Source organism: Eptesicus fuscus, chromosome 9, assembly GCF_027574615.1.
Source record: "Eptesicus fuscus isolate TK198812 chromosome 9, DD_ASM_mEF_20220401, whole genome shotgun sequence".
Classification (NCBI taxonomy): Eukaryota; Metazoa; Chordata; class Mammalia; order Chiroptera; family Vespertilionidae; genus Eptesicus; species Eptesicus fuscus.
The window spans coordinates 100,289,436-100,412,966 of record NC_072481.1 but is presented as its reverse complement, the minus strand read 5'-3'; the positions used below and the strand labels follow the sequence as shown (position 1 = coordinate 100,412,966).

Here is a 123,531-nt window from a genome sequence, read left to right as displayed (position 1 = left end):
TGGGTTGTCATTGTAACTGTCCTAACTCCCTCTCGTGGTTTCTGAGTATAAATTTGCTGTAACACCTGAGGTCTGCACTGCAGTTCGGCCTTTGCCACGGTGAAGTGCTGCAGCTGCAGTCACTGGCCAGTTTACTAAAGGCTCATGAATTTTGATCTCTGTCTGGTGGTCGTCTCTTGTGGGTCGCCCTATAACACCTGGAACCTCAGGCATGTGCCCTGACCGGGAACCGAACTGGTGACCTCTTGGTTCCTGGGTCAATGCTCAACCACTGGGCCACACCGGCCAAGCTAAACTAGTTTCTTTACTGCAGGACTTCTCAGAGCCTTTTAAAAAGATGATGTGTATTGTGAATCTCAGAAAGATAGTCCGTTTTCCAAACATATTTAGCTTTGGAACGCTGTTGAATTCTATAGCATACAGTTTAGTAAAATTTTATATGTGTAAATTTTTATTTTTTTCCTTAGTGTATTCTGATGTTATGAAAGACTCGGTATTTCTAACATCTGCCTAATGGCCAATCAAATGGACATCCTATGATATGCTGGCCATTTAGATAGTGTACTTTTGGTGAACAAGGAACAGAAATAATAGAGTTACTGAGTGTATTTGGTAATTCTGGTGAGAGGTTGGGATTTAAAGAGATGAACACCACTGAATCTAACCTTAGTGCTGAGTTCCTGGGGTACACATTGACACTATTTTGGCAGCTCTGGGAAGCCATGTGTCACCTGAGATGCCTCTCTGTACAATGTGTTCAATTCAGCAGTCACTTTCCAAGGGAGCCTAGCTCACCTTCATCACAGAGTGGACTTGTCATAAAGACTTATTGGTTGGTCTACGAAGGCTACCTACGCCTATTTCTTTTTTATTTATTTATTTATTTTTTTTATTTTTTTTTTATGTATGTATGTTAATCCTCACCTGAGGATATTTTTCCATTGATTTTTAGGGAGAGTGGAAGAGAGAGGGAAAGACAGAGAGAAACATTGATGTGAGAGAAACATTGATTGGTTGCCTCCTGCCCGAGCCCAGACCAGGGCCTGGGCCAAGAGGGGACTGCAACCAAGGTAAGTACCCTTAACTGGAATCAAACCTGGGACCCTTTGGTACCCAGGCTGACGCTCTATCCATTGAGCCAAAACAGTTAGGGCCCCTATCTCTAATATGTAGCTTCATGACTTTTAAGACAATTTTAGGTAATCTTTCCTTTCCTTTCTATTCTAGCTGCACTCCAGCCCACCTCCACAATGTGACCTATAAGAAAAAATTCCAATTAAATCTGAATGGTAGGAACTAACACACTTCATTCATCTTTCATGGAGTAAATAGGGAAGAAAGCATTCAAACATAAAAATACCAGAGTATTATTGATACCATCTAAATTGAATCTCTTCTCACATCCTTCAAGAGCAGTTCAGAAAAAGGACAAATAAAATTACCTATTGCTCACCTGGCCATGTGGCTCAGTGGTTGAGCGTCAACACAGGAACCAAGAGGTCACTGGTTCAATTCCTGGTCAGGGCACCTGCCCGGGTTGCAGGCTCAATCCCTAGTAGGGAGCGTGAGGGAGGCAGCTGACTGATGATGTTTCCCATCAATGTTTCTATCTACCCCCCCTCTCTAAAAATCAATAAAAACATTTTTGTTAGAAATGCTCTCAATGATGTCGCAAGAATGAGACAAACACTCGAAACTGGATCAGCAAGGCAAATTTACTTCTGTGCAGAAGGGTGCTCCTGCCAGCTGGAAATCATGGGCAAAAGCACACAGAGCGGGAAATCCGTTCGGGGTTTTATTTCCTGACTCGGGGTCTGCCCTGCCCCTCACTCTGAACTTTGACCTGATTGGCCAGGGTTCAGAGCTCGGAGTCCCATTATTTCTCAATTGGCTAATTGAGAGGAAGAGGAAGGTAAGGCAGAACCTAAGATGGTAGCCCCCCTGAGAGCCTTAAGGTCATACCAAGATTGCAGAACCTAAGATGGCGGCCCCTGAAGAATCTGAAGGTCATATCAAAATGGTGGGACCTAAGATGACTGCGAGCTCCTTCCTTTGACAGAAAAGATCACTGGTTCACTCTCACAATTTTTTTAAAATTACCTATTGCTCAGAACTAGAGTGTAACCAGGATAAAGCAAAATCCCACAAATTTTAGTGAAAGATCAATGGGAAAATAAACATCTTAGGCTGGCAGAGTTGAAATCCGATCTCATACTAGAACACAGATCTGGGGGTGGGGGGACTGCTGCATGGAAAAGAGGAGATGGCATGGTCCTAATGGTGGTAGAACAAAGATAACATCAACTAGATTTCATATCTGTAAAGACAGAGACCAACCCAGAGTGGACATGTGAGGAGAGAAGTAAGACCTAGTGAATCAGAAGGGGAAGACTTGGAAAGTTCATGGGACCAGAAGTGGCTGAAGGCACTGCTTCCGAGAAGAGGGAGGCGCCTGGGAAAGCGAGGTTTCCCTGGAAGGCTTGGGGCGGGGGGGGGGGGGGGGGGGGGGGGGGGGGGCGGGGGGGGCCGAGTAGAGGGCATGCAAGAGGCAGCCAATCAATGATTCTCTCTCATCATTGATGTTTCTATCTTCCCTCTCTGAAATCAGTAAAAATATTAAAACAAAACAAGATGCTATCACAGAATCAGAAGACAGACATAAAAGAAATAAAGTGTCTTTTATTAAAGGAACTGCAGTTCACTGTGTTAATCTAAGAATTTTTGTGAGTTTATTTGAGCTAAACTGTCAACAATTGCCGGGAAGCAGAATCTCAACAAATTAAGATAATGCTCTGGAGAATGGTGGTTTTCACCTATTTTTATAAATTACCATCAAAGGAGGAGACATAGGTGGGTTACATTAAATCCACTGGTGATAGATTAGGGAGGTGGGAGAAAGCAAAGTGGGGAAACCTCTGGATTGGATAAAAAGTAAAATGATACATACATACCTCTTTTACATAGGTGGGTACAGAATAGTTAACAGTCAGCAATTAACAGATAATAATAACAATAAAGGAGTTTGTGGTTGGTGCCCTGGCAGCATTTGTTGTGCCCTAAAGAGTCCAGAAAAAGGGAAGTTACAAGTTACCCTGACATTCCACAGATATGTTATCTTAGATGCAAAAACACAATAGGCTCAGTAAAGATCGAAGTTGATGTTTGTCAGAGAAGATACTGGCCTAGAACATGACTACTCACTATTAACTGCTTTTTAATTAAAGGTTTTAATTTCAGAACATCCTTTGTTGCTATTTTAGGTCTCTTGAATTTGCAAGGCTGCCACACAGGCCTTCCTTGAGTTAGGTTAGCATGTGGCCCTTTTTTGTCCACAACTATATAAGCAAAATGGAACATTTTTGGACTAAAAAATCAAGTAAACCATGTAAGACCTGGACCTTCCCCATATATCACTACTGCCAGGGGCTAAAAGCCAACAGCAGTTAGCATATTAATGCAAAAAGAATCATTGGAAGGCCAATGGACTTTGATATTCAGCAGGGCTGAAAATCAGCATAATATTGCCCTGCTGTGGGCTCAATGGCTCAAGGCAATTCCCTAATATTATAATCCTTTTACTGTTTACCAGACTTTACCTTTGATATGCCTGTATGCATTGCTAGAGGGCAAGATGTGTATCTAAAACTGAATAAAAAGCAGATGGGACCCCGTCTTGGGGGTGCCTCTTCAAGAAAGAGGTCTCCACCTGGCCCCCCATGCCTTCTAAATTCATATTTCTTGTATAGCCTTTTCATTTGTGCTTCGGCCCCTCCTTCAGATCCTGAACCCCACCACGAAGGTTGCAGCACACTGCTATTATTGGCCTTGGAAAATCCAAAGCAAATAAACACAAAGTCTTCATACAAAAATACTTTAAGGAGGAAAATGAGAAAACTTTTTAGCAAATAAGAACACACATAAATGCACATAGGATAAAAATCCAAAGCAGGGGGAAACTGTAACACAATATATCATTAATTACACATAATTAAACAACCAATCCTACCTTATAATAGAGAAACATGCAAATTGACTGCACCTCTGCTACGCCCACGATTGGGCCAGCGGGAGGCTGGGGGCGGGACTCCGGGTGGCCTATTCGGCCGTTGAGAAGATCAAGATGGTGGCACCTAGTCCTCTTAGTTCCGGGGGTCGCTGGGAAGATCAAGCCCCGGGGAGGCGAGACCTGGCTGCCCAGCCGCTCCAGGGGGTCCCTGGGGAGATTGCCAACCTGGGGGGGGCGTGGCCGCCCTGCCCAGCCGCTCCCGGGTCCCTGGGGAGATCGGCAAAATGGGGGGCATGGCAGGGTTGCCCAGCTGCTCCCCGGGGTCCCTGGGGAGATTGGCAACCTGGAGGGGCATGGCCGGGCCCGCCCAGCCTCTCCCGGGGGTCCCTGGGGAGATCAGCAACCCGGGGGTGTGTGGCTGCCCTGCCCAGCGGCTCCCGGGGGTCCCTGAGGAGATCGGCAACCCAGGGAGGTGAGGCGGGACTCGCCCAGCCGCTCCCAGGGTCCCTGGGAACATTGCAGGCATGTGGTTGCTGAGACCCAGACCAAGCCTCTGGCCACAGATTCATAGCTTTGCGGAGACCTAGGGCAGGGATCTGCCTCATCTGCAGAGAGACAGAGGTTCTGCAGTGGCCCCAAGACGTGGGTGGGCCCAGCCAGGGATCAAGGGGCATGAAAGGACTCCTGGCAGAGGGGCAAGGACCCTCACCCCTGAGGCGGGGGTTGAGGGGTGGTGCCACCTCAGTGGAGGGGTGCTGCACTGCAGGGTACTGGACTGACTGATGTGATTCAGAGAAGCTCCCAGTGCTAATGGGCCTCGCTCAGGCAGCCTTCACACTTCAGAGGCAGTGACTCCTGCTCCTGCCTTGACCCAAAAGCAAGCTCGTGACACCCTGCCCCATGGCAGAGCATGCCTAGGCAGTGAGTGGGAAGCCTTCCACCTGCTTCGGAGAAGAGGGGGCAGTAAAGAATGGAGGGAGAGGAAAGAATGTGGAGCATCCGCAATGAAGAGGTGCTTGAGAAAGAGGCTCGGAAGCCTGACTGGAAGGTTTGTTCTGTTTGCCGGGCGGCTGCCCCTTAGGAAGCACAAAGAGCATGGCTCTGAGGGCTTCCTGTGTGCTGAGTCAAGTTCCACAGCCAACTGGAATTGGCCTCAGTTTCCTGGTCTGTAAAATGGATGAAGCGTGTCCCAGTGCCTTCACTGAGCTTTGATGGCCAATTGAGATACTATATAAAGAAAATGAGGGAAGAAGTGAGAAAGAAAAGGAAGGACAAAAAAAACAAAAGAAAGATTGAAAGGAACCTGTAAACCCATTGTCACTTAAATAGGGAATATAGTCAATAGTGTTGTAATGATGGTATGATGCCAGGTGGGTACTAGAAATATCGGGGAACACTTTGTAAAGTATATGATTGTCTAACCACTATTCTGTAACTAATATAAAACCTGAAACCAATACAAAATAATGTTGAATGTAAAGAAATGAAAATTGGAGTGAAATTTTTATAAATTTCAAAGTTTAAATAAAAGCTGTAAAGGAAGGAAGGGGAGAATAAAAAGTGTTTTTCATTTTGCCACTTCATTAAAAAAACAGTTGTCTTTATGTGGTGCTTTTATACTTTTCTAAGTCATTATCTCATTTTAATTTCCGGGCAACTTAAAGACAAGATAAGTATTCCCTCCACTATTCAAAGAAAGGAAATCTTGGTGTCTGGTCCTAATGATTCAATCGTCAAGCCCTTATTGTAAGGCAGGGTTAGTAAAATTTTCTGTGCAGGGTCATATCTATACTAATAAAAGCCTTGGGGGTGATCAGGCCAGCAGGGGAGGGTATTTGGGGGCAATCAGGCCCACAGAGGAGCAGTTAGGGGGCAATCAGGCCAGCAAGGGAGCAGTTAGGGGGCAATCAGGCAGGTAGGTGAGCGGTTAGGAGCCAGCAGTCCCGGATTGTGAGAGGGATGTCCAACTGCAGGTTTATGCCCGATTCCACAGGGATCGGGTCTAAACCTGCAGTTGGACATCTCCCGAGGGGTCCCATATTAGAGAGGGTGCAAGCTGGGCTGAGGGACACCCTCCTCAGTGCACGAATTTCGTGCACCGGGCCTCTAGTAAGATATGAAAGAACACCACAGTCTACCTTGGTTCTTGAATTTAATTCATTACAAATGCTGTTTGAGAAGTGATTTGTTCAAAAACTGAATCATTTTTCCCCATTAGAAATAATGTAAATTTAATTTGTTCCAGACCCACAAATGATTCCACTTTAACCTTTCTATGTATAGTACATGCCCAATGTACTGTTTAATCTATAAATAAACACTTTTTTTTCTTAAATTTATCGTACCGTCCCTACCAGCCTTAAAGGAATCACTCTCAGCACTGGGTCCCGGGGTGTCTTTCAGGTCAGTATGCAGTGTCTTTGCTGGTTCATGTCACTGCCTCCGAAATGCTGTCACCCAGCTAACTGCTTTTGTTTATCCAAATCAGTTTTTTTTTTTACTTCTTTAATTCCCTGTAGTCATTGTTTCTTTCACATCCTTAGCAACATTAGCACTTTTGGTTGCGTCTTTATATTTTAAAATTGTGCTAATCATTCTCTCCTTTGTATATACATTCTCTCCTTTCCTTTGTAAGTGGCCTGAGAGAAGCTTTTTGTCGTGCTGAGGTATCATCATAAAAGGGTTGTCAGGTCACAAAACTGAAGTTTTGTTCCACAACCCAGACTCTTTTTTCCTGTGAACAAGTTGGTTGAGAACTAAATTGTTCGAAGTGGGAGACATTTGAGAACTGAGGTTTGACTGTAAAATTGGACAAATAAGTCCTGGCTGGTGTGCTGAGTCGTTAGAGTATCACCCTGTGGACTGAAGTGTCTTGGGTTCAATTCCCAGTCAAGGGTATGTACCTGTGTTGTGGGTTCCCTCCCTGCCCTTGGTCGAGGTGCATGCAGAAGGCAACCAGTTGATGTGGCTCTCTCACATCCATGTTTCTCTCTCTCTCTCTCTCTCTCTCCCTGATCCTCCCTTCCACTCTCTCTGAAGAAGCAATCCTCATGTGAGGATTAACAACAAAAAATGTGGACAAATAAGATGTGCAATGGAAGCTCACTAAACTCAAGAAAAAAAAATGAAGAAAAAGACAAAATTATCTCAGCTGCCTAAAGGAGAAAATATATAACTGAAAGTACAGAAATGGACATTGAGGATGGAAATAAAAGGCTCCAAGAAAATAAAATGTAAGGAGGTATTAGAGGACAGAGAGAAAGTAGAGATGTAGCAGATGAAAACAGAACATATAGCCCTAGCTGGTTTGACTCAATAGATAGAGCATCGACCATTGGACTGAAAGGTTCCAGGTTCGATTCCAGTCAAGGGCACATGCCCAGGTTGTGGGCTTGATTCCCAGTAGGGGGCGTGCAGGAGGAAGCCAATCAATGATTCTCTATCATCATTGATGTTTCTACCTCTCTCTCCCTCTCCCTTCCTCTCTGAAATCAATAAAAATATATTTTTAAAAAAGAACATATAAGTACATGTAATAATACTACAATGTAGGACTATAATTAAAGAAAATTGTCTATAATAAAGAAGAGCTGATGTGGCTCAGTGGTTGAGCATCGACCTATGAACCAGGAGGTCACAGTTGGATTCCTGGTCAGGGCACATGCCTGGGTTGTGGGCTTAATCCCCAGTCAGGGGTGTGCAGAAGGCAGCCTATCAATGATTCTCATCATTGATGTTTCTATCTCTCCCTCTCTTTCTCTGAAATCAATAAAAAAAATATTTTTTTTAAAAAAGAGTTGAATCTGCATCCTGAAAGTTCTAAGTTCTTGGGAGAAAAATAACTAGCCCATAATTATCAACACTGAGAGACATATCCAAGTACAATTAATTAACTTAGAAGATAAATTCTCTGGACCTCTGGTTTACAAACATATAGGAAAGTAGCTTTGCACAGGTTTTAAACATACAAGAATTTGGTGCATACACTTCTTATGAGTCCTTTCTGAGGAATCTATCACAGGACAAACCATTCAACCAAGAGACTTGAGAAATTTTGGCAAAAGGACTGATGAGCACTGGGTACGTGGGGATAAGGATGGAAGAATACTATGCAATGTTATATGTTCAGACAAAATAGAAATAACACAAACATTTTTGTTAATCCTCACTCAAGGGTATTTTTCTTTCCTTTTTTAAAATATATTTTTTATTGCTTTCAGAGAAGAAGGGAGAGGGAGAGATAGAAACATCAATAAGAGAGAATCATTAAATGGCTGCCTCCTGCACACCCCCTACACAGGTATGCGCCTCGACTGGACATCGATCCACGCTCAACCACTGAACCATGCCAACTGGGCTCAAATATATTTTTCCATTGATGTTTAGAGTGGAAGGGAAGGTGGAGTGGGAGGGTGGGGAGGGAGACAGAGAGAGAGACAGAGACAGAGAGATCTGGAATCGATTGGTGCCCCAACCCGGGCTGGGGATTGAATCTGCAACCCAGGGACGGGTCCTTGACCGGAACAGAACCCACCACCTTCCGGTGCATGGGAGGAAGCTCTACCAATGGACACCACCAGCCGGGCAACCATTTGTACTTTAAAACAAAGTCCTTCAGGCGCCCCATCGTTGGGAACTGAGACCACTAAGACGGTGGCACCGGCCTGCTTCCCCGGCCACGCATGCGCACTGGCCAGCGGAAGGCGCAGAACAACACATCATAAATAGCGCATGCGCACCATCTGGTGGAAGGCGCAAGGAAGTGATGTCATTGGGTACCGCGCATGCGCTATGGCTTGCTGCGGAGCGGCGCGATGTTGTGACGTCATCGGGGCGCCGGGGCGGGAGTCCAGGACAAACCCGCGAGGGCGTGCACTCTGGACAGCATGATGGTCTTCGGGCTCCGCGCGCGCACCTGCTGGGCTCTCCGGTCCTTCGCTGTTAGCAGGCGACCGCTGCGCTCCAGTCCGCGCTCCCACGCTTTCGCCAAGGAGCTCTTCCTGGGCAGGATCGAGAAGGTAACGCAGAGCCCGGCCGCCGAAGCGTTCGTCTCTGCCTCCCGCTTTTGGCCCTTATCAGGAAGGACTGGGATAAAGCTTTGTCCTAGTCCTTGCACCAGCTTGACAAGTACACCAAAGGGACGGGGCGTGCTAAAATCCCAGATTCCCGAGGCCCTCTAGGTCATACAATTTTCCCTGGAAAAAGGAAGGGTCTTTCCATGGCTGGGGGCTTGAGAATCTGCATCTGACAAGTGTTCCAGCTAATTAAAAAAAAATGTTTTAATTGATTTCAGAGAGAGGAAGGTAGAGAGAGAGAGGAACATCAGTGATGAGAGAGAAACATGGATCAGCTGTCTCCTGCATGCCCCACACTGGGACCAAGCCTGCAAACTGGGCATGTGCCCTGACCTGTAATGGAACCAGTGACCTCAAGGTGCATGGGTCATATTCAGCCTTGACCACACTGGCTGAGCTGGCTCTGAATCTTTTTATCTCTTCTTTGACCCAGTTATTGTTTAGTAGTTATTGTTTAATATCCGCATGTTTGCTTTTTTCAGTTGATTTCCATTTTCAAAGCATGTGGTTGGAGAATTATGCTTAGTATGACTTCAGTCTTCTTAAATTGTTGAGGCTAGTTTGGAGTCCCAACATATGATCTATGCTTGAGAATGATCCATGTGCACTAGAAGAAGAATATATAATGCGTTCTGGGATAAAAGTCTCTGTAAATATTGCTTATGTCCATTTGGTCAAATGTATCACTTAAGGCTGATATTTCCCTATTGATTTTCTGTTTGGATGATCTGTTCATAGTGATTAGTGGAGTATTTAAGTCCCTTACTCTCATTATGTTTTCACCAGTTTCTCCCTGTAGTTCTGTTAGTAGTTGCTCTATATATTTTGGTGCTCCCAGAATGGGTGTGTATATATTAATGTGTTATGTCTTCTTGATTTATTGTCCCCTTTATCTCTATAAAATGTCCATTTTTGTCTCTTACCCTTTTTATCTCGAAACCATTTTGTCAGGGCTATAACCTGCTTTTTTCTGGATACCGTTTGCTTGGGGTATCAGATTTCACCCCTATGTTTGTCTTTGCAGCTGAAATAGGTCTTTTGAAGACTGTGTATTGGGTTTCCTTTTTGATCCAACCTACTACTCTGTGTCTTTTTATTGGAGTTCAGGCTATTTACATTCAGTGTGACTATCTATATATATATATAAAAGCGTAAGCGACCATTAAGACGAATGACCAGTCGACCAGTCACTATGACGTGCACTGACTACCGGGGGCAGAAGCTCAACGCAGGAGCCAACCTCCCACAACCGGCCAACCTCCCATGGTCCCTCCATCCTGCCAGCAGGCCCCAATCGGCCTGCTGCCCACCTGCCACGGTGGCGGCGTGGGAGTGAGGGAAGGAGGCGGGGAGGAGGTGGGGAACTGTGTAGTGGCGAGGCGCCTATGTCGACGTCAGGCATCTGTTCCTTCTGTGCAGGGCCCGGCGACGGTCAGTTAGGTCTAGGGACCCCACCCATGCACGAATTTGTGCACCAGGCCTCTAGTTGATATAATAATTTTATTTTTTGTTTTCTTGTAGCTCTGTGTCTCCATTGTTAATTTTCCCTTATGTTCTGTTTTTTATTTAGTTGATATAATAATTTTATTTTTTGTTTTCTTGTAGCTCTGTGTCTCCATTGTTAATTTTCCCTTATGTTCTGTTTTTTATTTCATTTTGGTGGTATTCTATGATTTTTTTTCCTTGTTTCCTCTTTTTTTATGTTATATTGTTACATGTCTCAGTTCTAGATTTCTTTTGTAGCTACCATTAGGTTTATGTAAAAGAAAGTTTAATATATACAGTAGTTCTTTTTATTTCTGATTGCATCTTATCTCCATTTCCATGTGCAAATTCAGACCTTTACCCCTCTTTTATGTTTTGTTGTCACAAATTATCCCTTTTTATGCTGTTAATTTCCAAATTGCAGTAGCACTTTTCTTTTTAAAAAAAATCTTTTTACTCCTTTAACCTTTATGTTACGTTTAAGTGTATAGTACCCCATTCTGAACAATGGTTGCAATTTTCTGCTTCTGTCTGTTAGTCATCTTACTCATAGTTGTGTATCTTTTAGTCTTGTTTCAGGTAGAAGAACACTGTTGAGTATTTTGCGTAATGCAAGTCTTGTGGTGGTACATTCCCTCAGATTCTGTATATCTTGTAAAGTCTTTATTTTTTCCTTCATATATAAAGGATAATTTAGCTGGATATATTAATCTTGGCTGATGATGTCACCCTCGATAATTTGAATATTTGGTTCCACTCTCTCTTAGCTGGAAGGATTTAGGCTGAAAACTTGATGATAATCTAATAGCATTTCCTGAATAGGTTACTGGATTCTTTTTTCTGGCTGCCTTGAGAATTTTTTTTTGTCATGAATTTTTGACAGTTTTAATATCATGTGCCTTGCAGAAGGTCTTTTTTTTTTTTTTAATAAGTCTTTATTGTTCAGATTATTACAATAGTTCCTCTCTTTTCCCCCCATAGCTCCCCTCCACCCAGTTCCCACCCCACCCTCTGCCCTTACCCCCCCACACACACTGTCCTCATCCATAGGTGTACGATTTTTGTCCAGTCTCTTCCTGCACCCTCCACACCCCTTTCCCCCCGAGAATTGTCAGTCCACTCCCTTTCTATGCCCCTGATTCTATTATATATTCACCAGTTTATTCTGTTCATCAGATTTTTTTATTTTCTTATTTTTATTTTTTAAATTTAATAAATCTTTATTGTTCAGATTATTACAATTGTTCCTCTTTTTTTCCCTCCATAGCTCCCCTCCACCTGGTTCCCATCCCACCCTCTTCCCTTACTTCCCCCCCCACTGTCCTCATCCATAGGTGTATGATTTTTGTCCAGTCTCTTACCGCACCCCTCACACCCCCTTCCCCCTGAGAGTTGTCAGTCCACTCCCTTTCTATGCCCCTGATTCTATTATATTCACCAGTTTATTCTGTACATCAGATTTTTAATTCACTTGATTTTTAGATTCACTTATTGATAGACATGTATTTGTTGTTCATAATTTTTATCTTTACCTTCTTCTTCTTCTTCCTCTTCTTAAAGAATACTCTTCAGCATTTCATATAATACTGGTTTGGTGTTGATGAACGCCTTTAGCTTTTTCTTATCTGTGAAGCTATTTATCTGACCTTCAATTCTGAATGATAGCTTTGCTGGGTAGAGTAATCTTGATTGTAGGTTCTTGCTATTCATCACTTTGAATATTTCTTGCCACTTCCTTCTGGCCTGCATAGTTTCTGTTGAGAAATCAGCTGACAATTGTATGGATGCTCCCTTGTAGGTAAATAACTGTTTTTCTCTTGCTGCTTTTAATATTCTCTCTTTGTCTTTTGCTCTTGGCATTTTAATTATGATGTGTCTTGGTGTGGTCTTCTTTGGATTCTTTTGTTTGGGGTTCTCTGCGCTTCCTGGACTTGTAAGTCTATTTCTTTCACCAGGTGGGGGAAGTTTTTGTCATTATTTCTTCAAATAGGTTTTCAGTATCTTGCTCTCTCTCTTCTTCTGGCACCCCATAATTCGGATATTGGTACACTTAAAGTTATCCCAGAGGCTCCTTACACTATCTGCATATTTTTGGATTCTTTTTTCTCTTTGCATTTCTGGTTGGGTGTTTTTTGCTTCTTTGTATTTCAAATCTTTGACTTGATTCTTGCGATCCTCTAGTCTGCTATTGGATCTCTGTATATTATTTTTTATTTCAGTCAGTGTATGCTTAACCTTTTGCACTTGGATGTCGAGTGTGACTCAACACGGTTAGCATTAGAATAAAGGAATCGAGAAAAAAGCAAGCGAGTGCAAAGGGTTAATTTCTTGTTGGTCCTTTTTCATATCCTTGAGGGTCTCGCTAAATTTATCATCCTTTTCTAGAAAATTCTTGAAAAACCTTATAACCGTGGTTTTGAACTCTATATCCAATCATTTGCTTTCATCCATTTCTTTCATTTGTGACCTGTTTCTTTGTCTCCGCATTTTGGCTGCTTCCCTGAGTTGATAGTGTGGCTTTGTGTGCTAGGTGTCCTATAGGGCCCAGTGGCTCAGCCTCCCCAGTTACCTGCGGTGGACACTCTTGGTGCACCCCTTTGTGGGCTGTGTGCACAGTCTTGTTGTAGTTAAGCCTTGATTGTTGTTGGTATCACTGGGAGGAATTGACCTCCAGGCCAATTAGCTGTGAGGATCAGCAGTGTCTACGCTGGGAGAACTTCTGTGCTGGAGACACCCTTATGAGACAAGACTTGCCAAAGCCTCTGTGCTCAGTTTGGATGGGGCGGAGTCTCAGGGTGGAGCAGACAGCAATGATTTCCCGTCAGCCCTGCCCTAAGAGGCCCCTGGGTCTGAAGTGTCCCGCGGTAATCGTTGCAAGCACCTCTGAGAGAAAGCTGCCCTCGAGTTTCGCCCGCTGCCAGACAGTTCAGTTTCTCCCCGTATGAGTCTGGGTCCCTAGAATCTCGCCCGAAACTGGAGTGCAGAGCAGTCGGGAGCTTTTGTCTCCCTCCTGATTGAGAACGCCAGACATACTCAGTTGCCACCCCTCTCCGCGTGCGCGCCTCCATACCTCTCTGCCTTCTGCAGCTCCTCTGAGTCTCAGTGTGCTTTTCTCTTCCTTCTGGTTGTAGAATTTCCACTCAGCCAGGTTTCCTGTGGTTCTGGATGATGTCCGTTTTGTGTTTTAGTTGTAGTTTTGAAATTGTTGTGCAAGGCAGCAGTTTAGGTGTTTACCTATGCCGCCATCTTGGTTTCTTCCCAGAAGGTCTTTTTGGATTGAGATAATAGATGTTCTGTTTGCTTGTTGGATTTGAGGATCCAGTTCTTTGCACAGGTTTGGGAAGTTCTCATTGATTATTTGTGTGAATGAGGTCTCTCTGTTCCCTTCTTTTTTTTTTTATTGTTAACATTATTACAGATGTGCCCATATTCTCCCCTTTTGTCCCCCTCCACCCTACCTCTACCCCCCACTTCTGTCCATCACCACACTGTTGTCTTTGTCTGTGGGTTATGCATAGATGTTCTTTGGCTAATCCCTTCACCTTCTTTTATACACTCCCCGCACCCCTCCATTCTTGATGCCTTTTTGTCTTTTTTTAAAAATATATTTTAAAAAATCTTTATTATTGAGAGTATTACAGATGTCCCTCTCCCCTCCACCCTCCCATAGCCTCCCTCCACTTGGTTCCCACCCTGCCCAGGCCTTCACCACCCTATTTTCTGCGTTCATAGGTAATGCATATATGCATTATAAGATCTTTGTTTAATCTCCTCCCCCTCCCCCCCAGCTCCCTTCACTCTACGAATCATTAGTCTGTTCCATTTCCATGCCTTGGATTCTATTTTATTCACCAGTTTATTCTATTCATTAGATTCCTTATTTGTTTATTTTTAGATTCAATTGGTGATAGGTATGTATTTATTGCCATTTTATTATTCATATTTTTTATCTTTTTCTCCTTCTTCTTCCTCTTCTTAAAGAATACCCGTCAACATTTCATGTAATACTGGTTTGGTGGTGATTAATTCCTTTAGCTTTTTCTTCTCTGTGAAGCTCTTTATCCGACCTTCAATTCTAAATGATAGCTTTACTGGGTAGAGCAATCTTGGTTGTAGGTCCTTGCTATTCATCACTTTGAATATTTTTTTTTTCTTTGAATATTTCTTGTCACTCCCATCTGACCTGCATAGTTTCTGTTGAGAAATCAGCTATCAGTCTTATGGGCACTCCCTTGTATGTAACTAACTGCTTTTCTCTTGCTGCTTTTAAGATTCTCTCTTTCTTTAGCCCTTGGCATTTTAATTATGATGTATCTTGGTGTGGGCCTCTTCGGGTTCCTCTCGATTGGGACTCTCTGTGCTTCCTGGACTTGTAAGTTTGTTTATTTCACCAGGTAGGGGAAGTTTTCTGTAATTATTTCTTCAAATAGGTTTTCAATGATGTCTGGTGTGGGGCTGGGACCCCTTGTTCCTCATGGTGGCCTCTGCAGGGAAGGATATCCCTCTGATTAAAAAAACGGCTCACGTGTGTTTCGGACCAGTCTGTTCTGCACTTCCACCTCTCCTACCAGTCTCAACGTGTTTTCCTCTTTACTTCTCTATTTTAGGGCTTCTGTTTAGCCAGCTTTCACACTGTTCTGAATAATGGTTGTTCTGTATTTTAGTTGTAATTTTGATTTGGCTGTGGGAGGTGGCTAGTACCAGCATTTACCTATGCCACCATGTTGGTTCTCTCTCCTTGATGCCTTTTCCTATGCCAATACCAAGCTGTTTTTTTTTTTTTTAATTTCTTTATTGATTAAGGTGTCACATATTTGTCCTCATCCCCCCATTCCCATCCCACCCCTCTCCCCACGCATGCCCCAATCCCCTGTTGAACTTAACCGTTGGATAGGCTTATATGCATGCATACAGGTCCTTTGGTTGAACTCTCCCCCTCCCCCCCACCCTCTCCCTACCCTCCCCTATCCTCCCTCTGAGGCCCGATAGTCCGATCGATGCCTCCTTGCTTCTGGTTCTGTTCTTGTTCCTCAGTCTATGTTGTTCATCATTTCCCCTAGATGAGCGAGATCATATGTCACTAGATATATACTAATAAGAACTGAATGTGAGACGAGCAATAATAGTTATGCTGACAGGCAAATGAATCAATCTGTAGCGAGCTTCCCCCTGGACCAACAGTTCTTTTGAGACCCAATTTCAATGACCAGTAGTTCCTTATGTGTACATGTCAGCACTGACCCCTCAGCTCTGGATGGTGGACAAATGGTGGTAATGGAGGTCCGACTCCCTCTGGTTTGGTCTTGGCTGAACCCAGGGGCACGGCGTCACCCGGACTAAGGGGCACGTGGCCTCACCCATACCCAAGGGGCGCGTGGTCTCACCCGGGCCTGGGACCCAGCCTCACCCGGATGGATCCAGGGGCGCACAGCCTCACCCGGACCCAGGATCTGGCTTCACCCGTACCCAGGGACGCTTGGCCTCTTCCAGACCCAGGGGCACGTGGCCTCACCCGGGCTTAGTTGCACAAGGCCTCACCTGGTTCCAGGGACACATGGTCTCACCCGGACCCAGGGACGCTTGGCCTCTCCCAGACCCAGGGCCACTTGGGCTCACCCAGGTCTAGGTGCACGCGGCCTCACCCGGATCCAGGGACACATGGTCTCACTCGGACCCAGGGACGCTTGGCCTCTCAGACCCCGGGGCACGTGACCTCACCCATGCCTAGGTGCACGAGGTCTCACCCGGATCCAGGGACACACGGTCTCACCCGGACCCAGGGACGCCTGGCCTCCCCCAGACCCAGGGGCACGTGGCCTCACCCGGGCCTAGGCGCACGAGGCCTCACCCGGATCCAGGGACACACGGTCTCACCCAGACCCAGGGACGCCTGGCCTCCCCCAGACCCAGGGGCACGTGGCCTCACCCGGGCCTAGGCGCACGAGGCCTCACCCGGATCCAGGGACACACGGTCTCACCCGGACCCAGGGACGCCTGGCCTCCCCCAGACCCAGGGGCACGCGGCCCCACCCGGGCCTAGGTGCACGAGGCCCCACCCGGATCCAGGGACACATGGTCTCGCCCGGACCTAGGGGTGCGTGGCCTCTCTCAGACCCAGGGGCACGTGTCCTCACCTGGACCTAGGTGCACGAAGCCACCCGGACCCAGGGGCGCGTTACCTCTCTCAGACCCCTGGTCGCGTGGTCTCACCCGGATCCAGGGGCTCACGGCCTCACCCGTACTCGGGACCCAGCCTTACCCGGATCCAGGGGCCCACGGCCTCACCCGGACCCAGGGTTCAGATTCGCCCGGACCCAGGGGCACATGGCCTCACCCGAACCCAGAATCCAGCTTCACCTGGACCCAGGGGCACGTGGCCTCACCCAAACCCAGGGGCGTGAGGCCTCACCTAGACCCAGAGGCGTGTGACCACATCTGAGCCCAGAGGCTCGCAGGCTCGCCTGGACTCGGGTCTCAGCGGGGTTTCGTCTTCTTGATCCCAATTCCTGTTGGTCAATTCCCTCTCAGCAATTCCTTCGGTCATTTTCTCAGAGCTCCAGGGCGGCTGCCGCAGAACTCGTTGGGCGGCGGGCTCGGCAAGGCTCCGGTGTGCCCGGTGCCCGGCGGTGGGCTGGTCCGGTGTCGCTGCGTCGGCCCTTGGGTCTGCAACGGTGGCCAGTCGCTGAGCGTGCGCACCTGGCCACTTCGGGGCATTGAGATTCTTGAAGGACTCGGAGGTCAGCAAGCACGGAGTCTCCCACCTCATGTCTCCCAGGGGCTCGTCTGTCCGTGCTCGGCAGCGAGTGGAGCCGTCCCCTCAGCCGGAGACCGCCGGGGGAACTGCGCCGAGCACGTTCCTGGCCACCATTGTGTCGCCTGAGCCATAGTTCTTAAAGTGTGGACTTTGGGTCACCGGCATCAGCATCATCCTGCGTACCCCTCTCTTTTATTCTAGTTGTAGAGCATCTGCTCAGCCAGCCCCCCGGTCTTTCTGGCTGGTGTCTGCTCTGCTCTCCCGTCGTAGTCTCAATATTGTTGTGGTAGGCAACGATCAGGCTGCCGCCCTATATCTCCATCTTGGTCCTCCTTTGTACAGTTAAGTCTTGATTGTTGTTGGTGTCACTGGGAGGAATTGTCCTCCAGGCCAATTGGCCGTGAGGACCCTCTTTGTCTATATAGGAAGAGTTGCTGTGCAGGAGACATGTTTGTGGGCCAGGTCTTGATGCAGCAATGCCTTGGCGCTCACTGAGTCTGCCTCTAGAATGCCTCCCTTATGCAAGTGATTGAAATCTGGTGTCATCTCCCACCAACCACTAGATGCCCTCGTTTCTGGGTCTCCAATGTAGTGTGGGTCAGCCACTACCTGAGGCACTCAGCAGGAAAAAGCTTCTGCTCAGCTTGGCTGGGGCGGAGCTACAGGGTTGAGCCTACAACCTTGGCTTCCTGTCAGCCCCGCCCTATGAGGCTCCTGTGTCTGTGTCCCTCTGTATTCCTTGCAAACACCTCTGAGAGAAACGCGCCCTGGAGTTTCGCCCACTGCCAAACAGTCTAGTCTCTCCCCTAATGAATCTGGACTCCCAGATTCTCGCCTGGAACTGGGTTTCAGTGTAGTTGGAACTGGGTCTCAGCGCAGTCTGGCGTCCCTGTCTCCTTCCCAGCAGGGCCACCCAGTGGCGCAGGCAAAAGTCCGTCCTCTGCGCACCTTCCAGTGCGCGCGTCTGGAGCCGCCGCTTCTCTGTGCCTCCGCCCCACAGCCCAAATTCATTCCCCCAGCGTGCGCCTGGCTTCCCAGGGTTTCGCCCGGAACTGGGGTTCAGTGCAGTCGGAACTGGGGTTCAGCACGGTCCTGAGCTTATGTCTCCTTCCCGCTAGGGCAGTTCAGTGGCGCAGGCAACAGTCCGTCCTTTGCGCCCCTTCCCGTGCGCGCCTCTGGAGCTCTGCCTTCCCCCGCTCCTCTGTGCCTGCGCCCCACAGCCCAGATTCATTCCCCCAGCCTGCGCCTGGCTTCCCAGGGTTTCGCCCGGAACTGGCGCTCAGTGCAGTTGGAGCCGGCGCTTAGCGCACTCCGGAGCCTTTATCTCCTTCCTGCCAGTGAACGCCGGCCAGGCCGTCAGCCGCCCCTTCCTCTCCGGCTCCATCCTCCCCGCAGGCGCGCGTGCTCGTGTCTCCGCCAGTTTCTCCATACCTCAGGCTTTTACGGCTCCCCCGATTGTCCCCGTGGCCTTCTCCTTCCCCCCAGCTGTGGGCATTTCAGTCCGCCAGCTCTCCTGTGGTTCTGGACGATGTCCGTTCTGACCTCTAGTTGTGCCTTTGAAATTGTTGTGCCCGGCTGCAGGTTAGGTGTTTCACCTATGCCGCCATCTTCTTTCACCTATGCCGCCATCTACCAAGCTGTTTTGATTACAGTTTCTTGTAGTATAGTTTGATATCAGTTATTGTAATACTGCCAACTTGGTTCTTCTTTCACAAGATTGCTGAGGCTATAAAGGGGTTTTTGTGGTTTTTTTGAGGGGTTCCATATAAATTTTTGGAATGTCTGTTTTATTTTTATTTTTTAAAAATATATTCTTATTGATTTCAGAGAGGAAGGGAGAGGGAGAGAGAGAAACATCAATGATGAGAGTGAATCATTGATTGGCTGCCTCCTGCGTGTCCCTTAATGGGGATCAAGCCTGCAACCCAGTCATGTGTCCTTGACTGGAATCGAGCCCGGGACTCTTCAGTCCGAAGGCCGATGATATATCCACTGAATCAAACCAGCAAGGGCTGGAATGTCTGTTTTAGATCTGTGAAGTATGCCATTGGTATTTTAATAGGAATTGTGTTTAATCTATAGATTGCTTTGGGTAGTATGGATATTTTAATGATACTAATTCTTCCAGTCCATGAATACAATATATGCTTCCATATTTGTATCTTCCTCAATTTTATTTCTTTAGTATTTTATTATTTTCCGAGTAAGGTCTTTTACCTCCTTTGTTAAATTTATTTCTAGGTACTTTATTTATTCTTGTTGCAATAGTAAATGGGATTTTTTTTTTCAGTTTGTCAATTCATTATTGGTGTATAGAAATGCCACTGATTTCTGAATATTAATTTTGTATCCTGCTACTTTGCTGAATTTATTAAATGTAGTAGTTTTTTTTGGTGGAGTCTTTAGGGTTTTCTATGTACAATATCATGTCATCTGCAAATAATAGTTTTACTTCCTTCTTTACTATTTGGATTCCTTTTATTTTTTCTTCTTGTCTGATTGCTGTGGCTAGGACTTCCAGTACTGTGTTGAATAAGAGTGGTGAAAGCGAACATCCCTGTCTTGTTCCTGATCTTAAGGGAAACACTTAATTTTTGCCCATTGAGTATTATATTGGCTGTGGGTTTGTCATATATGGATTTTATTACATTGGGTTATGTTTCCTCTATTCCCACTTCCCACTTTGCTGAGAGTTTTTATCATAAACGGTAGTTGGGTTTTATCAAATGCTTTTTCTGCATCTGGTCATGTGGCTTTTATCCTTCATTTTGTTTATGTGGCATATCATGTTTATTGATTTGTGGATGTTGAACATCTTTGCATTCTAGTAATAAGTCCCATTTGATCATGGTGTATGATCTTTTTAATGTATTGCTGGACCTGGTTAGCTAATATTTTGTTGAGGATTTTAGCATCTATATTCATCAGGGATATTGACCTATAATTTTCTTTCTTTGTAATGTCTTTATCAGGTTTTAGAATTAGAATAATTCTGGCCTTGTATAATGGGCTTGAGAGCTTTCCCTCCTCTTGAATCGTTTGGAATAGTTTAAGAAGCATAGGTGTTAGTTTTTCTTTGAATATAGTTAAAATTCACCTGTGAAGCCATCCAGTCTAGGACTTTTATTTGTTGGGAGGTTTTTTTTGTTTGTTTGTTTCAATTACTCCTTTGATTTCATTAATTATAATATGTCTATTCAGATTCTCTGATTCTTCCTGATTCAGTTTTGGAAGATTGTACTATGTTTCTAGGAATTTATTCATTTCTTCCAGAATGTTCAATTTGTTGGCATGTAGTTTTTCCCAATATTTTCTTACAATCCTTTGTATTTCTTTGGTGTCAGTTGTTACTTCTCCTCTTTTATTTATTTTTGTCCTCTCTCTCTTTTTTTTTCCTTGATGAGTCTGGTAAAAGGTTTGTCAATCATGTTTACCAGTATCTTTTCAAAGAATCATTTCTTTGTTTCATTGATCTTTTTTATTGTATTTTTAAACTTTATTTCTGCTCTGATCTTATTTATTTCCTTCTACTCACTCTGGGCTTTGTTTGTTGTTCTTTCTCAAGTTTCTTTAATTTTAAAGTTAGATTGTTTATTTAAGCTTTTTCTTGTTTCTTGAGATAGCCTGTAATGCTATTAATTTCCCTCTTAGGACTGCTTTTGTTGTGTGCCATAGATTTTGGATTGTTGTGTTATCATTTTCATTTGCTTCAAGGTATCTTTTGATTTCTTCCTTGATCTCATTGTTTACTAACATCTTACTTCATCTCTGTGTCTTTATCTGTTTTTCAGTTTTTTTCTTGTGGTTGATTTCAAGTTTCATAGCATTATGGTCAGAGAAGATGTTTGATATGATTTCACTTTTCTTTTTTTTTTTTTTTTTTTGATTTTTTACAGAGGAAGAGAGAGGGATAGAGAGCTAGAAACATCGATGAGAGAGAAACATCGATCAGCTGCCTCTTGCACACCCCCCACTGGGGACGTGCCCACAACCAAGGTACATGCCCTTGACCGGAATCGAACCTGGGACCCTTGAGTCCGCAGGCCGACGCTCTATCCACTGAGCCAAACCGGTTTCGGCTGATTTCACTTTTCTTATTGAGATCTGTTTTGTGTCCTAACATGTGATCTATCCTAGGAAACGTTCCATGTGTGCTTGAAAAGAATGTATATTCTGCTGCTTTGGGGTGAAATGCTCTGAATATATCAATTAACTCCATCTAATTTACTGTGATAGTATAGGCTACTGTTTTCTTGTTGATTTTCTGGGTGTAGATCTATTCATTATGTCAATGTGGTGTTAAAATCCCCTGCTATGGCCCTGGCCAGGTGTCTTGGTTGATTGGAGTGTGGTCCCGTACACCAAAAGATTGCGGGTTCTATTCTCAGGGTGCATAACTTGGTTATGGGTTTGATCTCCAGTTGAGACGGGGACAGTGGACGGGGGCTGATCTCTTTCACATCTATGTTTCTCCCGCTCCTGCTCCCTCTCCCTCTCCCTCTCTTTTTAAAGTGAATGAAAACATAACCCCAGGTAAGGATTTAAAAAACACACCCTACTATGACTATATTACTGTGGATCTCTCCCTTTCTGTCCATCAAGATTTGCTTTACATATTTAGGTGCTCCTATATTGGGTGCATAAATGTTTATAAGGGTTATATTCTCTTTTTGGATTGCTTCCTTTATCACTGTGTAGTGTCCTTCTTTGTCTCTTACTATAGCATTTGTTTTAAACTCTATTTTGTTAAATATAAGTATTGCTACACCAAGTGTTTTTTTTTCCATTTGCATGAAATATTTTTTTCATCCCTTTACTTTTTGTCTGTGTTTATCTTGTAGATATGGGTCTTGCTTTCTTATCAAGTTCAGCTACCCTATATCTTTTGATTGGAGTATTTAAGCCATTTACATTTAAACTAATTATTGATAAGTAAGTATTTATTGCCATTTTATTCTTTTTTTCTTTTGTGTCTCTGATTTTTACCCCCCTTCTACTTTTTAAAGCCGGCCCTTTAACATTTCTTGTAATACTGGTTTGGTGGTAACAAACTCCTTTAGCATTTTCTTGTATGGAAGCTATTTCTCCTTCATTTTTATATTTTTTATTTTTTATTTTTTATTTTTTTTATTTATTTTTTTTTTTAAATTTCTTTATTTTTTATATTTGTTTATTTTTTAAAAAATATAGGTTTTTATTGATTTTTTAGGCAGAGAGGAAGGGAGAGGGATAGAGGTAGAAATATCAATGAGAGAACATTGATCAGCTGCCTCCTGCACAGCCCCCACTGTGGATCAAGCCCACAGCCTAGGAATTGAAATGGTTACCTCTTGGTTCATGGGTCAGTGCTCAACCGCTGAGCCACACCAGCTGGGCTCTCCTTCATTTTTATTTACTTACTTATTTATTTTTATTTTATTATTTTTTAAAAATATATTCTTACTGATTTCAGAGGAAGGGAGAGGGGGAGAGAGATAGAAACATCATTGATAAGAGAGAATCATTGTCCAGCTGCCTCCTGCATACCCCACGCTGGGGTTCGAGCCCACAATCCTAGCATGTGCCCTGACCGGTAATTGAATCATGACCTCCTGGTTCATAGGTTGATGCTCAACCACTGAGCCACGGCAGCCAGGCTCTCCATTTTTAAATGATAGCCTTGCTGGTTAAAGTGGTCTCAGTTTTAGGTTCTTTTCATTACTTTGAATATTTCATTCCAATACCTATTGGCCTGAATGTTTCTTTTGAGAGACTTGCTAACAGTTTTATGGAATTAACTGTTTTCTCTTGCTGCTTTTAAGATTCGCTCTTTTCTCTTTAACCTTTGGCATTTTAATTAGGATGTATTTTGGTGTGAGCCTCTGGGTTTATCTTATTTGGGACTCTGTGATTTATGGACTTGTGTGTCTTTTTTCTTCACCAGGTTAGAAATTTTCTCTGTTGTTGTTTCTTCAAATAAGTTCTTGATCCTTGCTCGCTCACTTCTTCTGATACCCCTGTAATGCAAATGTTGTTAGCTTCATGTTGTCCAAAGTTCCCTTAAACAATTCTCATTTTTTAAATTCTTTTTTTCTTTTTGCTGCTCTGGTTATTTTTTTTCTTCTACCTTTTCTTCCAAATTGTTGATTTGATCCTCTGCTTCATTCAACCTACTCTTTATTCCTTTCAGTTTATTCTTGATGTCAGATATGGATTTTTTTCCTGAGAATTTTTTTTTATGGTCTGTATGTCCTTTCTCATGCTGGTGTAGTTATCTCTAAATTCCTTGAGCATCTTTATAACTCTATATCTGATAGGTTGCTTGCCTCCATTTCATTTAGCTCTTTTTTCTGGAGATTTCTCCTTTCATTTGGGGCCTGTTTCCTTGTCTCCCCATTTGGGTTGCCTCTTTGTGTTTGTCTGTATGTATAAAATAGATCTGCTATGACTCCCAGTCTTCCTGGGATGGCCTTACGTAGTAGGTGTCCTGTGGAACCCAGTGGTGCAGTCGCCTTGATCTGAGCTGCGTGCTCTAGCAGTGTCCTTTGTATGGCTTTTGTGGGCCTTCTGTTGTAATTGAGTCGTGATTCGTGGTGGCCAGTTTGTACATGGGATTGATTCTCAGACTGGCTGACTGTGAAGCTCAACCCCGACATGGCATATGAGCTGCTGCGCAGGTGCTGCTGGGATCTTCCTTTGGGTATGCTGTTGATCAAGTTTGATGGAGCCTGCTCCGATGTTGTCTGAAGCTGGTCATTTGGTGTATTGGTTCTGGGCCTCTTGGGAGGGACTCTGGTGTAGGCCAGTGTCAGACAGCGTCCCTTGGCAACTTGTTCCAAGCTACAAGCGATGCACAGTTTGTGGCTGCCACTGCTGGGCTTGTGCATGGGAAGGACAGGACATAGACATTTCATCACACACCTGGAATCACAGTGAGGTCATTGTTCCCTTCTTTTTTTCATTATACCAATTATTTTTATACTAGAGGCCCGGTGCACGAAATTCGTGCACGGGGGTGTGTGTCCCTCAGTCCAGCCTGCACCCTCTCCATCTGGGACCCCTCGAGGGATGTCCGACTGCCCGTTTAGGCCAGATCCCGGTAGGATCTGGCTCAAACGGGCAGTCGGACATCCCTCTCACAATCCAGGACTGCTAGCTCCCAACTGCTCGCCTGCCTGCCTTCCTGATTGCCCCTAACCGCTTCTGCCTGCCAGCCTGATCACCCCCTAACCACTCCCCTGCCAGCCTGATTGATGCCTAACTGCTCCCTGCCAGCCTGATTGCCCCCAACTGCCCTCCATTGCAGGCCTGGTTCCTCCCAACTGCCCTCCCCTGCTCCTGATCGCCCACAACTGCCCTCCCTTGCAGACCTGGTCCCTCCCAACCGCCCTCCCCTGCAGGCCATCCTGTGGTGGCCATCTTATGTCCACATGGGGGCAGCCATCTTTGACCACATGGGGGCAGCCATCTTGTGTGTTGGAGTGATGGTCAATCTGCATATTACTCTTTTATTAGATAGGATTGTTCTTTCTGATGGAGTCAGGTAGTTCTGGTAGGGTTCTTCTTTTATTTTTTGCTCTCAAATCTCTTCTTGCATCTGAATCACTTATGTATTTCTGTCTTTTATTTTTTAATATTTTATTAATTTTTTACAGAGAGGAAGAAAGAGGGATAGAGAGTTAGAAACATTGATGAGAGAGAAACATCGATCAGCTGCCTCCTGCACACCCCCTACTGGGGATGTGCCCGCAACCAAGGTACATGCCCTTGACCGGAATTGAACCTGGGACCCTTGAGTCCGCAGGCCGACGCTCTTTCCACTGAGCCAAACCGGTTTCGGCTGTATTTCTGTCTTTGATATTTAATTTTTTCTCCACCTGGTCTGTTTTATTTCCTAGCTTGCTAGTTTATGTATTCTTCATCTGTCTTTTTTCACTTCTTTTTCTTTTTTTCTTAAATATATATATAAATATATATATATGTGTTTTTTACTGATTTCAGAGGAAGGGAGAGGGAGAGAGATAGAAACATCTTCTGTATAATAAAAGCCTAAGCGACAGTTACCGCAGAACGAACAGTCGCTATGATGTGCAACCAGGGGGCAGACGCTCAACATAGGAGCTGTCCCTTGGTGGTCAGTGCGCTTCCACAGGGGGAGCGCCGGTCAGCCAGAAGCCGGGCTCACGGCTGGCGAGCACAGCGGCAGTGGCGGAGCCTCTCCCGCTTCTGCGGCGGCGTTAAGGAGCAACGAGCAGGCGAGCAGTAAGGAGCGAGGGGACCCGGACTGCAAGAGGGCGCAGGCTGGACTGAGGAACTGCCCTGCACCCACCCCCCCAGTGCATGAATTTCATGCACCAGGCCTCTAATGAATGATAAGAGAGAATCATTGATCCACTGCCTTCTGCACACTCCACACTGGGGATGGAGCCTGCAACCTGGGCATATGCCCCGACCAGGAATTGAACTGTGACCTTCTGGTTCATAGGTTGGTGTTCAACCACTGAGCCACACTGGCTGGGCTGTTCTTTTTTATTCTTCATTCTCTTTTTTATTTATTTATTTATTTATTTATTTATTTATTTTTTTAAAATATATTTTATTGATTTTTTACAGAGAGGAAGGGAGAGGGAGAGAGTTAGAAACATCGATGAGAGGAAACATCGATCAGCTGCCTCCTGCACGCCCCCCACTGGGGTGTGCCCGCAACCAAGGTAATGCCCTTGACGGAATCGAACCCGGGACCTTTCAGTCCGCAGGCCGAGCTCTATCCACTGAGCCAAAACTTTTTTAAAAATCCTCACGAGGATATTTTTTCATTGATTTTTAGAGAGAGTGGAAGAGAGAGACAAAGACAGAGAAAAATATCGATGTGAGAGAAACACATTGATTGGTTGTCTCCTGCACGGGCCCTGACTAGGGCCCGGGCCCTGCAACCAAGGAACATGCCCTTGACCAGAATTGAACCCAGGACCTTGCAGTCAGTGGCCCGATGCTCTATCCACTGAGCCAAACTGGTCAGGGCAGGTGTCCTTTTTTTCATAGATTTTATTTCTGAGTTCATAAAAATGCCCTTCTGAATTTTCATGTAACTTGTTGAGGTGGTTTTTTGTTGTTTGTTTTGTTTCCAGAACTGCAATCTTGACTTCTCTGCCATTTAAATCACATATTTCCATGTCTTTACATTTATTTTCTGGAAACTTTTCATCTTTTTGAGCTACTATGTTACCTTGGTTATTCATGGTATTTGATGGGTTATTTCTCTGTCTAGACACCTGAAGTGCAAGTTTTTATTTTCTCTTATTTATATGTCTATTGCCTCAGAGATCTCTGTTGGGGTGGTTTTGGCTGGGCCATGGAAAATGCCCTATATTCCTTGGTGATGTGGGGGTCCCCTGTGTAATCAGGTTGCCTCAGTCTCAGGGCACCATTCCTTTGTGGGAGTATGGTGGACAATGGGGGTTCTGTGCCTCGAGAACCTAGCACTTTCTCCTGCAACTAGATGCTGACAGCAATGTTGTCCTATCTGAGTTGTCCCAGGTGTCTCCATTGGACCCCTCTCTGATGTGTGGTGGTGGGGTGGACTGGAAAGGCTTGTTTGTGCATTTATGGTTTTGTTCTCCTAGGAATGGTGGCTGCCAGAACTGGTTTTCTCTAAGACTCGGTCTGTAGATCTTTTCATCTACAATCCTACCTTGGATGATCTAGTTTGGTATTGTTGCTTTAAATACTGTCAATATCCTGATGTCGCATGTTTATTTCTCCAGCTCAGATTTCTCCTCTGAACTTCAGACTCCTTTTATGTCTACCTTTCTACTAAAAGCTCCACTAGATGTCTAATAGGCATCTCAAATTTGTACATGCAAAACTGAGTTCCTGGTCTCCCCATCCAATCCTCTCCTGCCACCAGTCTTCATCATAGATGGTGGCAACTATTTGTTCAACTTGTTCAGGCCAGTTTCCTGGAATCACCTTTGATGCCTCTTATTCTCATAATCTCAAGTAATCTGACAGCAAATCTTATTTTCTCTACCTTCAGGTTAATATTTAGAATCTGTCCGATTTTAAGCACCTCACTACCATTGCCCTGATTCAGGCCATTATTATCTCTCACAGCATCTATAGGGGTTTGAGCAGAACATGGCATCTGAGATGCTTAGAATTTGAGAATAGAAAGAGATCTTCAAGGCCATCTAGACCAGTAGTTGTCACACTGCTCTCAGTTGATCCCTCACTTTTCATGGAAGTTCCCCTGGGACCAGTGGGAAGTTGAATGAGAGATATTTGGGTGACCTTTCTCCCCTTTTACATCACAACCAAAGAAGCTTGAGTTTTATCTCTTTTACATGTTTGGTTTCTGTACTGAATTTAGTTGAAAAATGTTTTACTGCTTTGAAACATTTGAAAACTGCTGATGGAAATTGAACCTAGTGCCCATGAGGCACTTCATTTAGTTTTTAAACATTGATATCAGAGATTTCCTTTTACATACACTTGAGATCTCTCTTCTTGTAGCAGTTATTATTTGGTTGTGCTTGAGGGCCAACTAGTTCCCAGCCTGTTCTCTTCTCATCTGGAGTGCTCATTAGTACCAGAATCCTATATAATAAAAGGCTAATATGTAAATCGACTGAATGGCAGAACGTCTGGTCGCTATGGCACACACTGATCACCAGGGGGCAGACGCTCAATGCAGGAGCTGCCCCCTGGTGGTCAGTGCGCTCCCATAGGGGGAGCATCACTCAGCCAGAAGCTGGGCTCATGGTTGGCGAGCGCAGCGGCAGTGGCGAGAGCCTCTCCCACCTCCGCAGCAGCGCTAAGGATGTCCGACAGCCAGTAGTTGGACATCCCCCGAGGGCTCCCAGAGTGTGAAAGGGCGCAGGCTGTGCTGAGGGATGCCCCCCTGCCCCGAGTGCATGAATTTCGTGCACCAGGCCTCTAGCCCTCCTATCTAATAAAAGAGTAATATGCAGATTGACCATCACTCCAACACACAAGATGGCTGCCACAAGATGACTAGCAGGGGAGGGCAGTTGGGAGGGACCACGCCTGCAAGGGAGGGCAGTTGGGGGTGATCAAGCCTGCAGGGGAGGGAAGTTAGGGGGGACCCAGGCCTGCAGGGAAGGGCAGTTGGGAGGGACCTAGGCCTGCAGGGGAGAGCAGTTGTGGGGGGGACCAGGCCTGCAGGGGAGGGCAGTTAGGGGTGACCAGGCCTGCAGGGGAGGGCAGTTAGGGGGAACCCAGGCCTGCAGGGAAGGGCAGTTGGGAGGGACCTAGGCCTGCAGGGGAGGGCAATGAGGGGTGACCAGACCGGCAGGGGAGGGCAGTTAGGGGTGACCAGGCTGACATGGGAAGGCAGTTAGGGACAACCAGGCTGGCAGGGGAAGGCAGTTAGGCGTCAATCAGGCTGGCAGGCGAGTGGTTAGGGGGTAATCAGGCTGGCAGGCAGAAGCGGTTAGGGGCAATCAGGAAAGCAGGCAGGTGAGCAGTTGGGAGCCAGCAGTCCTGGATTGTGAGAGGGATCCCAGATTGGAGAGGGTGCAGGCTGGGCTGAAGGCCCCCCCATGCACGAATTTCGTGCACCGGGCCTCTAGTAATTTTACAATCTTCCTCTAACACAGCTCACTGTGCAAGGCCCAGGTGAAACCATGAGGCTGTGAATGCAGGTGCAGTGAGTTGAGCCTCTGTAAATCAGCTAAGGGGCTGGATTTGTTCTGAGAGGCTGCAAAGTGAGTAGAGTCAGCATTTTTTTCTTTCTTTCTTTCTAGACAGTCTTGAGGGCAGGGAGAGTGGGCTTGAAGGCAGGAATTCCTTTAAATCAGCTTTCGCTTTTGGGTAGGGCCCCACATATAAGCCTGTAGTCATGGGGCCTCAGAGGAGAAAACAGAGTTGGGAGCATGTTACTAGAGTGGGCAATGTTTTGTGGCTGATTAGATATTCAAGGCCTGGAGGGGAAAGATGGAAGATTCCTTTGCTTTGAAGATCTGTCTGGAGACACTTGGTGAGAGGTGCCATGAAGAGAGGCAGGGCTTTTGGAGGCTGGCAGCTTGTGATCTGGGTCATCAGTTCTCAGCAGCTGCAGTTCCAAATCCAAATACTCATGTCATGCTGGCAGGAATATCTGGAGCCCAAAAAGTCAAATGAACCAAGCACACAGCAGGATGACTTTAGGTAATATATTGTGATGGCCCAGTGGGGAATCCTGGGCTAGTCAGAAATATTGTCCACTCATTTGTTTGAGACCGAGATTTGAAGCTAATTTGTTTTTCAGGTATGAGGTCAAGGCAAGAGCAGTATCTGATATAATTAATTACAATTACTTTTATTTCCAGGACACATTATCTGGTTGGTTTGATATCAACTAACACTAACACAGGTTGTGTGACTTATCCAAGTCTCACATCTAATAAGTGGCAGAGCCAGGGCTGAATTAAGGTTGATCTGGCTCAACATCTGTGCCTCCTTCAGTGACCCTGTTACCTTGCACATTCAAAGTAACAGCTGTTATCCAGCAGGAGGAATGGAGGCTGGAGTGTGCAACTGGATGGGAACCTGACAAGATGTCAGACTTTGTAACCACACATTATGCTTTTGTCAGCTGCAGCATCTTTGAACTCACAAAATAACTAATATAAAATTTTACGTTTTAGTAAAGAGCTTTCACACTAGTTATCTTCCATGATTCTCACAATGACATTGAGTAAATATTACCTGCATATTACAGGTGAGAAAAAGGAAGTATGGGGAGGTAGAGATTTGGTGAAGGCCACACAGTTAGTAAGCTGCAGATAGCACCCAGGGCTCTGAAATGTTAGTTCAGGGCTCTGTTTCATGGGGGAATCATCATAACTTGTTATTGATAAGGAAAGCAATAAAAATTAGTAGTAAAGTTTTTGAGTTGGGGAGGGGGATGTATCTAGGTGGTGGTGGAGACTAACATACAATTCCTGTATCTTAAGCACCTTCTGTGCTTTTTTTCCGAATTACTTTAATTGGTAATGTCCTGCCTACCAGATATGGGACCTAGCCAATCCGTTTCCTTCCTTTTTTTTTTTTTTTAAATATTTTTATTGACTTTTTACAGAGAGGAAGGGAGAGGGATAGAGAGTTAGAAACATCGATGATAGAGAAACACCGATCAGCTGCCTCCTGCACACCCCCTACTGGAGATCGAGCCTGCAACCAAGGTACATGCCCTTGACCGAAATCGAACCCAGGACCTTTCATTCCACGGCCCGACGCTCTGTCCACTGAGCCAAACCACTCAGGGCTGTTTCCTTCCTTTTTGACTGATATTACCACTATGGAAAGTTGCTAAAATTAATTTTTACTAATTTTTATTTTTAGAAAGAGGTTTTCCCATTTCCAGAAGTTAGTCAAGATGAACTTAATGAAATCAATCACTTTGTGGGACCCGTAGAAAAATTCTTCACTGAAGAGGGTATGTATGATTTTCTTTACCATTACCAATTTCCATTTTAGGGTGATACTTTGACATTTATATTAGAAGTTATTTACAGAGGGGAAGTTCTCTGGAGTATCATTAATCATAGGGAAATAGTGTCTATTGACAGTATTTTGCTTTAAGGATTATCCCAATGGCTGTTTAATTATATTTCAATGTTTCTCAATATATCTGTGAAGGACCACTTTTAAATATTTCCAAAGTGTTGCAGACTGACACTTTTGTAAAATACCATAAAAATGAACAACTAGAAAATGAAATAAAAAAAACAACCAAGGACTTATAAAATATAAGCCCCTATGTGGTTGGTTGAGTAGCAATGTAAAATTGTTGCAAATGTTTCTAAAAGTTTGCTCTTGATTTCGGTACTTAGCTTATTATGAGTCAGGAATAGTTTGTGGACCAGCAGTAGGCTGCAGACTGCGGGTTGAGGGTACCAGTGTAGATGGAAGATCCCTTCCTTAGGGTGTGGTCAGCCAGCCTTGAGGCGCTCCCTGAGGATCAGTGATGCTAGATTGACAGCAGTGCTCCTCAAACTGAGGACCCTCAGCAGTTCTTGTTTATGTGGCTTTTATTTAGCAATATATGCCCTATCAGAAATTAAAACTGAGAAATTTAACGTAATTATTACTTTAAAAAAATGACCAACCCATTACATATTACATAACAACATATATATATTTTTTATATATTTTATTGATTTTTTACAGAGAGGAAGAGAGAGGGATAGAGAGTTGGAAACATCGATGAGAGAGAAACATCCATCAGCTGCCTCCTGCACACCCCCCACCGGGGATGTGCCCGCAACCAAGGTACATGCCCTTGACCAGAATCGAACCTGGGACCCTTGAGTCCGCAGGCCGACGCTCTGTCCACTGAGCCAAACCGGTTCGGCACATCAACAATATTTTTAATGAAAAATAGTATTTCCAAGCAAAAAATAGTGAAGAGTGGTATATTTTGGTTTTTTGAATCTTTTGAATATTTTACCGTCTTGTTCCTGTTCTTAGGAAAAATGGTTTTAGTATTTGACCATTGAGTATGGTGTTGGCTATAGATTTGTCATATAAGGGTTTTATTATTTTGAGGTATGATCTCTCTATCCCCACGTTGCTGAGAGTTTTTATCAAAAAAGGGTGTTTGAGGGAGAACCAAGATGGCAGCATAGGTAAACGCCTGTACTCGCTGCCTCCCACACCACATCAAAAGTACAACTAAAATACAGAACAACTATCATCCAGAACCCCCAGAAAGCTGGCTGAATGGAAGAACTACAGCTAGAGAGGTAAAGAAGACAGCACACTGAGACTGGTAGGAGGGGCGGAGGTGCAGAACGGGCTGGTCCGGCAGCCAGGTGTGCCACTTCTTTAATTGGGAGGGAGATCGCCTCTTTGGAGGCCGCCTGGAGGAGCGAGGGGTCCCATCCCCACACCAGCCCCCCAGCCCAGGGTTCCAGAGCTGGGAAAAGAAGTCCCTAGGGCAGTGATGGCGAAACTCTGACACGCGTGTCAGTGCCATTTCTGATGACACGCGGCCGCTGAGGTGGCCGCATGCCAAGGATGAAACATTTATGTTATTTAAACTATAAATATCGGGAAATAATGTTTTTTCCTCAAAGGGACACACTACCCGAGTTATGCTCCGTTTTTTGGCGAAGTTTGAAACACCAAGCTCAAAAGGTTGCCCATCACTACCCTAGGGGCAGTAAAAACTACAGATTGTAAAAACCAGTGCTGATTGGAGCTGAGTGACACACAGGCTGCTGGAGACCCAGCTGCTCCTCTTAAAAGGCCGGCACCAAGAACTGAACTTACAAGCTCCTGCTTTCTCTGACCTCCAGTGCCAGGCAAGACTCTGGGGGACCCAGACACATAAGGGGAGAAACTGGACTGTCTGGCATCTGGGCAGGAACTCGGGAGTGGCTTTCTTCCAGATAAAGGAGCTCACAGAGGTCATTGTTTCCTGTGCTGGGACCTCCCCAGTGGAGGGCTAACTGGCAGCCATTTCTGTTTGTTCCACTCTGGTGATTCCCTGAGACCCCACCCTACCCAATTTACAACCCCATCAAAGCTGTGTGCAGCGGCTTTTGCATATGAATGGCCTGTCCTTTCTCAGGCTAAAAATCTGTCAAATAAGCTGCAGCTGGGACAGGGAGTCCCAAAGCTATCAATAAAAGGTCCAAGACCCGGCACCAGCACCAGCCTGCCTTGCTTCACAGCTGGGCCTCATCTGGGCACTTCCAAACTCAATACAAAGATGAGGAATCTGCAGATCTCTCTGTAGCTCCTGCTGGGTGGCCTCAGGCAGTGGCTGACTCTGCACCTCCTTGGAGACCCAAGAGCCAGTGTACCCAGTGGTCAGTGTGAGACCACACCAGATTACAACTCTTCACATCCATAAATGACATCTCAAGGGGAGGACTCAGTGCTCAGTGAGCACCAAAGCCCCACTGAAGCAAGTCCTGATCCATAAGGGTGTCTCCTGCACAGCAGCTCTCCCCCTATAGTTGCAGCTGGTCCCCACAGCCAAATGGCCTGGAGGTCAATTCCTCCCAGTGACACCAACAGCAATCAAGGCTCAACTACGACAAAACTGTGCACACAGCCCACAAAGGGCTGCACCAAGAGTGTCCACCTCAGGTGATTGGGGAGGCTGAGCCACTGGGCCCTATAGGACACCTGCTACACAAGGCCACTCTATCAACTAAAGGAGACTTAGCAGCTACCCAGTACATAGAAACAAACACAGGGAAGCAGCCAAAATGCAGAGATAAAGAAACATGTCACAAATGAAAGAAATGGAAGAAAGCAAACTACTGGATATACATTATACATTTCAAAACCACAGTTAAAAGGTTACTCAAGAATCTTCTCGAAACCTCCAAGGAACTTAGTGAGACCTTCAAGGATCTTAGTGAGAATGCCAAAAAAATGGAAAAGGACCAGTCAGAAATTAAGCATATAACTGACTGAAATAAAGAATAACATACAGGGATTCAACGATAGACTAGAGGATCCTGAGAATCAAATCAATGATTTGAAATATGTTGAAGCAAAAAACACCCAACCAGAAGAGCAAAAAGAAAAAAGAATCCAAAAATATGAAGATAGTGTAAGGAGCCTCTGGGACAACTTTAAGCGTACCAACATCCAAATTATGGGGGTGCCAGAAGAACAGAGAGAGAGCAAGATACTGAAAACCTATTTGAAGAAATGACATAAAACTTCCCCTACCTGATGAAATAAACAAACTTACAAGTCCAGGAAACACAGAGAACCCCAAACAAGGAATCCAAAGAGGACCACACCAAGACACATAATTAAAATGCCAAGGGCAAAAGACAAAGAATCTTAAAAGCAGCAAGAGAAAAACAGTTAGTTTCCTACAAGGGAGCACCCATACGACTGACAGCTGATTTCTCAACAGAAACTATGCAGGCCAGAGGGGAGTGGCAAGAAATATTCAAAGTGATGAATAGCAAGAACCTACAACCAAGATTACTCTACCCAGCAAAGCTATCATTCAGAATTGAAGGTCAGATAAAGAGCTTCACAGATAAGAAAAAGCTAAAGGAGTTCATCACCACCAAACCAGTATTATATGAAATGCTGAAAGGTATTCTTTAAGAAGAGGAAGAAGCCGAAACTGGTTTGGCTCAGTGGATAGAGCGTCGGCCTGCGGACTCAAGGGTCCCAGGTTCGATTCCGGTCAAGGGCATGTACCTTGGTTGCGGGCACATCTCCAGTGGGGGGTGTGCAGGAGGCAGCTGATCGATGTTTCTAACTCTCTATCCCTCTCTCTTCCTCTCTGTAAAAATTCAATAAAATATATTTTAAAATAAAAATAAAAAAGAAGAGGAAGAAGAAGAAAAAGGTAAAGATAAAAATTACGAAGAACAAATACTTATCTATCAACAAGTGAATCTAAAGATCTGATGAATAAACTGGTGAATGGAATAGAATCACAGGCATGGAAATGGAACAGACTGATGATTCTCAGAGGGAAGGGAGTGTGGGGGCGTTGGGAAGAGATTAGACAAAGATCTTATATGCATGTATGCATTACCTGTGGACACGGACAATAGGGTGGCGAGGACCTGAGGTGGGGTGGGAACCAGGTGGAGGGGACCTATGGGGGAAAATCCCCTGTGAACCAGTCCGGACCAGGGCTTTTGTTTGTTGGAAGTTTTTTGATTACTTCTTCAATTTCATCGGTAGTTATCAGTCTGTTCCAGTGGTCGGCAAACTCCTTAGTCAACAGAGCCAAATATCAACAGTACAACGAATGAAATTTCTTTTAAGAGCCAAATTTTTTAAACTTAAACTTCTTCTAACGCCACTTCTTCAAAATAGACTCGCCCAGGCCGTGGTATTTTGTGGAAGAGCCACACTTAAGGGGCCAAATAGCTGCATGTGGCTCGCGAGCCACGGTTTGCCGACTACTGGTCTATTCAGTTTTACTGATTCTTCCTCATTGAGTTTTTGAAGATTGTATTTTTCTAAAAATATGTCTATTTCGTCTAGGTTGTCCAGTTTGTTGGAATAGAGTTGTTTGTAGTATTTTTTTTTTAACAATCCTTTGTATTTCTGTGGGGTTGGTTGTTATTTCACCGCTTTCATTTCTCATTTTGTTTATTTGCGTCCTTTTGCTTTGTTTCTTGGTGAGCCTGGCTAGACATTCATCAATCTTGTTTATCCTTTCCAAGAACCAGCTCTTGGTTTTATTGATCTTTTGGGGGTTTTTTGGTCATTTATTTCCACTCTGATCTTGATTATTTCCTTACTTCTACTTACTCTGGGCTTTTCTTATTGCTCTCTTTCTAGTTTTTTAAGTTGTAAGGTAGATAATTTATTACCAGTTTTTCTTGTTTTTTTTGAGGTAGGCCTGTAGTACTATGAAATTCCCTCTCCGGACTGCTTTTACTGTGTCCCATAGATTTTTGAATTGTTGTGTTTTCATTTTCTTTTGTTTCCAGAATGTTTTTTATTTCTTCTTTGATCTCTTTGGTAACCCATTCATGGTTTAACCTTTTGCACTCGGATGTCGAGTGTGACTGGACACGGTTAGCATTAGAATAAAAGAATCGAGAAAAAAGCAAGCGAGTGCAAAGGGTTAATAGTATGCTCTTTATCCGCCAAGTGTTTGGATTTTTAATTGTTTTTATTGTGGTTTATTTCTAATATTATGCCATTATGATCTGAGAAGATGCTTGATATAATTTCAATCTTCTTGAATTTGTAGAGACTTAAACTGTGTCTTAATATGTGATCTATTTATGAAAATGTCCCATGTGCACTTGAGAAGAATGTTTATTCCATAGTTTTGGGTTGAAATGTTCTGAAGATGTATGTCAGTTTATTCCATCTGATCTAGTGAGTTGTTTCAAATTGTTATTCCTTTGCTCGATTCTCACACATGTTGGTGAATTTTCCATCCAGCTGTTTGAGCATCCTTATCACTATTACTCTGATTTTTTCTTTGACAAATTGCTTGCCTCAATTTCATTTATTTTTCTGTTGATTCCTCCTTTACTTTCATATGCGTGTTGTTTCTATGTCTCCTCATTTTTGCTGTTCCTTTGTAATTGTGTGTATGTATTAGATCAGACAGGTATGCCACCCAGATTTTTTGAATTGGTCTTATGTAGTAGGTGTTTTGTGGGGCCCAGTGGTGCAGTTTCTCAGGTCTCCTGGGCTGGGTGTTTAGGGAGGCCCCCTACTTGAGATATTTGGTTTCTTCCACTGTAGTTGGGTCTTGATTGTTATTGTCCCTTCTGTGGATGGAGTCTCCTCTCAGGGTATCTGATTATGTGGCTTGCTTTCTACTACTTTGTGCCAGCCATTGTGGAGGTGGTGACTGGACAGCACAAAACACAACACGACAAAAAACAACACAGATGTAACTGAATCCAAATGTACACAAGACACCTATAATCCCAATAAAAGTGACCTCCAGAGAAAGAGAATTAGGAAAGAGAAAAGAGAGCAAAAATTATATTCAGAAGTGGAAAAAAAAAAAACAACAAAAAACACACAACAAAAACAAACAGAACAAAACCAAAAAAAAGAAAAAGAATATGGGGAGAAAACATAACACAACAAACAAACCAAAAAGCACAGACAAAAGACACTCAGAAGGGGACAGAATCTGTAAGAGGCAGAGCTTAAATTGAGAAAATAAAGTTAAGGAATTGGATGAATAGGGGAAGGCCACAGTTTAGAAAAGAGGAGAGAGGAAGAGAATGAGTGGACAAGAAAAAAAATTAATTTTTTAAATTATTGTGGGGTTTTTAAAAAGGAGAATAGAGGAGAGAACAGATAGGCTTGAATTTAGGAAGTGAAATGAATTTATAAATTAGGAGGAGAAAAGAGCAAGAGAGGAGAGGAAAAAAGAATTGAGTAGCAAAGAAAAAGAAAGAAAAGAGAAGGAGAAATGGAGTAAAAGCTGGGAAGAGGAAGTTGGATATATGAATAAGTCAACAGAGACTATAATAATAACACATCCATAAAATAGATAAAGAAGATAAATTTTACTAGTAAGAAATGGATGAAAAGAAAGGAAAGCAAATAACTAAAATGGGGAAAGGAGAAGAAAAACAGGATGAAAAAGGAGAGGCGAGGAAGAAAAAGGTGAAAAAAAGTGAAAAAACCCGAATAAATAAATATATAACTAAATGAAACTAAAAAAGTGACGTGTCATTCCCTTCAGGCGAGTTTTAACGTCCCATGGAAGGACCCCACTCTTCGTTCTGTCCGCCGCCTCTGGGCTTCCTGTGAGGTGGTTGGGTGCTGACCAGCCAGACACGCCCTTTGGCTTTCGCTCCCTGGTGGAAGCTCCAGGTGACCCACCGCCCCTCTGCTTGTCTGTCATTACGGGCTCTGGCCACAAGCAGGCGAGACCAGCCTGCCGCGTTGCTGTCTGCCATCTGCCAGTGTTAACCACTAACAGGGCTTTGGGAGGATGTGGTGCTGTTTGGCTTTCTGGGAATCAGATGGATGTTTTTTCCCTGGCCCAGAGGTACTCCTCTGTGAGAGTCCCAGAATATTTCTCTGGTCTTGTTTATTCAGAGAGCCTCGTGTGGAGGAGACCAGTGGGGTTGGCTGGCAACCTGGAGTTTTTGTCAGTCTTGTTCCCAGAATAGCAGGGTGGACCTCTTCCAATCCAGTCACTCAGGGCTCTTCGGGCCTATCAGACCCATAAACTTTGCCTCTGCCTTTGTTTCCTTGTAGGGCTCTAAATGCAGGCAGCGTGTGGCAGGCTGTATTACCTGCCTTGAGACTATTGAGAGGGTCTAGCTTTTCAGGGGAAAAATGGCCACTGAGGTTTGGAAGCTTTAAGAATGTCCCAAATCCTGAGTGCTGGCCAAGCCTCCTTGCCCTGCTTTCCTCCCCAGCCTTTCCTCAGGTACCACAAGTCTGTGCCTCTCATCCTGTGCCAAAGCCTTGAGTGATTGTTTACAATTGAAAAGTTCTCTGTTCTGGTTTTAGTGAATAAAAGCAAAGACAAAAGAAAAGAAAAGAACCACAAAAATGCAGGTTTCTCTCCTCCTGACACCGCGCTGCTCAGGCTGCCTCAGCCTTTCGTGGCTGTGGTCTTAGGTCCAGATTCCCTGGCCGTGCACAGCCCTGTGGCTTTTCCTTTCCACAGTTGAATGATACACCTTTCGCCAAGGGCCTCTGCTTTGGTGCAAAGCAGCTTCCTCTTCCACTGGACTGCTGGCCTTCTCCGGCATTGATCCCCGTTCACCATTCTCCAGGCTTCCTCTGTCCTTCCTTATTGTAAATTGTTTCCTCAGCTATGTCTAATTTGTTAATTCAAGGTGGATATTCTCTGATTTAGTTGCTTTACCACTTTGGCTCTGGGAAGAGGTGAAGGACACATCTGCCTATTCGGCCACCATTTTTTAATTACATCTTAGTTTTTCATCCTGATGATTTTTTGTCTGTATTTTCTTTTAGAAGGTCTAAATGTTTTATTTTTAACTTTCAGATTTATGATCCATTCCCAGTTAATTTTGTGTATCCTGTGAGGTAGTTTGAGGATGATTTTTCTGCATATGACTAGCCAGTTGTTTCAGGAACATTTATTCAAAAGATTGTCCTTTTCCTATTTAACTGACTTGGTACTCTTATAAAAAAATCAACTGACCAGAGAGATTAAAAATGATGGCGCATGCCCTAGCTGGTTTGGCTCAGTGGATAGAGCATTGCCCTGCAGACTGAAGGGTCCCAGGTTTGATTCCAGCCAAGGGCACATGCCTGGGTTGTGGGCTCGATCCCCAGTAGGGGGCGTGCAGGAGGCAGCCAATCAATGATTCTCTCATTGATGTTTCTATCTCCCTCTCCCTTCCTCTCTGAAATCAATAAAAATACATTTTAAAAAATGATGGCAGAGTAAGTGGATGCTGCATAGACATTCTCCCAGGAACAAACAGGAATGACAACTAAAATACAGAAAAACTTTCTGAATAATCAACAGAAACCTTGCTGGAGAGAAGCCTAATACCCGAGGACCAAAAGTGGAGACTGCATAGAGACTGATAGGAAGGGCAGAAGCACGAAAGGGCTGGCCGGGTGCCCACAGTCAGCAGCTGAAGTTCCAGAAAGATATCTCCGCTGTCAGGGGTTGCCACTGAGAGCACCAGAACTGAGAAGGGTACCCACATAACATCTGGGTGTGAAAAGCAGCGGGGTGCTGTCTACCAGGAAGTGACAGCTAAAAATTCAGGCACCCTCTTAAAGGGCCAATGCACAAAATTTCCTATGCAGCCACCCACCTTATGTTCCAGCAGAGGGAGGGCAGAATGGACTGGAGCTGTGTGAGCAGAAGCCAGGACTGGGGACTCGGGTTAGAGCTCAGATGGCAGACACCCCCAGTTTCCTGTGCTGAGTCATTCCCTCACCCAGTGGAGGACATTTTTCCCACACAAACATTTTCTCTACAGGAGGACTTGCCTGGGGGAAGACAGTGGGCCCACCCTATTGGAAAACACCTTGCCCCATGGTGTGGAGTTCCTGAGGCCATTTAAGAGACTAAAACTTAAAATTAGCCTCTGGGCAGAAGCAACTGCCCCACCCTGTTAAAGAAAACTTGCCACACCTGTGGATGATTGCCTGAGGGAAATTCAAGTGGTAATCTTATTGGTCTCTAGGCAAAGGTGGACTCTAGAGGCTTTAAGTTTTTGCCAGAACTAATAACTCAGAAACAGTGTTTGATATTGTCCTGAACTAGAGGTTGAGAGGCATAGCAGATCTACCTAATACATAGTCGCTAACCCAAATAGGCAGCCAAAATGAGGACAAACAACCCCCAAATGAAAAAACAAGAGAGTTCTCCAAAAGAAGACATAAATGAAGTGGAGATAAGAAAGTACCTGAAACAGAATTCAGAGTAATGATGGTAAAGATGCTCAGCAGCATGAGAAAAGATATAGTAACTGAAAACAGAAGTAAAGAATGACATAGCACAAATAAAGAACATATTTGAAGGAATACATAGCAGATTGGGGAAAGCTGAGGATCAGATCAGAGAATTAGAAGACAGGGTTGGAAAAAGTCACTCAATCAGAGATCCAAAAAGAAAAAACAATTAAAAAACAGGGGGACAGATTAAGGGAGCTGTGGGACAACGTGAAACAATATTCAAATCAGGTGTGCTAGAAAAGGCAGCAAGGGAGAAAATGATACAGAATGTGTTTGAAGAAATAATGGCAGAAAGCTTTCCTAATCTGGTGAAGGAAAAAGTCACACAAGTTCAGGAGGCACAGAGAGTCCCAAGCAAGAAGAACCCAAACTGGCCCACACCCAGACACATCATAATTAAATTGCCTAAAGTTAAAGACAAAGAATCTTAAAGGCAGCAAGAGAAAAGCAAACTGTTACCTACAAAGGAGCTCCCATAAGGCTGTCACCTGATTTCTCATCAGAAACTCTACAGCCCAGAAGGGAATGGCATGGAGTACTCAAGGTAATGGAAAGCAAGGATCTGAAAGCAAGATTCCTATAGCCAGCAAGGCTGCCATTCAAAATAGTCAAATAAAGAGCTTCCTGGGCAAAAACAAAAACAAACAAACAAAAAACTAAAGAGTACATCAGGAACAAGCCTGCCTTATAAGAAATGCTAAAGGGACTGCAACCAGAGAGAGAAACCTAGACATACAGAATTAAAATGGCAATAAATAAGTACCTATCAATAACAACGCTGAATGTAAATGGATTAAATGCTCCCATCTAAAGGCATAGGGTAAAAAGAAAATGCATAGGGTAGCTGAATGGATAGAAAAATATGACCCAACTATATGCTGTGTACAAGAGACCCACCTCAGAATTAAAGACACACATAGGATGAGAGTGATGGGATGGGGAAAAAAAAGTTTACAAATGGAATAGAAGAAAAAGTTGGAGTATTAATACTCATATTGACAAAAATAGACCTTAAAATGCAGATCATGCCCTAACCGTTTTGGCTCAGTGGACAGAGCATCGGCCTGCGGATTCAAGGGTCCCAGGTTCGATTCCAGTCAAGGGCATGTACCTTGGTTGTGGGCACATACCCAGTAGGGAGTGTGCAGGAGGCAGCTGATCGATGTTTCTCTCTCATTGATGTTTCTAGCTCTCTATCCCTCTCCCTTCCTCTCTGTAAAAAACCAATAAAATATATTTTTAAAAAATGCAGATCATTACAAAAGACAACAAAGGCCTTTACATAATACTAAAGGGATCAATCCAACAAGAGGATATAACCTTGGTAAACATATATGTACCCAATATAGGAACACTTAATTATATGAAACAACTTCTAGAGTACTTTAACAGAGATTTGACAACAATACAGTCATAGTAAGGGACTTTAACACCCTCCTGACTTCACTGGATAGATCTTCCTGACAAAAGCATAAGAAGGAAACCATGACTCTAAAGGACACACTGGATCAGATGGATTTAATTGACATTTATAGAATATTTAACCCCAACGCAGCAGAATGTACATTCTTCTCAAGTGCACATGGATTGTTCACAAAGATAGACCACATGTTAGGACACAAAGAGGTAATATGCAAATTGACCATCACGCCAACACAAGATGGCCGCCCCCATGCGGTCAAAGATAGCTGCCCCCATGTGGACACAAAATGGCCGCCACAAGATGGCCAACAGTGGAGGGCAGTTGTGGGCGATCAGGCCAGCAGGGGAGGCTGTTAGGGGTGACCGGGCCAGCAGGTGAGAGCAGTTGGGGGCGACCAGGCCTGCAGGGGAGGGCAGTTGGGAGGGACAAGGCCTGCAGGGAAGGGCAGGACAAGGCCTGCAGGGGAGGGCAGTTAGGGGCGACCAGGTCGGCAGAGGAGGGCAGTTACGGGCAATTGGGCCAGCAGGGGAGCAGTTAGGCGTCGATCAGGCTGGCAGGGGAGTGATTAGGCCATGATTCGGCTGGCAGGCAGAAGCGGTTAGGGGCAATCAGGCAGGCGATCGGTTGGGAGCCAGCAATCCTGGATTGTGAGAGGGATGTCCCAGATTGGAGAGGGTGCAGGCTGGGTTGTGGGACACACACACACCCATGCACGAATTTTGTGCACCGGGCCTCTAGTATGAAAATTAAAAGCTTCTGCACAGCAAAAGAATCCATCAACAAAATGAGAAGGGAACCCACTGTATGGGAGAATTTATTTGGCAATAATACATCTGATAAGGGGTTAATATCCAAAATGTATAAGGATCGCATACAAATTAAAAGGAAGACAAACAATCCAATTAAAAAATGGCTAAAGGACCTAAGTAGACACTTCTCCAAAGAGGATATACATATGACCAAGAGACATATGAAGAAATGCTCAAAGTCACTGATCATCAGAGAGATGCAAATTAAAATAACAATGAGGTATCTCTTCATACCTGTCAGAATGGCTACTATCAACAAACCAACAAAAGACAGGTGCTGGTGAGGATGTTGAGCAAAGGGAACCCTTGTGCACTGCTGATAGAAATGCAGTCTGGTGCAGCCATTATGGAAAATAGTATGGAGTTTCCTCAAAAATTAACAATGGAACTGCCATTTGACCCAGTGATCCCCATTCTAGGAATATATCCTAAGAAACCCGAAGCACCAATCAGAAAGAATGTATGCACCCCTGTGTTCACAGCAGCACAATTTACAATCGCTAAGATCTGGAAACAGCCCAAGTGCCCATCAGTAGATGAGTGGATAAAAAAGCTGTGGTACATTTATACCATACAATACTATGCAAGTAGTAAAAAAGAAGAGTCACTTACCCTTTGAGACAGTATGAGAGACCTGAAAAGTATCATGCTAAGTGAATTAAGTCAGTCAGAGAAAGACAAGTATCACATGATCGCACTCATATGTGGAATCTAAGTAACAAAATAAACTGATAAACGGAATGGATCTAGAGACTTGGAAGCATGGAACAGAGTGCAGAACCTCAGAGGGAAGGCAGCAAGGGGGGCGTTGGAGGGATGTAATCAACCAAAGACCTTGTATGCGTATATGCTTAACCACGGACACAGGAAATGGAGTACTGAAGGCCAGGGGCGGGGGCGTGTTGGAGGTGGTCATTGGCAGGGAAAAGGGGACATATGTAATACTTTTAATAATGAAGAGTGATTATATATAAAAGGCTAATATGTTAAGTGTCACTCTGACCAGTCACTATGATGCGCACTGACCACCATGGGGCAGACTCTCAGTGCAGGAGCTGCTGTGACATGCACTGGCCATTTGCACAACGGACCTGGCGCCCACAAACCAACACTCGGATTCCCCCAGGTGGGATGCAGGCCCTGCCTCCAGAGTGACAGCCCATCAAATCGCAGCTGACGCTGCCGAGACCCCATGTGGCGCCCAGCCCAGCAACAGTCGCTGTGGGCACAGGTAATGACGTCACATAGCAAGGCCCAGCTTCCTCTCCCTAGCGACTAGCCTTCTTGGAGTTTCTTCAGCTCAGGAACATGACTTGCTTTATAGCCAGGTGCAAACGTCTGTGAAGTGTTTTCCCGTGCCTCATCTCATCTGATCCTCACAGAAGTCCTGGAGTAGGTAGATAGGAGACTCCGTGGAATCCTATTTTCTTTTCATTGGCTGGAAAACGGAGATTTATAAAGTTTAGAAACTTGACCCAACTGAAAAGAAATAAGAAATGGTGGGCCTTGAAAATGACTTCAGGTTTTCTCACTGCATAGAATATTGTCAAACACTGCTGCAGTTAAACATTTTACCCTTTGTTCTCGCTGCATGATGTACAATAATAATATGCTTATGTTGATATTTCCTGCTGTGTTGCTGACAGTTACCTTAAAGAGAAGTTGGGGTGCTTCACTGGGCTGGAAAAAGTTTAGCTGCATCAGAAAGCAGGTCTCATTAAACAAGTTTATTCTATTTCTGTAAAAGGCTAAGTTGACTTGCACATGCGTGATACATATAAAGCTCTCGCTGGCACCAATCACATGCATGTGTTTCCATCTGTTGTTGATTGTGAATTTGGTTGACAGTTCTGAGGAAGGGCGAATGGCTGATATTAAAATATTTCTTCTAATTAATTTCCTTTCGATGTGCATGAATCCGTGCACCGGGCCACTAGTCTGTATATATAAAAAGGCAGCCTCTGTAACAGCCATAACGACCTAACAACTAGTCGCTATGATGCCCACTGTGGCCAGTGAACCGGCCCAATCAGGGTGTGGGGCTGGTGGCCCCTCTCCCCTGCCGGCCTGCCCCTGACAGACTCTCCCACCCCGATCAATAGCAGGGTCTGCCTGCCAAATGCCACCTCCCTTTCCCCCCCAGCCGGTCCACCCCTGATCGCATCCCCCCCACCCCAATAGGGGGCGAGGCTGCCTGGCTAACCTCCTGCAGCCCCGCCCCCTGGCTGGCCATACTCCTGATGGGCCCCCACCACCCTGATCAGCCACAACCCCTCCCCCTGGCCAGGCCTGCCCCTGATCACCACCCCACCTCAATAGGGGGTGTGGCTGGATGGCCAACCTCTTGCAGCCCCTCCCCCTGGGCAGCCATGTCCCCGATGGGCCCCCACCCCCCTGACACTCCTGATGGGCCCCCACCACCCTGATCAGCCACAACCCCTCCCCCTGGCCAGGCCTGCCCCTGATCACCACCCCACCTCAATAGGGGGTGTGGCTGGATGGCCAACCTCTTGCAGCCCCTCCCCCTGGGCAGCCATGTCCCCGATGGGCCCCCACCACCATGACACTCCTGATGGGCCCCCACCACCCTGATCAGCCACAACCCCTCCCCCTGGCCAGCCCCACCTCTGATCACCACCCCACCTAAATAGGGGTTGTGGCTGGCTGGCCAATCTGCAGCCCTTCCCCCAGCAGGCCACGCCCCTGATGGGCCCCCACCATCCTGACCAGCCTGAAGCCCCTCCCCTAGCTGGCCCCACCCCTGAAAAGGGGCAGAGCTGGCCAGCCAACCACCCATGGCCCCTCCCCCAGGCCACTGGCCCCCAATCAGCACCCCCTACCTACCCCATTTGGGGGCGGGGCCAGCCGGCCCACAGCCCCTTCCCATGGCCGGCCCTGCCCCCAGTTAGCCGCCGAACCCCAATCGGGGGCAGGGCCTGCTGGCCAATTGCCTACAGCCCCTTCCCCCAGCCAGCCTGGCCCTGATCGGAGGCACTGATCAGGCTCTGACCCTGGTAGGCCGGCTGGTCAACCTCCCACCATCTCCTCCTCCCGACTGGCCCAGTCCTGATCTGCCCTGATTGGGACTGGGCCAGCCGGACCCTACCTGTGCACAAATTTGTGCATTGGGCCTCTAGTAATTAAACAAATAAGTAAATAAATAAAGCAAACCTGGACCACTCTGAGGACAATGCTTTCCTAGAAGCCCTCTGAAGTTAAAAAAAAAAAAAAAAAAAAAAAAAAAGGAAATCAGCTGACCAGAGGGTTCTGGGAAATAGTGGAGTAGGGTGCACCAGAAATCTGTCTTTTCACCTAGGCAACAGTTGCACCGATAGAATCTGTGTGATGTAACAGACAGATTTTTGTAGCTCTGGATTTTATTGAAGGCTTTCAACTTCAGGGGAAGGTGTGGAAAGTAACTTGCAGTTAACTTGGATAGATTTTTAGCTCTGAGCATAGTAGCAGCTACTCAACCCCTGCACCAGCCATGAGATAGGCAGCTGTGAACTTATTCCTGCAACAGCTTCTACATAGCTTGTGGGAGCCAGAGTAACCAGAAAGGACTTTGTCCCTCAGATATTGGGCATCTGTGCTCGGATTGCTACTTCTGATTACAGAGGTATAGACAGAGAGGCAGAGGCCATTGTCTTTGCACCCACCCCATTGTTGCAAGCCCATGCCTAACAGCTGAAATAATTTCCAGTGTATTTAAGAGAATGCTCCTCATGCCCTGGCTGGGTGGTTAGGTTGGTTGGAGCATTGTCCCATGCACAAAAAAGGTTTCAGGTTCGATTCCTGGCCCAGGCACATAACTAGGTTTTGGGTTCGATCCCCCAGTCCTTCCCCCCCCCCCCCCCCACTTTTGGGAGCTAGATTGAAGACTAGGACATTCAAAAGCAACCACATATATGGGCGATATTAGGAAATCAGCTCACATTCCCAGGGAAAGACACAGTCTTAGAAAAGATATGAGAAAATTTTAAATTTATACCTCAGGTTGATCCTTGGCATAGCTCACAACAATTAAAAACAACAAAATACAATCAAAATCTTTAAGAAAACAAAACCCAGCACATGGAGCTATACCAAACTTAAATGCTCTGTATAAATGCTTCTGCACAGCAAAGGAAACAGTTAGCAAAATGATATGGCAAGTTATAGAATGGGTGAAAATATATCAGTAAGGGGTGAATATCCAAAATGTATAAAGAACTCATTATGAATCAGGAAAATGCAAAAAAAACCCCAAAAAAACCCACAATAACAAAAACAAAAAACAACAACACATCTTTTAGAATGGCGAGTATCATCAAGAAGACAGAAGATAACAAGTGTTGGAGTGGATATGGAGAAAAAGGAAGCCTTGTACACAATTGTTGGGAACATAATTGGTGCAGCCACTGTGGAAAACAGTATGGAGGTTCCTGAAAAAATTTTAATAGAAATACTGTCCAGCCGGCATGGCTCAATGGTTTAGCATCAACCTATGAACCAGGAGGTCATAGCTCGATTCTGAGTCAGGGCATATGCCTGGGTTGTGGGCTCAGTGGAGGGCATGCAGGATGCAGCTGATCAATGATTCTCTCTCATCATTGATGTTTCTATCTCTCTTTCCTCCTCTGCCTTTCTCTCTGAAATCAATAAAAATATATTTTAAGAAAAGAAATACCATAAGATCCAGCAATTCCACTCTTGCATTTATACCCAAAGGAAATGCAAGCAGGATATCAAAGAGGTATGTGCACTCTGTGTTTATTGCATAATAACTAAGACATGGAAACAACTTAAGTGCCTGTCAACATATGAATTGAATAGAAAATGTGGTGTTTTATTTGTGTGTGTGTGGGGAGGGGGGGCGGGACTTGTAGATAGCATATAATTGGGTCATGGTTTTGTATCCATTCAGCTAACCCTATGCCTTTTGATTGGAACATTTAATCCATTTACATTTAAGGTTATTATTGATAGACTGGGGGCCCAGTGTACAAATTCATGCACCTTGAAAGGAACTGTGGGCCGTGAGGCTGCGGTGGGCACAGGGGCGGGTCTCAGCCCATCCTCCGTGCCCCCACCTGGCCCCTCCCGCTGTGGTCCCGTCTGCCGGCAGCCCCGCTCCCACTGCCGCTTCTCCCACACACTGACAGTGCCAGCCCTGCTTGCACCTGCTGACAGCGCTGAGCGATTGAGGCCGGCGCCAGCAGCGGGTGCAAGCAGAGCTGATGCTGTCAGCAGGTGTGAGTGATGGCTGTTGCCCCGATCGCCCTCAGGAGCAGGGGGAGGTGGAGAAGCCCTCAGGGGCGATTGGGGCCGGCAGCCGCTGCTTGCACCTGCTGATGGCTCCAAGTGATCAGGATTGGCACTGAGCACCGGCAGCAGGTGCGAGTGGCTGCTCTGGCGCCGGCTGCAGGTGCGAGTGGGGCTGGCACCAGCAGCAGGTGCAAGTGCCGGGTGGGATTGCAGGGTGCGGGAGCAAAGAACTTTTAGTAACCACCAGAGGCTCGCCCCAGTGACAGTGACCAGTGCCCCGCCTTGGTCTGGCAACCCTGCTCATCTGCTCCACCATCCCGCCAAGGTCAAAGCCTGCTATGTTCCGCACACGCCCCCTAGTGGTCAGCGCACATCATAGCGACCGTTTGTTCAGTTGTTTCGGTTCCGCAGTTCGGTCTATTTGCATATTAGCCTTTTATTATATAGGATACTTTCTTATGCCCTTTTAATTCTATATGCCTATGCTTCTCTGTTTTTTCTTCTCATTACAGCATTCCCTTTAGCATTTCTTGCAGTGATGGCTTGGTTGTGATAAACTCCTTTAGCCTTTGTTTGTCTGGGAAGCTCTTTATTTGACCGTCTATTTTGAATGATAGCCTTGCTGGATATAGTAATCTTGGTTTCAGATCCTTGCTTTTCATTACCTTGAGTATTTCATGCCATTCCCTTCTGGCCTGAAGAGTTTCTGATGAGAAATCAGATGACAGCTTTATGGGAGCTCCTTTGTAGGCAACATATTGCTTTTCTCTTGCTGCCTTTAAGATTCTTTGACTTTAATTTTTGTCATTGTAATTATGATGTGTCTAGGTGTGCGCCTGTTTGGGTTCTTCTTGCTTGGGACTCTCTGTGCCTCCTGAAATTGGGTGACTTTTTCCTTTAACAGGTTAGGGAAGTTTATTGCCATTGTTTCTTCAAACTTGTTCTCTATCCCTTGCTCACTTGATTCCCCTTCTTGGAAACCGAAACCTATTTTGTGAATACTAGAGGCCCGGTGCACAAAATTCGTGCATGGGGGGGATGTCCCTCAGCCCAGCCTGCACCCTCTCCAATCTGGGACCCCTCAAAGGATGTCCGACTGCCCGTTTAGGCCCGATGGTCGGGCCTAAACGGGCAGTCGGACATCTCTCTCACAATCTAGGACTGCTGGCTCCCAACTGCTTGCCTGCCTGCCAGCCTGATCACCCCCTGACCACTCCCCTGCCAGCCTGTTCGATGCCTAACTGCTCCCCTGCCGACCCGATTGCCCCTAACTGCCCTCCCCTGCTGCCCAGGTCACCCCTAACTGCCCTCCCCTGCCAGCCTGGTCACCCCTAACTGTCCTCCCCTGCCAGACCGGTTGCCCCCAACTGCCCTCCCCTGCTGGCCTGGTAACCCCCAACTGCCCTCCCCTGCCGGCCTGGTAGCCCCCAACTGCCCTCCCTTGCAGGCCTAGTCACCCCCAACTGCCCTCCCCTGCAGGTCTGGTCGCCCCCATCTGCCCTCCCCTGCAGGTCTGGTCCCCCCAAACTGCCCCTCCCTGCAGGCCTGGTCCCCCACAACTGCCCTCCCCTGAAGGCCTGGTTGCCCCCTAACTGCCCTCCCTTGCAGGCCTGGTCCCTTCCAACTGCCCTCCCCTGCTGGCCTGATCGCCCACAACTGCCCTCCCTTGCAGGCCTGGTCCCTCCCAACTGCCCTCCCCTGCTGGCATGATCGCCCACAACTGCCCTCCCCTGCTGGCCATCTTGTGGAGGTCATCTTGTGTCCACATGGGGGCGGCCATTTGTGTATTGGAGTGATGGTCAATTTGCATATTGCCTCTTTATCATATAGGATTGTTATACATTTCATGTTGTCCCACACCTCCCTTAAACTATCCTCCTGTTTTTTAAATTGTTTTTGGTTTTCTTAGTGATTTTTTTCTAACCTGTCTTCTAATTCACTGATCTGATCCTCAGCTTCTCCTAATCTGATGTGTATTTTTTAATGAATTTTTATTGATTTCAGAGAGAGAGGGAGAGGGAGAGATAGTAACATCAATGATGAGAGAGAGTCCTTGGTTGGCTGCCTCCTGCACGCCCCCCCCCCCCCCCCCACCATCACTGGGGATTAAGCATGCAACCTGGGCATGTGTCCTTGACCAGAATCGAACCCGGGACCCTATAGTCCACAGGCCAGTGCTTTATGCACTGAGCCAAACTGGCTAGGGCCCTTCCACTGTTTTCTTTATTTGTGCTCTGTCATTCTTTATTTCCAGCTGTTCTTTTTTCATGTCTTTTCTCATGCCGTTGAGCATCTTTACCATCATTATTCTGAACTCTATATCAGATAAATTTTTTATCTTCATTTCATTTATCTCTTCTTCTGGAGAATTCTTTTGTTCTTTCATTTGGGATGTTGTTTGCTTGTCTCCCCATTTTGCCTGCCTTTTTGTGTTTATGTCCATGGATTAGGTAGATCTGCTACAATTCTCAATCTTTAGTATAGGATAATGTCAGACGCTGTTTCTGATTGGCCCTGAGTATACTGTTTGGGGCTATCAGCAATTCACAACTTGTGGCTCCCTCTGCTGGGGCTCGATGCCTTTGGAAAAGCCAAGATTTTCATTAGGATCTGCTTTTTCTAGTCCAGGTTCAGAAGGAGATCAGGCAAAGACGCAAAGCCTCCAGAGATCCACCACTGCCTGAATTCTGATTGTTATCAGCCTTGATTGGCCTTAGCCTATATGGACCACAGAGTGGGTCGAGAGTTCTTCCAGCAGGGTGTGGCGACTGCCTTTTCCCCAGGTCAAAACAGCCGGGGTAAACATCTAACGTGTATTAACAGTGCATGCTTTTACTTGGTAAACGTGGTGCCAAAGCCGTTTGCCATTGTTTTTATTGAAGCAATGTTAATTGTGAAAATCCTTAGCAGGACGTTCTTTTGCTGAAACCATTGCATTTGGGGACCTTTTTCCACGTTGTGTGTACAGATTTTAATCTGTTATAGTGGCAGCAGTATTAAAATGATGAGTAAAGAGTCAAAAAAAAAAAAAAAAAAAGACTAGCTGGAGAGAACCCTGATAACTAAGGACAGAGACCAGCAGGAAGTGTGAAGATGTGAAAGGGGTGGCTGGGCTCCCACAGACAGCAGCTGAAGGTCCAGGGGGATATCTCAGCTGCGGAATTCCCACTGAGAACTCTGGGGTCTAAACCCCAAGCTGGGCTCCCCAGTCCAGAGCACCAGAACTGAGAAAGGTGCCCACATTAACACCTGGCTGTAAAAAGCAGCAGGGTTGCTGTCTGCCAGCCAGAGATGGATAGAAATGCAGGTGCCCTCTTAAAGGGCCAAGGCACAAAGTTTCAAGTGCAGCCACTCCCTGGGGCTCCAGCAAAGGGAGGGCAGAGTGGACTGGAGCTGTGTGAGGAGAGTCTAGGGTTGGGGACGGGGGGTGGAGCTCAGTGGGCAGCCACCCTGGCTTCCTGTGCTGAGTGATTTCCTCATGCTGCAGGGAAAGTTTTAACTAATTCCATTTCTTTGATAGATACAGGACTATTCGGGTTATCGATTTCCTCTGTGAACTTTGATAGTTTGTGTCTTTTAAGGAATTTATCCATTTAACAAAGTTGGTTTTATTGGTGTTTATAACTTCCCTTACATTGTTATCCTTTTAAAGTCTGTAGGATCTGTAGTAATATCCCCATTTTTATTTCTAAAAACATATTCTTTTGTGGTCAGGAAACATACTTTATATAATTTGAATCCTCTTAAAATTTTTGAGTTGTTTTATGGCTCACAATATGGCCTATTTTTTAAATGTTCTTCCATGTGTTCCTGAAAACAGTGAATATTCTGTTGTTTGGCTAACCTATCTAATAAAAGAGTAATATGCAAATTGACTGTACCTCCACTACACCCACAAGCCATGCCCACTAGCCAATCAGGTGCATGTATGCAAATTAACCCAACCAAGATGGCTGTGGCCACAGAGCGAGCAGGAGGCTTGGGTTTCCCCAGCAATGGAGGAAGCCAAGCTTCCAGCACACCCTGGCCGGCTGTGGACTCCACTCAAGGCTACAAAGTTTCAATTATAGAAGATAAATAAATCCCAACAAAAATGGAGGCAGCCACGGAGCTGGAGAGAGCAGGAGGCTTGAGTTGCCACCGGCAATGGAGGAAGCCAAGCTTGGCCTGCTTTGGCCTCCTGGCCTGCTTTGGCCTCCACTCACAGCTACAAAGTTTCAATTACAGAAGATAAATAAGTCCCAGATACCAGGGCCTCCACTTGGGTCGCCGGGGGGCGTGGCCAGCCTGCAAACCACCACAGGCCCCTCGCCCAGGCTGCCCCATGCCCCAAGGGAACCCCCACCCTGATCCGGGACACCCTTCAGGGCAAACCAGCTGGCCCCCACCTGTGCACCAAGCCTCTATCCTCCTATCTAATAAAAGAGTAATATGCAAATTGACTGTCACTCCAACACACAAGATGGCTGCCCCCATGTGGTCAAAGATCCTGCCCCCGTGTGGACACAAGATGGCCACCACAAGATGGCCAGCAGGGGAGGGCAGTTGGGAGGGACTAGGCCTGCAAGGGAAGGCAGTTGGGGGCGATCAAGCCTGCTGAGGAGGGCAGTTAGGGGTGACCAGGCTGGCAGAGGAGGGAAGTTGGGGGCGACCGAGCCTGTAGGGAAGGGCAGTTGGGGGGGGGGGTCCCAGGCCGGCAGGGGAGAGCACTTGGGGCGGGGGAGGAACTAGGCCTGCAGGAGAGGGCAGTTAGGGGTGTTCAGGCCTGCTGGGGAGGGCAGTTGGGGGCAATCAGGCTGGCAGGGGAGCAATTAGGTATCAATCAGGCTGGCAGGGGAGTGGTTAGGGGGTGATCAGCCTGGTAGGCAGAAGTGGTTAGGGGTAATCAGGAAGGCAGGCAGGCGAGCAGTTGGGAGCCAGCATGCCTGGATTGTGAGAGGGATCCCAGATTAGAGAGGGTGCAGGCTGGGCTGAGGGACACACACCCCCATTCACGAATTTCATGCACCGGGCCTCTAGTATTCTATAAATGTCAATTAGGACAAATTGGTTAATAGTTTTATTCAAATCTAATGCACCCTTACACATTTTTATCTACTTTTTCTATTAGTTATTGAGAGAAGGATGTTGAAACTTCCAACTATAATTGTCTTTATTTTTATCAGTTTTTTCTTCATGTATGTTTAAGCTCTGTCTTTAGGTATGTACAGATTCAGGATTGTTATATCCTTACTAGAAGCCAAATACATGAAATTCATGCACGGGAGTGGGTATCCCTCAGCCCAGCCTGCACTCTCTCTAATCCGGGACCCCTCGGGGGATGTCTGACTGCCTCTCACAATCTGGGACTGCTGGCTTTTAACCACTTGCCTGCCTGCCTGCCTGCCTGCCTGATCGCTCCTAACTGCTCCCCTGCTGGCCTGATAGCCACTAACTGCCTCTGCCTCGCCCCATACCCAGGACCCAGAATTCCCTCCTCTGGCCGGCCACAGGCACCCAGGACCCGGGCCAGCCACAGCTGCAGGGGACCGTGGGCAGGCGGCTTTACTCAGGCCGCAGCTGCAGGCGCCCAGGACAGCGGGGCAGGTGACTTGTCCCTCTCCTGGGCCGCAGGCGCAGGTGCAGCCGCTGGCACCCAGGACCACGGGGCGGGCAGCTTGTCCCTCTCCTGGGCCGGGCCACAGGCGCAGGCGCAGCCACTGGCACCCAGGACCTCGGGGCGGGCGGCTTGTCCCTCTCCCGGGCCGCAGCCTAGCTGGTCCCCATTCCTCTCTCACGAGCTCATTTGTGCCTGGCTGATCCCGATTCCTCTCTCCCCCGTGTTGAGTGTCTGAGCCATTACAGGTGATGGCATGAGGGCGTGACTGTCATTTGCATGTTAGCTCTTTATTATATAGGATGATGAGTTGATCACTTTATAATTATGACCTGCCTTATCACTGGTAATAGTCTTTGCTTAAAAATCTGCTTTGTCTGATGTTAATATGGCAACTACAGCTGTCTTTGGATTAGTATTAGCATGATATGTCTTTTTTCATCCTCTTGACTGATAATGTGTTTTTATATGCAGTGGGTTTCTTCCTTACTTAATAAACATAGCTGGAATTTTGGAATACAAACTTACCATAATGCCCTAGCTGGTTTGGCTCAGTGGCTAGAGTATTGGCCCTCGGACTAACGGGTCCTGGGTTTGATTATGGTTAAGGGCACATGCCTTAGTTCAGGTCTGTGCAGGAGACAACCAGTCAGTGGTGTCTCTCTCACATCGATGTTTCTCTCTCTTTGTCTCTCCCCCTCCCTTCTACTCTCTTTATAAATCAATGGAAAAATATGCTTGGGTGAGGATTAACAATAACAACAACAAAATTACCATGAAGCACACACTTTAATAAAACACAAATGGGTGAAAGTTTGAGGAGAGACAGTTTATTTATATAATTGCAAAGTAGTTCCCCTGTGACATTAATTAAATATATTTTTATTGATTTCAGAGGGGAAGGGAGAGGGAGAGAGAGATAGAAATAGAAACATCAATGATGAGAATCATTGATTGGCTGACTCCTAAATGCCCCCCATTGGGGACAAAGCCCGCAACCTGGGTATGTGCCCTGACCGGGAATTGAATTGTGACCTCCTAGTTCATAGGTTGATGCTCAACCACTGAGTCAAAATGGCTGGCCTCCCTGTGATACTTACTAATTACAAAGGGAGAATAACTTTACTTTTTCAATATATATTTTTATGATTTTAGAGAGCAAGGGAGCGGGAGAGTTAGTGATGAGAGAGAACCATTGATTGGCTCCCTCCTGCACACCCAGCATATGCCCTTTACCGGGAATCGAACCGTGACTCCTGGTTCATAGGTCAATGCTCAGCCACTAAGCCACGCTGGCTGGATGGGAGAGTAACTTTATATGTAGAGAATTTTGGCAGGCACCACCTTAAACAGGTGATCAAGTTAGTATCACCAGTTATAAGACTTAGTGATATCTCGTACCCTCTGATATAATACACTGAGAAGGGCACATCACCTCTGTGGCCTTCTTTCCCAAAACACATAACATTGATCTAATCATTGGAAAACAGGCAAACCCAAATTTCTACAAAGGAATAGTGCTTTAAATGTCAAAGTCATAAAAGACAAGAAAAGACTGAAGAAGAACCATCACAGACCAAAGGATTCTAAAGAAACATAACTAAATACAGTGTGGGATCCTGGATTGGATCCTGGAACAGAAAAAGACATTAATAGAAAAACTGATGAAACTTAAATTAATTCTGTAATTTACTAAATAATAGTATATGAATGTCAGTGTCCTAATTTTGGTAATTTTACTGTGGTTCTATAAGGTTGTGTTAGGAGAAGTTGGGTCAAGTGTATACAGAAACTATACTATTTTTGCAACTTTTCTTTAAATTTGATATTATTTAGAAACTAGTAGCCCGTTTGCACGAAGATTCGTGCAATAGACCTTCATTCACCTGGCTGCCTGCACCAGTTTTCTGCCGGCACCAGGGACCCAGGCCTTGGCTGTGGCCACTGCCTTCTACCTTCTTTCAGGGTCCGGGCTTGGCCCTGGGCGGTGGCCTTGGGCTCAGCTGCACCCAGCGTCCCTGCGCCCCGATCGCAGGAGCAGACCCCCAGGTCGGCTCGCTCTTGCCATCGGAGCAGGCACCCGGCTGGCGCCCAAGGCTTTCCGGGCCTTGGGCTCCGCCGCACCCCAGCCGGGTCCCTGCGATCAGAGCAGGCACCCGGCTGGGGCCCAAGGCCCGGAAAGCCCCGGCGGCTTTCCGGTCCATGGCCTCCGCCGCACCCCAGCCGGGTCCCTGCGATCGGAGCAGGCACCCGGCTGGCGCCCAAGGCCCGGAAAGCCCCGGGCGGCTTTCCGGTCCATGGGCTCCGCCGCACCACACCCCAGCCGGGTCCCTGCTCCGATCACAGGCACCCGGCTGGCGCCCAAGGCCTGGAAAGCCCCGGGCGGCTTTCTGGTCCATGGGCTCCGCCGCACCCCAGCCGGGTCCCTGCTCCGATCGCAGGGACCCGGCTGGCGCCCAAGGCCCGGAAAGCCCCGGGCGGCTTTCCGGTCCATGGGCTCCGCCGATCGGAGCAGGCACCCAGCTGGCGCCCAAGGCCCGGAAAGCCCGGGCGGCTTTCCTGTCCATGGGCTCCGCCACACCGCACCCCAGCCGGGTCCCTGCTCCGATCACAGGCACCCGGCTGGCGCCCAAGGCCCGGAAAGCCCCGGGCGGCTTTCTGGTCCATGGGCTCCGCCGCACCCCAGCCGGGTCCCTGCTCCGATCGCAGGCACCCGGCTGGCGCCCAAGGCGGCTTTCCGGTCCATGGGCTCCGATCGCAGGCACCCGGCTGGCGCCCAAGGCCCGGAAAGCCCCGGGCAGCTTTCCGGTCCATGGGCTCCGCCGCACCCCAGCTGGGTCCCTGCTCCGATCACAGGCACCCGGCTGGCGCCCAAGGCCCGGAAAGCCACCGGCCCCAGCGTCCCTGCAATGGTTTCCTGGTGGGCGTGGTTGATGGGCGTGGCTTGGTTGGTGGGCGTGGCTTGGGCGTAGCGAAGGTGCAGTCAATTTGCATATTTGTCTATTATAAGGTAAGATAAAGGTATACAATAAAAATAATAAAGTGGATCTGTTACAGGGCAACATAGTTGAATGTTGTCTTTTAAAATCCAGTGTGACAATCTGTGCCTTTTCATTGATCTTTGATATATGATTATTTTAACCTTTTGCACTCGGATGTCGAGTGTGACTCGACACGGTTAGCATTAGAATAAAGGAATCGAGAAAAAAGCAAGTGAGTGCAAAGGGTTAATACTAGAAGCCTGGTGCACAAAATTTGTGCATGGAGGGGGGGTCCCTCAGGCCAGCCTGCACCCTCTCCAATCCGGGACCCCTGGCTCCTAACCCCTCACCTGCCTGCCTGCCTGATCACCCCTAACCACTCTGCCTTCCTGCCTGATCGCCCCTAAGTGCTCTCCCCTGCTGGCCTGATCACCCCTAACTGCTCTCCCCTGCCGGCCTGATCGCCCCTAACCGCCTCTGCCTTGACCCCTGCCACTGTGGCTTTGTCTGGAAGGACGTCCGGAAGGATGTCCGGTTTAATTAGCATATTACCTTTTTATTAGTATAGATTATTATTGATATAGTTGGGTTTAACTCTATCATCTAGCTATTTTTTTATTTGTCCCATCTCTTCTTTGTTCCCCTTTTTCTTTTTTTTTCTGCCTTCTTTTGTATTAATAGAGTGTTTTTTATTCCACCTTATCTCTTTTGTTGGTTTATTAGTAATACCTTTTGTTTTTCAGTGGTTGCTTTAGAGTTTATAGTACATGTCTTACCAATATTACCAGTATACCACTTCATGTCTTGTGTAGGAGCATTACAACATTTTCGCTTTCCCGGTCCAAGTGCTGTTTCATACATTTTCTTTCTGCATTCATCATAAACCTTAAATACCTTGCTATTCTTTTTTTTTCGATTTTGGTAAAATATGCATAACATAAAACTTATATTTTAATCCTTGTTAAGTATACAATTCAGTGGCATTAAGTATATTTACAATGTTGTGCAACCATTGCCATGTGAATAGCACCCAGATTAAGAAACAATATAACCTGGTATTGGTAATTTTTCAAAATACAGTTCTTTCTTTTTTTTTTTATTGATTTTTTACAGAGAGGAAGAGAGAGGGATAGAGAGTTAGAAACATCAATGAGAGAGAAACATCGATCAGCTGCCTTTTGTTTTTAATATATTTTATTGATTTTTTTACAGAAAGGAAGGGAGAGGGATAGAGAGTTAGAAACATTGATTCAGCTGCCTCTTGCACAGTCCCTACTGGGGATGTGCCCGCAACCAAGGTACATGCCCTTGACCGGAATCGAACCTGGGACCCTTGAGTCCGCAGGTCAACGCTCTATCCACTGAGCCAAACCGGTTTCGGCACAGTTCTTTCTGTTATAATTAGGTAAAATTGAAAGCATGCTAAATGACCATGACTAGATAATTTCCAGTTTTAAAGTTTTTGAAACTGGGGTTGTATACTATACAAAAAATTGTTCTGTTTATTTTTATAAACGTCACTTATATTTTGTTTACTCAAGATATTTCTTCTTGGCAGTGGACTCTCGAAAAATTGACCAGGAGGGAAAAATCCCAACAGAAACATTGGAGAAACTGAAGAGCCTGGGGCTTTTTGGGATGCAAGTCCCAGAAGAATATGGTAAGTAAAGGAAACACCCCCTCACCCCTCCTTGCTATCCCCATTACTTTAGTGACAACCTTTTGGGGGTGGGAGGAGCATTGGAATTTATTTCTTTAACTAACAAAACTGATTCCCTCAGTATCCTATATAATAAAAGCCTAGGTGGCGTCACGCCCTCGTACGGCATCATTACAAAAAGGCCGCCACAAGATGGCCATCACAAGATGGCTGCATGCACAGCGGAGGCGGGGCCCGGTGGCTGCTCCACGCAGTGAGGCCTGGGGGTCCCACAGCTCTCTGTGGCACGGAGGAGGCCGGTCCCAGTATCTCCACCACCTCGCGTGGAGGAGGCGGGTCATGGCAGAGGAGGGCAGTTGTGGGCGATCAGGCCTGCAGGGGAGGGTGGTTGGGGGCGATTGGGCCAGCAGGGGAGAACAGTTGGGGGTGATGGAACTGGCAGGGAGGGCAGTTGGAGCAATTGGGCTGGCAGGGGAGGGAAGTTGGGGGCGATTGGGCCGGCAGGGTAGGGCAGTGGGGGGCAACCGGGCCGGCAGGGAGGGCAGTTGGGGGTAACCAGGCCTGTAGGGGAGGTCAGTTGGTGGTGATTGGACCAGCAGGGGAAGGCAGTTGGGGGTGATCGGGCCGGCAGGGGAGGGCAGTGGGGGGCAATCAGGCCGGCAGGGGAGCAGTTAGGCGGTGTCAATCAGGCTGGCAGGGGAGCGGTTAGGGAGCGATCAGGCTGGTAGGCAGAAGCCATTAGGGGCAATCAGGTAGGCAGGCAGAAGCAGTTAGGGGCAATCAGGCAGGCAGGCAGATGAGTGGTTAGGAGACAGTGGTTCCGGATTGTGAGAGGGATGTCCGACTGCTGGTTTGGACATCCCCCGAGGGGTCCCAGATTGGAGAGGGTGCAGGCCGGGTTGAGGGACACCCCTCTTCCCCTCCCCCGACCCCCCATGCACGAATTTCGTGCCACGGGCCTCTAGTATGAAATAAGTAAAAGTGTTTTGATTGAAACAAGTAGAAAGGGGGAAAGTGATACTGCAGAGCCCTGGCCTTTCTGGTGCCACTATTGAACCCATGGGCTACACACCAGGCAGGGCCAGTCCACATCTCTGCAGGGACTCAGCCCTCCCTTTGTATGTGAATGGTAGCTCCAGTGACAGCGCCCCAGCCCTCCTACATTTTGGCCACATGACCTTAGGCCTCAGTTTATCATTTGTAAGATGCACATATGGTCACCCAGCCACCTGTGGAAGTTGAAGATGAAATGCAAAATATGTAAGTTCAGTGAAGTTTTTGTTTCTTTAATCTTTGTCTTTTTACTGCAGAATAATGATTCCCAACTAGGTGATTTTGTCCCTCAGGAGACACTGGACAATGTCTAGAGAATTTTTGGTTGTCAAAACTGTGGGGAGGGGACTTCTGGCATCTAGTGAGTGGAGGCCAAGAATGCTGCTAAACATCCTACAGTGCACAGGACAGTCCCCGCAACAAAGAAGGATCCATCCTAAGATGTTAATGTTACCACGCAGAATAATCTCTGTCCTGGAGTCCACTGGACCCTGGGACGAGGTGCTGGAAAGCTCTTTCATTCATAAAGATCTATATCCGACAGGAGATATTCACAACATTAAATGATATAATGTTAGGATCCTATGTAATAAAGAGGGAATATGCTAATTGACCATCACACCCTCACAAAGATGGCGGCGCCCACAGCCAATAAGGAGGGAATATGCTAATTGACCGCCACACCCTCAAAGATGGCGGTGCCCACAGCCCCAAGATGGCAGTGCCCAGTCCCCTCAGCCCCACCGGAGTGGCAGGCGCATGGCATGGCCAGGCTCACCCCCAGGCAGGTCCAGCTGTTCTGCTTGCCTGCCTCCGGAGTTCCCCAGTCCCCTTAGCCCCCCAGCCGCCCAGGGCTGGCCCGAGGTGCAGGCAAGCCTCAGATGGCAGCTGCCCAGCCACCCAGGGCCGCCCGAGGCTCAGGTCACCAGGGCCGGCTGAGGCTTGAGCTGCCGGCAGTGGCAGCAGCAGAGGTGTGATGGGTGTGTCGCCTTCCCCTGATCACCAGGTCGCCTCCCGCCCCTGAGGGCTCCTGGACTGTGAGAGGGGGCAGGCCGGGTTGAGGGACCCCCCTCCAGTGCATAAATTTTCATGCACCAGGCTTCTGGTATTTTTATATTTTTGTATTATAGATTATTCTTCTATGTTAAAAATAAATCTATATATGCTCATATGCCTAGAAGAAGTCTGACAGGATATACACAAAAATGTTGAGTGATGTTTATGGGTGACTTTTGTTTTCTTTGCACCTTTCTGTATTGTGATTTTTTTAAAAATGGTGATATGCCATCCTATCTAATAAAGAGGGAATATGCAAAGTGACTGTCACGCCATCACAAAGATGGTGGCACCCAGTCCCCTCAGCCCAGCCAAGGGGGCGGCAGGCACACGGTGTGGCCGGACCCGCCCTCAGCCCCCCAGCCGCCCAGGGCTGGCCCGAGGCGCAGGCGAGCCTTTGGATGGTGGCTGCCCAGCCGCCTAGTGGCCACCCGAGGCTCAGGTAACCAGGGCCGGCCGAGGCTAGTGCTGCCGGCAGTGGCAGCAGCAGAGATGTGATGGGGGTGTCGCCTTTCCCTGATTGCCGGGTCGCCTCCCGCCCCTGAGGGCTCCTGGACTGTGAGAGGGGCCAGGCGGGGCTGAGGGACCCCCTCTAATGCATGAATTTTCATGCACCAGGCCTCTAGTTCTTTTATAATCAGAAAAGACCAGTAAAGCCATTTGCCTTTAATGGAGGGATTTAGGGCGGGACCATAAGTAAAACTGGTCTGTTTCTCCTCTAGGTGGCCTGGGTCTCTCCAACACCATGTATGCGAGGCTAGGGGAGATTGTCAGCCTGGATGGGTCAATCGCTGTGACCCTGGCAGCACACCAGGCCATCGGCCTCAAGGTCAAGTATCTGGGGATGCTTTCTATGACTCTAGAAGACCTTCAGGAAGTGAATCGTGCTTGCTCTCTCAGAGTCTGGGAGGAGGGCCTAGCCTGCACCTGCATCCTCGCCCTGCAGTGCTTCATTTGTGCACACCCACGCTCAGCCCTGCTGGATAGTGCTCAGTACCTGCACAAGCAGTGGCTCTTTGTCCTGTTCCCTTCCTTTGAACCTTCCTCCTGTCCCCATTGCCTTTGGCCTGCCCTTTGGCGGTCCAGGTGTGAGGCTGCTACCTCCGCGGAGCCTGTCTTCACCCAGACTGGATGTGAACTCCCCCATGAGCTCCTGAGCACTCACTTGGGGCCTGGGCAGGTCCTCCCTGCTGTTGGTCTTCCTCAGCCCACTGGGCTCAGAACATTTTATGGCAGGTCCAGGGTCACACCACTCTACCAACAATCCAATCACTTGGGTTGTTTTGCTCAGTGTAGACACCACAGTGAGCTGAGTGCACAGCGTGTTTGGCTCCCTCCCTCTGGAGCATGTGTGCTGTGTGCAGTCTCTCGGTGGGAAGAGTGGACATGCCCACTCAGCACCAGAAGGGGGTGGGACAGTTCGGACATTGACTGAACATCTTCTTAGGTATGGCTCTAGCCTTCGCACCTCTAAACATTTTTTTATCCAAACCACCCCTCCAGTGGGTAGAATTATCCCCTGTGTGTGGGCGAGGAGATGGGCGCTCAGAGAGGGGACATCCCTTACCCAAGATCACCCAGCCAGGACACAAGGGCTATAATGAAATTCCCTGAATCTGACCCCAAAGCTCTGCTGGGCCTCCAGGCCCAGGCCCCTCTGGAGTGTGCACTTTAGGGTAGGTCCTTTGCAGTCTGGTTTCCCACTTTTTACCTGAGGCTGCCAGCTCTGACTCGGCGCTTCCTTTTGCATGCAGTAAGGATTACCTCCCAAAGCCATATTCTACAGCGTATTTCAGTCTTCTCTCTCCAAAGCTGAAATCAGCCTGTGTGTCTTGTTTAGGGGATCATCTTGGCCGGTAGTGAAGAGCAGAAGGCCAAATATCTGCCCAAACTGGCATCAGGAGAACACATTGCCGCCTTCTGCCTGACGGAACCAGCCAGGTCTGCTTGGCATGAGCTGCCCTGGAACAGCATCTTCCAGGGTGCACTGGGAGGGGGCTGTAGTTTTTGCTGAATAGATGGTGACTTTTATTCTTCTTTCTCTGTATTTTTCCAAGAGTCAACTCAGTAACTTTTCTTGCCAGTTCTTGTGCCTTTATTTCTCTCTCCCAGTGAGAATTATAAGTGAGCTAACATATCTAACAGCATCTATAAATAATTATTTTGTGGTTTGCAACACCTGCTTTTAAGTCTTCATAGCAACTGTCAGAGTATGGAGGATGGGTGGTAATGTCCCTGTTTTACAGATTAGGAACTGAGGTTCAGTGAGGTTTATGATAAGCCCAAGGTCATACAGCTAGGATCTAACAAGGCTGGCATAGGACCCAGGACTTGTGATGGCAGGTCTACTTGGACTGAACTTCATCTTGCTTCCCTCCACCTGAGTGCCCAGAACTCATCTTCATAGGAGTTTAGATGAGTCTATTTTTGAGCACACATTTTCATGTTTAAACCTAAGCCCACTATTTTTCACTGCTACTTTTTTTTTTTTTAATATGTTTTATTGATTTTTCACAGAGAGGAAGGGAGAGAGATAGAGAGCTAGAAACATCGATGAGAGAGAAACATCGACCAGCTGCCTCCTGCACGCCCCCTATCGGGGATGTGCCCGCAACCAAGGTACATGCCCTCGACCGGAATCGAACCTGGGACCTTCTAGTCCACAGACCGACGCTCTATCCACTGAGCCAAACCGGTTTCGGCTTCACTGCTACTTTCTTATCTGAAGTGATAAAGTAGGAGTTGGCCACATGTTTTTCTTGTAAATCCTCATCCAAGGATATTTTTTCCATTGAATTTTAGAGTGGGAAGGAATGAGGGAGGAGGAGAGAGGATAAGAGAGATAGTGAAACATTGATGTGAGGAAGACACATCTATTGGTTGCCTCCAGACTAGGGCTGGGTATCGAACCTGCAACCCAGGTACATGCCCTTGTAAACAAAGTGTTACTGGAACATGTCTGCTCGTTTAAAAATTGTCTGTGGCTACCTTTATGCCACAGTTGCAGAATTGAGGAGTTGGGACAGGTATCCTGTAGCCTGAAAAGCCAAATATATTTATAATCTGGCCCTGTATTTTAAGAATTTGCCCACTCCTGTATTAAAGTAAAAACCTTTATTTTTGGGCCTTCCAGACCATTCTTACTGATTTCCAGCATTACTTTCCTTAACAGCCTGTTTCTGTCCCACAGTGGGAGCGATGCTGCCTCCATCCGGACGAGAGCCTCTCTGAGTGAAGATAAGAAACACTATATCTTGAACGGCTCCAAGGTACAGCTCCCTGGCCTCACCGGGGTCTCAGTCACCCTTCACTACCACTCACCATTTTCCACGCACCAGGGACTGCAAAGGGCCTACACATACTCTTTTGACCATCACCTCTTGGGTGGATGCTACTTTCTTTTTTTGGAAGAAGAAACTGGGCTCAGAGGTTCATCAGACATCCTGTGCTTAGTGGCAGAGCCAGGATCGGAGCCAAGGAGTCTGGCTCCACAGTCTGCATGCTTCCATAGAATCAACTAACTCCCTGGTCTACTGTTGATTGTCTGTTTTTTAAGTTCAGTACAGTGCACTTCTGTGTACCCTCACCATCTTCAGCAATTATTTCTTCTTAGCCAGTCCTGTTTCTCTGTCAGCATTGCCACCTCTGGATTGCATCCATACTGTTTCAGCTAAAAGGCAGGAATTTTTTTTTTTAATTATAATACCATTATCACAATTTTAAAAATTTATAATTTCGTACTATCTAGTTGTCATTCAAATTTCTATGACTATTTCTGTGATTACCTTTTTATTTTTCAAACCATTTGCTTGAATTAAGATCCAAATAGGTTCCATACATTGTGTTGAGAAGTCTCTATATGTACCTCTCCCTTCCTCTCCTGTTTCTTCCACCCTGTTTCCTTGCTCCTTTCTGTCCCTGTTCCCCTTTCTTGAGGAAACCCATTTGTTCAGTGCTAGAGCTTGGACTATCTTGGTGCCATTGGCTTAGTACCATTCTTCTACACCCTCCCGCCCAACACACACTCTCACACCCATTGGCTTAGTACCATTCTTCTACACCCTCCCGCCCAACACACACACTCACACCCATTGGCTTAGTACCATTCTTCTACACCCTCCCGCCCAACACACACTCTCACACCCATTGGCTTAGTACCATTCTTCTACACCCTCCCGCCCAACACACACTCACACCCATGGCCACTGTGTCTCTTGGCAAAAGCCTTGCTCTGGAGAGACTGAGCTCCCCAGGGCTTTACAGTCTAGCCTGAAGTTCAATGGCAGCTGGTGTATCTTGTGGCAAAGATGGGGCTTAGAGGTGGCTCGTGATAGTTTGTTTTTCTCCAAAGTTCTTTTGCTTTTTTCCTTCAGGTCTGGATCACCAATGGAGGACTTGCCAGTATTTTTACCGTGTTTGCTAAGACCAAAGTTGTTGATTCCAATGGCTCAGTAAAAGACAAAATGACAGCATTTATAGTAGAGAGAGACTTTGGTGGAGTCACTAATGGGAAGCCTGAGGATAAGTTAGGCATCCGTGGCTCAAACAGTAAGTTGTATGTGTGTGTGTGTGTGTGTGTGTGTGTGTGTGTGTCTCCATCCAAGTGTCGAGATAAAATGAGATTTAAGTAGTTTTGATTGTACTTAAGTATTTTAGCAACATCAAATTAAGAATGCCGTGATAGCTATTGTAAATAATGCTGCTGTGAACATAGGGGTGTATATATCTGTTCGAATTAGTGCTCTTGTTTTCTTCCAACAAATATCCAGAAGTATAATTGCGGGGTTGTGTGGTATACCTATTTTTAGTTTTTGAGGAATCGCTGTATTGTTTTCCATAGGGGCTACACCCCACTAACAGAGTTCAAGGGTTTCCTGTTCTCCACATCCTCACCGACACTTGTTATTTGTTGACTTTTTATAATAGCCATTCTGACTGGTGTGAGGTGATTTCGCATTGTGGCTTCGATTGGCATCTCTGGTGATTAGTGACGTTGAGCATCTTTTTTCTGTATGTTCTCATTGGAGAAATAACTTTTTATTTTCTTTGCCCATTTTTCAATCAGATTTTTTATTTTTTGTGATTGACTTTTATGAGTTTCTTATATATTTTGGATATCAACCTCTTATCATTTGCAATTATATTTCCCCATCCAGTAGGTTGTCTTTTTGTTTTGTTGAAGGTCTCCTTTGCTGTACAGGAGCTTATTAGTTTGATATAGTCCCATTTGTTTGCTTTTGCTTTTGTTTCCTTTGCTTGAGAGGTTGTATCCAAAAAGATACTACTCAGACTGATGTCAAATAGTTTGTTTCCTATGCTTTATTATAGGAGATTTAGTCTTTAACCATTTTGAGTTTGTTTGTTTTTGTTTAATCCTCACCTGAGTATATTTTTCCCATTGATTTTTAGAGAGAATGGAAGGGATGGAGGGAGGGGGAAAGAGAGAGAGAGTGAAAGAAACATCGATGTGAGGGAGACACATCAATTGATTGCCTCCTGACCAGGACCAGGGATTGAAACTGCAAACAGGTCATGCCCTTAACCAGGGATCAAACCCACAGTCTTTTGGTGGCAGGCCAACATTCTCTCCACCGAGCAGCACCGGCTAGGGCTTGAGGTTATTGTTGTATGTGGTGTGAGAGGGTGTCCAGTTTTTCCAATACCAGCCTTAACATTACTGATGCCCAACGCATGGAAAGGTGCACAGTCACTGTGGCATTCTTTTTAATATAAATATAGTTGGTATACAATATTATATTGGTTATATTAGTTGTTACTCCATTGTATATGTTTTACCTCTTTTGTCATAGACTATATAAGTGAGCGTTTGTTTCTGTTCCACTAATCTATGTGTCTGCTTTTTTTGCCAGAACCGTGCTGTTTTGATTATTACAGCTTTGCAGTGTAGTTTGAGATCAGGGAGCGTGATACCAGCAACTTCGTTCTTCTTACTCAAGATTGCTTTGATTTTTTGGGGTTTTGTGTTGTTCCATATAAATTTTAGGAATATTTGTTCTTGTTCTGAAAAGAATGACTATATATGCACTACAATATGTGTTGCAGCATTACTTACAGTAGCCAAAATACGGAAGCAACCTAAGTGACCATCGATAGATGAATAGGTAAAGACATGGTGTATATATATGTATGGAAAATTACACAGCAATAAAAAGAATGAAATATTGCCATTTGCAACAACAGGGATTGATCTAGAAGGTATTATGCTAAGTGAAATAAGTGAGCAGAGAAAGACAAATAACAAATGATTTCATTTATATGTGAAATCTAAAAAAATAAAAAAATGAACAAACAAAACAAAAATAGACTCATAGAAACAGAGGCCAAAGGAGTGTTACCAGAAGGGAGAGGGTGGGAGGATGAGTGAAATGGGGAAAGGAAATATAGTCAATAATGTGATAATTTTGCACAAATTATTACAAGAATTAGTGTGGTGATTACATTGTAATTTAAAAAATGTCGAATCACAATAATGTCTATATATTACTGATACCAACTATGTTGATATTAAAAAGAATGCCACAGTGACTGCACCTTCCCATGCACTGAGCATCAGTGATGTTAAGGCTAGTGAACAGTCACAGCCTGTGGAGCTCTCAGCCTGGTGAGGGAGGCGCAGTGGATACAGAGAAGGGCAGTGGGTATCCTAGGTTAATATTCCATTACAAGAAACCCCATATTCCCTCCTTCTCTCACTTCCCTTTCTACCTGCCCAGACCTGTTTGTAGCCCCTGGTCAGCACTCGATTTACTTGAGGCTGGGTCTTGTGAGTGGCCCTCAGGCTGCCCAGAGATGCAATGGTGTCCTCATAGGACTCCACGTCATGGGACTCCTACTTCAGACCACGGAGAGTCTGTGCTGCGGAGACTGCACACCGCCCTGGCACCTGCAGACCCACTTCTGTTTGCCACCTTGTCCTTGGGAACCCTGTGTTCTGAATGGTGGTATTTGCCGTGACATTTGCTTGGCCTCGGGGGAGGAGGGGTGCCAGAGGGCCCGAGCTCTAACACAGAAGCTGTGTGACCTCGAACAAGCTAGTTTGCTTTTCTTCTGTTTCCTCATCTAAAAACAGGGGTGCCCTAGCTGGTTTGGCTCCATGAATAGAGCATCCGCCTGCAGACGGAAGGGTCCTGGGTTCCATTCTGGTCAAGGGCACATGCCTAGGTTGCGGGCTCGATTGCCAATAGGGGCATGCAGGAGGCAGCCAATGAATGATTCTCTCTCATTGATGTTTCTATCGCTCTCTCCCTCTCCCTTCCTCTTTGAAATCAATAATATTTTTTTAAAAGGGGGGGGGGGAGATAATAGAACCTACCTGTGGAGGTGACATGAGAAGGGAGCATTATGATGTACGTACAATGCCGAGTGCACATGGGAGCTGAAGCTGTTAGTTAGTGCTGGTACTGATATTGCCCACCGTGACTGGTGCTGCCCATTGGGTGATGCAGCAGAGGAAGCAGCAGGCGCAGAGACCCTGAGCTCAGTGTGCTAGTGGGGAAAAGCGGCCGGAGGGACCAGGGTGGGAAGGAAGAGCAGGGCTGCCACTATACACTGCTGTGGGGGCCCTGTCCGTACTGCGGTCTGGGTAGGTAGTGCCCACTGGGATTATGCAGTGGCCTGTGAGGAGGGGGGGGTTGAGGGGCACAAGATGATGTCAGAGAGGGGGAAAGGGTCCCCCCCACACCCAGCAGCCTGTGAAGGAATAAGAGCTCTTAGGAGAAGGGCCTTGGCCTCACAGCCCATGTGCTTAAGCCATACATGAGACCCAGTGGCCAGAGCGATGAGTACTCCATTGCATTTTACAACGAGGCTGTTTGAACACCGCTGCAATCATAGTATAGGTTAGCAAACCTGGTTGCCCACACTGGTTTGGCTGCTGCTTGGCTACTTGAGCCAGGTCTTCCCTGTCCTGAGCCTCCCTTTTCTCCGGCATTAGTTGCCAGGAGCCATTTCTTTATAACATAACATTCAGAAGCACACTGTTCCAGAGAACACAGTGGAGAAGACTGTGTCTCTTCTTTCCCCTCCTCCTCCCACCCCTGCCGTGCTTACCTAATAGTTTTCATCACATTGACCTCCACTTCCCAACACCAGGTGCATGTTCACTGTGAGGTCTGCTGGTCATCCGTCACCGCAGTAACCCGCCTGAGAAACCACCCCGGACTGGCGTTTGTTTCTCTCCCAGTTACCGGGGGCTGTGGGCTGGGTTCAGGTGTGCCGTTGGTTCTCTTAAATACGCTGGAGTGAGTTCTCACAGCAGATCGTGAGAGCCCAAGCAGTCAAGCCAGACTGGATCAGCACCTTGAAGGCCTCTCTGCTCATGTTGGTTAGCTCCATGCCCCTGGCCACAGCAAGTCACATGGCCAAACCTGGCATTGTGGGTAGAGAAAGGCAAATCTGCTCCTTCCCCAGAGCCACAGTGCAGGGTTTGGCTGCATGAAAGCAGAGTGAAATGGGATCGATGCTCCCATTTGCAATGGGGCCTAGCTTTTTTGTTCTGTCTCTGGCTCTTTCTCACCCTTCAAACTTCACCTTAGAAAAATCTAACATAAACCTTAGTAAAAATAGTATACCCATGCCCCTCCAACTTCATTTCTATTACAATGCTTACTTAGTTTCTCTATCTCACTTAACACAATGTTGTAATATATTGTTTATAGTTTATCTCCCTAACTGAAGTGTGAGCTCCACGCGGACAGAAACCTGTCCTGTCAGTAGATGTAGAATGAATGGATGAGTGGATGAATTTCATGCCTGTGGGAAAGTGCAGAGTAGTTTCCATCTAAAGTCTTTAATTTTGTGTGTTTCAGCCTGTGAAGTCCATTTTGAAAACACCAAGGTGCCCATTGAAAATGTTCTAGGAGAAGTTGGAGGTGGGTTTAAGGTGAGTTGCCGGCAGCAGCTCCTGTGACTGCTGTGCGGTTCATGGTGGTGCTGGCCCTCGCTCTCTGTACCCTCCCAGCGTGGAGCAGGCCAGCCTGTGCTGGCCGGGTGACCGTGTGTGGTTCTCCTTTGGGAAGTCAGCAGAGTGGGAGGGGGAAATGCCTCCCAGAAGAGGAAGTGTGGTTGGAACCAAGTCTCTCCGTTAACCTGGGAGGCGTTGTTTGCCTCGAGCAGGGACAGGACTCCTCTCCAGCTCGCACGATAAAGCAGGACCTGTGCTTCTCCAGTGACCAGCCCTGGGGCCTGAAGCCCCAAGAGGTTTTGTTTTTGAGTCAAATTTGTTATTATATTTTTATTGACAGATAATTCATATAACATAAAATTCACTGTTTTCTATGGCACACATTGGTTGTTTTCAGTATATTCACTATGTTTTGTGCAGCCATCACCATGGTTTAATTCCAGAACATTTCCATCACCCCAGAAAAAAATGCCATCCCTCCCATTTCCAGTTTGCCCCGTCCCTTGGCAGTCACTATATTAATTTCTGTTTTTATGGATTGGCCTATTTTGAACATATCATATAAATGTTATAAATATGTGGCCTTTGTGTTTGGCTTCTTTCATGTGGTATTACGTTTTCAAAGTTTACCCAAGTGGAAGCGTTTGTTACTCCTTTCAGAGGCTGGGTAACACTCCCTGTGTGGATAGACCACATTTTGTTTATTCATTTACCAGCTGATGGACCTTCTTATTGTTTCCACCTCTTGGCCATTATCAGTGATGCTGCTATGAACATTCGTGTACAAGTTTTTGTGTGAACAGTATGTTTTCAGTTCCTTTGGGTGTTTACCTAAAAGTGAAGTTTCTGGGTCATATGGTGACTGTACATTTAACTTTTTGAGGAACTCCCCGCTGTTTTCCACAGTGGCTGCACCACTTTACATTCCTGTCATCAATGTATGAGGGTTCTAATTTCTGCACATCCTCATCAACACTGGTTATTGTCCATTTTAAAAATTATCGCCATCTTAGTATGTGACATCATATCTCATTGTGGTTTGATTTGCATTTCCCTAATGACTAATACTGCATCTTTTCATGTGTTTATTTGCAATTTTTGGAAAAACGTCTTTTTAAATCCATTGCCTGCTGTTAAATGTTCTTTTTTGTTGTTGTGGTTGCCCTGTCCTAATTTACTGAATCACTATCTTTACCCTGGTGAGATCCCCTACCCCCTTGGCTGTGAAGCAGAGAACAAAATAATACCTTCCTCCCATGTCTTGAGAATCAGATAAATGCCATCAGCCAGTGCTCCTGACAGGATGCTACTCGGTGAATGTGGAACAAAGGGTGGTGGAGGGGGAAAGACAAACGTGGGAGCAGCGGTCTGTGTGCAGTGATAGGCTTGTTTGTCACCCAGAAGATATGCAAACTAGAGAATATAGATAAAGAGGAAAAAATGAATTCTGAAACCTGTCCCCAAGAGAATTGGCATTCATTGTTCACATTTTTGTGCTTATCTTGCTAGATTTTTATAAAGACCATTCGTCCCTTAAATCTGGTGTGAATGTGAACTGTAGTCTGCATTTTTTCATTTATCAATAATCCCAATGTAACCCAAAATTAATTTTAGACCATTAAAAAGAATTAAAAGCATTTACTTGAGCAAAAGGAGCTGCAGCCCAGGAGACACAGATTCAAGGAGCAGCCTCAGTTGCGTTCCACTGAGACGAAGGGGAGGCCCTGTTATAGCAAAAGTTGTCACCCAGCCTCTCAGACCTATAAAGTTAGGCCTGTTTCATATACAGGAGGCGTCCGAATGTGCAGAGGGCAGACCTCAGTCCCTTGGTAAAGATCAAACCAGGGTTTCCCTGCAGGGGTTCAGTCTGAGGTTCTTCGAGGTATAGAGTACAGGATGAGCCCCTGTCAGCAAATGCCTGCTTGCTTATAAAAGTGGGCCCTTGGTTCACTAGGGGAATCCATTTCCGTAGATAAATTCCTTAGGGTTCACATCAAATGAATCTTTCTCCTTTGGGATCCACATAATAATCTTTTTATGCCAGTAAATGTATATTGCTGTAAGTGTTTAACACTGAATAGTATTGCTTCATGTAGTGATGCCAAGTTGAATGTTACCAGGTTCTCAGGAATGGGAATTTAATAGTGTTTTCACTTCTTTTCTACTCAGAACCACATTGCGTGGCATATATCTTTGTATATATCTTTGCATACTTTTCTTTCTTTCTTTTTAAGGATTCTTTTTTAAAATTTATTTTTATTGATTTCAGAGAGGAAGGGAGAGAGAGAAAAACATCAGTGATGAGAGAGAATCATTGATCGGCTGCCTCCTGCACGCCCCCTACTGGGGATCGAGCCTGCAACTCAGGCATGTGCCTTTGACCGGAATTGAACCCGGGAGCCTTCAGTCCGCAGGCGATCGCTCTATCCACTCAGCCAAACCAGCGAGGGCTTTGCATACTTTTCTAGTTCTTTCATGAGTTTAAACACCACTAGTGAAGTTACTGGGTCAGAAGGCGTGAATGTTTTTAAATTCTTGATCCTTGTTGCCAAATTACCTGCTGGGAAGTTGGACCAATGTCTGCCCTTCAGCGTGGAGGCTGTCCCTGCCCCTAGACCTTCCTGACACTGCATTACATTTTTCCCATTGTGTTAGGTAAAAATTTTTGTTGTTTTAATATGCAAAGAAAAATAGATTTATAAATCCCTTTATTAATTTAGTGGGATTATTTTCCAGTCAGCCTAATTACTAAAAAGTGTGACACACCTCAGTGATTCCAGAGATCACAAAATGATCAAAAGCCAGGTGACAATTGAGTGGCTGATGAGAGATAAAAGTAAGAGCTTCTTCTAGTGCCTTCAGGTTTTATCAGTAGTCAGACTGCTTAGGGCACAGAGGCAGTTAACTGACAGGCTGTTGAAAGAATGGGTTGCATCTGGGAAAACTGAGATTTAGACTGCACTTCTGGGGATTACAGAAGGGAGTTATTTTGCAGTAGAGAAGGTGGTAAAGTGCAAGTGCTGAGGCAGGAGGAGAGGACTGAGGTTAAGTAGGAAGATCAGTCTTTGAGGTCGTGAGCCCCTTTTCAGATGTGGCTAAACCCATCAGGTCTTTGATCCACAGGAAATGAGACCTAACGTCAAATTATTTTCTCCTTTTATTTCTGTTTTGTTGTTTTAAGTGAAGTTAAGAATTAAGCATGAAGGGGCTATGAAGTAAATTTTGTTCATAAAACTATGAGCTAGCTTTTGAAAGCCCACTTAAGAAGAGGGAAGAGGAAATACAGATGGGATGTCCTCTTCCCTCTTTCTATCCTGGTCAGTGTCCTCCCACATTCTGAGACATCAAGTCTGAAGTTAGAGTTAGAGGCGCCCCCCTCTCCTCCCTACCCGCCCCCCCAAAGGCAGGGCAGGACCTGAATGTGACACTATGATGTGACTTAACCAACTCCCTTCCCCATCCAGAGCAGGCTTTGGCCTTGCCCTCCATATTTCCCACCTGCCTTGGGTTGAATGTTCAGAACCAACACTGTACTTCCCAGTAGCTGGAGCAGTTGTTTCCAGTCTCTCCAGTCCCACAGAATCTGTTTTGCAGGATTCTACCATTGATTTAACAAGTAAACATAAATGCAAATTGATTTGCCTGTTTTATAATGCAAAGCCATCAATAAAAAGCAGTATTGCATTTTCAGTTGAGCTTTTAGGAAAACTATAGAGTTCACAGATACCTTTCTGCCCCCAGACCCCAGCCCTGCCTTTCGATGCTGGACTTGGGATGCCCTTTCTCCCTGGGATGGCCAGGTAGACCCAGCTGAGGGATCTCTTGGGTGGGAACATTTGCTACCCAACATACCCTCTTCCTCCACCAAAGGAAACATACCCACCCACTCCCACTGGACTTGTGTACCCCCTTTACTCCACCATTATACCACTGGCCTCCTGTTGCCTAGTCAGCTGTTTGCCTCTGCGCCCTGTTAGTCGGTAAGGGGACACCACCATGAATCTAGGTAGACTAGTACTTAGGAAGCAGTGTGTGCACACAGATGTGTGCCGGCCCCTCCTCACAAGCCACTCATCATCTGCATTAGGTAGGAAGTTAACATTGGTAAAGAGGAGAGAAACTGACCAAGCTCCGTAAGAAATATGTCGTCATCGTAGGAATTTGGTGGGGGAGGAGCGTGTCGTGGCAGTGTAAGGGCTGGTTCAGTGGAGAGCGTAGGCCTGCATGCAGGCAGATGTTTGCTGTGTGGCCTTGGGAGAAGCACCTCACCTCTCTGAACCTCAGGGGCTTCGTCTGTACAGTGAGAACCCTGATGCTGAAGTAATGTTGGTAAGGTGTAAGTAGCTTGCAGCATGTACCCAGTAAGTCTTAGTTACTACTCCTTTCCCCGGGGACTGAGGATTCGCGTGTTCTTTTGGAATGAGGTTATTCAGTTCCTTTCTGAGGAGGTGACTCAGGTTGTTTGTGAGAGCCACAGCAGTGATGGTGTGACCTTGTTTTGAAGTGTTGGGACTGTGCTCTCTCCCTGCTCAGTGAGCATCAGCCCAAGTGCTGGCACAGAGTTCTTTAGGGACTTACCTTTGTTTTCAAACCTTCTGGTACAGATAGACAAGCACTGTTGTGGTCTGTCACTTCAGCCCTCCGGCTCCTGGGCTCTTCCCAGCACAATGTGGGCGAGCAGGGCTCTGAGGGAGTGGGATCCACAGTGAGCCCACGCTTTCTCTGCAGGTGGCCATGAACATCCTCAACAGCGGGCGGTTCAGCATGGGCAGCGCCGTGGCCGGGATGCTCAAGAAATTAATCGGTAGGTAAGTCAGGGACTGGAACCTTTGCGGTACCGCCTGGCCCCGCTGCCTCCACTCCAGCCTGGAAGCTCTGCTGTGCTCACAGCAGACGAGCTGAGCCAGAACACCGGGCAGGCGGTCTCACTCAAGCTTAGGACCTGGGCTGTGGTTCAGATCAAAGAATGTACTCGGTCTGTCCCCAAAGAGTGAGTGTCCATGTTCCAGCACTCCTCTATTTTACCTGCTCAGAAAGGATAGGAGGAGGGAGTGGGCATTTTGTCAGAGAGGAAACGGGGTAACTGCTCTGACCACTAGAGCAGAGCTGCTTAGTGAGCATCCAGGTGTGAACCAGACACTGCAAACATTAGCCCTGATTCTCCCAAGATCCCCGTTTTGTAGGTGACTCTTTCCACGGTGTGGAGTGGGATCAGGTTTGGAACCCAGATCTCTCAGCTTCTCTATCTTCCCTTTGTGTTTTTTCTGTTAGGATGCCTGAATTCTGGATTTTCCTTTGCCAGTAAACTTAAAATAGCCCTATAGGGTTTTTGTTGGGCATGGAACATAATTACTATATTAGTTTTGTGGGAAATGCAGGGGGCACCGGCTACGGATGGTGGGAGATACCCAGGGGCTGCATACACTGAGTGCTTATGAAGTTCCTCAGAGTTCAGGGCAAGGTGGGATGGGAAGGCTTTGCTTTGGGTTCTTCGCTTTCTTTTCTTTTCTTTTTTTTTTTTTTTTTTAAATATTTTTATTGAGGTATTATATGTGTACATATCTTACTATTACCCCCCCCACACCCCACACCCACACATGCCCTCCCCCCCCAGAGTTTTGCGTCCATTGTTTATGCTTATATGCATGCATACAAGTCCTTCGTTTGATTTCATAACTCCCCCACCTTTCCCAAACTTTCCCCCTGTACTTTGAAAGTCTGTTTGATGCTTTACTGTCTCTGTATCTATCTTTTTGTTCACCACTTTATAATGTTCTTTACTATCCCTAAATGAGTGAGATCATGTGGTATTTTTCTTTCATTGACTGGCTTATTTCACTTAGCATAATGTTCTCCATTTCCATCCAGGTTGCTGCAAATGATGAGAATTCCTTCTTTTTTATGGCAGCATAGTATTCCATTGTGTAGATGTACCACAGTTTTCCGATCCAGTCATCTGCTGATGGGCACCTAGGCTGTTTCCAAATCTTAGCTATTGTAAATTGTGCTGCTATGAACATAGTGGTGCATATATCCTTTCTGATTGGTGTTTCTAGTTTCTTCGGATATATTCCCAGGAGTGGGATTACTGGGTCAAATGGGAGTTCCATTTTCAGTTTTTTGAGGAAACTCCATACTGTTCTCCACAGTGGCTGCACCAGTCTGCATTCCCACCAGCAGTGCACGAGGGTTCCTTTTTCTCCGCATCCTCGCCAACACTTGTTGTTTGTTGATTTGTTGATGATAGCCATTCTGACAGGTGTGAGATGGTACCTCATTGTTGTTTTGATTTGCATCTCTCGGATAATAAGTGACTTTGAACATGTTTTCATGTGTCTCTTGGCCTTCCTTCTGTCTTCTTTTGAAAATATTCTGTTTAGGTCTGTTGCCCATTTTTTTATTGGATCATTTATCTTCCTCTTATTGAGTTGCATAAGCTGCCTGTAGATGTTGGAGATTAAACCTTTATCAGTGATAGCATTTGCAAATATGTTCTCCCATGCAGTGGGCTTTCTTGTTGTTTTGTTGATGGTTTCTTTTGCTGTAAAAAAGCTTTTTATTTTGATGTAGTCCCATTTGTTAATTTTCTCTTTAGCTTCCATTGCCCTAGGGGCAGTGTCAGTGAAGAAGTTCTTGTGGCATATGTCTGAGATTTTGTTGCCTGTGGATTCCTCTAGTATTTTTATGGTTTCCCGTCTTATGTTTAAGTCCTGTATCCATTTTGAGTTTATTTTTGTGTATGGTGTAAGTTGGTGATCTAGTTTCATTTTTTTGCATGTATCTGTCCAGTTTTCCCAACACCATTTATTGAAGAGACTGTCTTGACTCCATTGTATGTTCATGCCTCCTTTGTCAAATATTAATTGAGCATAGTGGTTTGGGTCGATATCTGGGTTCTCTATTCTGTTCCATTGATCAATATGTCTGTTCTTGTGCCAGTACCAGGCTGTTTTGAGAACAGTGGCTTTGTAATACAGCTTGAAATCTGGTATTGAGATCCCACCTACTTTATTCTTCTTTCTGAGGATTGCTGAGGCTAGTCGGGGTCTTTTTTTATTCCAGATGAATTTTTGGAGAGTTCTTTCTAGGTCTGTGAAATATGCTGTTGGTATTTTGATGGGGAGTGCATTGAATCTGTAGATTGCTTTGGGTAGTATGGACATTTTAATGATGTTGATTCTACCAATCCAGGAACATGGTATGTTCTTCCATCTGTTTACTTCTTCCTCTATCTCTTTTTTCAGTGTCCTGTAGTTTTCTGCGTATAGGTCTTTTACCTCCTTAGTTAAGTTTATTCCTAGGTATCTTAATTTTTTTGGTGCGATGGTAAATGGGATTGCTTTTTTAGTCTCTCTTTCTGTAAGTTCATTATTGGTGTATAGAAAAGCCATAGATTTCTTGGCGTTAATTTTGTATCCCGCTACATTGCCGAATTCATTTATTAAGTCTATTAGTTTTTTGATGGAATCTTTTGGGTTTTTTATGTACAATATCATGTCATCTGCAAATAAGGACAGCTTCACTTCTTCTTTTCCAATTTGGATGCCTCTTATTTCTTCTTCTTGCCTAATTGCGATAGCTAATACTTCCAGTACTATGTCAAACAGGAGTGGTGAGAGTGGGCATCCCTGTCTTGTTCCTGTTCTTAGGGGAAATGGTTTTAGTTTTTGCCCATTGAGTATGATGTTTGCTGTGGGTTTATCATAAATAGCTTTTATTATGTTGAGGTATGAGCCTTCTATTCCCACCTTGTTGAGAGTTTTTATCAAGAAAGGGTGTTGGATTTTGTCAAATGCTTTTTCTGCATCTATTGATATGACTATGTGATTTTTATCTCTCAATTTGTTTATGTGATGTATCACGTTTATTGATTTGCGGATATTGTACCATCCTTGCATTCCTGGAATAAATCCTACTTGGTCATGGTGTATGATCTTTCTGATGTACTGCTGGAGCCGATTTGCTAGAATTTTGTTGAGGATTTTGGCATCAATGTTCATGAGGGATATTGGCCTGTAATTCTCTTTCATTGAGTTGTCTTTATCTGGTTTTGGTATTAGGGTGATGCTGGCTTCATAGAAGGAGCCTGGAAGTGTTCCTTCCTCTTGAATTTTTTGGAATAGTCTGAGGAGGATAGGTTTTAGTTCTTCCTTGAAAGTTTGATAAAACTCTCCTGTGAAGCCATCTGGCCCCGGGCTTTTGTTTGCCGGAAGCTTTTTGATGACTGCTTCAATTTCTTCCATAGTTACTGGCATGTTGAGCTGTTTAGAATCTTCCTGATTGAGTTTTGGAAGGTTGTATTTTTCTAGGAATATGTCGATTTCCTCTAGGTTGTCCAGTTTGTTGGAATAGAGTTGTTCGTAGTATTTTGTAACAATCCTTTGTATTTCGTCGGGGTCTGTTGTTATTTCACCTCTTTCATTTCTGATTTTGTTTATTTGGGTCCTCTCTCTTTGCTTCTTGGTGAGCCTGGCTAGAGGTCCATCAATCTTGTTTATCCTTTCAAAGAACCAGCTCTTGGTTTTGTTGATCTTTTGTATTGTTTCTTTGGTCTCTATGTCGTTTATCTCCGCTCTGATCTTTATTATTTCTTTCCTTCTGCTTACACTGGGCTTATCTTGTTGCTCTCTCTCTAACTCTTTGAGTTGTTGGGTTAGGTAATTTATTACCATTGTTTCTTGTTTTTTGAAGTAGGCTTGTAGAGCTATGAACTTCCCTCTCAGGACTGCTTTCATTGTGTCCCATAGATTTTGGATTGTTGTGTTTTCATTGTCGTTTGTTGCCATGATGTTTTTTATTTCTTCCTTGATGTCTTTGGTAACCCAGTCATGGTTTAATAACATGCTGTTTAGTCTCCAAGTGTTTGATTTCTTTGGGTTGTTTTTATTGTAGTTGATTTCCAGTTTTATGCCACTGTGATCTGAGAAGATACTTGATATGATTTCTATCTTCTTGAATTTGGAGAGACTTTGCCTATGTCCTAACATATGGTCTATCTTTGAAAATGACCCATGTGCACTTGAGAAGAATGTATATTCTGTGGCTTTGGGGTGAAATGTTCTGAAGATGTCGATTAATTCCATCTGTTCTAGTGAGTCATTTAGGATTGATGTTTCTTTGCTGATTTTTTGTTTAGAGGATTTGTCCAATGGTGATAGTGGGGTATTGAAGTCTCCTACTATGATTGTATTACTGTCAATCTCTCCTTTGATATCTTCCAGGAGTTTTTTAATGTATCTTGGTGCTCCTGTATTGGGTGCATATATGTTTACCAGAGTTATTTCTTCTTGTTGGATTTCTCCCTTTAGTATTATGAAGTGGCCTTCATTATCTCTTGTTATGTCCTTCACTTTGAGATCTAATTTGTCAGATATAAGTATTGCAACCCCAGCTTTTTTTTCATTTCCATTTGCCTGGAAAACCTTTTTCCATCCCTTTACTCTCAGTCTGTATGCATCCTTTTTTTTGAGGTGGGTTTCCTGTAGACAGCAGATATCTGGGTTTTGTTTTCTTATCCAGTCTGTTACCCTGTGTCTTTTGATTGGGGCATTCAATCCATTTACATTTAAAGTTATTATTGATAGGTACTTATTTGACGCCATTTTTATTCTATACCCCTGTGTACCTTCTTTGCTTCCTATTTCTTTCTTTCTTTTTTTTTTTTACAGCAGACCCTTTAGCATTTCTTTCATTGCTGGTTTGGTGGTGATAAACTCCCTTAGTCCTTTTTTGTCTGTGAAGCTCCTGATTTCACCTTCAATTTTGATTGATAGCCTTGCTGGGTACAGTATTCTTGGATTTAGACCCTTCCTTTGCATGACTTGGTATATTTCATTCCATTCCCTTCTGGCCTGATGAGTTTCTGTTGAGAAATCAGTTGCTAGTCTGATGGGGGTTCCTTTGTATGTAACTGTCTGTCTCTCTCTGGCCGCTTGTAAGATTCTTACTTTGTCGTTGGTGTTTGCCAACTTAACTATAATGTGCCTTGGCGTCGGTCTTTTGGGGTTCATTTTGCTTGGAACTCTGTGAGCTTCTTGGATTTGTGTGGGTTTTTTCTTCCCTATATCAGGGAAGTTTTCTGTTATTATTTCTTCAAACAGGTTTTCTATTCCTTGCTCAGTTTCCTTTCCTTCTGGCACCCCTATTATCCTGATGTTGTTTTGTTTTGTATTGTCCCGAAGTTCCCTTACGCTCTCCTCCATCTTTCTAATTTTTGTTTCTAGAAGCTGTTGTAATTGGGTATTTTTTTCCATCTTGTCTTCTAGCTCACTTATGCGGTCCTCTGCTTCATCTAGTCTACTCTTGATGCTTTCTATTGAGTTCTTTACAGCAGCGATGTCATTTTTCATTTCTTCTTGGTTCTTCTTCATTTCTTCTTGGTTCTTACTCATATTGTCGAATTTGTCTTCCATCCTTTTCAGCCACTTTATGACCATTTCTCTGAATTCTTTCTCTGATAGGTTGTTTGCCTCTAAATCGTTTACTTCCTTTTCTGGTGATGCCTGCTTCTCTTTCCTGTTTGGGCTGTTTCTTTGTCTCCCCATGGTCTCTCTTCTCCGGATGTCTGGTTATATAGATTTCTCTCTCTGGCGTTGATTTAAAGGTATAAAATACAACACAACCAGGCACAACAGACAAGGCACTGAACAGAATTGTATTCACGATATTAATAACCTCCAATAAAGGTAACCACCAGAGAAAGACAAATTAGGGAATAGGAGTGGAAGAGGGAGAGTAAAAAGAAAGAACAACAACGAAGAAAAAAAAAAAAAAAACAACAACAAAGAGTGTGAATCTGAACTTGGGAAAAGAGCAGAAAGAAAGAAAAGAAAAAACAGAAAAGAAAAAAAAAAGTAAGAGAGACAAGAATGATACTAAGAGAGAAAAGGGGAACAAACTATATATATGGGGAGTAAACTCCACTAGAACAACCACTATTCCCAGCAAATTCCAGCGACACGAGCCTGGAGATTAATACAAACTGCAACAGCAGCTAATATCAAGTGAGGCAAGGGAAAACAAAAGTAAAAAACAAACAAAAACAAAGCAAACAAAAGAACCAACCAAACCAACAAAAAGAATAATCAAAACAATCTCATAAAAAAGCATAAAAATTCAATCTAATCAACATTCAAGCAAACAACAACAAAAGGCCCGAGAGAAAAATAATTTTTTAAAGGTAGCGTAGAGAGAGGTTTGTATGGATTTGGAGCAGGGGGTTGGGAATTAGATATATAAGTAGGGTGAAGTTTTAGCAGGGAGTAAACTGAAAAAGTAGGGAAAATCTAAAGCCAGAAAGGGTTAAGATACACTGGGGACCAAAAGGGGAAAGGTTAGGAGGAGAGTGATGGCATAATTTTAGCTTTGAGATAGGGTAAAGCGATTGTAAGGGAAAGATGCAAATCGAATGTAGGACACTAATCCAAAAATAAAAGAAAGGGAAAATCTAATGACATTAAAAAAAAAAAAAAAAAAAGTAAAATAATAGTAATAATAGTGCTGATTGAAAATAAAAATGTAGCCGAAACCGGTTTGGCCCAGTGGATAGAGCGTCGGCCTGCGGACTCAAAGGTCCCGGGTCCGATTCCGGTCAAGGGCATGCACCTTGGTTGCGGGCACATCCCCAGTAGGGGGCGCGCAGGAAGCAGCTGGTCGATGTTTCTCTCTCATCGATGTTTCCAACTCTCCATCCCTCTCTCTTCCTCTCTGTAAAAAATCAACAAAATATATTTAAAAAAAGAAAAAAAAAAAAGAAAATAAAAATGTAATAATTAAAAAGGTGAAAATCAAGTGAGGAAAAAGAAAAAAATATTAGTTTCTTAAGTAAAAGATGCAAAAAATGAAAATAAAAAAATATGAGAATAAAAAAATTGAAAAATTGAAAAAAGAATTGAAAATTAAAAAATAGGAAGACTAAAATGTGCAGTAGCGGCTGTCATTCACTTCCTCTATTATTCTGTTTGGTACGCCTTTTTCCCAGTCTGGGCGGTATTTCAGTTCAGCTTCATTCCAGGGCTCCTCAGTGTTGGAAGCCAGTCCTGCTTTTTAAGCCAGCCCTGTCTTAATTTCTCGTATTTATTTTTGATTACACCAGAGACAATTAGCGTTTCAGCCCCTGGGTGGCAGTGTTTCTGAATTGACTTCCGGGCCTCTCTAGCTCTTTTTTCTTTTTTTTTTTTTTTCCCCCTTCTATGGCACTCACTACCGGTTTGTGGAGATGTGCGCCTCAGAGCTGCCTCTCTGATGGTCACAAGCAGCTCTGGTCCCCAGGTTCCGAAAAAACACCTTCCCCCTGCAGTCTTTCAGGGTTTCCACCTGGGTTTGCCTCTGTATTGGGCTTAGCAATCAGAGTCGGAAAGAGCCCAGGTGTGCGGCCCGTGGGTCTGTGCCCCAGACTAAGGAGCCTGCACTCCTTTGAAAATTCTTAGTCTGACCCTCCTCGTCAGATTAAAATGAGTTGCTTTCAAGAGGTCACTTCTGTTAGCAGCTCAGAAGACCCCCCTCCTCATTCACGGATCACGGCAGTTCCAACTGCCGCTGATTTTTCTAGGCACAGACCTCCCGGCTCCTGCCGGTCCTGCGGCTGCCGCGCTTCCCTCACCCAGCGCTTCCCTCACCCACCGCGGGGATCAGAAACCGCAGCTTATTTCAGGCAAAATCTGACCTTTCCTTGGTGCAGTGAAGAGTTTCTTTGAATCCGAGTGTTTGCGCTGATAGGGGACAGGTGGTCTGGTGCTCCCAGCAGTTCAGTGTTTGCAGTTGTCGCAGAAAGTCAGGTTTCCACTAAAATCCTCCTTTCCTTGCAAGATGGCGAGGCGCCCGGCGAGCCCGCAGCTCCAGGAGGGGACCCAGCCCCTGTGGGTGCTGCGCGGTCAGAGGAACACTGCCCAGCACTCCCCCGCCTTCTCCTGGAGTTTAGCTGTCCTTTGGCTTGCCCACATACACTCCCTCTGCGAGCCTCTGCTGCTCCGACTCTCCGCCCCAGGAACAGACTCCAAACCCGACTCTATTCCGTCGCCATTTTTTTCCTGTCCTATTTTTTTTTATTTTAAATATATTTTATTGACTTTTTTACAGAGAGGAAGAGAGAGGGATAGAGTTAGAAACATCGATGAGAGAGAAACATCGATCAGCTGCCTCTTGCACACCCCCCACTGGGGATGTGCCCGCAACCAAGGCACATGCCCTTGACCGGGAATCGAACCTGGGACCCTTGAGTCCGAAGGCCGACGCTCTATCCATTGAGCCAAACCGGTTTCGGCTTAGCTTTCTTTTATAGATGAGGAGACTGATGCTCAGAGAGGGTAAGGGTTTTGCCCAAGGCCATGTTCCTGGGCCTAAAAGCTGATCCTGTCAAACTCCAAGCTCAGGGTTTGTCTCACTCTGCTGAGCTGCTCCCAGGACCCTGAAGCCCTCTGGATTTCTTTCCCATCTGGAAATTCTTCAGTACAAGAGCTTTGTGGGGGTGCTCACAGCCAGCCTCTTCCCAAAGCATGTAGAACGATGATATCCTAAGTCCCGGAAACGTGTGAATGTGGGAACCTGTTTACCATCGGAGCCCACCGTGAGAAGCAGCTGTGATTGGATCATACCGGTGGGAATGTTTGGAGAATACCGACTGTAGGGGCGGGGACTGCTGACTGGGGGGGATGCTGCCCTATTCAGTTGGGTGCCTTTGCAGCTGGGACCATGACGCAGCTTGCGTTCACATCTGCGCACTTTGAAGCCATAGGCCCGAGTTTTCAAAACAGACAGCCTTCCTGCTTTGGGGATGAACAGCTGTGACAGGTGTGAGCCAGCCCTACTTCGCCGAGGGCCTTTATGGGGGCACGACTTGGTGGGGGCGCCTTCCCCCTGCACCGTGCAGCCTTCCCAACTCTGTGAGGGCGGTGGTGTTGTTCAGGGAGGTGAAGTCACTTGTCTTGGGCTACCAGCTGGTAAGGAAAAGTACCAGACTCAGACCTGTGTCTGACTTCAAATCGTGCTTCACGTCTGTCCTGTGTGCTGTGGGCGCCGCTGCGCATGGACGTCCCTCCTCCAGCCTGGCTGCGCTGGAAACAGGGCTCTGTCTCTCAGGGGCTTGGTCTCAGCAGACGGTTTCACATAGTTTCTGCCTGAGGGCTGGAAGGTGATGATATCAGCCTTAGTAAATTATCGTAGGACACCCAGAAAATTGTTCTTCTAAACACTCTGTTCTTCTTCAGCAATGACTGCAGAATATGCCTGCACGAGGAAGCAGTTCAACAGGAGCCTCAGTGAATTTGGATTAATTCAGGTACTTACGGTTGTGCAGTGGCCCTGTATGGATGTCACTGTGTGAGCATTAAGTGTGTCTTCAGCGTCTTACTGGTGACTTCTGTAAGGGATGGGGAAGGGACAGGCTTTATTTAATGGGACACTGTTTAAAAAATAGGTATTGTTATTGATTTCAGAGAGGGAGAGAGAGAAGCATCAGTGATGAGAGAGAATCACTGATCGGCTGCCTCTGCACGCCCCCTACTGGGGACTGAGCCAGCAACCCGGGCATGTGCCTTTGACTGGAATCAAACCAGGACCCTTCAGTCTGCAGACCAACGCTCTATTCACTGAACAAAACCAGCTAGGGCGATTTTATCCACTTTTAGAGACCACTACTGTGGGAGGGACTTTACAGAGGAATTGGTATATAAAAATGACCCTGAAAGGCAAGTAGGATTTCAAAGCAGAATCCAAAGGAGGGATGCTAGGCCAGGACCATAGTGCTGAGGGGGAGGGGGGGGAGGGGGCGGGGAGTATCTGGTGTGTTTGGAAAAGCAAGAAGCTCTGCTTTGCTTGCTGGGGCATAGAGTATGTGCAGAAGTGGCTGGCGAGGTAAGTCAAGGCTGTCTTGTGAAGGGCCTTGAGGGACGGGGTATTTGATAGGTGAGGTGAGTGACCTGAGTCTGTGTAGCGAAGGGAGGCTGATGGTCGGTGGGTGGAGGAGCCCGGGAAAAGGTCTTACACCAGGCCAGGAATGTGACACCCTTTTGTGAATGCTCAGGCTCGGTTCTCTTGTATAGTGTGAGGCTTTGGACTTAATTACCTTCTCGCTGGTTGGCAGATTTGATTCTCAGCACATGTAAAATGCTTCTTGATTTTTTTTTTTTTTTTAACACTCCAGGAAAAGTTTGCCTTGATGGCTCAGAAGGCTTATGTAATGGAAAGTATGGCCTACCTCACTGCAGGGATGCTGGACCAACCAGGGTTTCCTGACTGCTCCATCGAGGCTGCCATGGTGAAGGTAGTCCCAGCACAGCCTGAGGGGAGCTGAGGAAAGCTCCTTGGCTGCTGTGTGGTCAAGGAGGACAAAGGATTTGCCAGAGTTCACCCAGTGAGACTGTGGCAACCGGAGCTCCTGCCTCCTTCGGTCTCATCTCAAAGCCCAGCTCTCTGTTGAGCCTCCCAGTCCATCCCCAGCCACTCTGCCCCTGTTCTCAGGCCCTCCTTTTGGAAGGGATTTGGCACTGACCTTCTCCCGGGTCTGTGGCAGGTGTTCAGCTCAGAGGGTGCCTGGCAGTGCGTGAGTGAGGCGCTGCAGATCCTCGGGGGCTCAGGCTACATGAGGGACTACCCATACGAGCGCATGCTGCGTGACACCCGCATCCTGCTCATCTTTGAGGTGCGTGCCCTGATACCAGATCCACCTCATTCTGCCATGGACCCCCTGAGCCTCCTGGTTCTGGGCCCAGGCTGGCTTCTGCGTTCTCTCATTTAACCCTCCTCACAACCCTGTCTAGACCCTGTTCTGCAGACTGAGAGGCCAAGCATTTCACCCAGGGTCTCACTTCCAAGGGCCTTCTGTTGAGCCTACCACCTCCTGGCAAACCGCCGCAGGTCTTTGCCACGTCACTTTTGCCAGTTGTGGTGGGACAAGCAGAGATCTTCTCATAAGAAGGCCGTGAAAGCTCTGTCTGGGTCTGGGTTTTCTTCTCAGTATATTGAGGGAGCTTAGGAGGGTCATCTCTGAGGGCTTTTCCAGCCTGGCAGTTCTTGCTCTCTAATTGCTGTCCCTCATGAATTCACAAGCCTAAAGGTGCTGGGAGGGTCCTGGGTGGGGAAGAAATCGGGGGGGTGGGGACAGAGAGACACCTCAGACACACCCCATCTTTGGGGTGCTAGTGGTCTTGATTGTGTGGACTGACTGACCCAGGAGGAAACCAGGATACCAAGGAGTGAGAGACAGAGGTGCATCTCTCCTGAGGGACTGAAGTCTTATGAAGCAGTTGCACTTGAGGGCAGAAAGGACTTTGACCAGGCATAGGGGAGGGCTCTATGGACCAACCACAGGGAAGTAGAGCATCCTGAGTAGGCCCAGACAGGAGCTTACCTGCCCCCTCTAAGTGAATGGAGTAATAAGTAAGCCTTTGTGGGAGTATTGGCCAGTCCTGCTTGGTGGGCTGGGCAGGTGATGGAGCAGGTGAGGAGGGAATGGAAAGGAGACAAGCAGCCAGGTTATTCAGGACCTTGGTTCTTTACTCAGGGCAGTGGAAACACAAAAGGTTATAGCCCTGCTGGAATAGCTTCCACGCTGTGAGCGAGCGGGCAGTAGCACAGTCCACCTAGTCGCACATGCAGGATGCTGCGGCTAACGTCCATGGGGCAGCTTTGACCTCTATACTGCTGACCACAGGGAACCAATGAGATTCTCCGGATGTACATCGCCCTGACAGGCCTGCAGCACGCTGGACGCATCCTGACAGCAAGGATCAAGTAGGTGCCATTCCCACTCTGCTCCTTGGGTCCCACCTGGGAAAACAAGAGGGGACGAGCAATATAGCCTTGAAGAGCTGAGCCCACTCACTGGCTGGCTGGAGAGAGGGAAGGTGGGCAGGAGCTTGGTCAGTGAGTGTTTGGCCTTGGAAGCCAGACCAGAGCTCGGCCATTGTTTGAGGGTGGCAGGAGGAGCCAGCGGCTCAGGGACGCCCTCACTGCCCTGCCCATGGGCTCACTCCCTGGGCTGTTCCTGCTTCCCATGCTGCAGGGACTTTTTTTTTCAGGATCTGGGAATGAGAGGTGCCCCTTAAACAGATGCCAGGCTCCAAGGCCAACACAAGAACAATTTGTTTCTTTTCTCCCTCCCTTGTTCTCGCCCTCTCTTGCTCCTCTCAATCCCCATCCTGAGGCCAGGGCCATTAGAAATCACTGCTGGAGCCCAAGAACGGGTTGCTCAAAGCATATTGCAGAATACTCACTGGAAAAGAATGACCTGGAAGCTGGGGTGGCTCAACTCCTTGTGGTGGGAGCACGAGAATGGCTCCACCTCAGAGGAGACTGGCTGCTCTCGGACAGGCTGGCCGGGCTCAGCCTGCAGCCAGGTGCCCAGCATGCCCAGACTAGGGGAAGGTCATATTGGGCCTGGGTCGGCACTTTATGGCTTTGCATAGTCAGGGAGAAGGAATGGGTGCCCTAGAGCTCTGGGGTACCTGTTGGTGGGGGTTTTGTTGCTGGGCAGTGGGAAGAACAGCAGGGCCTCAGGTCACGGGGCATGGGCTTTCTGCAGCGAGCTTAAACGGGGCAATGTGACCACTGTCCTGGAGACCGTTGGCCGGAGGCTTCGGGACTCCTTGGGCCGAACCGTGGACCTGGGACTGACAGGGGATCTTGGAGCTGTGCACCCCAGTGTTGCGGTGAGTGAGCCCAGCAGGTATAGCCTGTCCGGTATCTTTCTCCCAGAAGGGATGTGGCCAGGGCTGGTGGGGAGGACCAGTCAGTCTGGGGGACAGCTGATGTCCCGTCTCCGCCTGGGCCCTGGAGCCCCTGCCATGCCACTGGGACAGGATGGCGCCGCGGGCAGGAGGTGCTGAGCTGAGTCCTTTCCTCTGGCCTCCAGGACAGCGCCCACAAGCTCGAGGAGAACGTGTTCTACTTTGGGCGCACCGTGGAGACGTTGCTGCTCCGCTTTGGCAAGGTAGTCCGGCCGCTGCCAGGCCCGGGAGTGGCAGGCCCTCCAGCGCTGGGGTCAGGAAATGGGGCCAGCATCTGTGAGATAATGTTTTACCGAGTGTCCACCTTTAGAACCAAGCCCAGGAGGAAGTCCACTCACCATGGAGGGTGGGATGGGGAGGCGGGGGTGTGGGTGGGTGCCCTGCTGGGGAGCCCCCTCCAGATGAAGAGAGGCTCCCGCATTTGCGGGGGAAGCCTCAGCAGGGCCTGAATCTCACGGCCTGATCTGGGAGGCTGTGCGGCTGAAGATGTACTAATTAAGCCCTGGCTCTGGTCTCAGCCAGGTTCCTGGGACTTGGTCTTACCTTTACCCTTGCCCAAATCTAGACAGAGGGAAAGGAAGACAGGCAGCTACCGTGAGCCAACCTCTCACAACCCCGAGGCATAAAATGAGGTTCAGAGATGTGAAATGTGCCCGGGGAGCGACTGTGGGGGATGGGATCGCAGGTAACGGCCTCCACCTGGGGCTCTGTTCCCAGACCATCGTGGAGGAGCAGATGGTCCTGAAGCGGGTGGCCAACATCCTCATCAACCTGTACGGCATGACCGCCGTGCTGTCTCGGGCCAGCCGCTCCATGCGAGTAGGACTCCGGAACCATGACCATGAGGTGAGCCTGCCCTGCCCTGCCCTGCTCTGCTCGCCCACACACAGGTAGTTTTGTCCTGCTGCATTTAACTGCGGCCGGTGGTTGGGGGATGGGATCATTGAGTGGCATGGCCCAGTTTAGCGGTCTTAAGTGGGAGGGCTGGGCAAGTCAAGGGGCTTGGCACCCCAGTTGTAGTCCCAGAAGTGAGAGTAAAGTGCAGGGTCCGTGAGCAGTTGACCTGGAGGCTGGTGGGTTTGCTGAGTTGTGGCTGTGGTGAGGACTGAAGCTCCAATGGGAGGGAGGCTCCATGTCTGCTCAGGACACAAGGCCACTCCCTTTCATTTTCCCTCCTGAGAAAAGGGTGGGTGAGTGATGGAGTCCTGAACCCAGTGCCCAGAGTAGCCAGCAGGCCACGGGAGCCTGACAGGGTCCATGTCTGTCCTCCTCACCCTGCTGGAGGGTCACTGGCGCCTGCTGTGGGTTTGGTCTTCATGTGCGTAGACTCACATAGCCAGTGGCCACAGGACTTGTGATGTCTCTCACAGCAGAGGAAACTGAAGCTCGGAGATGTTGAGTAATTTGCTCTTGGGACAGAGCTAGTTTGGCTTCGGGCTGGAATTAGTACCTAAGGTTGTGTGACTTCTGAGCCAGGCTTCTTGACCCCCGCCAAGCTGCCCAGGGTTCTTTGAAGTTCAGAGGTCATTCACCAGGGAGGGGGAGCCCTGTGGCCCAGAGATCTCAAGGTTCTCTCTGACCTCGGTTCTGGCAGGTTCTGTTGGCCAACATCTTCTGCACAGAAGCTTATTGCCAGAATCTCTTCACCTTATCTCAGCTGGACAAGTGTGAGTAGGGTTGCTTGGGGGAGGAAGGAAAGGGTCTGCTTGTAGGCAACTGCTGATGGTGAGCTTTTTCTGGACCCTGTCAGGCTCCCATGGCCTGCTGGCTACTCTCAAACTTCTGCCGTGAGGGGGGGCTGAGTAGGACCTGCAGCGGCAGCGAGGCAGGAGCACGGATCTGCAGGTGCAAGCCCTGCCAGAGCCCTGGTGCGGGCCCTGCGGCGTCTGCACAGTGAAGATTCACAGAGGAAGGAGACAGTTCCCCCGCCTTTTCATTCCAACACTGCGGCGGAGAGGAAGCCCCCCTCTCCCCGATGTCCCGGGATGCTGTCCGAGGCTATCTGCTCAGTCGGCTCAGTCGGGAATGCTCCCATGGCCATGCCTCAGAATGTGTAGCTTAAACTCTCCTCTGACCCTCACAGTCCTGCTGGCCTCCGGGCTTCACATCGTGTCCCAGCGGAGCCCAGCCCTTTGCTAAGAGATTGTGGAGAGGGCACATAATTCTGTGTAGGTTCTGGCCCGGGGTGCTGTTCAGGCCCCTCCACAGTGCTGACCTGACTGGTAATGTGCTATGGAGATGAGGAGACGGTTTCTCCTGCAATAATAGGCCTGCGTCGCAAAGGGTCTTTTACTGAGCAAGTGCCTTCTCCCACAGGATCTAGAGTTTTCAGGGATTAACAAGATGAGCCCTTTGTTGTTCAGAGGAAAGCCTATATGTACAGCCCAGAATCACTTCCTGGGGGTTTGGAGGGGTAGTGGGGATACCCACAAGCTGACTGTTAGGAAAACTGTTCCAGCGATATTCCTGTTGTCACAATGCAGAAAGATCAACCGCTGTCTCCTTTCCCTTCCAGATTCTCCAGAAAATCTAGATGAACAGATCAAGAAAGTGTCCCAGCAGGTCCTAGAGAGGCGAGCATACATCTGTGCCCACCCTTTGGACCGGACGTCCTGAAGAAGAGGGCCGGCGGTCACTGTGCCGCCAGCCCCCAGGCCACAGCCTGTTGCTGGACAGCTCGCCTTTTCCAGAAGGTGTTGGACTTGGGGCTATTTAAGTCGAACTTTCTTCCCAGTCCTCACCTGAAGGTCTTTCTCTTAGCCTGGGGAAGCCTCTTCTAGGCTTGATCTGTGAGCACTGCTGCCTGCCATGACCATCCCAGGTTCTAGATGGAGATGGAGATGGAGATGGAGATGGATAGAGAGAGAATGGAGTTGCTGAGACCTGGACTTAGGGATACGCTTTGTTTAGGAGACTTCAGAATGGAAACGGGGGCTCGTGCTGCTGCCTCTGTGGCACGAGCCTGCGGGGACCTGTTTGGGGCATGGACGGCCATTTCTACTAGACCACACCTTTCCCAAGAAATAGCTTGAAAGCTGTGTATGTGTCATTCATTCAGACTAGAAGCAAAATATACTTAAAACATGTACCAGGAACCACTTAACAAAAAAGAATATAAAATGGCACAGTTTGTGTTTAGTCTTCTCGTCATGTTTTTCCTCAGAACCAGCCTTTACTGGAATGACAGCATGAACCTAAGAACCACCCTTTAGTGATGGCTCTGTCTCTTTTGTCCTCAACCTGTGAGAAGGCCTTGAAAGCTGAGGAGCAGGTTCCCACTGCAGGGCCATGGGGGTTATGAGCCCTATCGTTGATCCCTCTCAGGTGATGGCTGGAGAACAGCATTGCTTGGTACATGACAACATATGCTTGTTCCCACCTGGGCTTTTCCTCTGTTTTCTTTGCAAGGATTGCCCTCTAGTTTTGAAGTGGGGACGAAAGGTATCCTTAGGTGGCACTAACAGGCCTTTGCATTTCTCCAGGCTTCCTTCTGCTGTTACTTGCTGTATGTCCTGGGTCCCAGCACACTGGCAGGTTTCAAGCTTGGGTCTAGTTCTAGGGTGGCTTGGGGTTCCCCCAAAAAAGATCACTGTAGATGTTGCCTCGAGATGGGAGGAGAAGGCTCACTCCTTTTCCTCCAAGTGTAAGTCGCAGTCTGCTTGATGAAAGAAAAGGCAAGGAGTAGACTGGGAATGCTGAGACCTGACCTGGCATAGTAGGGTTGGCCTGAACGTTCTGCCAGGGTTTTGGTAGCTAATCTTCAAAGGGTAAAAGTTCACAAATATTGTGACTTTGGAAATAAGTTTCCAATGAAACTCAAAGTTCTTTATATATATTTATATTTTTTAAATATATATTTTATTGATTTTTTACAGAGAGGAAGAGAGAGGGATAGAGAGCTAGAAACATCGATGAGAGAGAAACATCGATCAGCTGCCTCTTGCACACCCCCTACTGGGGATGTGCCCACAACTAAGGTACATGCCCTTGACCGGAATCGAACCTGGGACCCTTGAGTCCGCAGGCCGACGCTCTATCCACTGAGCCAAACCGGTCTCGGCTATATATATATTTTTTTGTTGTTGTTGTTAATTTCAGAGAGGGATAGAGAGATAGAAACATCAATGATGAAAGAGAATCATTGATCAGCTGCCTCCTGCACGCCCCACACAGGAAATTGAGCTCATAACCCGGCATGTGCCCTGACCAGGAATCGAACCATGACCTCCTGGTTCATGGGTTGATGTTCAACCACTGAACCACACCGATTGGGCATAAACTCAAAGTTCTTAAATGTTGGCAAGTAGGCATTTTGCACAAAATGGAGAGTACATGCCTTCTCACAGTGCTGGGAAAGGAGGTGCAGGGAGCTCCTTTGCAAGGGGGTACTTGGGAAGCATGCAGTCCCCACCCCACTTGGGCAGTCCTTAAGAAGAGCTTCACTCTAGGCCTTGTGGCATAGAAGTCCTCTGTCAGCAACAGTGGACTCTGCCCAATTGAATTTAAAAGGCTGGAGTCACTAGTTCAAGTCTCTCTTCTTCACCTGCCATTTCTAAGTTTTATCAAACCTGTTGTGGGGAGGGAAGGCCCTGGCATGTATTTGTTATAATTTGTCGGCAATATGCACAGGCTTGAGATGCTCAGGGAACCTGTGCTGGGGAGGCCTGTGGTGCAACCCACCAGAGCACTCTGGCCGGTGAGGCAAGCATGGCTTCCTGGCCTGGGCCACAGCAGTGACTTCGCTTCTGACACACCAGCAGAAAGCAGGAGATCTTCACAGCCCAGAGCCCAAGGCCGTTTCTGAAGGGAGGCAGTAAGGTACACGTGAGGAGAGAGAGGTTCCCGGAGCTTGTCAGCACTTCCTTATCCATGGAACTGTCTCTGGCCGCCCTTGGGAGTCAGAGGGGGTAGAAACGCCATCCTGATGTCTGGTCAAGGGTTCTCTGGCAAAACTTTTTATCAGAAAACCCATTTCTCTCCAGACAAAGGTTCTGGCTCTGTAAACCAACAAATTTAGGTTCTCTGCCAACCTATGAATGACCTGGCGGTCTTCACGAACAGAGGGATGGGAAGGAAGGAAGGAAGGGAGGGAGGGAGGGAGGGAGGGAGGGAGGGAGGGAGGGAGGGAGGGAGGGAGGGAGGGAGGGAGGGAGGGAGGGAGGAAGGAAGGAAGGGAGCCGCAGAAGGGTTAAGGTAGCAAGGCCCCTTACTCCCCCACAGAGGGAGGCGGCAGTGTCTGGAGCTGGAAGGGAGTTGGAAGGTCCCAGTGAAGCCCAGATTCTCTGCCTCCAGCTGTTGGCTATGCCTCCAGAGGCCAGTCTTGGGTACCAGAGTGTTGAAGCTCAGCAAGCCTTTAAATTTTCCCAATGCACCAGGCCCAGTGCAATAAAGGGGTTTGCCCAAAGTCACACAGCTGGAACTAGGACCTGGGACTCCTGAGTTCCAGCCCAGCATTCAGTCTGGTATAGCAGACCCATTCTGAATCTTGATTTCCTAAGTCATGGGTATCTAAGACAAAATGAATACTGCTGAAGAGAAAGCAGCCCAGAGCTCCTGCTGCCAGTAGCATCAGGAGGCTTGGTTCTGCAAAGGTCTTGTCTGTTATGGCTGGGTTCAGTGCTGGAGAAGCACGCAGCCTGAGGAAAGGCAGTGGCTTCTTGTATAGATCAGTCCCAGCCTCTCTTAATCCAGCACAAGCTCCAGCAAATCAGCAAATCATGTGTTTTCCCTCCACTCCTGAATCGGGAACAGTAAGTCAGGGGGAAGTTCCTGTCTGAGCCCCGCTCCTCCCTCTGGACGTCAGTCAGTTCTGCAGTGGTGCCCGTGGGCAGCGCTCAGTGATGGTCACTTTCAGGACTGCTATGAAGGCCTGCCACTCGGAATCCATTGGCTGTGAGCCAGGCCAAGTGGCATTTCTTCTCGGCTTTTTTTCTTCTTTTGAACCCTGAGACTACACCAAGGCTGAGAGGTAATTCTGTGAATATATGAATCTTCTTGGATCCTGGAAATGAGGAGCAAACATGGGGATGCAAGGGTGGTGGCAGACTTGGATAGGGCTGACTGAGCCTCAGGTTTCTACGTAGGTGTCAGAAAAAGCTGAGGGTATAGTGATAGTTCCTGACAAGGGGGCATTGAAATGACTTGAACTGTGCAGCAGCCCTGGAAGTTTCACACTGTTGTCTCCTTTGACAGAAGCTCTTTTGTAAAGTCACCATGTGCTGGAATCTAAGCCAAGGCTTTTCCTTTGGGGTGACAGATGCTTTTTATAAGGAGCAACAAAGTGCTCTCTAGAGGTGAGGAACCTGCAGTGGTTTGCAGCTGTGAACATCTGAACATTCACTGAGGATCTCTTGGCTCACCTCTGCATGTGGAGAATTAACATTTAGCTTGGGAACAGAATACCTCTCCCAGCACCTGATCCCTTGTCTAGTCCCCCTAGCTGGTTGGCTCTCCACCCACCGGAGATCTCCTGCTTACCTCCAGGCAAGACCGTCATAGAGGACAGAGTTCATGGGATAAGTAAACTCATTATCCTGTCTGGAGTATAAGCATTTGATTGTTTCCCACATTCCAAGCCTCTCACTCACCTTGGCCATCTCTTGATACAGCCACTTCTTGGCAAGCTCTGTGCAATTCAGGATCTGAACACTGGAGTCATAGAAAGCATTTGGTCGGGCATCAATTCTAAACGCCTTCATAGAGTCTGTGGAGACTTCTTGCTAACCTGGTAGGCTCCTATAGTGTTTCTCTGAAGAAAGAGACACCAGTCATTATACAAGGCCCCTGACCACCACCTGTCTTTGTGTTCAGCTCTGGGACATGGCTCCCGTGCAGATATTGACTCTTGAATACTGGAGCTGCCATTTCATCCCAGAACCCTGCCAAGGTCATCCAGCCCAACCCCTTCCTGTCTAATGTGGGCCAGAAACTTGACATTGCCTAAGGCCACTGAACTGGTACACACGGCGCCCGAGTTTAGAGAATGGAAATATCTACTAACGTCCCCAAAGGAAGGGGAAAGTAAGAATAGAAACCTTTGAAGAAATAATGAGTATCAGAATTGATAAGGAAAATTCCAAGCCTGGACACATTATTAGTGAGATTTAAAACAAAGGCAAAGATGAATTCTGAAAACTAACAGAGAAAAAGAGCAGGGCACCTGTGAAAGAAAAAGTATGATTAACATCAGATCCCACAACAGCAATGCTGTAAATAAGAAGGTAAAGAACCTGGGCCTGCAGATTTTTTTGTTTTGTTTTGTCTTGTTTTTGTTTTTTTGTTTTTAAGCATTTTTTTTCTATTTTATTGATTTCTTACAGAGAGGAAGGGAGAGGGATAGAGAGCTAGAAACATCGATGAGAGAGAAACATCGACCAGCTGCCTCCTGCACACCCCCTACCGGGGATGTGCCCGCAACCAATGTATATGCCCTTGACCGGAATCGAACCTGGGACCTTTCAGTCCGCAGGCCGACGCTCTATCCACTGAGCCAAACCGGTTTCGGCTGTCTTGTTTTTGTTTTTAATTGATTTTAAAATAATGAAAAGGCAAGCCACAGACTGGGAAAATATATTTGCAATACATGTGACTGACAACTGGTCCAAATAAAAATAAAATAAAAAACCCACAAGCCAGTAAGAAAAATTCAACTAAACTTCTTTTAAATAGAGGAAAAATACACTGAGTGGCCAGATTATTATGATCTCTGAACGCATAATAATCTGGCCACTCAGTATATATCCTATATAATAAGAGGCTAATATGCAAATTGTCCCCTTGACCAGCAGGCAGGCCGGCCAACCGCCCATGTCCCCTGGCCAGGCTGGCTGGACCCCACCCATGCACAAATTCATGCACCAGGCCTCTAATATATATATGTATAGCACACACACACACATACTGAGTGGCCAGATTATTATGTGTTCAGAGATCATCATAATCTGGCCACTCAGTGTATATGGTTAACAGGCACACCACAAAATGAGATATCCAAATGGCCAATCATATGAACAAGTGTTCAACATTATTACAGATATTTATAAGTATATATGTGTGTGTGTGTGTGTGTGTGTGTGTGTGTGTGTGTGTGTTGAAAATAAGCTAATGCAGGAAGGCATACTGTATGGTTCCATTATATCAAGTTCAACAAGCAAAACTAATATGGTGACACTTCAGGATGTTAGTTAACGGAGACGGGATATGATACTTTCTGGGTGATAGAATGCTTCTACATGCTGATTTGAGTAATGGTTTCACAGATACCTATATATAAAAGCCTAAGTGACCATTATGACCAGACGGCCAGTAACTATGACACGCAATGACCACCAGGGGGCAGACGCTCAATGCAGGAGCTGCCCCTTGGTAGTTAGTGCACTCCCACAGCCAACCTCCTGCGGCCGGCCAACCTATCACAGTCCCTCCCCCCGGCTGACCGGCCCAATCGGCCTGGGTCAGGACTGGCGAGATGGCCCTGATTGGCCAGGAGGGACCCTACCCATGCACTAATTCGTGCACCGGGCCACTAGTATCTATATGTATATGTGTGTAAAAGACTTAAGGTTTTATGCATTTTACTAACTTTAACCTTTTGCACTCAGATGTCGAGATTACAATTACTCTTTAAATGTATCAATAATTTGAAATATAAAAAAATCCAACTAAATAAGTTTGTATGAAAAGAAACTCCAGTTTTATGTTCTACTGCCGCGCTTTGTAAAATCTGGGGTATTTAAGAAATTAAATCCCGAGTAGAATAAAGGAATCGAGAAAAAGGCAAGTGAGTACAAAGGGTTAATGTATAAAAAAAGAAAAAGACATAAGAAAACCACAAGTGAATATTCTGTGAGAGAAAGCCATTGTGCAATATATATATATGTATGTATATGTGTATATATATATATGTGTGTGTGTGTATCCTATCTAATAAAAGTAATATGCAAATTGACCATCACTCCAACACACAAGATGGCTGCCCCCATACGGTCAAAGATGGCTGCCCCCATGTGGACACAAGATGGCCAGCAGGGGAGGGCAGTGGGGAGGGTCCAGGCCTGCAAGGGAGGGCAGATGAGGGTGATCAAGCCTTCAGGGGAGGGCAGTTAGGGGGGACCAGCCCTGCAGGGGAGGGCAGTTAGGGGTGATCAGGCCTGCAGGGGAGGGCAGTTAGGGGCAATCAGGCTGGCAGGGGAGCAGTTAGGCATCAAACAGGCTGGCAGGGGAGTGGTTAGGGGGTGATCAAGCTGGCATGCAGAAGCGGTTAGGGGCAATCAGGAAGGCAGGGAGGCGAGCAGTTGGGAGCCAACAGTTGTGGATTGTGAGAGGGATGTCCGACTGCCTGTTTAGGCCCGATCCTGGTAGGATTGGGCCTAAACAGGCAGTCAGACATCCCTCAAGGGGTCCCAGATTGGAGAGGGTGCAGGCTGGGCTGAGGGACACACACCCCCGTGCACGAATTCGTGCATAGGTAGGGTCCCAAGTGGCTGCCGCCACCATTGCCACCAACTGGGGGAAGTGCTTCCCTCTCCCCAGCTGCCTGCTGCCGCCGCCGGCCCCACCCCCTGGTCAAACTCTCGGTCGAGCTCCCAGTCGAGGGGACAATTTGCATATTAGCCTTTTATTATATAGGATATACACTGAGTGGCCAGATTATTATGAGGCCACTCAGTGTATATCCTATATAATAAAAGGCTAATATGCAAATTGTCCCCTCGACCAGGAGTTCGACCATGTCCCCACCCCCTGGCCAGGCTGGCCGGACCCCACCCATGCATGAATTCATGCACCGGGCCTCTAGTATATATATATATATATATATACACACTGAGTGGCCAGATTATGCGTTCAGAGATCATAATAATCTGGCCACTCAGTGTATATATAAGAATAGAAGCCTTTTTTAATGATAGTGGCCAGCATTTGCTAGTATTGTTTAAATGCTTTCCATCTATCATCTGATTAAATCTTCATTATAACTCTATGGACCCAGAATTTTTAATTACCTTGTGCAATTGAGGAAACTGGAACTATAAGTTTCCATGATTTATCAAGGGTTATAAAGCTTAAAGGGTAGTAGATCTATGTCCCTCGCCAGCACAGCCAAGGGTTCAGTGAGCCTGAGGGGGGCCGGCGAAGGATGAAGAAAAGACAAAGAGAATAAGCTGGGTCTAGGTGGATCTCCTGTGCCTGGCTGAGGCCACAGAACAGATCCAGATGGCAAGCTGAGCCTTTATTTTATAGTCAGAGATAAACAAGGTAATTTACAATGTTCTTGTAAGTTTCACTTGTTTTGGCAGCACTTGCTGCCCCTCCCACAGCCCACTAGCTACCCAGGAAGGGTCTAGGGAGCGTAATAAGGTCAAGCTTAATTATGCTAAGAGGGCTGTGCCCTCTAAGCTGGGACTTGTTTGCGGCTTTGCCAGCTCCCTATAACCGCTCCCTACAGATCTAGAATCTAAATCTTAGAATATTTGGTTACAAAGCTAGTGCTCATAATCACTCTACTACATTTCTTCTCTATATTATAAATGAAATGATTGATAAAACTATCATTGTGCCAAAAATGGAGCTTTTACAAATAAAATTCTGTCATTGGAAAAAAAATACATAGGAGGAGAAAGGAAAAAATCCCTAATCATATTGTATTTGGATATTTTAACAGACTTCTTCTAGTGAGGGAAGAAACAGAATTTAAAGATAAGGTTATAGAAGATTTGAAAAAAAAAGTTGACATAATTGACATATATAGAACATTATCAACAACTACAGGATACACATATATTTCAAGTAAGTTGGAACGTTTACCAGAATTGATATGCTGAACCACAAATCAAATCTCAGCAATGGATAGAAGATACACAATAAAACCAAGGTAGAACTCAGTAACAAAAGATATGGGTAACTGAAACATCCTAAAGTATTTGGAAATTAAACAGTATACTATTAAATAACCCATGTGTCAAAGAAAAGAAATTAGAAATATTTTTAACTGAGTCGTTATGAACATATGTATCTAAACTTGGGGAATGCAGTTAATGTTCATAGGAAATTTACAGCCAAAATGAATATAATAAAATGATAAATGCTTAAAATCAATTATCTCAATATCCATCAGAAGAAGTTAGAAAAAGAACAAAGTAAATCTAAAAATAAAAAAATGAATAAGCAGAAATCAACGATGTCCTATATAGTAAGAGCCTAATATGCTCAGTCCATTTAACCAATCAAAGTGTAATATGCTAAGATATTCTAAGGCTGTTCAACCGCTCGCTGTGACATGCACTGACCACCAGGGGGCAGACAATCAACCAGTCGCTATGATGTGCACTGACCACCAGTGGGCAGATGCTCCAAACGGTAGGTAAGCTTGCTGCTGGGTCCAGCTGATCGGGACTGAGCGAGACAGGCTGGACATGCACTGGAGCCCTCCTACAGTCCCTCCCCTGCTGGCCAACCTCCTATGTCCCTCGCTGGCCCCAGTCATGCACCAGTGTGGTCCCTCGGCCTGGCCTGCACCCTCGCAATCCAAGACTCCTCGGGGGATGTCGGAGAACTGGTTTCAGCCCGACAGTGGAATGACCCATCACTATGACACACACTGACCACCAGGGGCAGATGCTCAACACAGGAGCTGCCCCCTGGTGGTCAGTGTACTCCAATAGCGGGGAGCGCTGCTCAGCCAGAAGCTGGGTTCACGGCTGGCAAGCACAGTACTGGTGGCGGGAGCCTCTCCTGCCTCTGTGGCAGCGCTAAGGATGTCCAACTGACAGTTTAGGCCCGCTCCCCACGGGAAGTGAGCCTAAGCCATCAGTCAGACATCCCCCGAGGGCTCCCAGGCTGCAAGAGGGCGCAGGCTGGGCTGAGGGACAACCCCCCCCCCCCCGAATGCACAAATTTCATGCACTGGGCCTCTAGTAGAAAATAAAGGTATGATATTGAAATCAAAAGAGCAATGGAGAATATTGGTTCTTTGAAGAGAATATTACATTCATAAATGCAATTTCAATAAAGCTCTCAACCAACTATGAACAGGCTCATGCATAAATAGCAACTTGGTCTGACAGACTTGGCAGTATAGATCACTGGGGAAGGGTTGGACTTTGAAGCAAAGTTGCTGGTATCATTGATCATATGGAAGAAATAGATTCTTAGCCTCATGCAAGAAATAAATTCCTGATGGATTAAAAATTTTTAAATAATGAACAAAATTTTAAATATTTTAGGACAAAACAATAGTTATATGACCTAGGTGTAGGAAATAATTACTTAAGGCAAAAAATTCAAGTCATGAGGGAAGAAATGGAAAACTTACAAAATTTAAAATAATTTTAATCAATAAAAGACACCATTAAGAGAGTGAGAAGACAAGTCAGACAGCAGGTGATGTATGTCACACATATAAAATGCCACCAGGCTAGCATTGAGAACATTAAAACACTTAAAATTCAAGGAAATTTTTTATTAAAAAATTATCAAATTTATGAACATATTCAAATTCACTAGTAAACAATGAAATGCAAATTAAAACCTCCATGTGATACTATTACACATCAGATTAACAATAAGTCTGGCTATAACCTGTGTGCATGGAAATAGAATAATTGGAAATCATGCATGGTTGCTGGGTATACATTGGTATAACCATTTTGGAAATTAAAGTATTATCCTGGCAAATGAAAATGCCACTAACCAATTATAATTCTAGTTATATATATTGCATATATTTTTAGAAGACATGTTAACAATATGCTTGCAATTATATTGTTTAAATACCAAAACAGGAAACTACAAATGCCCATCAATTAGTTGTAGTATATTTCTACACCTAGACACATAAACATAGTTGAAACTCCTCAATACTGAGGTTTTTTTTATTTATTTCTTTATTGATTAAGGTATCACATATTTGTCCTCATCCCCCCATTCCCATCCCACCCCCCTCCCCACACATGCCCCCACCCCACTGTTGTCCTTAACCGCCGGTTAGGCTCATATGCCTGCACACAAGTCCTTTGGTTGATCTCCCCCTTTACCCCCACTCTTCCCTACCCTCCCCCCGAGGCCCGACAGTCTGATCCATGCCTCCTTGTTTCTGGGTCTGTTCTTGTTCATCAGTCTATGTTGTTCATTATTTCCCCTAGATGAGTGAGATCATGTGCTATTAGAAATACACTTATAAGAACCGAAAATGAGACAAGCAATAATGGTTATGGTGACAGGCAAATGAATCGGTCTGTAGTGAGTTTCTTTCTGGGCCAACTGTTCTTTTGAGACCCAATTTCAATGTCCAACAGTTCCTTATGTGTACATGTCAGCACTGACATTTCAGCTCTGGATGGTGGACAAATGGTGGTAATGCAGGTCCGACTCTGTCTGGTTTGGTCCTGGGCAATCTGCAGTGATGCACAGCTGCTAACTGCTAGAATACTGAGTTAAAGCTAATGAAGATTATATACAGTATCATTCCATTTTATAATGTTCAAAAATACGCAAATTTAAACAAAATATTTACAAATATATGTGCAGTAAACATTAAGAGGAAAAACAAATGAAATAGAATTTAGGATAGTGATAACTTCTGGGATAAGTGGTACACAGAAAACAAAATATTGTTAATATTTCATTTGTTAAGCTGAATAGGTGTAAAACATTGAGTAGTATTTTTAACAGTATACACATATATGCTCTTACATGTATATTTAATAAAAGCATTAACAAACACTATATAATTCATGAAAATAAAACAAACTGGTGAGAATTTCTGGAAAGTAAAAACATGACTGGTACAATTTAATATTATAAGTTGTTAAGTAACATAATGGTCCCAGGGTAAGATCAAATTAGTGAAGTGGAAGGTCAAGCAGAACTCAATGTATAAGACCAACAAGTCCAAATTAAGATTAAAAAATCATAGAGGAGGGCTCATTAAGATCTATAAAAGTCCCCAGCTGGACAATGATAAAGAGAAAGGTTTTTTAAATCTTTAGTGTTGAAAGTATTACACATGTTTCTCCCCTCCCCCTCCCCCGCCATTGACCTCTTCTAGCCTACCCCCACCCCCCACCACAGGCCTTCACCCCATTGTCTATTTCCATGGGTTACACACACATGCATACAAATTCTTTGGTTGATCTCTTCCCTCCCCCATCTCCCCTCTAAGATTCGACAGTCTGTTCCATGCTTCTATGTCTCTGGAAAGAGAACGTTTTAAAAGATTGTAGAGGGAGTCACAGTTTAGTTTAAAAAAAAAAAATCAGATGGGCATCAATCTTATTGCAACTCTTGATTTAAGAAAGCAATGTTTTTGGTGGTGATGGTGGTGGTGATAGTCGGGTGAGTTCAGGAATTTGAGTTTATAATCCTAAAAATAACTCATTTGCTAGTCAAGTGCAAAGACAGAATGATGACTTTGTATCAGCAAGCACCCTGAAAGTTTATCCACAAAATGTTTCTGAAAAAGAAAAAAAGTAAAAGCAAAGGATACACACACACACACACACCACCTCACCCCACCCCCTGCAAATAGTAGCAAACACAGAAAAAACATTTGTAGTTGACTAGAAGAAAGAAGACTTTTTCCTCAAAAAAAAAATGATAAAACTGGAAAAAAATTCTCAAAAGCAACCATTGGAAATTTCCCAAAGGCATACAGCAAACAGAGAAGAATTTAGTCATAATCTACGGAACCTCAGGTTAGAGCAATAAAAGTTAGTGTCATCCCTGCCACTGCAGTGCAGTCAGTCATCTAGGGAGGCGAGTCCTAAAAATCAGCAGTTGCTCTGCTTACTTGAGTGCAGGCTCAGTGAGCCTGGAGTTGCAGTCCTAGGTGCGGCAAGCAACAGGCCAGCAGATTAGTCAGAATTTAATAGGAAAACACAGGAAGTGAGATTTCCACAGAGGAGCTTGGTAAGTTCTTCACACATCACTTCTGATGGCCTGCATGTGCAGAGGAGGTGTACAGTGGCAGGGAAAAGAGCAGGATTTGAATGCACTACGCTGCCCACATACAGGTCCATTGTTAAAGACTGGAAGCTTACTGGCTCAAGCTGTTTGAACACAACTTTTGACCAAGTATTGACTGATCACTGACTGATGCAGACACAAGGGTAACCCCAGCAAAGCAAGGCTTAAAAATGTAAACAACATTGGAGCTATCAGTAGTAGTCATATACTAATGAGAATCAGATTTAGTGCAAGCAAATTATGAAATCACCACCACCCGAGGGGAGAAAAGAACCCAGAGTTGCTGAAATATATTTTAAATGCCTAGTTTTTTTTACTAAAACTTAGGAGACATGCAAAGAAAAGTTTAAATTTTTGTGGGAACTATGCCAGGTCCCCGGATAGTCAAGGCCAGTGGAAGCACAGAGGCCTTGTTATCAATAGACCAGAATGGCCACAGGCCGCTCTGGGCATGTGCCTGAACGGGATGTTCGAGGACTCTGAGCCTGGGAATCCCAATCAGGCCAAGACACCATGAGCGGGTGCAAGGACACGGTACACTGTGCCCTTCAGTAGCCAATATGATTGATGTCACTGTTGGCAGGAAGCCTTCTTTGTCTAAATGGCATAAAAGTAGGTTACTGACCAGCTAGTTGGCTGGAGTGAGAAGTCTGCTGGAGTATAGTGAGAGCAGCTAGGATGGAGTGTGTGAAGAAATCTGCTAGAGAGCAGCTGGGCAGGAGAGACGAGAAGCTGCTGAGCTGGAGAGCTCAGGTACCGCTACGATGTGAGGTGGTGAGTTCAGGAGGCAGCGAGTGGCTGCTCAGACAATAGCTGTGGGTACAGAGCCTGATGCTACTTTATGGAAAAGATAGATGTTCACCAGCTGCTGTCCGGCTGCCTGCCTGTATGGACTTTGCTGTGAGGAATGTTCTTATCTGATGGCTATATGGCCACTGGCTTCAGCAATAAAGACTCATTCTTATACACCCACAACTTCTCATGGCTTCTCCGTCTAAGACCCGGCGTCCTAGGAGGTCCATCCCCAGGCAGAGGGGCTTGGACCCAACACCTGTTACTGGTGAGCAGAGGATAAAGGAGGAACTTGGACTAAGTTCCCAAGTTAGTACAGTGGGCAGGGTTCAAGCAGGAACCAGCCCTGGCGTAGTCAGATAGGAGAATTTAGAAGAATACATGGACTTAGAACAACTCAGAGCACTAGAGCTCGGGTAGGGCTCCTGCTGCATGCTCTCACAATTTTATTCAAGAAAATAAAGCAATCGGAATCTGAATGGGTCTAGCTGGTTGACTTAGCAGACGAAGACTTCAAAGCAGCTATTTAAAAAGGGAAGAAAATAATTTCAAAACATTAAGGAAAGTTTACAACAATTAGTTTGAGAAATAAACAATCTGAATAAAGAAATATTTTCAATAAGAGCTAAATAAAAATTCTGCAGTTGTAAAATACAGTAATTGAAATGTAAAATTCACAAGGGATGCACAACAGCAGATTTAGCTGACAAAGAATCTGAACTTGAAGATAAATCAATACAGATTATCCAGGGCCTGGCTGGTGTGGGTCAGTGGTTAGAGTGTTGGCCCGCACTCTGAAGGGTCTCAGGCACATACCTGGTTTGCAGGTTACACCCCTGGCCCTAGTCGGGGTGGGTTCAGGAGGCAACTATTCTATGTGTCCTCAGATGAGGACTAAAAACAACCAAAAAATAGAGATTATCCAGGCTGAAGAACAGAGATTGAATTTTTAAAAATTATTAGAGCCTCAAGATCTGTGGGACATCGTTAACCAAACCAACGTACACATAATGGAAGTCTCAGAAGGGGGTGGAAAGAGGAAGGAGTACAAAAGAATACTTGAAGAAATAAAAACTGGAAACATTAATTTCCTGAACTAGGAAAGCTCAGTGAATTCTAAGTGGAATAAATATAAAGAGATCTCCACCTGGACACATTAAAATCAAGCAATTGAAAGACATAAACAATGATAAAATATTGGAAACTCAAGGAAAATGACTTATGTGTAGGGAAACAACAACATGATTAATGCTAAATACTTGTCAGAAAAAAGGACATGAGAATACAATGTAATGATATTGTCAAACTGCTGAAAAAAATGTATTGGTGAGAATTCTATATCCAACAAAAACTATGTTTCAAAAATGAAGGGAAAATAAAGATATTCTCTGGTAAAATTTGTTGGTAGTGACTTGCCTTATCCAATATAATAAGGAAGTCCTTAGAGCTGAGAAGAAACGACACCAGTTGGTAAAAGGAATCCACATAAAGAAATATTACTGAAAAATAAAAATAAGTGGGTAAATAGAAAAATTATATAAGTATGTTTTTCCTTCTCTTAATTTAAAAGACATGATTGCATAAAACAATAATTATAACACTATATTTAGGGGTTTATTGCATATATAATCTAATAATAGACAAATATGCAAATTGACCGCACCTTCGCTACACCTAAGCCACGCCCACCAGCCAAGCCACACCCACCAACCAATCAGGATGAGTATGCAAATTGCCCCAACAAAGATGGCGGCTAATTTGCATATCAAGACCGCGTCCAAAGAAGCCAACAGCTGCAGAAGGGAATAAAGCTTGGGGGAAGGGCGGGGCGGAGGCGGGGCCAGGGGGGAGGAGAAGGGCGGGGTGGAGGCGGGGCCGGGGGAGGAGAAGGGCGGGGCGGAGGTGGGGCTGGGGGGAGGAGAAGGGCGGGGCGGAGGCGGGGCCGGGGGAGGAGAAGGGCGGGGCGGAGGCGGGGCCGGGGGGAGGAGAAGGGCGGGGTGGAGGCGGGGCCGGGGGTGAAGGGAAACGTGGGCGGGCTGGAGGAGAAGGCGGGGCGGGCGAAGGGAAACGCGGGCGGGCGGGCTGGAGGAGAAGGCAGGGCGGGCGAAGGGAAACGCGGGCGGGCGGGCTGGAGGAGAAGGCGAGGCGGGTGATCAAGGTGGAGCGGAGGCGGGGCCGGGGGCGAAGGGAAACGCGGGCGGGCCGGAGGAGAAGGTGAGGCGGGCGAACAAGGGAGGAACGGAGGCGGGGTAGAGTGCAGCAGGAAATCCTATTGCAGGATTTTTTCCTGCAACGGGAAAGCTAGTATAGATATAAGAGGACAATAATAGTTTAAAGGAGGGGAAATTGAAACTATCATAGAACAGTTTCTACAATTTACCCAAATAAAAATAGTAATAATCTGAAATAGGTTATGGTAAATTAAGATGCTTACTATAGAAGTATCCTAGATACACATTAAGAATGAACTTTTTGAAGTGGATGCTACACAGACACGCTCCCAGGACCAAATTGGAATTACAACTAAAACACAGAAAACCATCTTGAATAATCAACTGAAGACTAGCTGCAGAGAACCCTGATACCTAAGGAAATAAAGTGGAGACCGAATAGAGACTGATAGGAAGGGTGGAGGCACAAAAGGACTGGCCAGGCTCCCACAGATAGCAGCTGAAGTTCTGGAGCGAATCTCAGCCATAGGGAGTTCCCACTGAGAACTCTGGAATCTAATTCCCAAGCTGGAACCCCCAGGGAGAGACATCTGGAAATGCAGGCACCCACTTAAAGGGCCAGAGCACAAAATTTCAAGTGCAGCCATTCACCTTGGCCTTTGGCAGAGGGAGGGCAGAGTGGACTGGAGCTGTGTAAGCAGAAGCCAGGGTTGGGGCTCTGGGGTTGGAACTCGGAAGGCAGACACCCTGGTTTTCTGTGCTGAGTCATTCCCTCATGCTGCAGAGCTCATCTCTCTCAGGCAGACCTTTGCTATCCAGGCTGTTTTTGCCTGTAGGAAAAACAGTTGACCCACCCTATTGGAAAACCACTTGCATCACAGTGAGGAGTTTCTGAGGCCCATTAAGAGGCTCAGATTAACAATTAGCCTCCAGGCAGAAGCAATAGCCCCACCCTGTTGGAAAACCTCTCACCCCACCTGTGGACAATTGCTTGAGGCTACTCAAGACTGAATCCAATCAGTCTACAGGCAGAGGCGGGTTCTAGAGGCTTTGAGTCTTTGCCTGATCTAATTAGAAACAGCATCAGGGTCCCGCCACAGACATTGCCCCAGATTGCACAGGGAGGCAAACACCAGTGGGACCTCATATGTACCCCCACTGCCCCACCACAAGCACTACTCCAGAACTCGCAGCAAGGCAAAAGCAAGCAGGACCCCAAGTGCCTGCAGCTGACACTGGCAGGACCAGCTCCATGGGGGAAGGGAGTAGAGCTAAGAACAGGGAAAATCAAGGTGTGAGACTCAAGGCAGACCCAGCCTCTAGTTTAAGAAGTCCCCAACCACTACTAGGGGCTTCAACCTCTTGGACTTCAATCAGGTTGCTCAGGGCCAGAAAGGAACAGTGACTTACATTCACCTGCACTAGAGAAGCTACCAGAAGGCCCAAGATAGTCACTCCAAGGGACTAGATTTAACAACATCAAAGCAAAATCCAGTGAGCCCCACAAATAGTGGACCCAAAGCACTTGTATAACAGATAGCACTGTGGCACTGTGGTTGAACCTCACCGGCAGCAAGTTGGAGGGGAGATCCCTTATATAGGTCTACCTCAAGAAACAAGAAAAATCTCAAATAAATTATCTAAACTTATACCTAAAGGAACGAAAAAATGAACAACAAAGTCCAAAGTGAGTGGAAGGAAGGAAATAATAAAGATTGAAGTGGAATCAAATAAAATAGACTAAAAAATATAAACTATCAATAAAACCAAGAGCTGGTTCTTTAAAAAGAAAAACAAGGATTATAAACCTTTAACCAGATTTATAATGAAAACAAAAGGGACCACATAAATAAAATCAGAAATAAAAGAAGAGTAACAACTGACACTACAGAAATACAAAGGATTAAGATTGAGCAAAGGAGGAACCAAGATGGCGGCATAGTTAAACAACTAATCTGCTGCCTCACACAACAATTTCAAAAATACAACTAAAAGACAAAAACGTCTACTACCCAGAACCACGGGAAAGCTGGCTGAGTGGAAGATTTACAACTAAGAAGAGAAAGGAGCACAATCGCTGAAAAGCTGAGGTACGAAGGCACGTGAATCGGGCCGGCGGCGGGCGGCTGGGTGCGTGGCTTTTCTTCAACCCGCAGGGAGACAAGCTCCCGATCACTCTGAAATCCAGTTTCTGGGGACACTCGGGGGACCCAGGCACCTACGGGGAGAAGCTGGACTCTCGGCCATCGGGTCGGAAAGTGAGAGTGACTTTTTTGCAGAGGTGTGCCCAGCAATCATTGTTTACTGCACTGGAGCGCGGGGCGCAGGGACTTGGAAATGTGGAAAGGCAGAGACAGCTGACGGCAGCCATCGCCGTTGGCCACGCCCCAGCCTAGTGACGCCCTGAGACCCCGCCCAGCCCTGAGACCCCGCCCCACACATTCTACAAACCCGCCCAGGCTCCACACAGCAGCTTTTGCATATAAATGACCTGTTCTGGGGCAGCTCAACCAAATTAACTGCAGCTCCAGTCAGACTGCTCCAAAACCGCCCAAGCAAAGGAGGAGAAAACTAGCCCTTGCTGTAGCTCCTGCTGGGGGACACACAGTACACAAGGGTACACCAAGAGTGTCCACCTCAAGTAACTGGGAGGCTGACCTGTTGAACTAATAGGACACCTAGTACACAAAACTACCCTACCAACTTAGGGAAGCAGAGAATATGAGAAGGCAAGGAAACAGATCACAAACCAAAGAAATGGAGGAGAACAAGCGACTGGACATAGAGTTCAAAACCACGGTTATAAGGTTTTTCAAGAATTTCATGGAAAAGGCCGATAAATTCAATGAGGACCAACTAGAAATTAAACATACACTGACTGAGATAAAAAATATTATACAGAGACCCAAAAGCAGACTAGAGGATTGCAAGAATCAACTCAAAGATTTGGAATACAAAGAGGCCAAGGACACTCCTCCAGAGAAGCATGAAGAGAAGAGAATTCAGAAAGTTGAAGATAGTGTAAGAAGCCTCTGGGACAACTTCAAGCGAACCAACATCAGAATTATGGGGGTACCAGAAGAAGAGAGAGAGCAAGATGCTGAAACCCTATTTGAAGAAATAATGAACGAAAACTTCCCCCACCTGATGAAAGAAATAGACTTACAAGTCCAGGAAGCGCACAGAACCCCAAACAAGAGGAATCCAAAGAGGACCACACCAAGACACATCATAATTAAAATGCCAAGAGCAAAAGACAAAGAGAGAATCTTACAAGCAGCAAGAGAAAAACAGTTAGTTACCTACAAGGGAGCTCCCATATGATTATCAGCTAATTTCTCAACAGAAACCATGCAGGCCAGACGGGAGTGGCAAGAAATATTCAAAGTGATGAATAGCAGAAACCTACAACCAAGACTACTCTACCCAGCAAAGTTATCATTCAGAATTGAAGGGCAGATAAAGAGCTTCACAGATAAGAAAAAGCTAAAGGAGTTCATCACCACCAAACCAGCATTATATGAAATGCTGAAAGGTATTCTTTAAAAAGAGGAAAAAGAAGAAGAAAGATAAAAATTATGAACAACAAATACATACCTATCAACAAGTGAATCTAAAAGTCAAGTGAATTAAAAATCTGAGGAACAGAATAAACTGGTGAACTTAATAGAATCAGGCATAGAATGGGAGTAGATTGATAATTCTCAGGGGGAAAGGGGTGTCTGTGTGGGGAGTATGGGAAGAGACTAGACAAAAATCATACACCTATGGATAAGGACAGTGGGGGGGGGGGAGGTAAGGGAAGAGGGGGGGTGGAACTGGGTGGTGGGGAGATATGTGGGGAAAAAGGAGAAACAATTGTAATCTGAACAATAAAGATTCATTTAAAAAAAAGAGAGAAAAAAAAAGAAATACAAAGGATTATAAGAAATTATTATTGTGGTACCTCTACACAATGGAATACTATGCTGCCATAAAAAAGAAGGAATTCTCATCATTTGCAGCAACCTGGATGGAATTGGAGAACATTATGCTAAGTGAAATAAGCCAGTCAATGAAAGAAAAATACCACATGATCTCACTCATTTATGGATAATAAAGAACATTATAAACTGATGAACAAAAAGATAGATACAGAGACAGTAAAGCATCAAACAGACTTTCAAATTACAGGGGGAAAGTTAGGGAGAGGTGGGGGAGATAAGAAATCAAACGAAGGACTTGTATGCATGCATATAAGCATAAACAATGGATGCAAAACTCGGGGGGGTGAGGGCATGTATGGGTGTGCGGTGGGGGGTCAATGGTAAGATATGTACACATATAATACCTCAATTAAAAAAATGTAAATAAATAAGAAATTATTATTAACAACTATATGCTTTTTAATTGGACAATCTGGAAGAAATAGACAAATTCCTATAAATATATAATCTTCCAAGATTGAGTCAAGAAGAAACAAAATCTGAACAGTTCAAACAATTACAACCGATAAAATCAAAGCAATAATAATAATAATAATAATAATAATAGCCGAAACCGGTTTGGCTCAGTGGATAGACTGTCGGCCTGCGGACTCAAGGGTCCCGGGTTCGATTCTGGTCAAGGGCATGTGCCTTGGTTGCGGGCACATCCCAGTAGGGGGTGTGCAAGAGGCAGCTGATCGATGTTTCTCTCTCATTGATGTTTCTAACTCTCTATCCCTCTCTCTTCCTCTCTGTAAAAAATCAATAAAATATATTAAAATAATAATAATAATAATAAAAACTCCCAACATACAAAGTTCCTGAACTGAATGGCTTCACAGGTAAATTATAGCAAACATTCAAAGAAGAATTAACACCTATTCTTCTGAAACTTCCAAAAATATCAAGAGAGGGCTAGGCTACCAAGCTAATTTTGTAAAGCAAACATTATCCTGATTTCAAAACCTCATAAAGACACTATATAGAAATAATATTATAGGCCAATATCACAGATAAATATAGAAGAAAAATTTTTCAACAAAATATTAGCAAACTGAATCCAGCAATAAATTTTAAAAATTATACACCATGATTAAGTGGGATTTATTCCTGGGATGCAAGGTTGCTCCAATATCCATAAATTAGTTAATGTAATACAGCATATAAACAAAATGAAGAACAAAAATCATATGATCATATAAATAGATGCAGAAAAACCATTTGATTAAACCCAGCATCCACTTATGATAAAAACTTTAAGCAATAGTGGAAACATACCTTAACATAATAAAGGCCATACATGACAAAAACACAGTTACATCATAATCAACGGGGAAAAAGTAAAGGTGTTTCCCTTAAGACAAGGACGTTTACTCTTATTGCCCTTATCCAACACAGTACTGGAAGCCCTAGACAGTTATCAGAGAAGAAGAAATAAAAGGCATCCAAATTGGAAAGGAAAAGGTAAAATTGTCTTTATGATGACATAATACTGAATATAAAGAACTCTAAAGATTTCACCAAAGAACTACTGAAACTGATAAATAGATTCAGTAAAGTAGCAAGATACTGAATAAATATTCAGAAATTTGGTTGCATTTTTATACACCAATAATGAACTGTCAGAAAAGGAAACTTGTTTTGGCAAAAACAAAACAAAAAAAACCCTCCCATGTACAATTTTTTCAAACACACACACACACACACACACACACACACACACGAATAAATTTAAACCAAGGAGGTCAAAGACCTGCACTCAGAATATTATAAAACAGTGAAGGAAAAAATTAAAGAAGATACAAATAAATGCAATCCTATGCAGTGCTAATGGTTAGGACAAATTACCATCATTAAAATGTCCATACTACAAAGCAATCTATAGATTCAATGCCATTTCTATCAAAATACCAATGACATTTTTCATTGTACTATAACAAAAAATCCAAAAATTACTATGGAACCACAAAAGACCCCAAATGGCCACAGCAATCTTAAGAAAGAAGAACAAAATAGGAAGGGTCATGCTATCTTATATCAAACTACTAGAGGCCTCGTGCATAAAAATTCATGCACTGGAGGGGGGCATTCCCTCAGCCCGGCCTGTCTCCTCTCACAGTCTGGGAGCCCTCAGGGGCGGGAGGCGACCCAGCGATCAGGGGAAGGCGATGCCCCCATCACACCTCTGCTGCTGCCACTGCCGGCAGTGCAAGCCTCGGCCGGCCCTGGTTACCTGAGCCTCAGGCGGCCCTGGGTGGCTGGGCAGCCGCCATCCAAAGCTTGCCTGTGCCTTGGGCCGGCCCTGGGTGGCTGGGCAGCCGCCATCCAAAGCTTGCCTGAGTCTTGGGCCGGCCCTTGGTGGCTAGGGGGCTGAGGAGACTGGGGGACTCCAGAGGCAGGCGTGTGGAGTGGCCGGGCCCACCCCCAAACGGGGCTGAGGGGACTGGGTGCCGCCATCTTGTGGCTGTGGGCGCCACCATCTTTGAGGGCAGGACAGTCAATTAGCATATTCCCTTCTTATTGGCTGTGGGCACCACCATCTTTGTGACAGCATGAGGGTCAATTAGCATATTCCCTCTTTATTAGATAGGATATTACAAGGCCATAGTAATTTAAACAGCATGGTACTGGCATAAAAACAGACACATAGATTAGTGGAACAGAATAGAGAGCCCAGAAATAAACCCATGCCTATGTTGTCAATTAATATATGACAAAGGAGGCAAGAACATACAATAGTGTAAAGACATTCTATTCAATAAATGATGTTGGGAAATTGGACATATATTTAAAAAATAAAACTAGACCACTTTATTACACCATATATAAGAATAAACTCAAAATGAGTTAAAGATTTACATGTAAGACTCAAAAACCATAAAAATCCTAAAAGAAAACATAGGCAATAAAGCAATATTTTTTGCATATATCTCCTCAGACAAGAAAAACAATAAAAAATAAACAACTGAGACTACATTAAACCAAAAATTTCTGCACATCAAAAGAAAACAGCATCAAATGAAAAGGGAACCCACTGTATGGGAGAACATATTCGCCAATGATATATCTGATAAGGGGTTAATATTCAAAATATACAAAGTACTCATACAACTCAACAAAAGGAAGACAAACAATCCAATAAAAAATGGGCAGATGCCCTAACCGGTTTGGCTCAATGGATAGATTGTCAGCCTGCAGACTCAAGGGTCCCAGGTTCAACTCTGGTCAAGGGCATGTACCTTGGTTGCGGGCACATACCCAGTAGGGAGTGTGCAGGAGGCAGCTGATCGATGTTTCTCTCTCATCGATGTTTCTAACTCTCTATTCTTCTCCCTTCCTCTCTGAAAAAAATTAATAATATATATATATATATTTAAAAAATGGGCAGAGAATCCAAGTAGAATTTCTCCAAAGAGGACAAATAAATGGCCAAGAGTCATATGAAAAAATGCTCAATGTCACTAATCATCAGATAGATGCAAATTAAAATGACAATGAGGTACCACCTCTCAGCTGCCAGAATGGCTACTATCAATAAATCAGTGAACAACAAGTGCTGGCGTGGATGTGGAGAAAAAGGAGCCCTAATACACTGTCGGTGGGAATGCAGATTGGTACAGCCTCTATGGAAAATAGTGCAGTTTCCTCAAAAAATTAAAAATGAAACTGCCATTTGACCCAGTGATCTGACTTTAAGGAATGTATGCTAAGAAGCCTGAAACACCTATCAGAAAGTATAAATGTACCCCATATGTTAATAACAGCATTATTTACAATAGCTAAGATTTAGAAACAGCCCAATGCCCATCAGTAGATGAGTGGGTAAAATATCCGAGGTACATTTACACAATGGAATACTATGCAGCTGTGAAAAAGAAAGATCTATTACCCTTTGGGACAGCATGGAGGGAGGGACCTGGAGATGATTAGGCTAAATGAAATAATCCAGTTAGAGAAAAACAAATATCACATGATCTCACTTATATGTGGAATCTAATGAACACAATAAACTGATGAATAAAATAGAACCAGAGTCATGGAAACATGGAACGGACTGAGGCATCTCAGAGGGCAGGGTGGAAGGGACTCAAGGGGGCCAGCAGGCAGAGATTAACCAAAGAATTTATATGTATATGCATTGCCCATGAATACAGACCATAGGGTGGTGAAGACCTAGGGTGGGGTGGGACCCGGGTGCATGGGACAATGGGGGAAACAGGGAGAGACATTTGTAATACTCTCAACAATAAATATTAAAATACATCAATTAAACTTCAATCACCAATTTGGATTATTGGTGATTATTGCATTCCTATAGTGTGCTCAAAACTGAGTTGTTTAATTACCTAGTGTCCTTGTCAACTTTTAAGAAGGCTGGAGAAAATGAGAGGGAGATATCAGGATTGGGCAATATCAGTCAATTCTTTTTATACTCACCCAAAAATATGTTCATTAATTTTAGAGAGAGAGGAAGGGTGAGAGAAAGACAGAGAACATCAATGTGAGAGAAACATTAATTCGTTGCCTCCTGGGGGATCGGATTCTGACTGGGAATCAAACCTGCAAGCTTTTTGGTGCACAAGACAATGTTCCAATGAACTGAGCCACCAGGCCAGGGTAGCCATTTGAGTGTTTTTAAAAAAATGCTACTTCTTTCCTTCACATTGGGGTGGGGGACAGTTGTCCCTGATACTCCCACAGCCTGTATGGGGTTTGGCTATGGCATTAATTCCCCCATTGTTCTCAGAACTGTAGCAGCTGCTGGACCCCCAAAAGGAGGGTTTAGAGTGTTTTAAAAGACTTGTTTTCTCATCTTTTTTCTTTCTGAATTTTACTTTCTGGGAGGGGAGTGAGATCTTTTCCACCTTTTTAAATCATCAATTTATATCCTTTCTGAGTAGAATACTTATGATATAACAACATGAAAGTTTGCACGTAAGAGATCTTATCCCATCTACTAGACCTTAGGCAAAAACAATTCTAATTGGCTTATAGCTGTAAGTTGAACAGTCAGCTAGAATATGACCTAATGGACCCTCCGGTGCAACAGATACTGAGTCACCCATTTTAAAACAGAAACAAAGTTCAAAATACAAAGACGAAGTTCAAAGAAACAAGTAATCACAAATCAAATCTGCTGGAAGGAGGGACTGAGACACTAGCCCTAGAATCTTACCTCATACCAGTCGATACCACGAATGACCTTTACAAGGTCCAAATGCCACAGCCAAAACGACAGAGGCGGCGGATTCCTGGTATACACAAAACAGCAACAATCAAACCAAGTCCCCAAAATATAAGAAAGCGAGCAAAGAACAACTGTAACTAAAGATGCATTTCAGACAGACGGGAGCTCTCAAATCAAAACCAAAATCCTCCCATGGAAAAGCCTGGATTAAAGTCCTAGAGTTCATCCCCTGACAAACAACACTGGAACTGACTCATTACTGAGTCCAGATAGCATGAAAGCCCAGGCAGCAATGATAGAGGACTTTCGGTGCATACCAGTTATTCGGTCTTAGAGCTAGTCGACTCTCCCAAAGACCATTTACTTTCACCAGCAAATCACTTACAGGTTGCTGATGCTGTGAGAGCGAGAACAGGAAGAGTTCCTGAGATTAAAAACAAAACAACTCTCCACAGCTTCTGGGAAGTCCCTGTGTAGTCCCTGGCACAGTGTCAGACTGCCACAAGTAGCTGAGAGCTTCTGGATTGCACGCCAAATTCTGATACCAAACCCAGATCCAGCTGCTTGCCAGTTTGAAAGCCCATACTCAAGAGGCAGGTGCTGTTGTAAGGAAAAATGATTTATTCAAGTGCCAGCAGCCTGAGAAGATAGTGGACTCTCATCCCAAAGACCATCTTAATGGCTCAGTTCATGCAGGGGTTTTAAAGGGAGGGAGAAAGAAAGAGGAACAAAGAGACCCGGTGGCGGGCTGCAGTGTCCTTGTTGATCCTGATATGAATCTTTAGTGTCAGCACACGGAAACTGGTCAGAGTTAGCCACATTCCTGTGGTTAAGCAATCTGTGTAGGCCAAAATCGTGTGGTCAGTGCCGTTTCTTATACAAACTGAAACTGCTGGTGCCTGTAGTATGCTCATAAGGGTGTTAGTATGTAAGTCCTTTGTATAAGTTCGTTAATACATTTTATTCTAATTCTATTTCATGGTTAGTCAGAGTAGTGTGAAGTTTTTATTCCCTGTTATACAACTAAAATCCTTGGCTATTGTATATATAAAGCAAGCATAAAAGTCTCTGAAAGGGGGCGAGAATAAGTAAATTAATGAAATCTCCAATCCAAAAATGATAAGGTGATGAGTTACCTGAATTTTCTTTTATAGTTATTTGCAAATGTGGCTATATAGAAGTGTGTCCTCTTATATACCTGGATTTTCTTTCTGCATTTTTTGTTATGGATTTGGTCCTGAAGAACCTTGTAACTCAGAAACACAAACAAGCACAGACAAAAATGCTCTTAGAAAAAAATCCTGCTTTCTCTATCCAAAAAGCTAGGAAAGTGGTGTCTTACAAAGACAGAAATCTTTTAAATAATATCTATTCTGTTTCATCTAAACACCATAAACAACTGTGAGCCATATCAGCCATGCCAGCAAAGGGCGAGTGGAGATTATAGTTCTACTGCAACAGGTAATAACAAAGTAGTCTAACTCTCTGCTGGGATAGTACCAGAGAAAACTGAGCCAGGTTTTTAACCAATCAAGGTAATGAGGTACCCCCTCCTCTCCAATAAGGCCTACTGGAGGGAGAACTTGCACACCCATCCTATATAATAAAAGCATAGTATGCAAATTATCCCCTCAACTGGGAGTTGTCCAGGAGTTCGACCAGGGGGCGGGGCCGGCCAGGGGAAGGGAAGGAGTACCCGGCCAGCAGCTGCTAAGGACCCTACTAGTGCATGAATTTTGTGCACTGGGCCTCTAGTCAATAATAAGGAACCTTCTCCCTCCAGTATCAAAGAAAGCTAAAAAGGAGATTTGAAATTCTGTTAGAGCGGTGTCAGACTGCAGAAGGAAGTTAAAATAAGCCCCAGGGATGGCCCAAGAGGAACAAAAGAGAAAATGTTGGAGGGCCTGAACAAGATAGGCTGGGCCTGCTGGCATGCATCTGGTCATGGCCTCCCAGAGGACAGGAAACCAATGGACCAGTTCTCTCTGTTCCTGGGTGGAAATAACAAAACTTATGGGACACCATGGGCAATGAGGGAAGGGTGTGCCTATCAGCCTGCATAAAATCTGGACACCATATTTCCCCCAGTAATTCCTAAAGAGAGAGATGAAGAAGTCTAGGCCTGCAGGGTCTGGGGGTGGAGGTACCAGCCACGTGGGGAAGCTGTCCACTCACGCTTAATTGGGAAGGGGTTCCCATAGCCATCAGGTCAACTGACCAAAGTCAGGACTCTAGGGACTCTGTTTCCACCTTCTACCCAATTTCTGGCAGGACGGTACACTGACAGAGAAAGAAGAAATTGGGTTCAGAACCAGCCCAATATTCTCAAAGAGGAGGGATTGAATTATCCATTCTCCAAAGCCTGTCACCTGTGATTTAAGACTGGCAGCCACGCTATTCGCCTTTAACTGGCTTACAGGTGCCCGGTGTTTGTTTGTGTTTGTTTGTTTTTGGGGTGTGTTTTTTTTTGCCTGCAAATAAAAGAGAAAGAGGAAAAAATGTCCAAGTTTCAAATAAATATTGCTCATTGTGCCAAGAAACAGAAACCCTCAATCTAAATGAAAAATATAATAATGTAAAAAAAAAAATACCAGAGATATCAGGGTTATCTGACAAAGATTCTAAGGTTTCCATTATGAAAGTACTTAAATAAGCAATCTAATATAATAATAGACAAATATGCAAATTGACCACACCTTCGCTACACCTAAGCCACGCCCACCAGCCAAGCCACGCCCAGCAACCAATCAGGACGAGTATGCAAATACTCAAGAAACATACTGAGAAATTCAAGGAACTTAGTGGGAGCTACAAAAGCATAAAACAAGAAATAGAAACCACCCTACCTAGCATTGCTCAATGTTAGAGCATTGGCCTGTGCATCAGAGGGATGTGGGTTTAATAAAACCTGGATAGCAGGTTTGTTCCCATCCACAGTTGTGGGCCATGCGGGAGGCAACCAATTAATGAGGCTCTCTTACATCAATGCTTCTCTCTGTCCTTCTCCTCTCTCTTTCCTTTTCTCCCCTCCCTTCCATTCTCTCTAAAAAAAATCAATGGAAAAAAACATCTTCACTCCTTGGATGAGGAAAGAAAAGAAAGAAAGAAAGAAAGAAAGAAAGAAAGAAAGAAAGAAAGAAAGAAAGAAAGAAAGAAAGAAAGAAAGAAAGAAAGAAGGAAGGAAGGAAGGAAGGAAGGAAGGAAGGAAGGAAGGAAGGAAGGAAGGAAGGAAAGAAAGAAAGAAAGAAAGAAAGAAAGAAAGAAAGAAAGAAAGAAAGAAAGAAAGAAAGAAGAAAGAAAGAAAGAAGAAAGAAAGGAAGGAAGGAAGGAAGAAAGAAAGAAAGAAAGAAAGAAAGAAAGAAAGAAAGAAAGAAAGAAAGAAAGAAAGAGAAACCAGAAATAAGTATCAGTCAGAAATGAATAATAACATATCTTTTATTAAGAATACACTGGAAGGAATCAAAAGTAGACTGAATAAGGCAGAGGACTGAATCAGTGACTTAAAAGAAAAGGTAAAAAATAACACCCAATTAGAGCATCAAAGAGAAAAAAAGAATTAAAAAGCAGAAGGATAGTTTAGGGAACTTTGGTAAAACATGAAAGGAAACAACATCCACATCATAATGGTACTGGAAAGAGAATACAGTGAGCAAGAAATAGAGAACCTGTTTAAAGAAAAAATTACAGAAAATTTCCCTAACATGATGAATGAAAAGTCACACATGTTCAGGAAGCACAGAGAGGTCCAATAAAGATAAACCAAAAGGGACCCACTCTAAGACACATCATAATAAAAATGACAAACTTTAAAGACAAAGAAAGAATCTTAAAGGCAGCAAGAGAGAAATAGAAAGTTATATACAAGAGAGTACGCATTCAAACGTCAGCTTATTTCTCAACAGAAACACTTCAGGCCAGAAGAAATGGGCAGAAAGTATTCAAATTAATGAAAAGCAAGAACCTAAACCAAAGACTAATTTATCCAACAAGGTTGTCATTTAAAATTGAAGGTGAAACAAAGAGCTTCCAGGTCTAAAAAAGGTTAATGGAATATATTACCAACAAATCAGCATTGTAGAAAATGTAAAAGGGAGTGCTTTAAGAACAAGAAGATATAGATAGAGAGAGGAACGTAGTTATAAAGAAAATATCTCAATAAATAAGTACCTATCAATAATAACCGTAAATGGATAAAATGCTCAAAGCAAAAGACATAGGGTATCTGAATGGATAAGAAATCATGACACCTATATATCCTATCTACAAGAGTCCCACCTCAAAACAAAAGATTCACACAGTGAGAGAGAGAGAGAGAGAAATGGCAGCTGAATAGGCCACAGTGTTGTGCCCCTCCTCCTAGGGTCAGGCCAGAAAAGCAACTAAATCAGAGAACATCCACCCTGAATTAACAAATTAGACACAGCTGAAGAGACAATTTTCAATAAGGAAGGACAGAGGACGCCTAGAGAACACAGCTTGCCAACCATAACCCATGTGGAACCACCACCATGGCCCGGCAGTGAGTGGTGCAGTATCTCCCAGCAGGCTCCCAGATGTCTGCAAGGAGCACACGCTGCCAGAGTAAGCTCCTGCACCAGGCCTCCTCACTAGCCCACTGGGACCCAGCATCCTAGGATCCGGCTCCAAGACCCTGCAGTGAGTGCAAGCCAGGGGTAATCCGGTGCCCCACCCCCACCCCAAACCCCAGAACCATACTGCTAGCCTGACCTAAAGCCACCTGGCACCCACTCCAACCCCAGCACTGGGACCTGCTGCCAGGGTAACCCAGAGCAACCCAGAGCATGCCACAGGGGAGCTCTGTCTGTGCGACCCAGAGCAAACTGAGCCCGCTCCACCCCAGCCTCCAGGACAGTCCTGCCAGGGCCATACAGAGCAACTCAATGTGCACCTCACTCCAGGTGACAGGGGAGTGCAGACTGAGTGACCCAGGGCAACCTGTCCCTGCTCCACACTGAGGAGGGAACTGGAGCAACTCAGCACATGTCTCACTCTGGGATACAAGAAAGCGGGGACTGTGTGACCCAGAGCTACCCACACCACTTCTCCCTGGACGCTGGGACAGTCCTGCAGAGGCTACCCAGAGCAACCCAGCACACCCCTCACTCCAGGCCATAGAAAAGCACTGCCAGGGCGAGCCAGAGCAAGCTGGTGTGCTCAGCCAGGGGCCAAAGGACCACACTGCAAGTGTGCTGCCAGAGGAACCTTGGGTACCACCCTGCCACAGGTGTTGTGACTGCACAGCAAATTGCATGCATGAGGGCTCTGGGTCCTTACAGGGAGTTGCACATCAGAGGAACTGTGCACGCACTCCCACCACCCTGAGCATCTGAAGCAGACAACTGAGGGACAAGATCAGTGGGAGAAGGAAATACAACTCAGAGCAGAGACAATAAAGGTGTGAGACCCAGGCAGACCCAGCCTCTGGGCTAACAATTTCCAGACCATTGCCTTGATAGGGTCTTCAACCTCTCAAACCCCAAGCAGGGTGCCCAGGGCAAGAAAGAGACAGCAAAAATGGGGAGACAAAGAAGGAAAAGCCAGAAAAGAAACTAAATGAAACAGAGGTATGCAATATTTCAGAAAAATAATTCAGAGTAAGGGTCATAAAATTCACAAACCAGATGGAGGAGAAAATCACCAATCTATGTAAGAATAAAGAGGAAATAAAATATGATGTAGCTACAATAAAAAAAACATGATGGAAGGTTTCAACAGTAGACTAGAAGAAGTGGAGGGCTGAATTAATGAGTTAGAAGATAGGGCAGAGAAACACACCCAATCTGAAGAGCTATTGGAGAAAAAAATTAGAAAGCAGGAGGAGAGCCTAAGGGAGCTTTGGAACAACATGAAATGAAGTAACATACATATAATAGGGGTGCCAGAAGGACAATAAGTGAAGCAAAGATTAGAAAACCTATTTGAAGAAATGACAGAAAACTTCCCTGATTTGGGGAAGAAAAAAGTCACACAAGCACAGAGTCCCAAAAAAGATGAACCCAAAAAGATCTACACCAAGACACATCGTAATTACAATGGCAAACATTAACAACAAAGAGAGAATTTTAAAGACTGTAAGAGAGAGACAGAGAGTTACCTACAAAGGCTCTCCCATTAAATTATCAAATGATTTCTCAACAGAAACACATCAGGCCAGAAGGGAATGGAATGAAGTACACAAAGTGATGCAAAGCAAGGGACTGAATCCAAGAATATTCTATCAAGCAAGACTATCATTCAAAATTGAAGGGAAAATCAGGAGCTTCACAGACAAAAAAAAAAAAAAAAGGCTAAGGGAGTTTGTCACTACTAAGCCAGCAATGCAAGAAATGGTAAAGGGACTGTTGTAAAAAGAAAAATAGAAAGGGAACAAGGAACACAGGCACAAAAATTAAAAATGGCTACAAACAAGGACCTATCAATAATAACCTTAAAAAATAATAATAACCTTAAACATAAATGGACTAAATGCTTCAATCAAAAGACATTGAGTGGCTGAATGGGTAAGAAAACATGACCCATATATATATGCTGTTTACAAGAGACCCAGCTCAGAACAAGGAACTCACACAGACTGAAAGTGAAGGGGTGGAAAAATATCTTTCAGGCAAATGGAAATGAAAAAAAAAAAAAAGCTGGGGTAGCACCACTCATATCTGACAAAATAGACCTCAAAGTGAAGGCCATAACAAGAAATAATAAAGGCCGCTTCATAATACTAAAGGGATCGATAGAACAAGAGGATATAACTCTAGTAAACATTTATGCACCCAATGCAGGAGCACCCAAATACATAAAAAAAACTTCTGGAAGATATCAAGGGAGATATTGACAGCAATACAGTCATAGTAGGGGACTTTAATACCTCACTGACACCACTGGATAAATCCTCTAGACAAAAATCAGCAAAGAAACAGAAATTCTAAATGACTCACGAGATCAGATGGACTTAATCGACATCTTCAGAACATTTCACCCCAAAGCTACAGAATATACATTCTTCTCAAGTGCACACGGGACATACTAGGTGTACTGGTTAATGATGCAAACTTTGTAATAAAAGAAAACACAATAATTTCAAGAGAAACATTAAAAGTGCTTTATTCAAAGTAATGTTCCTCACTAGTTATACATTTACCCATCTTTCAGGTAATTTGTGGATACCGTCCCAATAGAACTTTTCTTGTTTTGAGGCAAACCCTTCAGAGACCCAATTTTCCACTTCGTACATTTTTTTAAAAATATATTTTATTGATTTTTCACAGAGAGGAAGAGAGAGGGATAGAGAGTTAGAAACATCGATGATAGAGAAACATCGATCAGTTGCCTCTTGCACAACCCCTACTGGGGATGTGCCCGCAACCAAGGTACATGCCCTCGACCGGAATCGAACCTGGGACCTTTCAGTCCACAGGCCGACGCTCTATCCACTGAGCCAAACCGGTTTCGGCATCTTCGTACATTTTGAAGTGCTGCTCAGAAAGTGTGTGTGCCATTTATCGGAATAAGTGGTAATCTGAAGGAGCAAGGTCTGGTGAATACAGCGAGTGGCTTAATACTTCCCAGGCAAGATCTTTTAACATGTCTTTAACTGGTTTTGAAGTATGTGATGGTGCATTATCATGAAGCAAAATTACGTTGCCGTGTTTTCTGGCCCATTCTGCTTGTTTTACAATCAAAGAATGGTTCAAATTATTTATTTGTTGTTGGTAGCAATTAGTATTAACAGTTTCACCTGGTTTTAGAAGCTAATAATACACCACACCAAATGCAGAGCATTGTCTTCTTTCCGAAGTGATTTGGCCTTGCAGTCGATGTTGATGGTTGACCTGGATCAACCTATGATTTTGTGCATTTGGGATTCTCAAAAATAAATCCACTTTTCATCACCAGTCACAATTTGATGCAAAAAAGACTTTCTTTCATGCCATTGAAGCAACATTTTACTGATGACTTTTCAGTTCTCCATTTGTCTTTCATTCAGTTGATGTGGCACCCATTTTCCCATTGCTTATAAATGATCGGAAATTGTTTGCTGAGCAACGCTTAATCTTTCTGCAAGTTGCTTTTGAGTTTGACATGCATCTTCATCCAATACTGCTTGTAAATTGTTGGGCTTCAAACTTTTTTGGTTGACCTAGATGTTTTTTGTCTTTCACATAGAAATCATCACTTTTAAAGTGTTTAAACCAGAGTTCACAAGTATCTTGAGATGGAGCATGTTCACCATAAGCTTCCCATAGCTTTCAGCAGCAATTTTCGTCTAAATAAAGTAATGAATTAAAACTTCCCACAAATGCTCTTTTTTTGGCACAAAATTCGACATTTTTAAGTGTAAAAATATCTATGATGTTAACACCTTCAGAAAACTTGACATATGAAATTTTGAAGCTTGTTGTCAATACAACAAAATAGCATACATATCAAATCGCATATATATCAACATATGTGTAACTCCATCTATTGAAAAAAATCCACATTATTAACCGGTACACCTGGTATTGAAAAATAGACCACATATTGGGACACAGGCAAAGTCTCTTCAAATTCAAGAAGATTGAAATCATATCAAGCATCTGCTCAGATCACAATGGCATAATATTATAAATAAACCCACAATAAAAACAATAAAAAAGTCAAACACTTGGAGTCCTAATAGCATGTTAATAAACAATGATTGGGTTACCAAAGAGACCAAAGAAGAAATAAAAAACATACTGGAAACAAATGACAATGAAAACACAACAATCCAAAATCTATGGGACACAGTGAAAGTAGCACTGAGAGGGAAGTTCATAGCATTACAGGTCTACATCAAAAAACAATAAAACATGGTAATAAATTATCTAATGCTACAACTTAAAGAATTGGAAAGAGAGCAACAATAAAAGCAGAAGGAAGGAAATAATAAAGATCAGAGTGGAAATAAATGACAGAGACAAAAATAATTACAAAAGATCAATGAAATCAAGAGCTGGTAATTTGAAAGAATAAACAAGATTGATGAACCTTTAGCTATGCTCACTAAGAAGCAAAGAGAGAGGACTTAAATAAACAAAATCAGAAATGAAAGATGAAAAATAACAACAGACCCCCCAGAAATTCAAAGAATTGCAAAAAAAAAAAAAAAATACTATGAACAACTCTATTCCAACAAACTGGTCAACCTAGAAGAAATGGACATATTCCTACAAAAAATACAACCTTCCAAAACTCAATCAGAAAGAATAAAAAATTCTGAATAGGCTGATAACTATGGAGGAAATTGAAGCAGTAATAAAAAAAACTTCCAGCAAATAAAAGCCCTAGGCCAGGTGGCTTCACAGGGGAGTTTTACCAAACATTCAAAGAAGAACTAAACCCTATCCTCCTCAGACTATTCCAAAAAATTCCAGAGGAAGGAACACTGTCAAACTCTTTCTATGAAGCCAGCATTACCCTAATCCCAAAACCAGATAAAGACACTACTAAGAAAGAGAATTACAGGTCTATATCCCTGATGAGCATAGGTGATAAAATCCTCAACAAAATTATAGCAAATCAGATCCAGAATTACATTAGAAAGATCATACACCATTCCCAAGTGAGATATATTCCAGGTATGCAAGGATGGTATAATATCCACAAATCAATAAATGTGATACATCACATAAACAAATTGAGAGACAAAAATCACATAATCATATCAATTGATACAGAAAAAGCATTTGGCAAAATCCAAAACCGTTTCTTGATGAAAACTCTCACCAAAGTGGGAATAGAGGGATCATACCTCAACATAA

General features: G+C 45.4%; 1 protein-coding gene across 1 annotated transcript; it reads left to right on the top strand.

Moving 5' to 3' along the window:
- Positions 1-8,873: 8,873 nt before the first annotated feature.
- Positions 8,874-89,899, top strand: ACAD9 (acyl-CoA dehydrogenase family member 9). Its single transcript, XM_008154114.3, has 18 exons — positions 8,874-9,024; positions 30,644-30,737; positions 57,798-57,899; positions 60,731-60,837; positions 61,849-61,949; positions 63,199-63,277; positions 64,382-64,556; positions 68,837-68,910; positions 73,660-73,735; positions 83,136-83,206; positions 84,071-84,190; positions 84,440-84,568; positions 85,580-85,659; positions 86,450-86,576; positions 86,780-86,857; positions 87,372-87,500; positions 88,249-88,321; positions 89,170-89,899. Exons 1-18 carry the CDS (start codon positions 8,893-8,895, stop codon positions 89,268-89,270), a joined length of 1,848 nt encoding a protein of 615 aa, XP_008152336.2. The 5' UTR covers positions 8,874-8,892; the 3' UTR covers positions 89,271-89,899.
- Positions 89,900-123,531: the final 33,632 nt, after the last annotated feature.

Excerpts from the sequence above, each read along its gene's own strand:
- ACAD9 (XM_008154114.3), top strand. The coding sequence starts at position 8,893 with ATGATGGTCTTCGGGCTCCGCGCGCGCACCTGCTGGGCTCTCCGGTCC. Across the intron at positions 85,660-86,449 it reads ATCCTGACAGCAAGGATCAA|CGAGCTTAAACGGGGCAATG; the intron begins GTAGGTGCCATT and ends GGCTTTCTGCAG. Across the intron at positions 86,858-87,371 it reads TGCTGCTCCGCTTTGGCAAG|ACCATCGTGGAGGAGCAGAT; the intron begins GTAGTCCGGCCG and ends CTCTGTTCCCAG.